Consider the following 144,179-nt stretch of genomic DNA (forward strand, 5'->3'; position numbering starts at 1 on the left):
ACCCGGCACTTGGCCTTGTTGAACCTCATACAGTTGGCCTCAGCCCACTGATCCAGCCTGTCCAGGTCCCTCTGCAGGGCCATCCTACCCTCCAGCAGATCGACACTCCCACCCAATTTGGTGTCGTCTGCAAACTTACTGAGGGTGCACTCGATCCCCTCATCCAGATCATTGATAAAGATATTGAACAAGACTGGCCCCAGAACAGAGCCCTGGGGAGCACCACTCGTGACTGGCTGCCAACTGGACTTAACTCCATTCACCACTACTCTCTGGGCTCAGCCACCCAGACAGTTTTTTACCCAGCAAAGAGTACGCCCATCCATGCCATGAGGTGCCAGCTTCCCAAGGAGAATGCTATGAGAGACGGTGTCAAAGGCTTTATTGAAGTCTGCATTTCCAGCACATGCCACCCTGCATAAGCAAACGTCAGAGCGCTTTACCAAAGGGCAGGCTTACAGCAAGCCAGCAAGGGCAGCGGTTCACAGAGGAGGCACGACACCCGCAGAGCCAGGCCTCCGCCCGCCGCCCTCCGCCCTCCCTTGCCCTCAGCCAGGCCACAGCCACGCCCCCCCCAGCAGCCAATGAGGATGAGGAGGGAGAAGTGTGCAGCCAATAGGAGCGCAGGGCTGCCGGGAAGGGTGGTGCTGGGGTGGGGGTGTTAACTGCGCCGCCATTGGGGCAGCAGGGCCATGAGGGTGGGAAACGGGTCTCACTGGAGAGAGGGTGGTTAAAAAGTTAAATTTTGCTTTGCCTGACATTCTAAATGCAGAATGATTCCGTTTTCCCTCTGCCCATTATATTGTGACGCGCAGGTAAACATGGCTGCGCAGGCCGTGCGGTCGCAGCTTAGCACCCCTGGGCCTACACAAGCAGTGCAGGCAGGGAAGGGGCAGGCTGTCAGAGGGCAGGCGGAAAGCAGATTCCTGGAGCTGCAAAGCCGACCTTTTCTGGAAGAGAGAGAGCAGATCAAGGGTGAGACCAGCAAACTCTTACCAGGTTCCTTTTTCTGCTCTCAGGAAAAAAAAAAAGGTGCCTACTGACACCATTAAGAGCAGGGATGTAAGCAGTCAACATAGGCCTGACTTATGCCTGGTCACACAGATAACCTGCTCTAGTTAAAGCTGTCCCTGCTCGCTGCCAGGGGTTTGGGCTAGGTGACCTTTAAAGGTCCCTTCCAACCCAAAGCATTCTATGATTCTAGATCAGGTCACCAAGAGCCCCATCCAACCTGACCGTGAATGTTTCTAGAGACGGGGCCTCCACTGCCTCTCTGGGAAACCTGTTTTCACATAAAATGCTCAGTCACCTGGCCGCACTGAGCAACGCCAAAATTGATGAGGTTAGAAAGTTGTTCAGCCATCGTAAGTATCATTTGATACGAGAAAACAACTTGCCACTTCTCATTATGCTCTTAACTTACTTTTTTCAACTAGTTTCTAGTTGAATGTACATCAGTGCAGTTAAGGCCAAGGGCCAAGTGAGTCTAACAAGTTATTTTCGCAACATATTTCCTCATATCCCAGTGGCCTACTATTTTGAAGGAGAAAGAGGAATCAAACACTGTATGCAGAGGCAAAACAAGTTGCATATGTAACAAGAACAAATTTTCAGATACTATCGTTCTGGCTTAAACATACCACGTATTATGGATTAGTCTACCATTGTCTGGCAAGTCATTTTAGAGAGGTGGTGGGGGTTCTGGGGGTGTTTGGTTGGTTGATTGTTTTTTCTGTTTGGGGTTGTTTTGGTTGGTTTGTTTTTTTTTTTTTTTTAAGAGAGCAAAACAAATTTTATTTTTCCTACGCAACCACCACTGTTCCTAACCCAGTGGTGGCAAACATTCCCCCTGAGAACAGAACACTGGTCTCCTTATACCAGACACCTGAATGGCTTTAAGTTCTATTCATGGTCCTATGCAAATTCCACAACAAAGGTAAGTATCAGATGTGTGCAATAATGATATTCACATATCAGGAGCTATTTTCAGCATTAATCTGTTAAACTATGAACATTAGTCCCTATCCCCACCAATAAAAAAAGGCTTTGTTGGACAAGACAGTTGTATTGAATTCACTTCCTTTTATTGCAGTGACATCCCCCTGGTACAAAGTATTAACTGCAATAATTACATTAAAACATTAGAAAAGCATTTGTGTGTGACAGTTACAGTACAGTATCAAATCTTACATCTTCAAACCAAGTGGGCTATTACCCACAAACGCTCAAATCTTTAAATTATTTTCAGTTATTTTTAAATATGTAATGTCAGAAAAAGCATATAAAAAGAATGTATGTAAAAGGAAACCTAAATACAAGTGAACAAATAAATAATTGATTTTCTCCAGCTATACTGTCTTTCTAAACCCATACAAAAAAACCTAATCTATAGAACATATGAATTGCCATGTGTAAGTGATTTAATTTTTCAAGTAATTAATAATGATTGGAACACAACTAAATTTGGCATCAAAATCAAAGGAGAAGTTGGAGTGACTGCCACTAACTGACATCTGTTGCAAACAATTACCATTAACTGTTGAAATTTTAGTGTAGCAAATAAACTTGAAACTTGACCTTGTGCCTAGCGTTAGCGGACTTCTGAGACTGCATGTGAAAAGCATCCTACGTTACTTCACAGACATTACCTTAACTATCCCCATATGAATATTTAGATATATTTTATATAATTTTATACACATATATGCATGTATACACACACTTCATTTGGTTTCTGTGTTACAGATCACAAGCAATGGTTTCCTGAATGGGCAAAAAACCTTTTAAATAAGTGTACCTGTGCACTTTTTTTTTTTTTAAAGATAGCAGCACTAAATCCATGCCTTACTGTCCATCTGTTGAAAAGAATGTAACCCACAAAGCAAGAAGAAACATGGCAATGATTCCATATTCACAATGTGACATCCTTATCCCCTAAAAAACACTGTAAAACCTGTAATAGATATGTTTGTAAGTTTGATCCCCACCCCCTCACCTGGAAGGAAACAGCACTTTTACTGCAAACTGTCTTGTCTTATAATGTTTATCTTAACAAGCTGGGTTCATGCTGGCATCAGTTATCTCACACTTAGCAGCAAAACATGCATGTTTGTTTTTGTTATTTTTTTTTTTTTTTAAAGTGAAATGATTCAATAGTCTCAAATCCAATTGACAGAAACAGCAAAAAAAAGTTTTGCGGTTTACCAAGAACTTGATGAGTGTATACTGCACTGTCTAGAATATTTTTATCTTTAATCACAACAAATTGAAGCTCTACCTTGCCACACAACGATTATGCTTTGTCCTTCAAAAGGAACAGTGAGATTTCAATTTGATCTTGTATTTAGCATAAAAATACACCTTTTCTGCGCATCCTTTCAAATGAAAGTCACTCAACCACTGGTAAACCGATCCAGTAGCATGTCCAATGCTAATATCAAAAGCTTGTGAAATGTTTTTAGGCAATCCTTTCTATCCAAAATATTAAAAAACAGTTCACATTACTAACCTTTATACAAAGGCTCAAGTGAAATTTCTTGTGTAGGTGTTCATAGTAGACTAAATTATGAAGTTTTCAAAATATACAATGAAAGGGCACACAAGATTGGCAGTTTCTTTATTGAACATAGAAAATGTATAAAGTAGGATGTATGGAACAGATCTAAATTGCTAGACAATCAAACCTGAGTATTATTTAATAAGACTAAATGTATTTTCTGACAACTGAATGAATTGACCTAAAAACATCTCCCCTAGTAACTAGTGGTCCTTTTAACCATTTGTTGAAAAATGCAAGAGAACTGTAGCTTTTACATTTCATATTGGATAGCAAGATTCCACATAGTGTTTACTGTTTTCTGTTAGATAGCATCACATTGCATCATATCCCCATTCAAGCCTTAAGCTGAGTTTTGTTTCAAAGTAAGTTGAAAGTGACACCAAAACATAATAGGCCAAGAACTAGGACAGGTCTTTTTCTTTTCCTCTAATTTGTTGTAAGATAAAAAGCCTCAGCCAGTAAGATGAATTTGGTTTCATATTAGAGCTACAGAGCAAAGATTGACCAGTATCCTTCACCAAGGTAGCTAATGTTAGCTGTGTATCTCAGACTAGTGCCAAAGTGGTACACGTTGTCAAATTTGAGAAAAGGATCCTCTCTGCTAATAGAATTAGTTTTATTTTAACTGGTACAAAATTTAGTAGCACAAAGTCTTGACAATAACATCAGGAATTCATTTCATTTAACTGACCTGCCCCAATTCTCACCTTTAAATCTAACAGATATAATAATAAAAAACCAAAAACTTTCTGACAATAGAAAACATACAGTACTAAGAACTAATAGCTCAATGGAAGACTGAAAAGCAGCATTCATTGTTATTGTAATATGGAAGAGAGTAGAAATTAAAGGAAGTCTGATCTAAACTCTCAGTTGAAGGCAGATTTTGACATTCTATATAAATTTACAAAATAGGATGTATGGATGAGATTTGGTTAATTTCAGAAGGCACCTCAAGGCTAAAAGGCTTTTATAAATCTATAATCCTTTCATTGATCAAAAATAAAACATTTTATTGCTGCTATTCAAATAGCAAACAAAAAGCTTGTCTTGTTCTTCAGTCTAACAAGGAATCCTCCCCCATTAAGCAAGATTAAATTACAGAAAATATAGAATAAAACTGAAGATGTCACAACTTTAGAAATACAGTGACTTTCCTTGTGTGCTTTCAAGTCAGTGAAATAGTGAAAGAAGAGTCACTTTTTGCCTTTGTGATGTTAATAAACTATAGACCATGTCAGTCACTCTGCTCTGGGCACTGAAGTACCATTTCGTCATCGCTGTCCCATGTGCAGTACTCTTAGGAATAGAAGGTAAGAACACTCTGATGATTCCCACGAACAAGGAGAATTGGTGGCAGATCTTTAGAAAGAGCTTCTAACCAGGCCATGTATAGTGCACTAGAAACTGCACCTTTTCGTGCAACTGGCAAACTCCTACAATTCACAAAGAAAAAAGTATTCAACAGTTAGAAAAATATGGTGAAGTACAAGTCATATCATATAAATATGAAAGTATGATTCTACAAAGAGGTAGATATTAAGACAAATTTCCTAACCTTTTTAGGTTTTAGGGTTTTTTTTTCCCCCCCCTCAGAATTCGGTTAATGATTTGAGAATTCTATCTTAAGCACCAGAGGCCTTTACATCTATCTACCCCTCACTTTTGGCCTCTTACCACCATTACATATCAGGTAGCTTCATGGAGAATTCTCCTCAGTTGAAGACAGTTTCTTGAAAGACTCTTCAAGATTTTAAAATACAGCTTTTTCTTACAATGCCAGGTTGGTGCAGCCTAATATTCCTTCTCACAATCCTTCCAAAACATGTCATACTCATTTCTTTTGTAAAAACTGCTGTAAGTCTATTTGCCCTACTCAAACTTCACTCGTAGTACTACTTCCTGGAGCTCTGAAGCAGGCTCCTAAACAAAAACACAGCAAAGAAACCTACAATCTGCATTCTGCTTTTTTACACCAAAAGTAATTCCATGGAAATCCATCAGCAGGACAATGATCTAGCTTTATCTATAGATATTTGCTAGAAGAAAACTGAAAGGAAGGACCTGAAAGAGAGGGGAATAGTTGGTGTGTGGGAGTGGAAGGAATGTGAGAATCCTGAGCTGCACTACAAATGTGGAGGTAACCACCTAAAGCAGCGTATCAGAAGAACAAAACCACACAGACTGTTTTTCATTCATCAGTATAGTAGCTCCATATTTCTAACAAATACTTCCAGCACTGAAAACTTCTTGAGTATTTGTATACTTTAACACCAAGGCACAGGCTTTTTCCTAACCTGTACCTATACATATTTATATTTCAAATTACAGTCCTATTATATTAGGATAACAGTACAAATCATTTACTTACATGACAATTATGTTAGCTGTACTTGAATGTTCTTTCAGCAACTCATTTAGCCTAATCTGGCGATAAGTCTGTAATTAAAATGAAACTTGTTAGGAAGGTCTTTCATATAAAAACTACAAAAAGTTCATTTATTCAAGAAAAATGAAAAACAGTTATGATCAATTGGTATGAGTCATTTATAGAAACATGTACTTCCACCTCAGTTTGGCAACTTGTTCACTTTTCCAAAATACCTGTGGTTGCAAGGCTGGGAGAGAAGAAAGCAGTAAGCTTAAAATGTGCAAATAAGCCAAAGTACTATGAAAGCTAAATTTAAGATAGTTCCTCTAATAGCGACACCATCCTCCATAGCTCCTGGAAGCAAAAGCCCCTTATGCTCTCTTCAAGGTTCTTTTAACTATATCCTATAAGCTCATAGTGAGCAGGTCTTACAGAGGTAAAGCCCCATCTTCATCTGGTAAATGTATCTCCATAATGGGCCTCCATTTTTTTACTACCCTGTTCTGTCTTAACATCTGAGGTAGCCTCCTCAGTAATTTTTGTTCTCTTCTATGTCAACTAACTTTCTAGCAAACATTTTGAGTTAACCATTTTTTACAGTTCCATTGTTCTCAGATGAGCTGAAGCCTAGTTAGCCTGTGGGCTAGTGTCTGCAGAAACAATTAAGCTATCAGCAGACAAAAGAATAAATCACTTCAGTTATCTCACTGAAGTGAGTTTTGGCAGTATTTGTAGACATGAGGAACAGCAAGGCATCAAGCAGTTCATTAACTATAAAGCAACTGTACTTCACAAAATCTTCCCTCTCCGGTCCCTTGGTAATACGCAGTTACAAGATCTCAGCAGCAGCTGCCAGTCAGTCTGTACCTACCTGTTAAACAGATTCCTCTCCCACCAAAGGACCTCCCACTCCCAAATCCTCCCAAAAGTTGTAAAAACCCAGACAGAAAAAAAGAAGATAAGGGTGCAATATACTCAGGACCGTCTTGAAGAACTTCAGATCACTGTCTGTCTTTACATACTTGTCTGTATCTGCATCCTGTTATAGGACGCTACCTGAGTCTCCTCCATAGAAGCACTTGAGGAGGAATACCTTTCATGTCTCTATAGTGCACAACTGCTTGGGAAAAGTGCCAAACCTTTAATTGCTCCTTAACACCACAATTAGATGGTTGGGTTTGGTTTGGTTTTTTTTTTTTTTTTTTTTTTTTTTTTTTTAATAACGAAGCAAAAAATGTTAGTTTGGTCAAAAAAATCAGACAGACAGCCGAATATAGACTATATTATTCTAAATTAACTGCTGAAATACTGTAGAAAAGCAGTTTAGCCTCCCCCACCCCACCCCCTGAATGCAGAAACATTTTTTGTTTGTTTGTTTGTTTTGTGAACCATCTGAATGGTTTTAGATGCTGCTTTCCATCAGCTATTCATAAAAACAGCTATGGAAGAGAGAGTAACAAGAATGAGCTCATTGATATTACATCCACAAATGCAGTAGGAGAAAAAAGTTTAACAACATTTAACATAACACTAAAGAATACAGAACCTTTGTTTTGTAAAGCTCAAGTTCATTATCTGTTATCCTCCATGGTTCATCCTCCTTCATTTTATCTGCAACTTCTTGTTCTTTATCATCTTCATGAAGTCGGAAGGGCTCTATCATTTCTTCAAAAGCTGCAATACTGGAAAAATTAAGCAAACAGCCATATTAAAACAGATACGAGTATATGTCAGCAATGATTTTCACGCTATCAGAAAGTAAGTTTTATTACCATGTAAAAATAAAGCAAACTGAAATTTTTTCACTGCCAATTGTGGTTAGAACATCAAATCGGCTATTTCTATACACAGACATAATTCAACAAACAATTAGGGACATCTGTAGGAGCTTTCACTGTTCATCATGCAACTAAATATAAAGTTTGAGGAAAAAACCCCCAGCTTCATTGTTAAGAGTTTTACTGCAATTGTTTGAAAGTTGAAGAGTACTTCCTTAGAAAATGTATAGTAACTAACAGTAGCTTCTTCAGAATTAAATTTGAAAGGAAAGAGTTTACATGTCACACTAAAATAGCCAGCTATGAGGTCTCCTGCTAGTGCCATTAGGAATTTGGCTTTGATATTTTTATTTTGCTTCTTTTTAATCTTTCCGATACAGTCCAAGAGCCACATTCAAATGCAAATAACCATATCTATCTTGTTTAGTCTTCCTGTTGCACTTGTTAGAGTATGAGGCATTACTTTGAATTTACTTCAACTTTAGCAAGAACTTTGAAAGAAAACCTTCTAAAGACCAAAGAGGCATTCATTTGTACTAGAAAGAACAACTTACATTACCCTACTTTCTCTACCCACATTAGGATACTTGAAGAGCAAACAAAGGCTGCCACAAGTTATGAAAGTAACTTGCTTCAAATAGCCCTAGCATATGAGATGCAAGAAAAACGAAGAAGATTTTTAGCAGAACATACTGGAATTAATGCCTTACATCCAATGAAATAACTGCATTTTGATGCTATTTGAATGTTTTGGGTTTTTTTTTTTTTTAAAAATAAAGATGACAAGGTATGGCCAATCTTCTGTGGTTCCAAATTACAGCGTGGAAAGTTTAACATACATTGAGGAATACTTCATAGGATATATTGTAGTATCAGTATGGGTAACGTGTTAGACTCAATACAGTTAAACACTCCCCCCCATGCCCATTTGCTAACTGAGATGTTCCTGTTCCTCCAGGAAACCCCCACACTACTAAAACAAACTTTTTTTTTTTCTACCCTTGGTGGTCTTTACTGAAGGTAGTTGATACAACGACTGCACCTTCATCAAAAGGGAAAAACCAAATGTGATCTGCTATTTTTTGGCTGAACAAAAAGGATAAGTATTAACAATATTCTATTATACAGCACAGCAACTGTTAAAAATAAATCATCTTCCTCCACTTAGTTTACAGCTATTGTTAATGCCAACTGGTATCTTAAAAAGGTTTTGGATATATTGTGGGGAATGTATCCAGAGAGATAGAAAAAATGCTATCAGAAGACATAACTCATGGGTCACTTCTAAGAAATAAAAATAATTCCATGCAATTATACAATCTCAACATTTTCTGCATAAATTTGTTGTACCTCTAAGCTTATACATTTTACAGTAGCATGCTCCCAGGAAGAAGACATTCAAAAGCATCAGAGTGCCAGAAGTACTCTACCAGTTTAGTTGCTTGATATATTCTATACATTTAAGAAAAGGTGATTAAAAAGCAGGGTATAAAAGAATCTGTATTAGCATTTACCATTTATGTAAGTTATAAAATGGTGTTTCCTGATTTGCATGACATGTCAAATTATTCATATACATGCATATCCGTGTAAAAGATATTTTTCACAGCTTCAATATACTAAAAGGGAGGATATTTTTGGATCTTGCACATTGTTATAAATTTCTACTGAAAGCCATCTACAATTAATATTTAAACCTGAGAATCAGAAATATCACATGTATGATCATTCCTGTGTACATTGAAAGTCCAAGCAATGAAAAAAAAAGAAAAAATAGATCAGGCTATTTGAAGACCAAGCTTGTTACAGTAAACAAAGACTCCAAGTAAGACAAAGACCATTTAAGTTTTTGTGAGCTTTCTTCTTTTTTTAAACTGTGTTCTTCTAAATTTAGTATTACAGTCTAAGGGCCAGATATTTAAAAAAATACAAAACTCTATGTTGTTGGATGTAGGAGCTATTGCTGAATTTATTTCCTGCATTTTTGTGAAACACTGGATGTCACAGGAACTACTCTATCAAAACTGTTATATTGGAAAGAATGAAGTATTTAAATTCATTAAAGACATCAAGAATTCAACTAACAAGTAAGTTGTTTTTCTTTCGAGACTTACTTTTCTTTCTTTGGCTTAGTATTAATATCCCCAAGTACCATAATGTCCGAGAAGTCTATCCGAAATTTGCTGAGCAAAGTAGCCATCCTGTATCAGAAAAACAAGCATTTATGCATGATCAATTTTTTATTATTTCACCGGGTAAAACAGCTATGTGTTTGGTAATAAAAACACAAGTTTGGGGGGGGGGGGGGGGGGGGGGGGGGGGAAGCAACTTAAATGCGGTAGGGGGAAAAGGAAAGATCAAATTGACCTGGCACACATCTATAAATCAACAACATGCTTTGGAAAAAAACCTCTAATTTAAACCCATGAAACTAAGAAGAGCTCTCCCTTAAAGACAACCTCAGAAAATATTTTAAAAAGAAAACATCAGCATCAGACAATGCTGCAGAAAAGTTAAGTTTAACTTGAGGTATCTCATCCAAAAGAATCTGGAGGAAATGGAACTTTTTTTGGAGAAAGGGAATAGAATACGAGTAGATATGAATTGATTACACCTCAACCAAAGAACAATCAAAAGGCTACTAGGAATAGAAAGTCATCTACTATGTAACATGTTCTATTAGCATTTGAAATGACTGAAATGAAAATTTTTAAAGGCAAACTTACGCTCTTCTGTCATGATCAATCCTGTTTATTTTTCCACCAATGAACACTCTGATCTTACAGTCTTTCCACTTCTTCTTGGTTGTAAGAAGATACGGAATCAACAATGTCAAACCTGCATTTTGACCAGAATTTGGGAATGATTCAGAAAACACAGCATCATGTTAGAGTTTAACAGTACGAATTTTTAATCTACGATGAACTGACTGAAAGATATCTATTAACAATTAGTTCAAAATTACTTCAATAATTTTTTTTCAACATTTGTTCTTGAAGTGTAAAGCACATTACCTCCATCATCAAAGAGCCACCAGACATCAATATTGCTTTTGCCTTGTTTCTTCTGAAACTGAGTACTAGCATCAAGAAGTCTTTGATCAGCCAAGTTCAGAGGAGAAGATGGGCTCTTTGAACCTGGAAAAAAGTATGATGAAATTTCATTTTTGAAGTGTTTTGCTTAATCACCCTGAAATTAATCAAATGCAACTTCTTAATACTTTGTGATATCTCTAAATCTAAATAAAAATTGTTTCCTCCCCACAACCCAACTCCAAATTTTGATTGAATGGATATAAACTGAGCTATATTAAGGGAGTCTGCAAACTCGTAACTTCAGCAGTTAAAGATTTAAATTGAACTTAACTAACTTCGCATACATACTTCAGATACTTCAGAGCATTAGGTCATGTACTGTTGCTACCTCTTGCAAATGACAAAACTTCCCTAAAAACATGTAGGGATTTACAAGTTTAATTTTTACAAGTATTTACAAATATTTACAAGTAAATACCATGTCCTAAGCACTTTTCTTCTTTCCTTAAATCCATTTTTCTTTAAGCATGTGGTGAAAAGAAAAGCTAGTTCTGCATATTAGAATTCTATCTTTTGCAACAAGTATTGTTTTGCATGTGCAAGGCTCCAAAGCACAATACAGACTATTTTGCATAACAAAGTTATTGGATTTGCTGAAAACACCACAACAGTGGCATTTGCAATTAGATTAATACAGGTAAATACATTTTTCTAAAAATATAGAACAAACTAACCCCTTTCCCTTAATTAAAACCTCAGTTTGAACAAGATCCAGGAGTTTGATACTCATCTCAGCCCTTATTTTATTAGGAATTTTTAAATTTAGAGTACATCTGTAACTGATTTACATTAATATACTACTTTACTGCCTATTGGGACTTCTTCCAAACTGCCATCTTGTGCTTCAAGATGTAATCTCACTTTCCATTATTAAAACACAACAGCTTCTAGCTGTTGAAATTATGAAGACAATGTCAAAAAGTTAGATGAATCTTAGTTAAGGCAAAGATATTTGCTTAACTCAAAAAATGGCTGAAGTAAACCAGAAAATGAAAACTGCTCAATTCATCTCTCAAAATGCTGTTTATTTGAATGACTGTTTTGCATTATTTCAGATGTTAATCTCACTGAGTGGCTATATTATGCCTTAATCTGCAAGCTATTGAACAGTTCCAAGTAACAGATCAACAACTATGGCTTTAGAAGATCTACTGAATAGATTGACGGAACACTTCCACTATACCATTACTCCTAAATCAAGTAAGGACCAAGACGGATACCTGAGACACAGAGAACTAAGCAAGCTTCCTGAACACATTTCAAATGTTATTTAAGAACAAATGTTTAAAAAAAAATTCCAACATTTGTATCTTAGACACATGCACAATCCTTCCTCAGCAGCAACTTATTCTGGGAATTTCCAAAAAGTTGCATTTTTCCATAACTTAATCCCTAAAGATGAAGCACATTCCAAAGCAGATATGAAGAAACAAATTAACACTGCATGGTTGATATTTTCCCCTCTCTCATATATATGTGTAGAAAGAAGTACAAAAGGAAAACTGAAATTAACAATGCAAAAGAATGATTTAACACAAAAAGGTGGAAAAATGCCTGCCTTTTTTCAACAGTGGTTGTGTTGGAGTCTTTCCATCCTCGTCCTCCTCTGGAAGATTTTTAAAGATACAAAATAAAAAGGTTAAATTCCTTTGTGATGTTAATGAAAATACTACTAGTGTATATAAAAAAAATTAGAAAATAAAGATGTAGAATGAAGTGGATTTTAATACAAAGAAAAGCACACAAATGCAGTCTACCAAATCCTGAGATTTATATGTACTTTAAAAAAAAAAAAAAAAAATCACTTTGCTCACTTAACTATTAAGTCACTCCAAGCTTTTATTTTAGAAGGAAGAGCAAAGTTGGTTATGGTCATGTCAAAGTATCCTGAATGATTTGTGTCTGTTAACATGCATATAATATTGTAGTCTGAGGTGAAAAAAACTTCATAAATTTAGCAGACTTCAAATCACACTTAATATATAGACGTGTGGCACAATTCTCAAGCAATTTTTAATGCCTGTCAAACTCATTAGCAAAGAAAATCCATGTTAGGTCATTGTCTACCATCTGTTTTATTTGGGGAACTAGATGTGAAAGATTTATTTTACATACTGGTAAGCTCTAAACCGAAGTACATAAGTGATTAGACATCAACGGCTAGAAAAGCATGACCCACTTCTGTTCCGCAGACACAAAAATCCCTTAAATAATTCCTTGGCAAGGGGAGAGAGGAACTGAACAGGGAATAACAGAGAGAGATAGAGAACTCAAATTTCATTGCTAACTAGCAGGTTACCTTTATGTAGAGTGGTAGTTCTTTCACTAGATGATGGAGCAAAAGCTATAGAAGTGTCTGTCTCGGCCTTCTTGCTGTAATCCACTTTTACTATGACATCCTTGGTACATGGAGATTTTTCTTGGGATGACAGTAACTCTTCTTTGAGAAAGCAAAGAAACACATTATAAACCACTTAATTGCTCCAAATGGTATCAATATAGATATGCGACTGAGATGGTTCACAGTAGGTTAAACTCTACTGCAACTGTTATGCTATGGCAAAGAGAGGAAAAAAGGAAGCAGAAAACAACAATGAAAAAATTTTATATGAACTGCTTCAGAGTACAAAGAGGCTCCTCCTCTGAGGAGAGCTGTAATTTCCTGCTACTTCCTTCCCAGATTTTAGGTGTTGATTGCATTACCACAGGCTAAACATAAAACAGAGCTAGCTAATACTGAGGAGGTACAACCAGAAGGAAAATAAATTACTTGGGGAAACATTTTCCATTTCCACTCTAACTCCAAGAGGAAGAGGAGCTTTAGACAAAGCCCAGAACAAGTATGTCTCACAGCCAAGTTTTTTTCCCAGGTTTGGCTTCAGTAGAGCTACTTAGTAGCTGTCAGAGTTAAAGCAAACTCACAGTCCCCAGCGGATACTAAGACTCTTCTGACACCTTAGTGTTATATTTCCCAGTCTTCTCAGCAGCTTTGTTTTCACACTGCAGATTCACTCCTTGCTGCTGCTCATACTCCTCTGCCCTCTTGCACACAGTGACAGGCTCTCTGCCTCTCCACAAATCCTAAGACATTCATATGTTTCCAGTGAAGGAACAACCCTCCCCTCTTTCAGGAGGATGCCCCCCTACAGAGCTTGTGTCACAAGCATTCTTCTTCATTGTAGCAACGTTGTATAGAGCAAGCTACAAACAAATTAGACATTATCAATTCAGTAGACAGTTGCCAACAAAGCAACTAGTGTGTGTAGCGGTTGGCAACCCACACCAGACCCATAACATTCTTGGATCATGCAGCATTTATTGTAATTTTCATTATTTCCAGACTTGGGTACCAAATACTTGATACCAGTTTGGCAGCCTCTTTAATTTGTTTCAGTAAGATAGTAAATCCTTGGGAACCAACTATATGCAGCTTACAAATACAGAAAGTTGAAACACACAGAAACCCAAGTTCTGTTGCTGAACATGGGTTATTCTTATTTCACATTTCAGACTTGCTGATTTCAGTGATTTTTTTTTTTCCTGTAAGTAGAGTGGTGTTTTGGTTTGTTGTTTTTTTAATAATTTATCTTTGTTTAACATTTTCAGAAAGCAGTATTAAAAGGGAATTAGAACAGCTATTCACCAGATGAAACAAAATAAATCTTACCTTGGCCTTCAAGGTGAGAGATGTCCAGGCCCTCCTTTAGGCGGATGACAACTACACCATACTGAATGTCAAAGGCATCACTGAACAAAAGGAACAAAAATAAAGTATTTTACAACTTTTTCTTTCCCAAAGGACCTAGTTTACACACCCTCTTTGAACAAATTCTAGTGATTAAACACTGCCATTTAAACTGCCAAATCATAAATTTGTTACAATTTCAGTTTCAATTCCAAACTATCAACTGCATCAGTGAACTGAACACTATATCCTGAAAAGCAACACACAGAAAGGTATCTATTCCCTCTCCTCCCTCTCTCCCCTATGTAAACAGCAATTAAATGGAAGCAACATGAAACAGGTCAAGTTCTGCACAGATGATGATATCAAGATACACTGAGAAATCTAAGTTTTTGTTTCCCGCCATCAATAAAGGGACTTATTTTGAGTAATCTCCTTGATCTGAGAACTAAACATTTCTGACGTCTTTCCAAAACATTGGGGTATTAAAAATACCTACAAAATCGGATTACAAGTTAGCTATAATGTGCCTGTTCCCAGGAACTCACTCCTTTAAAAAATAAAGAGGCAAAACTCCATTATTGTAGAAACAAGCAAAAAGCCTGAATAAATGGCTAAGTAAAAGTGGAATAAAATGAAGGACAAAAAACCCCCCAAGATATAAGACAGAAAAACACGAACTTAACCAGATCATACAGTTTGCATTAGCCATTAATCAGTCCTTTTAATGTAAGTACCTCATTACAAACAACCATAAATCAGAGAACTCCCTCCCATGTCATTTCCACAGACAGAAATTTCTCAAGATTTCACGCATTAAACACTTTTCTTTAGAAGTAGGAAGATGATTAGAAATGTTCAAAGCATCAACATGTTCTATAATAAATGCAAAAAAAATTTAGGTTGATTTAAGATGTTTTGTCCATTAGTGAGCATTTTAATTAATGATTTAATTTGTTAAAACTGTACAGATTAGATGTGCTTCTATTGTATACTTCAGAAAACTTCCATTTTCTACAGATTTTCCAGAAATATGCTTGACCTACAGTTATTACCTCTTGAAGTTTCCCTTTTGGGATGTGGAGAACCACATGACTTGTTGGCCTTGACAGATCTTCCAGCACAAGCCATTCGAAAGTAAAATAGGAAAAAAAGAAAAACCAAGAACTAACGAACATGTTTCCTTATTTTTCACTGCACTTGGTGCTCCTGCTTTTCTTTTAAGGAACTGGGAGAGTGGGAGGGTATAATTTTTTCCCTTTTCTGATCTCTGCCTGTAATTCCCCATCCTCTCTTTCTTTTAAATGCACAGCAAATGAGAATTGTAAAGCACAAATGAAGCGGGTTAAGCTGCACATAAGGAAAACAAAAACCCTTCTGTATAAGTGCCAGAAGCAAGTTTTGGTTTTCTTAAGTGTTTGTAGCACAAGTTATCCTATTAATTTTTCCACCAGAACTGGTCTGCCTTTCAATACTGTCAAATTACACTGGGATCTCCTTTCCCATGTCCTTTTTCGCTACTATATTACTTCGGGTGTCAGTGCTGTGTATCTTGTAAGTAAAATATTTCTTGTATATGAGAGCAAAGTTTAATGAAGATAGAACTTCAGCATAAGAGTTGATTCATTCTCTACTACACTTAAGCCGTGCAGAAGTAGTGTAGGAAAAACCCTGCTTTCAACAGAAATTATGCTTTAAAGAATTTAACAGACTGGCACATAAGACATCTCTAAAGACAGTAACTCTTAAATCTCAGACCACTGCCACAACTCTTTCTAGATGCAGAAAGAGTTATTATGTAGAAATCTGTTTAAACTATAAAGAATTGCTTATTAATTTCCATTATCTGAAAAAACCCAAGGTATTGAAGACTGCTGGATCAGCAAGATGGAAAATCTGAGTCTACCTGAAAGAGAGTTCATGCAACTAAGCTCTTCTTGACTTATTACCAAACGTACTGAAATAGAACGTAAGAGCTACACCTCCACAGTTTCTACTTACTGGAATAAATTGATATAGGTTTCAACGTCTCTCATGTCACCTTGTCTCCAGTTTTTCTTAAATCCAACAACAAGGGTGTTAGGTCTCATTCTACCCAGACCAGCAGCCTAAGAAGAACAAAACATATTTTTAAAAACTGTCCTATTGAAACAACTGAAGGTTCTATTATTTTCTTAAGCAGAAAACAAAGTGTTTTTCATCAAAGTTGTAAGATAACTTTGCAAAATGAAAATACTTTGAAGTATAAAAACACTTCCAGTTTCATGCTCATCTTCAGTTATCATTTTAAAAAAAAAATTTAAAGAGAGAGGAGTACCTGCATTAAGTATTGTCCTCCATCCCTTAAGTCCTCTGCATGCACTGGTGCATAGAAAGCCTTCATCTTGTTTTTAATTAGCCATCGTTGATATTTAGCCAAATCAGTTGACAGTTCCTTCATGGCTTGCCTCCGAGGACCCTTTCAAAATAAGGAAATAAAAAGAGGAGAGGGAACAAGAATTATGAACAGTTATTAAAAAAAAGGGGGGGGGCACTTTAATTTCCCTATTAGAACTCAATTCAGACTTGAAGAACCTCAAAACATGCTTCCACGCTACCAAAAAAAACCCAGAACAACAAAATACCAGGCATTATCAGCACCAAAGAATGGACCAGAGTCTCATTTTTAGGAAGAGGGTTGCTCAAGCTTTAGCAATCTTGTTCCTGCAGAGCACAACCCACTTCCCCAGCAGGTGGCACAAGCCTGTCCTCCAAAGCATAATATAGTTTTAAAAGGAAATAGCTTTGTAATAAAACATAGGAATATTTGTTTCAAGCTGTACAAGTGTGCTTCTGTGTGTACATAACCCTAATCAGAAAGCCTTTAGTCACAGTAGTATTACTTATGCAGTTTTATGTTGCAAAGTCATGCCCTCTTTAAATACTTTTTGTTACTTCCATCAGAACAAATCATTGTGTTCCTTCTAGACATCAAAATGCAGAATACAGGATGAGGTATAATCAAGAACACAGTAGCCCAGTTTTTGCAAAAGGATACAGACTGACCAAATGGACAGAGTTCATGAAGAATAAGGTAGTGCGTCATCCTTCTTGTGGGAAAGCAATTTTATGTAGAGAGAGGATACACTCCCAGAAAATCTCTAATCAGAATTGCTTTCCTACAAGAAGGCTGACACTACATTACTCTTTTCAGTACAGCCCTACTTTTGAAAGACAGTAATTTCATCTGTGATATCTTACCTCTCTAGTATTACTCAGTTTCTGTCCTTTGCACTCACTGAAATTTTAAGTTTCTATAGACAGAAATCAAAAGAATTAAAGTTTCTGAAGACAAAACTGGCCAATATTTGCTTAACAAAATGTATGTTCTGTGGATTGCATTACCTTGATTTGCTCTTATCTGTTCATTAGATCAGAAGCAAGTTGTATTTAGTAAGTGTGGTAAATTTAAACATATTTAAGAGTAATCAATCTTTGTGTTTAAAGTTGCACTTGCTTAAATGTTCCTAATAATGTGACAGAAAAAGTTTGGCCTTTAATACGAAGCTAAACTACACAATCCCAATATGCTAAAACATATTTACCAATGTTTATCAGAGAAGCAACAGCCTCTCTGTAGCTAACTGAAGTTTTGGTACAAATCATAATATGACAGCCACCTTGTATCACAGTTAGACAACTCACAAGTGATTTTGAAAAACAGTTACTTGAAGCTTGCTTCCTTCCCCCCACCCCAAAACCTCTACACTTCTGCCGTAGAAGATACTTCCCCCCACCCCGCCCAAGTAGTAAGAACTGCTGAAATTATGTCCTTGCAGAACAGCATTCCCACACCCCCAGCCCCAAAAAAACCCACACCTCATATCCTGACAAAAACCAGAGAAAGTTAGTGAAATACTAGGGGCTGGCCAGAAAGGGAACAGGAAAGGAAATACCTGTTCACATTCCTGTTTCACTTGCCAATTAAATTAACCTGATAACTGAAGGAATAAAAAACTACTTGAAAGGTTAAGAGCAGTTTTTAACTATTGGCTAAACTGATACTGAATTTACTGTTCAAGAAGGATTATTTTAGACCAGGCTTTGTAAGAAATCTACACAGGAATCAATCTCCCTGAAACAGTAACACTGAGAGGAAATCTAGCTGTATACTGTGCATCATTTTGACCAACTGCTCTGTCCAAAGCATGAAAGAGGGCATGAGACTGTATGACACACAGACAGGAAGAGACCCAGGCTGTAATCCAATGTTCACTTTACTCCTACAAAACTTCTTCAGCATTTAAGCAACAGATGATCAAAGGTACCAATTTTGCCAAGTTTCCCCTGTAGTATACCTAACTGGAATAGTGATAACCCATACATGAGTGGATCCTACCACTAAATCTCTCTTTTTGCACTTCTCAACATCTAATGATGCTTTCCTTTAAAAAACAAACAAACAAACAAACAAAACCAAACCAAAAAACCCACACACAAACAAGAACCACAAACAAAAAGCAAACAGGTTAAAAAAAAACCCCAAACCAAAAACCAAGGTAACTTTAAATTAAAGATAGAATACACTTACCATGTGTACGTGGCCACAGATCATCAAGCCCACATTCTTGGTGAAAGCATGGACAAGGTGAAGCAAAGCTGGACGTGCATTTGGAGCACCTGTCATAATTAAGCACTGAGGTCTAGAATTGTGAATAGATGAGGAATAAAAAAAAAGGTTGGAATTCATTTCATCTGGAGTTGTGGGTTGTTTTTTCTTAACAGAAAGAAGTTTCTTCCAAATATTGGCCATAAGAACATAATCATCACCATCACTGGAAAGGTAGTAACCTCATCTACTTTTACGAGACTATGTTAAATTAGGTAAAGATGAATTTTTCCACAACTGTCAGCAGACCTATGATTAACTGGTTCCAAACTTAGTAATCCCACTAAATCTGAAAATTTACACATTTAAACAGATTTTAGACAAGACTAGGTCAGAGGGATGAATTTCTTCCCCCATTTCTAAGTCACATCCCTTTGCACTTTCTAGCTTAGATTCTTCTGTGCCCAACAGAAAAACTGGAATCATACACTTTACTTAAATTACTATCATTCAGAAGGAGAAGCCAAGAAACTGCAGGTAAGTTATTCTAGACAGCTTTCTAATCAATTGTGAAAGATGAAGACTTCAGAATGCATTTCAGGAAATAAATTTTTCATATCCTAAGAACCACCTGAAGTCATCCATCTCAATCTCTACAGCAGCTCCAGTTCATTTTCCATATTAGAATCATAGAACAGAATCATGGAATCATTTAGGTTGGAAAAGACCATTAAGATCATCAAGTCCTACCACAAACCTAACACCACCTTGTCCACCACTAAACCATGTTCCTAAGCACCACATCTACATGTCTTTTAAATACCTCCAGGGATGATGACTCAACCACTTCCCCAGGCAGGTTGTTCCAATGCTTGATAACCCTTTCGGTGAACAAAATTTTCCTAATATACAATCTAAACCTCCCCTGATGCAACTTGAGGCTGTTTCCTCTCATCCTGTCACTTCTTACTTGGGAAAAGAGACTGACCCCCCACCTCGCTACAACCTCCTTTCAGGGAGTTGTAGAGAGCGTAAGGTCTCCCCTCAGCCTCCTTTCCTCCAGGCTAAACAACCCCAGTTCCCTCAGCCGCTCCTCATAGGACTTGCTCTCTAGACCCTTCACCAGCTTCGTTGCCCTTCTCTGGACAAGCTCCAGCACCTCAATGTCTTTCTTGTATTGAGGAGCCCAAAACTGGACACAGTATTCCAGGTGCAGCCTCACCAGTGCCAAGTACAGGGGGACAATCACCTCCCTGCTCCTGCTGGCCACACTATTCCTGATACAAGCCAGGATGCTGTTGGCCACCTTGGCCACCTGGGCACACTGCTGGCTCATGTTCAGGCGGCTGTCAGCCAACACCCCCAGGTCCTTTTCAGCCAGGCAGCTTTCCAGCCAAGCCTGTAGCGTTGCATGGGGTTGTTGTGACTCAAGTGCACAACCTTGGCCTTGTTGAATCTCATAGAGTTGGCCTTGGCCCATCGATCCAGCCTGTCCAGATCCCTCTGTAGAGCCTTCCTACCCTCAAGCAGATCAACACTCCTGCCCAACTTGGGTGTCATCTGCAAACTTAAGTAAATAAATAAATATTGAACTGCTCTGGTTTAGAATGTATCTCTAGAACTCAAAACATTTTTTGCCATAGGCTAGAAACCAGTATCAGGCCAAAAATAATTCTCCTAAAGCCACTGTGCTTTAAACTGGATTACATTAAAGATCTGTATCTCCTTAGGATAACAATTAAAAACTCAGAAAGCTGTACTCTAGCTTCCCAAACAAAAGAGGTGAAGTACTTCCAATACAATCTTGAATACATACTGATGAGCAGACCATTCTTTTACTGTATCAGCACAAGCAGGAAGTTACACTTCTTACTTAAGAATTTTCCTATAGAGCTTGCTTCTACATCGAATTTTGCAACCCAAAATAGACTCACAGCAGACAGAAGTGAGGTTGCAATACTAATCACAGCTAGGTATTGCAAATTATTATTTAATGCCAGTCTTTAGATTTGCATTAGGCAAAGTTTGAAAATTGCTGCTCTTGATACCTAGGCAACAAAGAAGTTTCTGAATGTAGACTGTTTTTTCCTGTTAACAGTGCAACTTGATGTAATAGGTAATACAGTATTTGTAAATAAATCAGGGATTTTAATGTTACATTAGGACTTAGGACTTCAGAAAGAAGAGCCATTTCATAGTTTAAACTTCAACTTTTGTGGTTTATACCTAAAACAGCCAATTCTTTTCAGTTTGGAAGTGGAAAGCCCATTAATGCTCAAATTTAGTTTTACTGTCATATTCTTTGAGGTTGTGCTGATACCTATCAAAATCGGTTAACATACGTAATTTCAACTGTCTGTATGTATGCAACATAGACATTGTAAGCACCTACCCTGTACTTCAAGAGAATTTAGTCACTTCCAAGTGAGGCTACGGGTCAGAATTGGAGTATTTTCCCAACTGACAGGAAATACCATAGATCTTTTCTTTGAAAAACTGTGTTGCTGCCAAGTTCTGCATTCTGGACTTAACCTCAGAGAATGGCACCTGTATCAAGAATCTCTTCCCGAACTCACTCCATATTAAATTCTGCCCTAAGTATGCAAAGTCTCCCTTCATATACAACAGAATATTTTAACAGCTAGATTCTCTTGCTAATATGCTGAGCATAACAGGAGAATACACTTTTTACAGCTGCAAGGGATGAGAGATATTTGCTAGACTAAGTGTCAACTCTGTAAATCCTGTGCTGGGCATCAGCAGCACGTAGGAGGTATTCACTCTCGATGCAAAGAGACAGGTCAACAGAACCTCCATCCTTGGAAATACTCAAAACTTGACTGGATATGGCCCTGAGCCATGTAACATCAAAGTTGAATCTAACTTTGCAGCTGGATCTATGGTGAGTCAGTTGAGTTGGGGATTGGACAAGATCACATGGTAAAGTCATGTTTAATCTATGATTCTATCTATTTGGAGAAATTAGTTTAAGTCAATACTTTTGTTAAAATTTTTGAAGCATCTTTCTTCTACAATAGCTTATTCCAGAAATGTGGCATAAATACTACAGGATAGAAAACTGCATCCTTGCGTAGGACCTTCCTGGGTAGCCATGCTGACACACAACAAATCAGTTCTTTTCAGTTGTGTGAAAAACACTTGTGTAGCCTGTTTGCTGTTACTGAAATGCCATGAGAGAATATGTCTAATGTGAAATAGCTGATGTTAAGGACAACATCCACAGTATATACATCTTGGGGATTTTAAGTTAGATCAGTTTTATCCCAAGCATGTGGGCTGAATGCTCATTAACAGTTTGCAGCATATCTTCCATTTCAGTTTCATCAAGGAGGAACGCAATTCACAGTTCATGACTCAAATCATGAGGCATCTAACAATAAGCAGACATCATCCACAGACTCGTTTCTAAAGTGCACTCCTAATCAGAAATAAAACGCTAATGTAAGTATGTCCAGAGGATGTCCATGGTGGCGAAATTCAAACTTGTCATAACCCACAGGATATGAACAGGCATTTAACGGAAACCACGATAGCAAACATCTTAACAGGACCCTACTGAATACACAGAAGTAATTTCCTATGTCTTTAATATTAACTGTTACCTGAAGTTTTTCACATGATCTTCTACTCCCGAGAGCCGAATAGAATGCTGTAGTGCATTCAAGTAAGTCAGAGCTTGCGTTGAGGATCCCCAGTTCACATCTGTTGGAAGATACAAAGTTCCAATATTTTATTTAAAGCTGTTCATTGTAAAACTGTACGATGACAAAATGAACATTGACTATCAACTGAAAACACAGAAGATTTAAGCTACACCTTGGTACATTCTACGCAATACTCGTCAAATCCTACAGCTAAATAGGCAATTCTATTTAAAGATAACTCTTCTGTACAGGTTTTAGCAAACAAGCTAGAGTTTGATATTTTACAGTTATAGAAAGAATAGAAATACATATAGATATAGAAAGTATAGAAAGAACGAACGAAGGTTTTTCCCCCAACATTTCAAAGATTGTCACAACATCAGAGTCAAAAAAGTAACACTTCAGGAAAAAATGCCATGCTTGGTTATTTTATATCACAGAAAAGGAAAAAGTAATCTCAAAACATCACCTGAACAAAGTCACATACTTTCAGTGAAAAACTGCTAGATAAAGCAGTTCCTTTTAGATTATTATTTTTGTAAGGAAATTAAAGATTCCAGTATCCTCTCTATTTGTTCTGATACACATCTTTTGCTAGCTACACTGAATTTATCATCCAAGTACTTTATAATCTTCATAGCCCAGGTTTTCCTTATTTTCAACTTCAGGAACACTTTTTGTTTCAGTTCTGTTCCATCTTGCACTTATGATCATACAGTGCTCTTAGAAGAGGGAAGAAAGCATATAAATTGTTGTTCACAGGTATAGGAATGTTTTACTGAAAAAACCCAACCACCACTCAAATCTCTCTTCAATTTGGAAAGGTAAGGGAGCATCCTCTTTCATTTCCTATCAAAACATAACATGATTTCCTAGATGCCTTTGTGGCTGCAACCCAAGCTCCTTCCATACACACCTTTTCCTCCAATTTTCATTCAAATGTTTATGTCTAAATGCAAGGCATGCATCTTGACAATTTGGGAGGAGGAGGAACAACAGCAGTGACTATACAAGCATAATTACATTTCATTACAACTAAAAAGCTTGAAACAAAGTTTGAACTAGTCGGCCAAACAGAAATAAGTTCTCTTTTTTTTTTCCTAAAGGCCATCACTTCCTCCCCTCTTCTACATCCCTCTGCCCCCCCCATGGCAATGAAAAGAAGCCCCTATACATACCTGGTTTCTTGTATGTGACATAAATGTAGAGTCCAAGGACTATGACATATGTTAGAAGTGCTGCCCACCAATTAATGACAAACATCACAATGCAGCACAGAATAGCTCCAACAAGAGAAATCCACATATTGTAGTATTTGAAAGCAGGGCGCCAACCTAGTCAAAATATAATTTGGAGGATAGAACAGAAAAGAGGGGGGAAATTAATTTAATCACTACTCCAAGAGAAGGAAGGTGCTATTCCTCTTTTCCTTCCCTAGTGTTCTGCATCACATTTCATATGAATATGTGATAGTTTCAGTAATGTACAAAATAAAGACTTTGGCACATTTATGCTTTCAATTTTCCAACACCTTTCAAATGATTTTGCATCTTTTCTACATAGATATGTAAATGTTCCTAATTTTTCCCTCTAAAAGCATATCTCAAAAGTGAAGTTTAAAGATGCTTGTGCCACTATGCCTGTTGAATCAGGCTACAAGAACCTTTGGCAATAGCTTCCCTGTCAATTGATTTTTGCTTTCAAAAGTAGCATAATATGAATCACCAGCTCGTGACTCACTCTCTCATATACTACTGACTGTTTCTAGTTGTGTATTTTTACTATTTTCACACAGGCAGAGAATTTCACCAGATGAAAAGAAAAAGGACAGATATATCCAAGTAGAACTTGAATATGTCAAAATACTGGACTGTCACTGTTTTATGTCCTTATTTGTCAGAAGTTTAACCCAAATCAGGTAAATATACACACCCCTGTCATCCCCCCCCATGAACATACCTAAGATTAGCAAGCATATTAGACATAGAAATGTTGTATAAACAGAGTTATGCCACGCTCTGGCAAAATAATGACATCTACCAGTTCAGCAATTCAAGAAGCTTTTAAGGGCATTATTTCAGTACAAATGCATAGTGGACTGGGTATGATATACACCTGTTCTGCAACTACTGGGTTTTGGCTTATTCCTATAATCTAACTAGCCTCCCACACCAAAGGCTATAAAAATGTGGAAACCACCTGCAATTACAGATTCGTCTGGACTAGAAGATGAAACATACTATCAGAGAAATCCAAAGATGACAAAAGGGTGGTTCTTGAACATCAGATACAGAATGAGCAAGAAAGCTTTCTTCAAGAGTTTCTGAGTAAACAGTGAATTACCCTGTGTTCCATCAAAGATGACAAAATCAGTAGCTCCCAAGCCCTACTGGATCACTCCATCCCCAAAATTTCAGAATACCAAAGTACACACCATATTATGCTGTAATTCATATGCACCATGAGAATCAAATAGGTATTTAGTAATTAAATTAAACTAAACTTTCATTTATACCAATACCTTTTAAATTGTATTTATGCATAAAGAAATTGCAGGCTAAACTCTCACCCTCCAAAATGTAGTTCCTACCTGGAGATTTTGCAAGAGAAGCATGGAATACAGAGAAGTTAATCAAGGCGTATGAGGCCAAGAAGAAGTTAGAAATAATTGGAGCAATGACGTTCAGTTCAGCTGTAAAACCAAAAACAAAGCAGGTTGTTATGAAAGGTATCACCCAATGGCTTTGTAGATTCCAGAGTAAAAAAATCTGCTACCAACAACCTTATATTCTGAGGTACTCTAAGAAGCAGTAGTTTGTCCTTTCTGTTCAACACAGAGCTATTATCTTAATGGTCCTTTATTTACTAAGTTATCTTCTAATAGTCGGGAAATGTAACTTTCCGTTTTAAAAATATAAACATTTTTCCACACTACCAAGTGTTCCAGGACTGCCACTTTTGAAGAACTACATACTTTCTCAAAATAATTCATTGAGAAAATTTCTTTCCCACCATGGCTTGATCAAACAGTGCACCTATACACTGGGTTCTGAAGAACGTCAGGAACAGTAGACAGAGCATTAATATATCTGCAGTGCATCTCCAGCTCAATTCTCAAACAGCAAAGAACAAGATTAAGAGACAGTCAACTAGGGGGAATGGCAACAGCAGACAATACTAGTGTGAGCAATGGGATAAACATGTTCATCTGCCTGCATTTTAAATGAAAAGTTGCATCAATGGTACTAGTATAGTGCATTATTATAGACCAATACCATCACAACAGTGATGAGTACACCCTTTTTAGTCAAAGAGATGGAAGAACCTGATGCTCTCGTTTCCTTGAGGCAGCATGATACAAAACATTTATATGTGTACTCTCACCATCAAAAAGTGATCAAAATGCAGAATGTGCCATGTTAGTCTGCAAGTTTCTACTTGCTGTAATCAAGCTTCCAGTCAGCATGCTGCAGTAGGGACCTGTGCCTTAAGCAGTCTTGGGGGAAGGATAAAAGAGCAAACTGGGAGAAGTTTAAAAACACTAGTACAGGACTCATAGATGGACACAGCACAATTAGTTTGCCATCTGCGTAGAATACATGTAATTCCACCTAGACTATGTTTACCTTTAGCAACAGCAGCATCAGCACTCATCTCTACTGTTTGTAACTAACAGAAAAACACACTTTAAAAAGTATTGTTCATGCAAGTTTGCCATTTACTGAAGCTGTTTGTAATTACTAAAAATCTGAAATAAACTTTCATATTTACAAGATGTAACACCTACCTAAAGCAAAAGATGTATTTTTATTTATTGATAGTATCTTAAAGACAGATACCTGTGGTTATGAACAAAAGTGCAGTATTGCTACAGTTCAATTCAAATTTATTGCAGTTTTAGACAGAGTTATATCTAGAAGATAGGAGACAGTAACCCTCAACATAAACAGATTTAGAATGCTGGCTTAGAATTAAGCAGTGCATTAGACCTCTAGGACACTGTCCTTAAGTCATGATATGGACTAGAATGCTTTGTAAAGGACAAAAGGATATTGAGACTTCTTGTAATTTCCAACTAACCAATTAGTATGAATCCAAGAGCAATTAAAAATGTTAGAAGATATCCTCTCAGTGGTTCATTGTTCTTCCCATAGCCTTTAGCAAACATCTGAAATCCTGGATAAATGTTGTCCTTGCACAAAGCCTAAGAAAAAATAAAATTCAAGAGTCAGCATGTGTTTTGTTCAAAATATATCCTTACTAATGGTGTCTTCGACTGCATATTATCTTCCTGAAAGAAGAATGTTTATATCCACCATGTACTAATTCTGTTTTCAATTGTCTTTCAATCTTGAAGTTTTGCATTGCCAATATTCTATCCTTCAGTAGTTTCTATCTATAAGAAAAACCTCTGCTATTCTGTAAGTAAGACTATTTTACTTTACTGGAGTCTTACATTCACAAAGAGTCTTTCTTTAGAGACGATGTTTTCTCAGGAAGTGGAAGACTTTGCCCAGTGTGTACACTAGTTCTCTGCATCAATATTTGTGCTTCTATTCTGCAACAAAATCCCTTCTATGTTTGACTCCCTACTGAACTTTTGGGAACGAAGGTCATTAGAGGACACTAAAGTTCTACCCAGTTAAAGAAAACTTGTAAGACAAAGAATGAGATTAAGTGGTTGAAGAGAAGGTAAAGCAAAATACATTCAGAAACACCAACAAAATCAATGTAAATGATTTACACAAGAATTGGTCCACAATTATTTTGATAATGTATTCTCTGAGGATTAAGGTTCCACAGCTACAGGTTCTACTTCATGCTGTCTCCTTCTGTGATTACTTTGAGAAATGAACTGTTATGTCTGTGTGCTCCACTGTTACTTACAACAAAAAACATCTAAAGGGGTTTGTACATTCTTGCAATGTTATAGTTAACACCACAACTAATCGCTAAACTAACCAGAAACACATGAGATCTGGAACAAATTATAGTCTAGCCACATTTAGTAACAACGCTAACACACTGTTTTCCCATTCTAAGCAACAGGTAAATATTACATCAATCTACTGATGTCAATGGGTATGAATCATGATGGCAGTATGTCAGAGTCCCCTTCCAAAAATTCCAATTCAAAAGTTAATTGAAATTGTTCTTTGAAAGATTATGGTTTTGCTTCCATACTTACCTGGAAGATCTTAGGTGCACTCACAAGGGATGCTAATGCAGAAGACAGGGTGGCTGAAAAAATACCTGCAGAAATCAGTGGGGCAAATCCCGATACCATGCTCATCACCTGAAAGCAAAATAATTATTTTTTTAAAAAGAATTTGAAGAAGTATACTATACAAATGGATGGCAACATTAACTACACAAACAGAAAAATAAAATACTATGTACCCTCCACTTAAAAGCTGTTTGAATATCATGCATTTATATCCGTGAATGAACTAGGGGCAAATCAGAGGATATAAATGGATCCTAATTTCAGAACAAGAGAATGTGGCTTTTCACACAATATATAGTCCAACCATGTCACTCTCAGGTCAAAACAATCAACAGCAAGTCTCCATGGGCTCATAAGAGAATCAAAAATAAGTCATAGAAGAAAAATACACTGGAATTTGTTACATATTTTGACTAGCCTACTACTGAGTAACATGACCTCAGAAAGCCCAAATGACTAAACAACTGAAATTGGGGAACATCTTGGGAAAGCTGATTGCCTTTCTCAACATCTCCATCACTCTCAGTTAGGCTTGTTTCCGCTTCAAAACCACAAGGATAGGACAAACGTGCTTCCTGTCTCCCCAAGATCACATCCTAGGACATCTCTGTAACCCCAGTGAGTGAAATACAATATGCAATTCTTGGTAGACTGGATGACTAACAAAATGATAAATGCTCAGTAAGCTAAGTATAAAAGAACAATGCTGATAAGATATTAAAAAAAAATCCCAAATTAGAACCAAAGCAGTTTCTGTCTAATTGCCATGTAGCCCGAAGACCCTCTTCTACCATTCTACTGATTACTTCTGTACCGTAGCTGCATCCAGCTTTGCACATGTCAATTAAGATACAGAACGAAGTATTTACAAAATAATCATGGTTTAAATAGAGTACTTTTCTTTATGAAACAAAAGCCTAAGCTACTTGAAGACAGACAGTGTTTAAGAATTTGATACCACCTTGAAAAAGCTTGGTTTTAGTCAATGGACCAAACCCAGCACGGTGCCTGTCAGGCACAATGTGTCAGAATTAGGTTCTGCATCATTTGCACTGATTACTTGTGTCCTTCAACCTGGCAACCCCACCTAGAGGATACGGAAAGAGACTGAAAGAAAGCAAGAAAGATCATGCAGAACTGTCCAGGTTTTAGGTTACTGTCACCTGAAGTTGTAAAATCTAGCTGTCTAAAGCAATCTTACTAGGTAGGACATGCTCTCAGAAACAATATACAGGTGACTGATGAAGTTTTATTCATATTCCTAGGGCTAAACTAATGATAAAATTTAGCAGTTTTCTCCAGATTAGACTGAGAAAGACTGCTGGGTCTCTCAGTCAACTGAATCTCATCAGGACTCACTGGTCAGTTCCAGGCATGCCTTGCATAACAAGAGAAATTAAGTAATTGCAGGTGCGTAAGATGAGAGTGAAGTAGCTATCACAGTAGTGTAACGAATGAAAGAGAGAATTTCCTCAGGCATATCTGTAGTTGACAACAAAAAAGACAGGACAGGCTTTTATTCATAGATGAATGAAACTAATGACACTACATTAAGCTATCCCTCCTATGCCCAGGTTTAAGTCAGTCTTATAATCAACAGAAAAAGTTACAGTTGTAAACGCCTGTCCTGGTTTCAGCTGGGATAGAGTTAATTTTCTTCCTAGTAGCAGGCATAGTGCTGTGTTTTGGATTTAGTAGGAGAAGAATGCTGATAACACACTGATGTTTTAGTTGTTGCTGAGTACTGCTTATGCTAGTCAAGGACTTATCAGCTTCCCAGGCTCTGCCAGGTGCACAAGAAACTGGGAGAGAGCATAGCCAGAAGAGTTGATCCAAACTGACCAAAGGGCTGTTCCATACAATATGACATCATGCTCAGTATAGAAACTGGGGGCGGGAGGTTGGCCAGGGAGCAGTGATCACTGCTCAGGAACTGTTTGGTTATCGGTCGGCAGGTGGTGAGCAATTGCATTGTGCATCACTTGCTTTGTATATTATTATTATATTGTTATTATTATCATTACTGTTTTACTTTATTTCAATTATTAAACTGTTCTTATCTCAACCCAGGTGTGTTTCTCACTCTTACTCCTCCAATTCTCTCCCCCATCCCATCAGGGCAGGGGGAGTGAGCAAGCGGCTACGTGGTGCTTAGTTGCTGGCTGGGGCTAAACCACGACAATGCCAGTTTGTAATAACCATATGCTATATTCCTAGAAGAGAAGTCAAGGATGTAAATGCTTTACTGACAAATATTTTAGAAAACCTTTGCTATAGCAACATAATAAACAAGCATAGAATAATCTTTGTAGGAGCAGGATGAAAGTTTTCTTCCCTGCAAGGATGGCATTATCAATCTTCCCTGGGAGGACTTCTCATGGACTGAATCTGTGTACAAGTCTCCATTACTTTTCTTCCCATCTGATTTAACACATTGTTGTTTCAAAGCCTTCACTTTGCTGCACTTGCATCAACTTCTTGGAAGTTTGTTCTTACAATCTACGCAGATTTTACATTCTCTTTCTAGGTTCTGCTCACTGCCTCCATTTATTTACACTATCTGTTTTTGAGTATTACATCTGGTTTACAAATTTGAGAAAAATCTCAGTAAGATGTATGCAGATAATGTTTGTCCATTTTAAAAGCTATCAAGTTACAACTCAGGTTACTAATGTAACAGACATTAGGAAGCTTCTTCTGAGCTACAAGAACAAAAGGGGAACCAGTTCCAGCAGAACCAGTGTGCCATGGTGTTAAACACCCCTCCCTCCCCTGCCCTCCATCACACACACCATAATCCAACCTCATGACCACAAAACCAAGGAACCCATATATGCAGTTAGCTATAGCACTGAAATTTTCATCCTTGAAAGAACACACAGAATTGCAAGGACAGATACCTAGTAAGAATCGCCCTGTTGCCACTGGTGTGGTGAGACAGATACATAGTTACTGCTGATAAGGGCTGAATTATATTTGCTTGGCATTTACTATTGAGACAGTTTCTTCAATTTCAAAGATCTGGGATAATGAAATACCATATTTTGACTACAGTTTCAGTTCCTTGGTCCAGCCATTGTGGGGCAGAAAAAAATGCCACATTAAAATAAACAGCAGCTTCTTTAAGTTTAGATTTTTATAATGAATATGGACAAAGCATTGTTCAACTCCCCCTTCCCCTAACTTTTTTCAAATGTTTTACAGCTGCTTTCCTTTGTAGGAGGAATGTTTTAGCAGAACTTTTACACTGTTTCTGGAATGGAGTTTCAGACTACATTCAACTTTCATCCAAAGTTGACCAAATTCTGCATCTGAATTACCGAAAGCTATAACTTATTCTAGGGAAGTTCCAGGCGGAGGCTACACAGCCCAAAACAAGTTTCTGATGTTACTCTTCTACCAGGTGACAGCCTGGGCACAGAAATGTCACTGACACAGAGCAGAGAAATGTCTGAAGCCTGTGAGGACCTGTAATTAATTTGCATTTACTACAACAGAAACTAAAGATGGTCTTTCTATGCAAGTCTGACCAAGCCTCTCTCACCAGCTGTTCTCATTTGAATTTTCTTAGCATCATCTAAATTTGCCACAGGTAAATCATACTATAAGTCATCCATTTGCTGCCCAAACACATTCAAAATCTGAGCTGCCTAAGGACTAACTTCAATTCTTTGCCAGAAGTGAATGCAGCACAAAGTGTACTGAAGTGATAAAGTCATCAGGCTGTGCACATGAGTAAACTGATGATTTTGACCTCAGAACCTGCATGCTTACAAGCTGTAAGACAAATACAACAATCTTTGCTCACTTTAGGGATTAATTTATGTTTGTGAAATTTTTGTTCTCAGTTATGTAACCTACAGAGAGAAGTCAAATTTGTATGAAAAGCTTGAGAGGTACGCAAGCTTGGAGTGTCCCCCCCCGCCCCGCACACTGTGACTTACACATTAAAAAAAAAAATCTCTCTTTACAGCTACCATTCAGAGCTACCAAGTTGAGAGCAGTTCTGTTAGAAAATGGACAACAGTTTATCTATAGGTAGACAGCCTCTCATGCAGACGATTTCCTTCTGACATCTTCTGAGAAGACAGAATCAGACTCTTCTCAGAGATACACAGCAAAAGCTGTAAGGATGAGAAAAAAACCAAACAGCAAGGAAAAGTCCAACTGGGTATCAGAAAAACAAAATTCCACAGAGAAGGTGGCTAAGCACTGCAGCAGGTTGCCCAGAGATGCTGTCCAGTCTCCATGATGAGGTTTTCAAAACCTCAACAAAAGGCAGGGCAGACGGGGCACTGCATTCTCTGTGCAGCCCCTGGCTTGAAAGTGACTTTTCCTATTTGGAACCCACTGTTTTTTTCTACAGAGAGAAGCAATAGTATTTTGGGAGACAGAAGTACTCTTTAGACCAAATGGTAAGAAACTAGAACATTAATGACTAACTTATTAGAAGTACAAGCAACATTTATGGTAACCAGCCTTACTGAAGTTATGACTTAAAGAAAAAGATACAATCGGAGGAAACCAGTTCTACGCTACTCTCAGCTGTACGTTTGATGATATACTGGGCTCTTTCAAGCTTCAACAAATGACGAAAGTCATCAGATTTTGCAGAATAATTATTCCCACAAGGGCATTTCTGAAGTGTCTCTAAATACAGACTTTTTCTAAACCAGAACAAAGTAACAACACACAGATACTCAAATTATTCCATTATAAAAATGTATTTTACTCTAATAGAATGGTTTGCACCACACCATTATTTCAGCATGTACAAAATAGGTTTTCCATCCAGCTTTGCAGGTAAGACTATCAGCCTAACATGTAAGTAGTACATGTAAGGAATACATGTACCACATGTACTTCTGATCAAAACCCACAAGCCAGACACCTTTTTCATTAGTGGATTTCAGCGTAATCTCTAGCTAACTTCTTGTATGCCTATCTGAAAAATTTAGGGCAAAGATGGACTACCACAGAGCAAGTTTAAGTCAATCAGCAGTAAGTACATTTTCCTTGGTTTCTTTCAAACCCTTACCAATAGTTCATGGACATCCCAATTACCTGAGAAGTCTAAGTTGAAGACTATGAATTACCCCATGACTTCTAGAGGATTTTTAAATACAGTAACATCAGGTTTTATGAAAATTCACAACATTCTTACTGTTAAAGAGGATACTGTGACAAATATGCTGACCCTTTAAGAATGTTTTACATATTTTCTAAGAAACTTAAAAAATTAAGGAACAAGTTATTGACAGGCTACCTATGATTACTATGCATCACTACTGAACAATGAGTACTTCTATCCACATCACTGAATGATGACATTCAGATATCTAAAGAGAGAAAGCTGCAGTCCCACTACCTAACCTAAGCAGTTTACTCAGAAGAAGAGTAAATATTTATACCAGCTGTGTATAAACACACAGAAGTTTTTAACATAGTTACACTGTTCTTCTACATACTAGCTAGAGTGTACCACTTAACTATTCCAGATAAACCTTTTATTTATGGAGATAGGCATTTTTACCCTATGATTTTTCTTAATATGCAATTCAAAAAAAGAACAAGCACAAAAGCCAATAAACAGATTTAGGAGAAAGTTTTATACCTGGAAATTGTTCATCAGCCCATACTGACATCCTGTCTGACAGGATGAGAAATCATAGTTTAATTTGCAAGCTGCAGTAGTGCAATTTGTCAGCTCGGTGACAATGGTGTTATTAATGTTCCCTGTGGCATCTCGAACAACACAGGAACCTAGAGTGGACACAATCACAAAAAAAGGCATTAACAGACTGACTCTGAACTTAAGGACATGTGTCAAGATCAATTCCTTTTTTATGTAAGCATATTCTCACAGAGCAACATTACAATATGGCATTTACATTTTTAATACATTTCAGTATTAAGCACATCTTCACTATCAAAAACAAATACAAACAAGCAAACTAATTGCTCTCTTGCCTGAGATGATCTTCAGTTTTTGAATAAATCTCAGTCTAATAAGAAAAGGAAAGTTTTAGCACAGAGGAAAACAATGTCATAGACTTGCAGAACTTTAACAGCACAATTTTAGCTCAACATCTTATTTCTCTGAATCACGATCTTCCACATAGCTCTTTAGCTGAAGTTGGTATTATGCACCATCACTTGATCTAGTTTCTCTTTTTGCCCATTTTCCTAGAGGAATGCATTTTTGTAGTGCATGTACAGATGATGCAGAAAGATGTGCACCGTGTTGCACTTATTTCTTTTCCAGTTAATATGGCTCAGACATTAAAAAAAAAAAAATAGTCTGCCATGAAAGCCTGTTGCAAACCATTTTCCAATGCTCAAACAATCCACCTCCTATGTGACTGTGGTATTTTAAGTTGGTTTCTTAGTGAAAAACAAAGCCACACAGTCCCATTCCTACCACAATTTTATAATTAAGTTTATCACTTAAACCGCTGTCTTCAATTCGTCTATGATTATTTGTAATTTCACTGGTCAAGAAAATGCTGAAGACACAGCATTTCAGCCCTTAAGTACTAAGAAAAACTAAAAAGTACTAAAAAGCTCACAAGTCTTCTAGTTCATGGGGTTTTGCCTCATAAAGGACAAGAACTAGAGCAGACTAAGTATTATTTAACATTCTATGGTTTAATAGTTGAGGTAGTCAAATTGTTTGGTCACCAGCAAATATTTCCAGGAAGAAGAATGAAATAAGGAGTGGGAAGAGAAGAGAGGAGCCTACAGAGCAGTAGCCAATAGAATTCCCTTAATTTGGTGTTTTAGGAACTTGAATCACAAGGAGATCCTGGGAACAGAACCATGTGACTACTGAGGACCTAAATTACTTACTTGCAAAACAAGGAGGACACAGATGTGCTGCAAGCTTAAGTTTCTCCAATAACAATCCCTGTTATCTATGCAATTTGTCTGTCTTTCACTGGGAAAACAAATTCCTAAATACCTATACCACATTGAGATTGCTTCTGAGCCATTAGAACTTGATAACAGTCCACAATAATAGCTGGTGCTCATCGGTGGACATTACTTAATCCTTCCACTTTTTAAATTTATTTTTCAGTTACTTATTAGGCCCAACTGGTTAAATTTCAAGTACAAGTTTCCTATATTGATCACCTGTCTTATGCTTTTCTTGTTTTTTTTGTTGTTGTTGTTTTTCTGTTTTAAATGGGATTAAAAGCTCTGTATGAGAAAAGGTTTCTTCTCTTCCACTACACTAGTATTTGCCCCAACCATTCAAGCAGTATATAATGGATGTGACAATATACTTACTAGTTGAATTATTTGTAGGTAATATTTTGTTGGTAATAGATTGCAGTGGCAGACCCATTAAGTTGAGCAACCCATTAAATAACTACAGTGCACCTCCTTTTCCTCATTCCCTTTTTCACAGTTCAGATCCAACTGGCTAGCAGGTCTTTCACACATGGAGTCAAAGTGCGACAGAAAGGGACAATGGCACTATGAACAAACTTAATGTGAGCCTTACTGTGAGAGAATGCAGAGCAGAAGCCAGCTGGGCAGGCTCCATTCTCAGCAGAAGATACTTAGATGCAAGTAACAGTCCAGACATTTTATTTAACCCTCATTCAGAAAGGTTTTATTTATTTATAAGATTCTGGCAACATTTTCCCTAAGAACTTCTAAGTCTTCTTTCCTGTAAAAACTTTTTCACCTTTCCATAGGCACCTAGAAGCATGCTCCTGCCAAAGTCAAATAAAGTTTTGCCATGCTATAAGCCTGAGAAGGTTAACAGACATTTTATATCAAGTTATCTCCCAGCTACATGCAACCAGCACAAATTCCAGAGATACTACCCTGAGTCCTTCAGACTGCAGTTGAGAGTGCTTAACTTCTCCAGTGCTACAAGCAGCTCTCATTAGTTTTACTTCGCTGTGTACAGAAAGCATGTCTTAAACCTACTCAGAAGTTTGGGTTTCTTATTAGAGCTTCCCTTGTTTTTAAAGCAATAGATGTTGTTCTTTGAAGTAAGTATTTCAAGAATTTTGATACAAAAGTTGCTTATGCAATCTTCATCCTGCCACCCACACACCTGCATTAGTCCCTTGCTAAGATAGGAAACTGCACACTTTCTCCTCACAGCTGTTATCTTTCTGAAATAGGCTGCGTAGCTCTAGCAGTAGGACTAGTAATTTTCCTCTTCTAAGCCTTCTCTACTCAGTTTCTTAATCCTCTTAGCTACTACAGAGCATGCAAATACTGAGCTAAATTCAGAACATCATCTTCCCCTTCACACATGACTACTCAGTGACATTTACTAGCCCCTTCAAAGTTTTAATGACTTGCTTGTCACTACTCTGGAAACTTACAGTGGGGAATAGTGTGTGGGGAAAGAAATAAAAGTATTTGTATTTGTCCGATTCCTGATCCAGTGCCTCAAAAAAACCTAAATTTCACTCATGTCATAATCTCTGACTTCTGCAATAGCACTGGCCTTTTCCAACTAGCAGAATTCTAAGTGTAAGTTATAGGAGGCAACTAAGGCAGGACATTTCTGATGCATCGATTTCATGTTCCATTGGTTTTGCAAACTGTTCCTTTCACAGTACGAAAAATGAAGTTTTCCATGTTTGAAAGCTGATCAAAGTATTCCATTAACAAATGAATATTAATGAAGATTTTGCTCTCATGTGCATTCAAGTTCTAAAGTATTAAAATTTGGTAGCAGGGGTCTACGCAGTCAACCTAATTAGGAACAAAGTGTAGGTCATTATGCTGCATAAAGCACAATCACTACAGAGCAACTATTTGGCAAAGCTACAGTACAATGTTAGCCAACAGAGGCAGACTAGCAAGATTGGTATCTTTGGAAAGGAAATATCATTAGTGGTAAGATCCATGGTACTCTTACAAATGAGAATTTCATTCAAAAGGCAGCACAGCTAAGATAAGGCAAGATCATTCATGTAAGAACTCATTACTGCTGCCAGAAAGTAATTTATATGACACAAACATTTCCAATCATAGACAAGAAATATGCAAGATATGATTACAATCTTATGTTCTTAAGGTTACTAAAATAGAATTATTTTATGGGTGGGAAAAACCTGGTTGGCCATTGGTGCTCTAGAGCAAAATTGATATAGAGAGCATCAAACCCCAAGGCAACTTCTACAGAGAATTTCAAACCACTGTGGGGTGGGGAAGACTGGGAAGAGAGGTTATACAAGACTCAGATCAGCCTATGATTGTTTCTCCTCTTTCGACACGAAAATAAAACTACAGACAACATTTCTGAACAGCACAACACTTCCAAAAGTGGGCTGGCCAGATGAAGGTACTACTCACTCTCCTCCCTCTACTAGGGAATTACTGCTCGTGCATCCTCACCAAAGCGTTACTTGATCATCCCACATTTCACTTTAGGTAAGTAGCTGACTATCATCATCTTCAAACCAATACAGGTGTTTGTTTAGTGAGTATTTTCTGAAAAAGCACTTTTCTAATCCAGGGATTATCCCACTGCTAAATTTTAAGTCTTTTAACATAGATAACTGCGACAAATGAGGAAACATCCACATGAAGTCTTGCGTCATCTTTAGTCTGAAGCAGTCACTAGTCTCAGAAAAGTATCACTCATTTTAGGAAATTATAAAACCAGCTGAAAATTGAACCTCCAACAATAAAAATTAGAAACCTCTGGCTATTACTTTCCCATGCGTGACAGTCAATTACATAACGAATTACATAAACTGTATCAAAACACACCCTCAGAAGGACTATGAAAGAATAAAGTTAAAAACGGTCTCTATTTACCTACAGATACTGCAATTCCTACGTAAACCATTGTAGTAATAAAGATGGCCAACAGCGTTCCTTTAGGTATGGCTGACTGAGGATCCTGAAAGAAAAATGTCAGTGGACAGTGATGACAGAGATAAATGTACACCCAGTGTTTCTGAACAATATTTGCTAATTTACTACTTACCGCAAGATCACCTGAGATATTTGCACCAGCAAGTATGCCAGTTGCAGCAGGGAAGAAAATAGCAAATACAGAAAAGAAAGTTTCCTCGTGTCGGAAATCTGGTCCAAAATTCTCCATAAATATTTCAGCTGCAGAAAAAGATTTAAGTCTATCAATACTCATATAGAGGCTACAGTATTAGCCCATTCCAGCCATTATTAGCTCCACGAAAAAAGCTGAAAGTCATAGCTGTATGACCTTAAAATTAAGCGTAGAACATTTAAGACCTAATTCATCACTTCAACTCAAAATAAAAGTCAACACAGTAAACTTAAATAGCCTTTAAAACCAGAAAAAAAGTACTTACAGTATCATCCAGCTTTTTTAAATCTAGTATAATCGATATTAAGCAGGCAGGACCAAGTTTTGGTCCAATAGTTTTAAGGAACAAGACTGCAGAAGTTTGAAAAAATTAGGAAAAAAATTTCTGTAGTTAAATAGGACTATAAGCAATTTTAGATAGTTTAACTTCATTATGACAGCATGTCTCCTCTTCGCAAAGATATTGTTTACAATACTAACTGTTCCAACATACCTTTATAACCAAAAAAACCTTTAGGCTTCTTGCTATCCAAAGGAATAAATGTTCCTATGACAAAGTCTCCAATAGCAAGTATGAGGATCACCAGTAAGACTATCTGTGCCTGAAACATAATGATTGCAGTCAGAAAGAAGAACTTGCTTTTTCAGTTTCAAGCTTCAATGCTGTGTTCTAAAATGTAAATATTTACTTGATTCCAAATTCAGCTTAATATTCTCAGCTTGTTTTCCACAAATAAGGCAAGCTGGAGAGAACACGTACTGGTATTTTTAATAAAGAAATAGGAATAATTTCTAAGTTTAATGTCCATTCAAAAGAGAATTTATTACTACCATACCCCTCAAAGTTATACTTCTAAACACAAAATACTCAGGAGAACCATTTTCTCCATAAGCCTTCCAGAAGGAATGGATTTGAGTAGATTGAAAAAATTCGCAAGAGCTAAATGCACACAATGCTAGGAGTATTGCCTTCTTGACCGTGATCATAGTATTTTGCCTTATACTTTAGTATGTAGTATTTACTTCACTAAGAATTTTATTACATCAGGAATCAAACAGCTTTTGTTTGCTATTTTATGCAACAGACTAGATGATTTTGTTACATTCTCATGTTCTCAACCCTTATTTATTAAACTAAATTGCAGACTACCACAATTACTTGTTAATTTCTAGTTTTCTTGAGAATTTTTTCATTACAACCTAGATTTTTAGTCACTGTTCAATAAATCCATTATAAACCCCACACCTGGAACAAGAAGTACTTTAAACCATCTAACGCCTCAGAAGCGTGAGTGAAGATAAATCTAGGCATTGAAGAGATGGCTCAGGTTTTACATTTAAATAAGCAACCACACTGCCCTGTTATCTTTTGTGTTATCTGATTCCTTATAAAGGCACATGCCAGTGGCTTGGGGGAAGCTATTCGTAGCTTGACTTTTTTTCCAGGCATAGGATCAGAACTTAATATGCAATAGCACTGCTGCACTGATGATTGTTACAGAAGTTTACAGTTCACACAGCCTCGCAAGAAAACAGGGTAGTACAACAATGAACACAGCATGACAGCCAAGAGCAGAGTTAGAAGACCACCTGAAAAACTAGTCTGTTCATCATATTTAGATGTCTCCTTTGCCAAGCCTACAGAATATGTGAGAGGTGTAAGGATGCAGCTGGGTGCTTACAAAAGTCTTCAATAAGCCCAGAGAATTCAATATGAAGTTACCACAGAGCAACTGTCACAAGTGGATTTATCCAGTAACAAACCGAGGCTTCTCCCTGAAGCTAACAGCATTTTCTGAATATCCTCCTTACATTCAAAAGTCTCAGACAAAGAATGGGCTCCTAAGACTTCAACACAAGAAGCTGAGTGCTAGGAGATCATGAACTCTGAAAAGTCATTTTTTAAGTAAGCTTCCTTGGAATCCCAGTCTCTCTTAGCTTTTAGATCTACTTCAAAGACATTATTATAGATTCCCCTTGTCCCATTTTCCAAGGCATTCTCTAAATCATGGGGAAGGCATAGGAGAACATCATAGATACTTTAATCAAGAGGGAAGCATTAGTGTTTTGCTACACTAAGCTGTATGTTAACCCACATGAAGTGCTTGTTTGACGGGTTCAGTTGCTTACCACCACAACCAAGCCAACAAGCCTTGATTTTTGCATTGAGCACAGGATTTTTGAAAGCAACCTATTTCCTAATGAGGATGATGCTGCAGTGATACCACAGTTCACATTTGACACAGAAACATTAAAAAACAGGGGTATTTCTATGCAAGCTAGTGTTATAGAATTGCTCATGCTACAGAGCAGAAGCAAGGTATTTCTTGTGACTTTAAGTGACAGTGGCCAGAGGGTTAATCACAACTAATTCATTCAAAAGAAAAACTAAATGTTTGAGATTGAGGACAACAGTATTGTTCAAAGTCAGGTGCATAAAGATACCATTACAAACTGAAGTTACAGACAATGAAGGACTACCTGAGAAAGGTAAACAATTTTTATAGAAGTGTGCTGTTTGATTTAAAAGTATATGCCAAAGTCAATTTCTGTAGATTCTTTACTCCCTGTGGTAGATCCAAGTAATGCACTTGATCTTCACATCCTTCTACGATTGCTATTTCTAGGGCTGGACGCAACAATGAGAAAAAACCCTCTCTCATTTCAATTATGAGTATCATCATCACCTGGATGCAGGCGCCTAAGAAACTGTTATAACACTTACATGAAGAAGCTCCTTCAGTTGTCTCTCACTGCAGAAAATAGAAGCTATGGTGAGCCAAATACCAAATGAGAAGGGAGACCAAATGAGGCTCTTAATTATTTTTGAGCACACTAGGGACATACTCAGAAAAAGCCTATCTGGTGCAGGAAACACTGAGCAAGCTACACTGCCTAGTAATGCAGAGCAGAAAACTAATAAGGCAACCTCTATATTAAGGTATCCTAGGATCTGCACGTGTTTGTTTCCACAATCAGAGTTGACCTAAGATGGTGCAGCCACAAGAAGATGAGGAAAGTAGGTTCCCCCTCCCACACGTTCATCACTACCAATATTCACAACCCTCCTCCATGCTGGGCCTAGTGACTGCATCACACTGTCTGGCTGTTTCCAAGTAAAAACAAAACCAGAAGAGAGTAGAAGGGAAGGCAAGAATACTGGTTTTGAGTTAGCAGAAACTACACAACTTTAGATTGGCTTCAGCTCCAGCCCTGTATTTTCCATCCACAAAGCTCATTTGACGTTCCCAGTGAGGGAAAATTCCCACGCTAATGCTGTTACCTTTTCTTGTTGTGCTGTGGTTGCCCAGAAAAGGGTAATACCATTAACCTACTTGACAGTCTCATTAAGAGTAGATTATGCTGGTTTTTAGGTTCTCATAGATGCTTGAGCTTCCAGTGGAGCATAGTCGTCTGAGGTCTGAAATGCTGTCCAGACCTGCACGTGCTAGCACTAGACAGAGAGCTATTAGATAAAAACTGCCCACTGACTAACTTCGAACATACCATGCATGCAATACTGAGTGCACTAAATAAAAATAAATCAAACAGCTGAGGTAGAAAATGGAATCAAAATTATGAAGCAGAGAATAAAAGAAAAGGTGATAGTTCCTTACTTTTGCTTCCCATTCCATTCCAGCAACAGAAATACCCAGCAATATGACCACTGTGATAGCCCCTATGATTCTGATATCATTCATTTCATCAACCATCAACGTTCCATTTTCCTAATAAAACAAAAACATAGTCATATACTTTATCAAGTACTTATCTTTCTTACTGCGGAATAGCATTTTATTGACTGTAACTTTAATTAATAGAGTTAACCTCTATGCCACAAACTTACTCATTTTAAATTCCCTGTATGAAAAGAAGTAATTTGGTTTTTGCCTTGTTTTGAATCACTGAATCTTCTAAACGGAAATGATCATTCCTATTCATAGCCTATCCCCATATAGAATGGCCTGTCTTCAGCTGCCAGAGAACTAATCAGCAAGGCAACTGCACCCATACGTGTATTTCACTTGTTGTTCACTATTACTCTTGCTTGTTTTAATGTATTCCAATCTTCCCATCTACAAAAAGGATGGTTGAGCTCTTCTCAGTATTACATTTAATCAAAAAAAATCCAACAGACAAATAATACTTACTTGTGTTTAACTTAAGGAATTGTTTTTAATAAGCAGAACTCCTTTGAAAATGAGCTTAATATAAACTACTACCACTTACAGTGCACTAATAAGAATCTCAGCATTAACAACTTATGATTCTGCATCATGTATCTGTACTGCCGCTCCTCTTCTCAACAGCCAGCTCGGACTTTACCACAAATTACACATTTTTTCAGGGAGATAAACGGTGGGGAAGTTTCCATTTGACACCAATGATAATCTGTTTTTTACCAAAAAGCTACTGAATTACAGTAGTATTTTACTGATATAGCAGTAGTAACCTTGCACCTCATTCCATGTCTTTGAACTGGTCAGGGCAACCCCCGGTATCAATACAGGCTGGGAGATGAAGGGATTGAGAGCAGCCCTACAGAGACAGACTTGGGGGTACTGGTGGAGGAAAAGCTGGACATAAGCCGGCAACGTGTGCTTGCAGCCCAGAAGGCCAACCATATCCTGGGCTGCATCAAACTTGCATAAAGGACAGTGTAATCAATATAACTACTATCATCCATATACCTTGAGCAGCTCCACAACTGTCTCTGCAAAGCCAACAACATACATTGCTACTGCAACAGCATTGGCAAATGCAAAAATCAGACCTATGGCGCCACCAAACTCTGGCCCCAGACTTCTGGAAATTAAGTAATATGCTCCCCCTGAAAGAAAAAAAAAAAGACAAGACAAAAAAACAGTACATGAAAGAGCCTAAGAATAGACAGGCATCAACAACTTAAAGTTTGTGATGTTATTTATTCTTGCATGTTCCCTGATCTATTAGAAAATAATCCAAAACTCAGTATTTTAGGGGCAGGCATGCTGAAGTTTCAGCAATACATATCAAATTTTTAAGGAAGACAGCAGTTGAAAATAATCACCTGACTTACGCACCTCATCATATTATTCAGCTATGCAGCCAGTTCTATGGTTAAAAACCAAAATGTAAAACACAAGCAGCAGCATTGCTGTGCTTTTTATTTCAGACTACTCGAAGCATTTGTGCATAGTTCCACTATAATGCTTTTTCATTAGCTATAGCTCAAGAAACTGGCAAAGTAGACTTTAATAGACCCACTCAAGTTCCAAACCTCCATAACCTGTTTCTTAAAGCTCTGTTGTTAAGGGAATTTTCTGCCCTCCAGTGGGACTCTCAAAACAATCACACGGCCACTCTTATTTTTCAGAGCCTGTTCTTTGTATTTTTCAGCTTGACAAATACAACAACTCAAACCCCACGTGGCAAATGGAAAACTGAGTATCTACAGCATTACAAGAGTAAAATTTAAAAAAATGTAGCAAAATCACATTTGTCCAATTTAAGGCTAAGCTTTCTACAAGCAACAAAATCCTCCAGCTCCAGTCAGAAGTAACTGAGTGCACATTAAAAATTTGCAACAGGAAATCCTTAATTTCACTGCTTTACAGCTCTTGTGCAAAACATACGTAGGTACCCAGCTTTGACATACTTTGAAAATGAGAATGTTAACACAAGAAAAATATTACTGTAATGTAAGATTTTCATAGGAACAACTGTGATTTTTTTTCTACAGTTCTTCCCATTCAGCACTTCAAATTTTCTAATGAAGTACTGTTTTGCAAGAATGACTCAAAAAAAAAAAAAAAAAAAAAAGGGCTTTCATAAGAACAGGAAAATCCAATATGTATAATGCAGTTTAAAAGAAAGAAAGGGCATTTAGAAACTAAGCTTGTCATAACGCTAAGATTCATAGCTGATCCTTCCCGTTGGGTCCATTTACTTTGTGATAGTGAGGCTTTTCTCTCCATTCTTAATCAAAAGAGTTTTATAAGCTTCTATTTTAATTCCACCACATTTTCTACTAGTAGCAGTCTTGTAATGTCATGAAGCAGTCTGAGCATGTCAAAAACACCAACCACTTACAAACTATTTTGTAGGAATTGCTGACAACAGCACATAAGCCATGGAAGAGAATGAAAACCATCACCCTCAGGAAAGCTGGAGATAATCAAGAGTTTGGAGAATTTATTTTGTGTATTAAAAAAATCACGACAGAACAAGACCACATCCTTTTTTATGCTCTCATATAGATACAGCTTGTCCTTTCATAGGATGTATTTTTTCATTAGTAAGTTTTATTTCAGGAGATAAACACATACAAGCATACATGCACATTCTTAACCAAACAGTGCAGATGCAGGAGAATATTAAGATCCTATTCATTCCTGGATACGTGTCTCTAAAAATGTAGATATTCTTAATTTTTGGAATACAAAATGTTTCTTCCACAGCAGAAAGGAAGCCACTAGTCAAATCAAATTAGTAGGCTAATTATTGACTTTTCATTAACTACATGACTGCTTAGTCAAATACAGAACATAGGGAACAGTCTGCTCCTCAGCAAACTAACTCATCCCTACATTTCATCCCATACTGTTTTTTCCCTGATGCTAAAAAAATAGAAAATTAATTAGAGATTCCATCCCTAAGCTGTACACTTCAGAGTGACAAAAGCTTTGAAAGCTTTATGAAAGTAGGCTTACCTCCTCTTACAAACCCATTTGTGGCAATTGCTGAAGTAGACAGTCCTGTAATAGTTGTCACAACAGTGGCCATTCCAATAACCAAGACAGACAGACCTTTTAGAAAAAGAGGGGGAAAAAGGTGTTAAGTCCAACAGTATTAAAATGTACAAATCTTCAACTTAACTTAAAGAATTAGTCTTGCAAATAGAACTCAAATTTACTGTGTGTGGTCCTGCACATTCAAGCAAAAGGCTTCTTCACTCCCCTTGTGTACAGAGAAGTTTCCAGGATACAAACAAAACTGGATAAATGTTCTCTTTAATCAGCAGGGTAAAAGCTGTATCCAAGATCTTCAAGGAAACACATGCCTTTTGCAGATGAGATATTTTCTGCAGTCCAATACTAAGTTAAGCCTTTGAAGACAATTGTTCATATACTACACAGTCTATATGCAGACGAGGGGGGTGCAGAAAGACACCAGAGATCAAAATAATCAGAAATCTCCACTGAAAACTTACAAATGTCAGTTTTAAATTACAGACCATGTAGCTAAATGAAAAAGTCTAAGTAACTTCATACTGCTTAAAGTTTTGATAAGGGTAAATTACCTTAAAAACTGGCAATATTAAGGTCATTTTCTACCCCTGTTTATAGTGTGATCTCAGGATCAACACCTCTTTTGGATCACATTTAACAGTCACTGGAATAAAACTATCGCATTAGTACACATACCTATCCCAGCTTGTCCTACAATCCATGATAGTCTGATGAAGAGCATCACACCCCAAATATTTAACATACATCGTACCTAAGATAGAACAGAAATATTACATAGGTTAGGTCTTAAATCTGCAGTCATTTCCACTAATTCTTCATCTCAGTTTTTAATGTTGTTGAAATTATCTTGCAGTCTTTCCTCACCACTTTTCAAAACATTTCACAAGAATAGATTTTTTTAATTAGACAAGTTTAGGTTTTATTAAAAAAAAGGGAACCTAAGGATGATTAAAAAGTTACTACCTTGAGCACAGATAAAGTTACAGTACTTCGATATCTGACACTTGTAGTATGTCTTGACCAAATAATAAAAATAATTTAGATCTCAGCCTTCAGGATCCAAAATTCATACCACAGGATACATGACTAAAAATAAGATTCTGAGGTCTACAATGATTGTGAGGTCTACAACCCCAGTTCAGATCTCCCACAAATCTCCCCCAAAAAATGCACTAAAGAAATACTTACTAAATATTTTATTCATTTTTAAAAAAAAACAAATAACCCCCACAACTTCCCAGTCCTAGAACTTTTATACCTTACAACACAGCTGCACACTAGCAGGATAGGAGGGAGAGTTTACTTTTATCCTTGTATTTTAAACTCTTAGTTCTCAATAGAAGAGTTTGTACTGTACAGAATTTAGACAGAATACTAACATGAGGTCTTAAGTCTCTCTCTTACCTAAAGCTTACAATACCAGTCCCACAAAAAGTCATGGTCATTAGGACTAGAAAGGAGACAAGGACCTCTCCAAACCACAAAAGTAAGAAGTTTTCAGAGATTTAAAAAGTCTTTTGCAAAATGTAAGTCACCTGAGCTGGAAATAATCACCCAGATGGCTTATGCCTATTAGGAAACACTAACTGCAACTTTCAAACCACTGAAAACGAGGAGATCATCCTCCTTGAAACTTTTAAATAGACTTTGGAAGAAAATGGTCAGCAACATTTACACCATAACTCTTTAACACTTAAGAATTGTTGCTTACAAAAATAGTTCCATACAGAATTTCTGTTTGAAGAAATTCAAAGTCAGCTTCACACCTGCTTTAAAATGAACAACTTTGTCCTTGGTTGGGGTACATCAACAGAAGTCTGCAATACCTGTTTCACAGCTACCACAGGCACTCTCCTTCTCCCAAGGCAGAGAATATGGCTACTTCAAGACTTGTAAGGAAATTGCTAATACACAGTGGAAGCTTGCTGAACTGAAGTTAAGTATTCTGAATACTCAAGTTCAGTATGTTTTAACAAACTGTTGCATTTGCAACCACCACTATAAATTCTTAGAGCTTTCAAGAGTACGTATTAAACGTGGTTTCTTTTTGCCAAAATATTAAAAAAAAATTAATATGTACTTGTAATAAAGTCCTCCATGGCACCCTTAATTTTTCACTATTCCAAATGGGGACAGACTCAGTTATTCCCACCATGACTATGCTGTATTTAGTGTTAAGAATTCCACAGCTTAGGAGAAGATGATTTTCTGTAACAAGTTCAACGAAATTTAAATAGTTAATCCTGGTCAAGTTTTGCCATATACAGGTAAGTACTCTTCTCAACACAGTAGTTTTTACTTCTCTAAAAATAAAAATCAAGTTTTCTAACACTTCAGTCCAAAACTTTACAGATCCAAAGTGAACACACATTAAGCATATTCTGTCCATTTGCATTTGTCTTTGTCACTTGAGATTCACAGTAGATTTTCTACTATGTATGAATACTTAAATAGTCTTTTTCTTTCTTGGAAATTATGCAACCTCAAAACTGTAAAACCTGTGCTAAGAAACCATGATCCCTTCAAAACCTGAAGTCCTGAAGTATTTACTTCCTTAAAATTCAGTACAAGTAAGAGCAACCCTTGCTAAAATTATGGCATTTTTCACATCTCTTATACATACTATCTTTTCTTTATACAGCACTATCACAATCCCTCTCAAAAAAGAAGGTTGTTAGAAAGATCATATCTGTAAGAAACTGATGTTCAATATATCAGACTTACCAATACACCTTTTATCCAGCCAAACTTGACCACCCCTTTGCTATCAGGTGCATAAGTGGCAGCTGCTTCCCCAGCTGGTGTGCCTTCCTCACCATTTGCATAGCCATCTTCAAAGGGCTCCTTGGGAAGGAAAAAGAAGTTTATCTTATGTGATTAACAGAGTAGAGAGGACATTTGATACTCACAATGTAAAAAACCCCATGTACTTGTCCAAATAGAAAAATTAAAGAATTAAAGACATGGCAGAACTTTTAAGGTTTTCCTTTATGTTCCTTGCATGAGGCACATCTCAGAGATTTCAAGGAATATAAAACAAGCTTACATTGACGACTGAGGTATTCTGCTTCAGTTAGAGCAAACTGTTAGCAGAGTAATACGTATTTTTAAAAATCACTTCTACAGCCCTAAGAAACAAACATCTGGTCTTAGAAAAAGAACTACAGGATTTCAAATGCAATGACTTCTACAGCACAGGAAATTTTGTTTCTTAATCTGAAAGCGTATACTGTTCTACCACAAGCTACCAGTCTCAGCTATAGCATTTCCTGTAGTTCAGAGTTAGCTATCATTTGATCAATTTTTTGGGAAATAAACTATTCACTTCCTTGCAAACTATTCTACTATTCATTGTAAGGTGATGTTGCTAGAAAGGAGGGTGGGAGACTGGCATTTCAGGGAGAAGGAGGGAAGAGAAGTCTCTTCCCTGTTTAAAAGGAAAGGATGACAGACGCACAAAACATCAGTCCCATGGACAGACCAACTCATGGCTTTTCTTTACAGTTCAACTCTCAGCCTTACAATGCAGAAATCTTAACTGTTTGATATATATTAAAAATATATGTATATATACACATACTTATTGCATGCTTGCTTTTCAAGAGGCAGTTTTGTTTTGCCAAGCCAGGCAAAAACCTAAACATTTAAACTTAAGTATTTCCTACACTTGCTCTAAGAAATCTGCAGGAAGCACTCTGAGCAAAGTATGTTAGTTATCCAAGGCAACAAGTATAAAGAATGAATATACTAGAAAGACCCTGAATACTATTCAGAGAATACTATTCAACAAACCAGCTCAAGCAGTATTTGTGAAGCAGGCTGCATCCCAGAGGGCATAGAAAACATTTAAACAACTAGAGGTTCAATCCCAATGAGGTAGAGGGCAAAACTCCCATTTGCCAAATAAGACACAAAATAGACTGGACCCAAATGATGCTTTCAAGAAGTATGTTCCATGCTGAAGGGACGCAGTAAGAAAGTTTAATGTGAGATACTTTATTAAATTCCTCTTCCTCCTGATACATTACTACCAAATATACCATCAGCACAGAGTCAAGAGGAAATATTTATAGAACTGTCACTTATGAAGGGGGTCATCCATATCCCCTTACAATCAGCAGTAACCATACAAACAGATTTAAAAAAAAAATTCATGTCAGTGCTTCTCTCATTGACTCTGCTTTATGAAATTGTCATAAAAACAGGTGTACCTGCAACACATCTGGAGATCCTGTATGACAAAAAGCTTTCCACAAATAGGCAGAATCAAGATTAGTTTGCAGATCATTACCTTTAACAGACAGCTTTCATAAATAGTAGGTTTTCTTGTCTCCAGAAGGGATTAAAAAGACACGTATCTATGTGGTTTATATATATATTTTTATATATATAATGTGTTATACACATTAAACAGAGGACAAAAAGAAACATAAGTGGGAATTACCTCATTTGCTGAACTGCAGCTCTTCTGGACAGAAGAGAACTAATGGCTGTAGCTTCTTTGGAGATTTGCACAGCCTTTGACCACATGAATCTATTGATTTGTTGATTATTTGTATTTGGGCACTCAAACTTAAAACAAACCAAGCAAGAAGTGGTGTGTGATCCATTTAGAGTGGCAAGAAGAACAGCGAGGACCAAAAAAGAGAATTACCATGCTGCTACATTTAAGATTTTACATAGAATTAACTCTAGCATCTCTATGTCAAGAATTAGAATAATAATTAACTAGTTTTAATTTAATACATACAGCTACAAGCCTCTCATTTGCTGAGCCTATGCTGACCTGCCTAAACTAGAACCAAGGAAATGGAAAGCTCTCTAATCAGGCTCCTTGACCAGTTCAGACACACCTGAAGCTCACAACAGAAAAGAATGAGCCTATGTACTGCCCTGCTCTGATACCCTTGAGTACTCATCCTTCAGATGACTTTCCTAGAAATGCAGGAATAAACCTCAAAACACTTTCTAGGTATTAATGTCTCCCTCATCAGATTATGCTGTTCCCAGCAGCACTTACCAGAAGTTCCTCCCCACTTCTCCCCCACCCACCTTCAGAAATGGGGAGGAAAAAAGAAAAAAAGATACATTAAAACAAAGGATAGATTAATAAGCACATTCACAACAAAACAACAACAAAACCTCCAATCAAGCATGCAACAGTGTAACTTAATACTATTATTCCTTCATATAAAATCCATTCTTATTTCTCATAGAAAAGCATCACATTATACTTGCAACAAACTCAATTCTAAGGCGTTGCATAAATGGAGTCACATTTATATTTTGGGACATGGTTTAGTCTAGTCTACCCTTGACTGGTTTAGTGTGGATTTGGTTGTGTAGGTTAATGGTTGGACTGGATGTTAAAGGTCTTTTCCAACCTAAACGATTCTGTGATTCTATGATTATATTATCTAAGCAGTTTTTACACTTTGGCCAAGAAAACTGCCAACTTTTGATAACATCTTCTGGTATTACAAAAAGGCATGTCATGTCTCTAATAAGAAAACAATAAAATTGTTCTTTGAGAAGACTGGTCAGGGAGGATCAAGGAAGGGCTAGAAGAAATCTGCATCTTCATGTCCTAAAATATTGAAATATTATATGCAACTAAAGTAGTTAATGCTGTAATACTGAATCACAACACTTTTTTTTTTTTTTTTAAACTAGCTAGAAGGTTTTGTCTACTGCACATTTAGGTTTTAAGAGAAGGTGGAGAATATCCTACTATCTAGTGTAAGAGACAGTTACGTACTTCATCATATGGCCATGGCTGGCCAGGTATTGGTAGAACCTGCACACATCAACAAGATGACTCCAGAGGTCACTTCCAACCTCAACCATCATGGGATAGCTACGCATTTTACTATACTGCTCAACCAAGCCCATAGCTCAGCCTGTTCTATTCTGGGAAGGAGACAATGGCTCATAACTGATAATCTATCAGTTACCAGATCAACTGCAAGATATGCACACTATGAACACAAGAAAAGTTTTGTTCTGTATGTCTTGTCTCTCCACACTATGCAATATTTCTCAGGAAAATATTCTGAAGCACACGCAAAATGTAATAACTGAAAGGTTATTGCTGGTTATCAGTGCTAGTGGGTGCCCGATAAAGTACTAGTGAGAACAGATATTACAGAGTGTGGGCACAAAAGAATTCAACTACATAAGGCTCCAAGTTCAGCCCTTGAATGCAAGATTAAGAAAGCATCACTGTGGTCTCAGCTGTAAATAACGCAGGCGTAGTATTTTTCATACTTGTGCTCATGAGGAAACAATGCTTGTACTCAAGTCACATACTGAATGGAAAAAACACACTAGCACTTTTTTAAAACAGCAATACATGTACGACAAGATATTCATAAACAGCAAGAAACACTAACACACTGTGGATTTGGAGGGGGTGTAACAAAAGGAGAAGAAAAGAGAAGGTTTTAGCATTTTGGATCAGAACACAACTTTTAAATCAAAATAGTGTCTTTAATCAATCCAAAGAACACTCAGAGTTATAGTGTTCACTTGCACTGGTAAAGGAAAAATAAGACACATTTACATGTTGACAATTCTATCACACACTGATAGGAATTTAGCCAAGAAACAGTTAAATTCTGTTCCTACACAGAAATTTCCATTGCTGTATCACAGTGCACTGAAAAGTACAGATAATCTACTATTTCATCTCCAGTACTGGATCATAACAATAAGTTATTTGTGCCAATTGTGAATAGCCTCCACATTTATTAGAAGTGGATTAGTAATGAGAAAAGACTTGTTAGCCAGAAGATATCTGAGATTTTTCACACACAGCTTGAAATACACTGGTGTACGGAAAAGTTTCTCATCAGTAAAAACTGCTGTTTAGTTTTACTGAGAGGTCTTGATAGTGGTGCATGTCATGCAGCACATTTATTTATGGTGATATTATCTAGATCCTATCTTAAAGGCAACATATATAGGCTATGTTGAACTGTATGAGGTGGTACCAGAATAAACGCACATGAACTCTTCTGCTCTTCCTTCTTTTCAGGTATCACGACATGGAAGGCCCAAGTAAAGGACAGGACAGCCAGCAAGTTTGTATCTAAGACTACATGGTTCTTCTGCAGGCAGACCGCTTTCTTTGTGGTCTGCCTGATTTGGCATGTCCCAAGTAGTAACTTCTTTAGCTAATCATTCTTATTGCCATTCTCTTGTGCAAAGAGAGGAGGCCGAAGAAGCACCTGAGACTAGAGTATTTAACTCCTCTTTTTCCATCTCTCAAGTGTGACCTGTTACAGGTTTAGCATGTGCCATATAGTATAGGCTTCTCATACAAATTCCTTAGGAAGGCTTCACAACAGTAGCTTTTTCTTGTCTTAGTAGGATACAGTACTGAAGCTGGTTTAGACAGCTAATACTATCAAAATGTTAAAGAAAATCAAGAGCCTCATCTTTTCAAGCTCCAGTTTCTGCAAGGAAATATAAAAATGGCATTTCACTACATTTAATCAAGAGAACAGCTGCTTACATTTAAAACTGCTTTGCATGTACATAGTCTGATACTGACCACGCTGCTCTCCTCATTTAACACGCTTAGCCAGGACAGGAAATAAGGGAAGCCGCCTGAGAACTGTCTTTCACCAACAGAGGTACTGACAGAACAATTCCGCACAGCAATGGGTCTCTGTCCTCACCAGCTACCGCTGAAGCCTCAAAACGAGATCATGCTTTTACATGCTAGGAGCTTTGTGGTTAGAGGTCTTTACAGCAATCATCACGGACAGTGGAACCCTTCTTCACAAGAGCAAGAGACTTGCACACATCTTCTGCACTCCTTCACTGCAGCTTCCAGCATTACTGCCAAACTGTTCACTACACCTTACCATAACAATTTCTTGTTTCCATCTGCAAAGGTGAATTTTATAGGCATCACCACTTTTAAGAAATTCCTTTTTGTAGAAGGGAGCAATCGGTAAAATGTATTGATCCAGATGTAGGCATGCCAGCTGTCTCAATAGCGGAAGAGTTGTTACTTGCAGAGATTATACTCCTAAATAGCCCAACTCTACAGCTGCACACAGTTAAGACTACGGCTACTCAAGCACAAAACTTGACAGTACAGAAGATTTTCGGAGTTAACACAGCTCAAACCATATATGGAAGAAAAGCTTATGAACATTTGGGTTTGCTTTTCTAATTCAAACATTTTAGCCAGAGTGTGAATAAAATAAAAATGACAGATTAAACAAAGTTATCAAACAGCAGCAGAATTACTGAATGTTGCCAGAATATGCTAACACTTCCCATGATTTTTAAAGACTACAATTCTTTTCTTGGATAAGCGAGCCTTCCACTTTCCCTTCTGGAATAAACTTTTGGATTCTTCCTCCCACCTCACCTGTGACATTTCTAATAATCTGAATAAAAGGTTTTAAGAGTGCTAGATGTATTGTATGCATAGAATAACTGCATAGAATAATCCTGCTGGCATAGGTGTTTACCTCTGATGCAACAGTGACAACTTTTGCAAATGGTTTGTACTGGTACCAATATATTTAAGTGTGATACTGTGCTACCAAAGAATAAGCCAGCTATTAAATGTTGACCGTAGGACAGTATCAAACACATCTGTTCTTTAAACACTGCTTTTGCAGCATGCTAACATTTGCAGTCATAAAATTCCTAGTTTGTGCCTAAGGGTCTTTGATAAGCTGGTTTTATGTTTTAATGCTTTTATCTAACCAGTGGTGAAAGAAACCAAGAGCACCAAATTTCCTTTCCAAAATGTCTAAATCTCTATGGAATGGTTTTAAGCATATTGTTGTCCAGGGACACAAGAGAGTCCTGTGGTTAACACTTTATGAAGAAAAGTCTCAAATTTGATTGTCTGACTGAGAATACACAGCATTTCAGTACTTAAATATGCAAGAGGAAAAATAAGTTCTCACCAGTCTTTGACTTGATCTGGTGACACTGACTATTGTTTGTAAACATTTTTTTCAACCAACCACTGTTCAAAATGGTTGAGGTACTTGGTTGTTAACTTTGCTCTGTAGACTAACAAATCACAGCAAGTTTTTAATACTAAGTTTGAAAAACACCTCTGCCAGGTCTGACAGTTTTCAAGTGTTTTTTGTAAGGGAAATAAACAGCTCTAAAAGGGAGTAAGTAATGTAGGTAATTACTTTTAAAATACCTTACTCTACGTAACACCCTCTTAAAGAACAGTCAGCACTGGCATGGACAGTCTATTTTGTAAACTAATAACACCAGCACTACTGTTGTTGACAAACAGCTATTTTCTTCTCTATACTTACCGTTTCAGAAGTGCTAACCCTAAAGCTTTGTTAGATATCCTCACTGCTTTCGCTTACACCACAAATTGATTTACCTAAGCCTCTCTCCCATTAAAACCATAGAACTACATAGTAAATACCAATATTCAAGCCTGACTGAAACAGTCACTTCCTAAGAAAGGCAATTTGCTATAGACCTATGAAACAATGCAGAAGAATCTTGTTTGACCTAGGAACTGGAAATTAACACAACTTAAACTCAATGCCTATGAAAGCAAATAAGGAAAAAACCATATGCTGTGTACATTTCTCACTACCCTTGAAAGAACTCTTTTTTTGGCCTACCCTAAATAGTTTTAGAAAACTATCACTTTGTACACAGTAACAGTTAAAAAGAAGAGATTATAAAACTAAAAAAATAACTCTGTAATGAGTAATTCAAGAAAAAAGTCTGTAGCACACCTGAACTTTAAATACTGCATGCAGTTCTACTTCATCACTAGTCCTCTGCTGGGATAAGGATGGCAATAGGGTTATCATGAGTTGGTATGGAAACTAAGAACTAGTGTGTCCAACTCTCAATCAATGCTCCATAACAGCCCTTATTCTGATGAAAGAGCAGTGAAAGTGCAAATTCCAAAACTGAACATAGGTTATCACTTTCTACATCTTAATTACATCATAAATTTACATCTTACCAATAGATGTAATAGTCTGAATCTTTGGTACTACAAACAGGGTGATAATCCAAGTGAACACAGTTACCTTTCACTTAGAGATTGCTACTCATAAAGACAGTAGCTTCTACAGACACCTAGAACAGTTTATAAATTCCTGATAACTCATTAGTTAAAAATAAACTTGCCAAGTTAGCAAAACAGAATCAGGTGTTCAGGTTTTTCAGGAGTTACATGGGAAGCTTGAGTGATCAGTATCACTACCAGTGGGAAAAACCCAGTCAGGTAGCACATGCAAAAGAAAACATGGCAGAAAAAAATTCAGGACATCTCAGTCTGCCTGAACACCTTCTTAGCATTTTCTAAAAACAAACTCAAAACCACACATTTTCAAGGAACACTGCTAGTCATTGTGAAATGACTAGATGTTGACAGCAGTTCAGAAAATTCAGCAGTCATATTAGGTACTTTACTGCTTGTTTTTACACCAGGAATGAATTATAGTAAATTTGCGAATAGAATTTGTAATTCCCACTCCTTGTTTGAAGCGCATGCAAGATGCTGCTACTATACTGTGGCTCCAGTATCTTTACAGTCATAACCTAAAAAAAGCCTACTAACCCATTAAATGGCACCCAGCAGTTACCTACAGCAACAGGAGATAAATTACCCAGATAAAGCATGATCTGTTCTCAAAAGTCAGGATTCCTTGGAATCAAGCGTGAACAGCTTCAACCACTGGTTACTTGCCTCAATCGAAGGAAATCCTTTTCACGTTTGCAGCCAAAAGAGCAAAACTTAAGTGCTTTGGCTATATTACCTTCTCTACAATTAAATATTGAAAATATAGCAGCACATGCTTTTGGCATCCACATCCAGAGATTTTAAAACAGATTGCATCAAAGACAGAACTTTAATGTTATCTTAGGCTGAAATTAAAGTCTGTTGTACTTTGATTACAGCGGAACAATTTTAAACGGAAAAAATTTATAGTTACAATTAACGTGTCAACTGAAGAATTAGCCAGCTACATGTCTCTGCCATCAGCTTGTATTTCAGTGTCTTGCAACTCAATACTGCTTTTAACAGAGAAACATTAAGCAGTTTTTGTGTGTGTGTATATATATGTATTTTCTGATTTTAAAAGCCATTTTTACTTTAATTCTTTTAAAGGGATAAAGAATCATCCATTCTTCCTCCCAACTCTTACAAGTAGTATGATGTATTCACCAGGCTAGCAAGACAGTTAACCAAGAAACTTCCTCAGGCAATTGATTTCAGTTTAGGAGTAAATTACTGTTCTCACAAGGTGGTATACTTAGAAAGGATAGATAGGACCCTTGTTTATAAAGCTCACCACCACTTAATGTCTTACATGCATACAATTTTTTTTTTTGACTGATATCTAAGCTTACTAACCATATAAAGGCTATGGACTTTTCTCTTTAAGGAGGTGGTTATGATCCTTCCCTCCTAATACAGGATGGATACAAATTGCAATCTGGTAGACTTTTGCTTAAAGGAAAAGGTCTGGAATCAATTCAGAAATGAAGCAACAGCAAAACTGCCCATACTTAAGAGCACTTTAATTGGTGAAAATAGACAGAATCTGGCCCTTGACTGATCTTCATAAACTTGATTGTCAGCAGTATTCCACACCCAGTAACTTGTCATGTCACTTAAGTAATCCAGGCATTAGAATACTGCGTAGTATTCCACGGGTGATCTCATCCCTTCCTCTACCTGCTTTCTCTACTGCATCACTAGGAATTTTGAGTTTTCAGCCTTTTAGAAGCAAAAAAAAAAGCTTCCTAAGCATCACATCAAAATTAAAAAAAAAGTTCCAAAGGAAAGCAAGTACTTAAGTCAAGATAGCAATGCAAAGGCTGAAATTTGAAAGCCTGCAGCCAGTATGGTGTGATCAGATGGAATCCTTTCAAGATGTTGTTACACATGACATGGCAACAAAGTTTTGTTGACATCTGCAGGTATGCAAGAGCAGTATCCTATCTGAAATATAAATAGTATTTTTTTTCTTCTAACCAAAAGCATTATTTAAACAACAAAAGCATTCTGCAAAAGCATCAAGATAAAGAAAACTCTCTACACCCTCTCTACATCTTCACCTCTTGATTCATACATCCCTCCATAAGCACAAGATGATATCAACACTCTGGGCAAGTTGATCATGAGAATTTGAGAGAAGTGAGAAAAGACTGCTGTTCAGCAGCTATGCAGTGTGGCTACACCATGGTAGACCATGCTTAGAGACAATGCTTATGTTCTGCACTCCCAGGAACATTGCAGGCAAAGTCAGGCCCTCCTGTCAAGGAACAGTCAACATGGTCTGCCACTATAGAACAAAAAAAAACACCAACAAAAAAAACCCCACAAAACAAATCCAACCCACAAAAAAACCCAAACAAAAAAAACCCCACACACCACAAAATTCTTTTGCCAGTCTCTCCACTTCTTCTAGCTAACAGGAAATTGCACCATTAACATCCAGTCACATAAGTGGAGGCATGACTTCCTGCACAAGTGTAGGGGCAACCAATCCATCCAGCTTAAGAGGAAGAAATACACGTGGTCTATTTCACACCTTAAGAGAACACCTCAGTTCCAGTTTTGATGGATTACTCCTGTCCTGCCCTCTCCAGAACCAAACAACTAGTTTCCCTACTACACCAATGTATTTGATCCTTTCCAGAAGAACCATAGTACTGTGAATGATTATCGAAATAATTATTCACTACTGTGCATTGACCATCATATTCCTTTTGATATCCATTGGCATGAAAAGAGAAATCACACTTCTTAGGCAAAGAGATCCAGGCTCTGAACGCAGGTAGTTTTCTCTTGATTATCTGAAAAATATAACCCTGATACACCTCTAATGGTTAGAGACCTTTTAAGTTTTTCATAGAATTTTCTTGTTCTCCAGAATGAAGCAGATGCAGCATTTGATTGCTTAAAAGCTGAATTAAATCCTATCAGCAAGCCTGTTGCAAAGCAGCTTTGCATATTCAAGTATAGTCCAAGAAAATCAATGTTCTGTAAATAAGTACAAAAGAGAATCTGTTTCAAGTCTTGCTCAAGAACTTGTTTTCAACACAGCAAATTCCCAAGTCTCCTTCTATAATCCACCCAAAAAAAAGGTTATTTTGAAGCATTCTTGCTCTTAAGACCTTTCAGTTTTCATGCACTTCTGCAAAACAGAATGATGCACTTTCCACTCAAGAGGTAGGGGATGAGGAGCAAGCATGCCACACTATGCAGCAGTAACCTTAATAAAACTTCCTGGTTTAATTAGAATTCTAGTTCTAAGTGTGGTAAGTTCATGAAAAATTACATTTAACCTTACAATAGACTAAACAGCCCATTGAAAAAATCTTAAAAATCAGCTAAGTACTGCCTGAATTTTCTAACGTCATGGCATGAAGTGGTGGATACAGCTACAGGCACAGCCCCTGAGCCAGCACTGAGCAGAGCTGGTACGTTCATGCAGCACAGCACTTACTTGTACCGGCACAGGACTACGTTCAAGCCAAAGCTGCCAAACTGCTTACAGCTCAAGAGCAGCATTACTCAGAATAGTCTTAGGAGTCTCTCTACCATGTAAACCCTCATAGTAAGTTGAAACATTAACCTAGCAACACAGTTTCTTTACAGCTGAAACAGACATTGTTATTTTCTTTGAATTAAAAGAAACCCTGAATAATCTGAAATAGCAGCAGTTCATTTGAAGAAGGAAAGTTAACTAGCAAAATGAAGATGCAAGAGATAAGCTTCCTTGTCAAAATGGAATTTTAGGAATTTTTTTAATGTTTTTTTTAATCACTGTATCCTTAAGTCAGTTAAGTTTTAGACACAGATAATGCATCTTAGTTTTTATGCATGAAAAGAAATTTCAGTAAGTTTATCAGGCGTAATTGGCATGCTGAAGTGTAGAAATAAATCAAAGCTGTTCCATGCGCTCAAGCTGCAAGAACTGGGTGGCTTCCAAAAATACTGAAAGGCAAACAATTCTAAGTCAACTATTTAAAAAAATTCTTAGTAGTGAACAAATGACTATATTGTGATTGCTGTTACCTATACCAAAAAGGGGGATGGCGGTGGGGAATGGGTTTGTGGTTGCTCATGTATGAATATTATATGGGACTTTAGGGAGAAATCTGAAGGATGCAACAGAAGATGTAGTACACTGCTCTGAATTACTCTAAGATATCGATCTTGCCAACCTCCTCCTCTGCAAGAATGTTTTTCAAGAATGAAAATCATCTGAGGTCTAACCAAATGTAGTACTAAAAGGGAAAAAGTTAATTTGAAGATGAAGTTTAATTCTGCAGCACCTACCTTCCTCTTTAACCAGTTCTGAAATAGCTTATTCTAAAAGAAAAGCTGCCCAGCTAGAGAGAAGTTACCGCTACTCTTCAGGTTCTGGTCTTGAACTAGCCATTGACACTGACAATGTGTCAGCTAAGACTGGTTTATTAAAAAAAAAACAAGCTCCTCCGAATTCCCTCCTTCCTTCCTTCCCTAGTTGTACTCTTCTGGCAAATTACAACTTTTCTTCAGACACGGGTTCATAGTACATTGCAGCAGTCTCCAAGGGGTGCACAAGACAGTCCATTGGGAGCATGGGAAGAAAAATATTTTTCGTAATGTTAATAAAGTGCAAGAAGATTGCTGAAAAGTGTTTGTTTCATCTTTATCTCATCCTTTAATTTTTATTTTGTACCATACACAATATTACTACAATAGCACATGTATATAAGTAAATAAATATATGCATATTAAGAGTGCATGCTCGAAAGTTTTATATTGATGCGAGTGTGCAGTGAAAAGATTGTGGAGACCATTGGTGTATTGGATCAGGGAACTGACTCACCACATCCAGTGCAAGATTTTGCAGTTGGTGGGGTGGGGGTGGGGGGGAGGGTGCCTGTCTGTAAGCTAGATCAAATCCCAACTCGAAAATACAAACATCACCACAAGAGAACACACAAAAGTTTACCCCTTTTTCAGCAGCAGCCACTTGTGCTGTCAAACTATAACCTGTTAACAGCACTCATTTATTTCCAGCTTCTCTGGAACAAAACAAAAACAAAGTAGTAAGAACAATATTAGCAGTTCGTTGAAGACAGTTCAACAGTTTCAGTATTCCATAGGTGTTTTGGACTAAAGACTTATCACCAAGATCAGATAAGAGAGATTCAAGCATCAAGCAATGTAAAATTACAAAATACACATGGGTCCTTACAGAGTCCAAACCCTGGAGGACTAATATGATTTACTGCTGCAAACAGAGCAATACATTATTTCTTTTCCCTTGATGAAGATGGTGGTAATTAAGTGGGGTATCATGATAAGCAAAGTGAGGATTCTCCACACAGACTGAAAAAAGCGTAAACACACCACTTCACATTATGCTAGAAAAGCCTCATCTGAGTACGGGGTGCATTGAGCTCAGTGTTTTTCAAAAGTGATGAACAAGAACAGTAACAAACTAGAGGCTTCTAGGATGTCCAAGAGCACAGAGACCAATACTAAAAGGATTTACCTTGTTTTATTTCAATGAAGTTCAGAAAGAAAATTCCAGTTCTGCTTACAAATATAAAGAAGAGCAAGAAGGAAAAGAAACTATCCAAATTAAATCACACTGACTCAAGAACTAAGAGACTGAGTCTAAGACTGTAAGCAAGATTCAGCCAAGGTAGTACAGTAAAAACCATCTGCAAGAGGGTCTCAGCCTTCTGGCAGAGGGAGAGGGGAGGAAGCAGTTTTTAAGACAGACCTCACATAACAGGATCAGCTAACTTGATAGCCTAGAATCATCTTTAGCCTTTTATGCATCTTTAGCTAAGCTCTGTTTTCTTTACAGGCTAAGCAGACACAAACCAAGAGCTGGAAAAATAAAAAAAGTATAAACAAATGTTAGAGGTGCAGCAATAGTTTAACATTTTCAAGAAAGAATACATTCTTTGTTAAAAAAGCAGTGCCATATGCAGCCTTTTCACTATGCTTAGGTTTAACATTTTAAATTATCACATAAAAACTACAATGTTCAAGAAAATACAAATCAAAGCCAGAAAGATATTTTTTTTAAAAATTATAGTCATCCAACTTGAGTAAAACAAAAAAACCCTCAATTTTGCATCAAGACTATCAGTAATGTCGTCTTTCTTACTTCTGTCTCCAAATTCAGAGGACAGGTGCATGGATTTCTGTGTGGGAGGAGGCAAAGCACACTTGTGTTTCTAAATGGGTTGGTTTTTTGGGGTTTGGGTTTTTTTTTTTTTCCTGTTTTTTAATTTGGGCTGGGTGGGGTGGGGGTGGTGTAAAGACCTTCCTCTGAGATCACTACCTTCTAGCGTGGTCAAGGGAACCAGCCAGTACTCTCAGTGAGTGTTAAATAAACAACGGAACAAAGCTACCAGCAGAGGGCTTGGTTCACATAACATCTACTTACCACAGCTGTAAATGACGGCACAAAAGATGTATCGAATCAGAATCACTCACGAACTGTGAAGTTTGTTCTTCAAAAAAAAAAAAAAAGCCCCCCAATTAAGGCAATGCTATACAGAAAAATTATAAACTAATGCATAATAGTGAATTACTAAAACACAGTCCATTTCTGAATACTTCAGAAGTATTCGCCTTCCAGAACCATAAGGTCTGTGACATTGTGGCATGGTGATTTTTTACATTAAGGAAGACAAAGGCAGATGGAATGTCTTCTACCAGCTATAGCTTTACTTACAGATATAGCTGACCTAGCCGAAACAGATATTCCTAAACCGTATGATAGAAAACAAAAAAAAAATTAAGAAAAGCTAGGCCACTTTTAATCTTCCTACTATCTGAAGGCAGATCCCCTCAAGACAGCAGGGGCACCACTGCAACTGCAACAAAAACCTACATATCATGGTCTGCAGTTTCCCTCCCACCTCTCTGTTAATAACTACCCTCTTGCCTCTACATCTCTGGAGACTAATGCTCCTGCAAAACATCACCTTATCTATGAGATCAGCAACTGTCACACATCACCAAATTCCCTCTATCATCTCTCTAAAGCAGATTAAGATTAATGCACACCAATTGACTTAAGCAAGAGATTGATCACCTTAGCTATCTCCGGCCAATGATATATGAAGACAAGACCCCTCACTTGAAAATTAACACGATAGACCAATATCAATAGTATGCAATTCATCCAGTCTGAGCAGCGCAGCATCACCCAACTGTGTTTCCACAACCAGTTTCAAGAACAATCACTTTCTTTTCTGCTAGGAAAGCCACTGCTGGAACAACCACATGAAACCTGAAGTGGTTAGACACCTATCCTACAGGGACAGCAAGACAAACCCTTGCCAAAAGGTACCCCTCCGGTACATGTACGTGCATCTTCCTCAAACAGTGTTATCTTCCTCTGACAGTGCTTTTCTGTGAGAACAGAATCAGTAGAAGAGTTAGACATATGAAGCTTGCGAACAAAACTAAGAAAAAAATCTGTTCTATAATTTGCACTAGTGTCAACATACTGTAACACTGCCTCACAACATTTATTTACCTTTTAAAAGGAAAAAGGAGTAGCACAAACTTTAAATGCAAGATGAAATTGCTACATTCAAAGCAGTGAACCACACTGCTGGGGAACACGTTTTTGGATCAGTCAACACAGAATAACTGCCAACCTTGATGCACTGGGTCAAGAAGCAGGGGAATAACAATAGGTCTTTATGTAGTAGAAATTTTATGTACTGGTACTAGGATGTTTATACCAGCTGCCCTACTAAGTCTTTGACATACATGCTGTACAAGTTAAGTTAGTACAAAAACTACAGCTAAAGAGCGAGCTTAATTTTTCAAGTTCTTAAAAGTCAGTGAAATATCTTAATTAATGCATAGTACTATTCAACACTAGAGACCATTACTGTCAGGAAATTCAGCAGGAACGGGAGTCACTTTGGGAATGGAGACAATAAGCCCCCTGAAACACAGTGAAAAAAACACAATAGCTTTGTGAACAGCTTTCATATAAAAGTACAGCGCCATCATGATTTAAAAGTTCTCAGCACTCTGTGGCCAGAAATCAAGTACATAATTATAGATGTGATATATTTTACACTCCAGAGACTGGGAAAAATGTAGGTATCCAATGCTATTAGTATGCATGACACACCCTTATTAAACGCTTTTGTGTTCTCAACTTTATCTTGCAAACTGTTTTTGCAAAGTCCAAAGCAAAAATAATTGCTTCCCTTCTTCATATAAGCCTAAATGCTTGCTAACACATTAACTGCTTTGGAAATGAAATATTCTGTGACAGAACAGCTGAGTTACTACACAGAACTTCCAACTTCACTTCTGAAGTTCATACCATGACATTTTTTAGAATTAATACTGAAGTATAATATCAAGTGTAACTGAAATTGCATATTCCATCCCCCAACTTTTTTTTTGGGGAGGCAGGGGGAGCGAGGGGGGCACAGGGGATGGGACATCACTTGAAAAAAAAAAAATCTTCACCAAGACACCTATCCACACTGCAGAACAATTCATGACATTTAACAAATTAGTAATTTGAGTTAATTAATGCTCACAATGAAACTATTCTGATAATGATCCTGTAATTAGGTCTACAGCTCCTCTATGCCACAACCTACCAAAAAAACGGTTTGCCATGCTTTGTAATTAAATATGAAGAAATTACACTTTTAGAAACTATAGTTCCAGAGCAAGTTAGATTCTGCACTGAAATGTCTTAACAGTGTCATGAAGAGCTTTCTTGACTGCTGCAATATAAACACATCAAAAACCTATCTGCCAAGCTTAGAAATTCAAGTGATGTTCTGCTTGGGGCCAGGAGTCAGAAACGGGGGCGCTGGGGAGAGGAAAGTCAGTGCATTTTCACATATATTACGTGGTTTATTTATAGTGTATCTAACTCCACGCACAAGTCAGTAATTGCCAACTTCCGTTCCATCCTAACTTAGAATCAGACTACAGAACATCATTTAACTCCATCAGGAGGGGACCTGAAAGGCAAGAGTAATTTGCTGTTAACAGTTAGTAATTATTCTGATATCTAATCTTAGAGGTAAGTCTCTCTATAGCACACCAATTATTTCTATCAGAAAAGATGAAGAGTCAGTTTCAAAAAAAAAAAAAAAAACCCAAAGAAACAAAAAACCCCCACATCACCACATTTAAAGAATCATCACCACCGCCCCCCCAAAAAACCCCACAGATCAGTGCAGATGCACTGAGCTGCCCTAAAAATGGTGTGAAACAGGACAGTGTCAAAAGAACATCCATTTTCTCAGTGGAACTCCATCTATAAGGAGTGAAAGGTGGGATGAAAAAAGTTGTGGAAACAGAATATTCTTCACTCCATTAGGATGTGGCCCACATGTTCCATTATTTCCCTAAACCCAGCAGAAAAAACCGCTAGAATATGGACTTAGAGCATGGCCAAATACGAAGAGGCAATTTTCAGACTGCAAGACAACAGCATTGCAATAGTTTGATCTGGCTTTAGTTCAGTTATGATAGTTTAATTGTTTAATCATGATCTAAGAAATAGATCCATTTAATTCTAGGTTCAGCTAAAGCCTGCCTTTCAGTAAAGACAGCCTACAGCGCAAATGAGCTTTCACTGGAACTCGTCTCCAATAGCATACGGGCTAGTCTAAAATAGAAAAAGCTTGACACGCGCAGCTTCAGGAATTTCTGAAGCCTTGATCACGACGCCCTCAACACGCCGGGCTCCTCAGCGGGGCTGGAGAGGCTCCTCACGGAGCAGGAGCCTGGGCTGTGCCTGTGCAGCCTTCAGCATCACGCCAGAAGGCGGTCTGCTCCGCCACTGCAAGCGCAGGGGCAGGCATGCGTTTCCAGCCGCTTAGGAGACAAACCTCTTGTCACTGCTAAAAGCGAGCGCATCCTCCTTTTTTTTTTTTTTTATTTTTTTAGCAGCTCTTCCAAGCGTTTTCACTCCCTTTCCCAGACTAATACCTCTCACAGACCCCAATTCCCTATCTGTCGAAGGCGATATGGACCAGAAGCGGAAAACCGCTGCGACTGTAACAGATCCTCTCTCGGTTATGGAGAAAACATTTGCCCCGCAGACCTACAGCTCTAACTACCGCTCACCACGGCGACCAATCTCCCAAAAATACAGGGTGGGGGAAAACCCCACTGCGTCATGAAAGGAAGGGGAGACAAAAAAAAAAAAAAAGAAAAAAAAAAAAAAGAAAGGAAGACGCAAGCGACCCGATGCATTCGCGCTGTTTGCGCCTCCTCGAGGCTCAGCGAGCTTTCGGCTTCGTTCCTCCCCCCGCCGCCGCCGCCGCCGCGCACCGGGCACCGCACGGCCCGGGAGCGGCCCCGGCGGGGGCAGGGCGCGGGGGGCCGGGGCGGAGGCGGCCCCGGGGGGTACGCGGCGGGCCCTCACCTTGTCCAGCTCATCGTGCAGCTCGGCCAGGCTGGGCCGCAGCAGCTTCTCCCCCAGGTCGGCGGCCGTGTGGCGGTAGTGGTCGATGCGGGGCACGGCGTCCATGGTGTTGTGGCCGAAGGTGCGCAGGTAGTAGGTGTTGGTGTGGGTGTCGTAGTAGTAGTGGTGGTGGCCGCCGGAGTGCAGGCTGCCCTCGCTCAGCACCGTGTCGCCGCCGTTCTGGAAGCTGACGTTGCCGCCTTCCGAGCTGCCGCCACCCGGCTCGCCGGGGCTCTCGTCGCCGGCCGACGGGTCCACGAAGTTCACCCGAAACCTGCCCTTGGCTTCCTCACTGCCCTTCGCCGCCGCGCCGCCTTCCCCGCTCGCCCTGCGGCTCTCCTCAGCCGGGCGGCCGGCGCCCTCGGCCACCAGGTCCACCTGGAAGCGGCTCTGGCTCGGCGTGGGACCCAGCGGTCTGCCCAGCGCACCGCCGCCCGCCGCATCCTTGCCCTCTTCCGAGCGCCGCTCCTCACCCGCGGCCCCCGCCACGGCGGGGCCGGGCGGCGGCTGCTGCTGCTGCCGGTGCTGCTGCTGCTGGCGCTCGCCCTCCATGCCTGCCCCGCGCCGAACGAGCACTGCGCGCGACGGCGGCGCTGGCTGCTCTGGCCGCCCCTCGCGGCGGCGGCTCCGCTGCTTTAAGCCGCCAACCAGCGCCCGCGGCTGCCGCGCGCCGCAGACAACGCCAGGCGCCGCGCGCCCCGCCCCGCCCCCCGCCGCAGCGCCAGGTGATGATGCCGCCGGTGCGGCCGCCGCCCCCCCCCCTCCCCCGCCGCAGCGCCCCCTCAGCGGCAGCCGGACCGCCGCCCCCTCGCCCCGCACCGGCCGCGCTCTCCCCCGCCCCCGCTCGCCTTCCCCCGAGCGCGCCCGCTACGCGAAGGCGCCGCCCGCCGCTCTGACAGCGCCAGGCGGGGAGGAGCGGCCGCGCCGGGCGAGCCCACGGGGGCCCCGGCAGCAGGGAGCGGCGCGGCGCCCGCGGCCGCCGTGCGGCGGCGCAGCCGGGAAGGAAGCGGCCCCCGGTGCCCTCCGCCTGCCCGCCCCCGCCCTCCGGCCGCTCCACCTGATCCCCGCGCGGCGGCGGCGGCAGGAACTCGGACGCCAACCGGCCAGCGCCGCCTCGCCGCGCCCGCTCGCTTCCCCGCTCGGGCGGAGGCGAGATGCGGGGGGCCGCCGGCGCCGCCTGCTCCCCAGGCTCCGCCCGCTGCCGGCTGCGGCGGCGGGAGCGGCTCCCCGGCCCGCCGGCGGCGCTCGCGGGAAGGGCGGCGGCGGCGGCAGCGGCTCCTCCCGCCCCAAACTATGGCCGCCGTCGCCGCATCCGCCCCGCGGCGGCCGGGAGCGGGGTGGGCTGGGGTGGGGGGAAGAGGGGGCAGCGCCTGGCCCGGTGCGGGGGGCCGCGGCGCCCCGGCGCTCGCCCGCCGGTCAAAGCCCGAGAGCCCGCCGCCACATCTCGCGAGAGGAGCGCCGGCGGCGGGGGATGCGCGGGCCGCGCCGGCTCCGCGCTTCCGCGTCCCCCGCCCCGCTCGGCGGCACCACCACCACCCCCCCACCCCCACCACCCCCGCGGCGGGAGCCGAGCAGCCCCGGCCGGTCGCGGCGGGAGGAGCGGCCCGCCGCACGCACTCCTCGCCCCCGCCCGCTGCCCACAGCGCTCGGTGGGCGGCCCGCGGGGTGGGGGCTCAGGCGGCCGCGGGGGCTCCGAGGCCCGCGCAGGCCCCCCGGCCCCTCGCCCGCTCGCAGCCCTTGCAGAGCCCCCGGTGCCGCTTCGAGCCGGCCCATATCGGTCCTTGGCGGACGCCACCGAGCTCCGCAGCGGCCTGCGGGCGCCCAGGGTCCGGCTGCGCGGCTTGGAGCGCAGGGTGAGGTGCGTGCCTGCGGGTAAGCGTGGAGCAGCTGCCGGGGACGCGCAGGGGTGTGTGCCCACGGGTAGCCTGAGGGAGAAGTAAACGAGGAGAGCAAAAAGTAGGTGGTCGTGTGAGCGCTGTTCTCACCTTCCAGCTCTTCCCAGTCTGCTGCAAAAATAATTTTCTCCTCGCGTAATAGATCTAACGTGAGTAGTTAAGTCTTTTTTTCTGTGTCCTGCGTTGCCGCTCTTCGCCCCTGTACTCTTAAATTGTAGTCTTTCTTCAAAAGTATACACGGTTAGGTCTTTGAAAGATGCAGTCGTTCTGCCTCCCCTCTCTTAGCGGAGCATAAGTGTCTGGACAATCCAGACAAGCATGGGGGGTTAGCTCTGAGGCTGTGAAAAAGAAACCTCAGATGTAAGTAAAATCCTTCTGCTTCCATAGTAAAACTGGAAAGGGGTCCGCCAACAACTGAAATTTTGTCATGTAGTTTTATGGTCTTTATACTTGAACGCAGTAGCTCATAGAATAGCAGGAGAGTTGGGCAACAGTTGCCCAAATGATTTTACCTTACTTAGTTGCTAAAAATCATCAAGGAAACATTTGCTTAAGTTAGTTCTCTCAAGCAATGGTACCTCTTCATTTCAAAACCGGTTTTGGTTGGTACTTCTTTTTTCCAAATCTTTTTTTCCTAATGATGAGCAGTTTTGTATATTTTCCCCTTCTGTCTAGCAAACTCTGAGTGCCAACATCCGTTTTCTAGCTCACCACATCTCCACTGTTTTATTTAAATTAACAACAAACTTGGTGACATAATCCAACAGAAAAGGACTGGAGTTACAAAACAAAGCTTGCTTTTTCTTAACAGTAACTTAGAAGTATTTCAATTTTAGGGGTGTGTACAAGCCTAAAAGAGACGAGGACACTGCAGTAGACTGAAAAGATGGGTACACTGATCCTTTCCTGTTCAAATACCATTCTAGAAAAAGCACAAAAATCACATACTTCAAAATTGTTTGAGAAATTCCTTGATGGACTCCAAAACTCCCAAGAGTAACCAATTAAAAAAGACAGGATTCAGCAAATTTTTTGAGTGTAAAGAATAAAATCTGTGAGTGAACTGGAAAAATAAAAGATTAAGCCATGGCGAAATTTTTACTCTTGTCAGTGAGCACGGACTTGAAAACCGGTGGATGGTAACTCAGAATAAAGGATTTTGGTTCAGAATTTAAAGCAAACAGCACTAGAACAGCAGATGATGTGCAAAGAAAATCCTCCGCTGTACATTTTACATAAGCAGACATAAACACTGCATGATCAACACCTGCATAGAATGCCATATGGTAAGGTGTTTAGAAGCAATTTAGATTTGGAAATGGTTATTTTTCTCAGTTTCCTGTATAAATAAGTAATAACAGGAAAGAGGAGGGAAGCAGCTTGTGAAATCCCCTGCTCATGATATAGTTGGTGATGATGGGATTGTATTATGGTTAGCTATTTTAAATCAAACAGCATTCTACATGTACAGCTAGGTATGTATTGGCTACAACTGCAAGGCCTACGGCCTGCCTGGTGTCAGTTCCTCTTTTCGTCTTTGTTTATATTATTGCAAAGCAATGTGCAAACATTTAACCTGTCCCGCAATTCTACATCCCCAGAATCAGTCATCAGATTGGCCTCACTCATTCTGAGGCAGGCCAAGGCACCGGCCTGAGCAAAAGAGTTGGCAGATGGAGCCCTTGCACTTCAGGCTTCAAGAACAGTTTCCTCCTTAAGAGAAGGAAGGGGGAACCTGGTGGGAAGAGTATGCTGATGGGAAGAAAATGGGGCACAGAAAAGCCCTAAGAGAGAGGTGGAAAGACAGTGGAAAATCATCCTAGTGGAAAGACAGTAGGGGCACATGATTCCACACAAGGGAGAACATTATGGAAATGAAAGAAAAAGACAAGGTATAGTATTCATAGCAAAAAAACTGTGATGTGCATCCATCTAATGTAACGTGAGATTATGCTAAATACTGGCTTTGAAGAAAGCAAAGAACTGAGGGTGCTACCACAGTCCCCATGAAAGACAAGGAAACAGAGGACACAAGAATAAGAAGAACATGGATGAGGAAAATGCAGACCTCTCAGAACCAAAAGCATCAAGGAGATTAAGAAACACCACTGTATGGGAAACTGACAAGAGTAAGAGGAAAATGGACCAAGTCTTCATAAAGGTCTTGGGACTTCACGTGGCCTCTGAGAAGGGTGAGAGTATCTGTAACACTAAAGGAGAATAAAAGGCACTCAAACTCCCATTAACTGCCAAGTAAAATGTCACTGATACTAAAATACACACTTTGAAGAAAAAAAAAATATAATACTAGCTTTAAGCTCTCAATTAAATGGTTTCTGACATGCCACTACTTAAAACATTAACAGAGTAAAGTCTGGGTGTCATCGGCAAACAAAACAAAAATGTAACATCAAATAAAGGAAGCAATAAATTACTCTAATTCTAGCTAAGATTATTTACCACAGAATGTTAACAATTTTTTTTTTTTTCTTTACAAAGTGTGGAGGGAGGTGGTGTGGAGGGTTTCAGTGTCCCATCGAAGATGCAAAAGCACTACTGAAAATTCCGCATTTGGTTTTGGTGGTTTAAAAACTTGGAAACATTGGATTAATATTTGTTTATGTATGTATAATACATACACTTACTGGGGAAAAATATCAGATGCAGTTGGCTCAATGGCTTACAATTATCAGAGATACCTTTTGTCACCAGATAGATCTTTGGCACTGGAGGGCATCAGAGGGGTCTGTGCGAATGGCTGTCAGCACCGTAACATCTGTAAGAACCTTCACGTAGGAAGATCAGAACAGAACAGCTGTTCTGGGTCAGACAGAGAGTTTGTTTAGTCCAGTAACCAGCCTGCAGCAGTGGCCACCAAGGGAAGACTGCCTAAGATCAGGGCAAGCACAGGTCTTACAAGTACCTTCCCAGCCTCCAACACTTTGCAGCTAGAGCATGGCTAAGCAAGCCAGAGGGGCTTCCATGAACTTGTCTGTTTTCCCCCTGATGTTATGCAGCTTCCCCAATGTCCTGTGGCAGGCACTTCCACATGAAAATGTGGTGTGAGGAACTGCCTCCTCCTTCTGCTTCCAACTTGCCATTTGCCAGCTTCACCAGATCCTCCACAGTGCTCATTCAATACCCGATATGAAACAGTGGAAAATGCAGCCACTTTATGATGTTATGACTATTGTGGCCATTTAGACCTTGACTAGATCTCTCTCCTGTTTGCCTCTTTTCCAAGCAGAAGTCTTGTTAAGTCCTTGCTCCTGTGGACACTGTTCCACACATCCTTGCTCCTCTCTGGCTCTGCCAGATCCTTTTTGAGATGTGCATGCAGTGTTCAGCTTGTGAGTGCACTGTGGAGCTCCTTTTAGTGTGTGAACAGACCACTTAGTCCCATTCTCTTTCCTGTGTTTAAACCAGCTATTTATCAAAACACAGACCTTCCGTCTTATCTCATTGATCCTTAGTTTCCTTAAAAGCCCTTGGCAAGACGTCTTGTCAAAAGTGTTTCAGAAAACCATGTAAATATTTTCAACTAAGTCTTACGTATTTGCTTGTGAATTTCTTCAGAAAACTCTGGTATACTCCCAACGTACAAGAGCTGTGCTGACATGCCAGAAATGATATTTGCCCATGTGTCCACTGATTCTATGCTTTGTTATAGTTTCTCATGATTTATCTGATGACAGGCACCAGACTTACAAGCCTGTAGATCCAGAGATCTCCCCTCAAATCATTAAAAATAGGTATCTCATTTCCAAAGTTCACGTCCTCAGGCACAAAGCCGGTTTAAGATGCTGTGCATTGGAGTTAATAATTGAGCAGTTTCCTCCTTGGGTTCCTCCAGAGCTTAGGGCTGAGCGCCATTTGGACCTGTTGCCTTGTTTACTGTTCGGGCAGATCCCTCCTATTCATGCCTTGCAAAGAAGGGCTCCAGCAAAGGAACATCTCCTGTCCCTTTCACAGTGCAGGCAGATGACAAGAACTCATTTTGCCTGCCTGACAGGGCCTTATCTTCCCTGAGTGCCATTTTTATATCTTTATCATCCATTGGCCATAGACTCTTGACAGGCTTGCTGTTCCAGATATGTGGAAGGGATGATTTCTTACTGATTTGTAAATTTTTTTCTGCATATTCTATTCGGGTAGCCATCTCATGCTTATGATCTGTTTTGTTTCAGGTTTAATATATTTGGACACAACTTCAGCTTTTCAAAGGATTACTTCTTTCTTCTAGTAACTTGCCGTATTCCTGCTGCTTAGTTGTACCAGCTTCCTCTCAGCCTTTCTCAAGTCATTCTTGACTGGTGGTATAAATTTGTTCTGTCTCTCCAAAATGGTATTTTTCAGCAATCAGCACCTGTAAGAACCTAACTCTTCTTGGTCTCCTTTCCAGCTTTGTCTTTGACCAGCTTCCTCATTTTTTTTTTTCCTTTTTCCTGTTGAGCATAGGTCTGGTGGATTTTGGGGTTTTGCGTACTTTTTGTTTCTGCAGGGCAAGCTGTAGTCACTGTTGCAATGCAGTTCTTCAGTGCTAAAATTTTGGAACAGGTCCTGTGTGTGCACTGCTTGAGCCATGATGAGGGTTATTTCACCTCTTGTATACCACCTACCTAGTTGCTCCTTGATACAGTCATTGTTGGCATCTAAAAATGGTCTTTCTGCATCATGATCCTGTGTCGCATTTTCCCTGTCAGCACACGGCCTGATTCTTCTTTCCTTCTTTTCCTTCATTTCTTCTTTTATGTTTTTTTCCTTCTTTTTTCCTTCCTGTTCCATAACAAATAGAGGCACAGTTAATATTTGTATTCTACTACTGTCCTGTTTATTGTGTACTTCATAATTATTACAGGTGTTCATCCAAATCAGTGTTTAAGTAATACTGTCTTTCTTTTCCCAGAAATCTGGATGAAGTCCTAACAAATACTGTATTGTCATGTGGCAACTTACCTGTATTTGTATTATACTAATCCTAGCTTACAAGAAAGAAAGGTAATTGCAGCAACACTTCTGAAAGGCTGCCAGATAAATCCTATGATTAAGACACTCAGAAATGAAACCTGTTTGCTGGCAGCTGGATGTGGTGGTGGAACAATCTGTTTCAGGGGCCTTTCTTGTTCTGACCATGCTTTTGATGTGTCTGCATGTGTCTTCAATATTTCACTGCCCTAACACAACACTGCTTTCTTTTTATTGACCTGGTGGTAATGAGAGTGCCTCCATAATGACTCTAGTTATTTCTAATATTTGAGTATTTCTAGCATTCTCAGTTTGAAGAATGACGTGCAAGATAGGTTTTGGATAGCTTCTTCTAAGGACTTCAATTTGTGCAGTGTATTTACTTAGGAGTGAGGTGGAGGGTATGTCTCATGTCCATCCAGAAATGGAAATTTTTGCAAGATGCTGTGCTTTTTTGGTAGCTGGAGGAAGGACATTCAGCACCTGCTTCCTGCCCCGAGTCTGTGAGTGTCCATGTCTAGTTTTAGAATGCTGGTTTATCTTTAAAGTTCTGGTTGTCTTAGTATCCAAGAGACTGCCTGTCATCCTTTGCCCCTGTCAGTCCAGTCAAGACCAGCAAAACCCCACAGGCTCTAGAAACCATTGCCAAGGTCTACATGTGACAAAGTGAGATTAATGTGAAGACCTTGTAATTAAGGACTTTAATTATCGCATATCCAGAACACTTAACATCTGACTCATTCCTTTTTTTTGCCCAGCATTTGAAAATTGCAGTGTGTATGTACATGGATTAGGAAGAAGAAATCATTCAAAGGGGAGACAGAGTTTGTTATCTTAAACTGCTGTGGTTATAGGCAGTTACATCAAGAAAAACTTGAGAATATAGATGAACCTATTGCAACAATTCTGGAAAGGTAAATAAGCAAACAAACAGGCTTTTTGTGCAGTCCCGTGTATCTTCAAAGCAAAATGATACTCTTCATGAATCTTTTTGTTACGTTTCTAGTTTTAGTAATTTCTACATGTCTCAGTCTCTAAGGAATTTTGTAGTAGATGAAGCTGCAGGGTAGCACTGAGGCGCTGCTGAAATGTAAAGTGGAAAGACTGAATGCTCAGTAACTGTTTAGTCCAGACCACAGAGTACTAATTTTGATTCCAGACCCTGCATGCAGCTTGCAGCCAAGTAGCTCAGGGCAGAGCTCACATGGTCTTTCTCGCCAGAGTTCCTCCTATTTCATTTCTCTGTGAGCTAGGAACCTCTTCTGATACTTCCTTCCTGACACTTCTGTGTGAACAAAGTCCATTTTGCATGATTCAATTCCTTCTTCAGTTCATCTCTTTGCTCTCTAGAACTACATGCAAGAAGTTGTCTCAAATGTTAAACTTCTGGAGGTCATTCTCCATATGTAGACGTTAAATAGCCAGAATACAGGGATGAGGAACTGCTTTACCCTTCAGGGGTGTATCTAAGTGACTTCTATTTCTCATTTTTCCTTTTCAAAGTGGTATTTTTTTGTTTGATTACTTAATCATGTTTCTTGAAGATAAAATAACTTCCAAATCTTTGTATCTCATTCATTAGCTTCTGAAATGGGTGTCCTTTGGAGTAGACATCCACTATATTAAGAAGCGTAAGGAAGTGGGTTGGCCAGCATCCCACCGGTGCCCACAGACGAGATGTCTATATTTCCAGAAGCTCAAGCCAGCTAACCACATTCTACTCATACAATTAATTTTCAGCCCTGTCCTTCTAATTCTCCTTGTATTATGACAGTTGGTCCATTAAATTATTTTTCTTTTTTTTTTCATGTTCTGTAAACCCTCATTATCAAAATTGAGTGGAACTTACCAATTGTTTATGTTGTAGTCATCCGTCTGCTTGTTTGACCTTGCCTACTTCATTCAGTGTTTTGAAAACTTAGTTTTTGTTGCCTTGTTATAAGATATTATTTTAGAACTTTTTTTTCTGAGTTTTTCTTACGGTAAACCATCTAACATTTCCAAGAAGTATCCTGGACTGTTTGTACTTACTGTTTAGCAACTGGTTGGTGAAGTGACAGAAGTTAAAAAAAAATGTAGGGAACGAAGTATGTGAGCAAATATATCCTGCCGGATCCAAGAGCGTGGGAGAGGCAAGGCTGCTCAGCCCCACGTCCCCGGGTCCGACCAGCAGCGAGGCTGGAGATGCGTTCCCAGCAGGCAGACACACACAGAGCACACGTACACACCATGTACATACCTGTACACGTGTCTGGACACATGGATCAGACAGAGACCCAGAGCACTGACACGGACACAGGCAGCACCAGGGGCCTCTCGGCAGAGCAGGATGGAGGTCCACAAGTGACAGCATGCGCACATGAGTGAACGAGGCGGGTCCTTCCAGCAGCGGGCTCAGACCCTCAGCCTGCCCAGCAGCTGCCTCTCAATCCCAGTCTCCCCAGTTGCTGTCACCAGGACATACGGCCCCCAAGGCTGCAACCCTGTGCCAGCTGCTGGGACAGACCGTTGTGCACACACGCACATGCACGCACACACACACGCACAGAGCCGTCACACAGGGCAGAGTGAGGAAGGCCTCTGTGGGCAGCCTGCTGTCTGGGCACAGGGTATGGCTGACAAGCGTACCCACCAGTCAACTACTTACCCTGCCACCAGCCCTGTTTGCCCCCTTGCCCCTCTTTTTCCCACTCCTGGTTCTCCCCACACCACCTAAACTCCCTTTTCCCACCTTTTGTTCCTCTACAAACATCCCATATATCCTATGGGAACCCATGCTGCTCTTCCACTACACCCAGAACATGTCCCCCAGCACTGGGCAGCAACCCCCCTCAGTCCAAAATTATTTGATTTTTATTTTGTCAGATCAAAAATGAGTCAAATACATGATTTAAGTATTGATCAACTGTTGTACATCTGGATGATTATAACATGGTGTCGTGGTTTAGCCCCAGCCAGCAACTAAGCACTACGCAGCCGCTCGCTCACTCCCCCTACCCCGATGGGATGGGGGAGAGAATCGGAGGAGTAAGAGTGGGAAACACTCCTGGGTTGAGATAAAGAACAGTTTAATAATTGAAATAAAGTAAAATAGTAATAATAATAATAATAATATAATAATGATAATAATAATATACAAAGCAAGTGATACACAATGCAATTGCTCACCACCCACCGACCGATACCCAGACACTTCCTGAGCTGCGATCGCTGCTCCCCGGCCAACTCCCCCCTAGTTTCTATACTGAGCATGATGTCATATGGTATGGAATAGCCCTTTGGTCAGTTTCCATCAGCTGTTCTGGCTGTGCCCCCTCCCAGTTTCTTGTGTACCTGGCAGAGCATGGGAAGCTGAAAAGTCCTTGACTAGCATAAGCAGTACTCAGCAACAACTAAAACATCAGTGTGTTATCAGCATTCTTCCCATACTAAATCCAAAACACAGCACTATGCCTGCTACTAGGAAGAAAATTAACTTTATCCCAGCCGAAAGCAGGACACATGGTTTTCTCAAAAAAAGGAAAACAAGAAAATTCTAGTATTCCAAAGTAAGGTTATACTTGTAAACAATAATCCAGAACTAATGGAAAGTACAGAAATTAGCAGGATGACATTTTGCATTCATAGCCTCTGTAGTCCAAGTGACACTGACAGGTTTGTGTAGACTTATTTTACTGGGTTTTGAGCAGGGCTGTTCAAATAATTTTACTACCTCTCATGTTCCAAACTCTCTTGATTTGCCTGTAAAGTGTAACTACTTGCTTGAGTGTTTCGTAAGAAGCTTTTCATGGTTACTGCCTGATGTTACTTCATCCCAGTCATATCTCAGTGGTACTTTCTTGACATTGTATTCATGTAGAAGCAGTAGACTTCTTATATGTAGCACTCCAGCAGCTTAAACTTGCCAAGTATTGTATGCTGACCTTATAGAAGTTAAGTCAAATTGTGTTAGACTTAAGATCTACCACTCATCAACAGAAGTTCTAACATGCATTTTAACAAGAGTGGGAACATGAGTAGACACTGCCAAAGAGATTCAGGTGTGCTACATGTTCCTGCAATGCATGAATTTTTCATTCCTTTCTACTACCGAATTTGTGCCAGGAAAATGGATACTAATTAATTCTAGGATGCTGTTTAAGATGGTTAGAAATCTAAGCAGGATTTTGCTCCAGGGTCTCGCTGGTAGGTGCCATAAAGGTATTTGACAAGGTAGAATAAAATAACCACTTAAAACTGAGTAGTTCTGACTGAAGGGAGAAGTCTAATTGTTTGAATGGAAATATTTATGCCCTCCTCTGATGTGACAAACTAAATGTCTCCCATATGCCAGCAGCATAAAATACTATTTATCCACTCATTATACATTTTTTCATGTTATTTTATGAGTTTAAAGAATTTACATGTTCAGGAAGTTAACGTTATGGGAAAGGAATATTACACTACTTCTATCATATGTCACCAATATCCTCTCCTACTCATTTATATTCATATTCACACTCATTTGAATTCATATTCAAATACTTGGGGAGGTATGGTATGTAATTGTGATGTTTATGACATTTGGTAGTCATCAGAGGGTAAGATCCTGCGCGACTGGTCAAGGCAGATAGACTTTTATGGCATGACTGAGAATGGCTGCATAGGGAACTCATGTCCCAGCACATGCACAACCTTCAGAGGGATAGCACCTAGGAGCACAGCCATTGGGAGGGAATCAAGCAAGCTTGCTCTTAAGCAGTTTTAATAATGATTTCTCTCATCTTCAGAGGAGGAAATGAATGTGGAAACACAAGGGAGCTAAGGTAGAAAAAGAAGTTTAATAGTGGTAAAGGAGCATATTCTGACTTGAACCATTTTACAAATGAGAAAACTGAGGCATGGAAAGATGAAAGCTTGAATCAAACCTACTGTGTGTGAGTGGAGGTTGGTATTTTGAACATACAATACCCTCTCAGTTTTCATTTCCACATTTTTGTTCCACCCACAGATTCACTGGGGAAATTACTAACACCAAAGGCAGTCAAATCCATTATAATCTTATAAGTAGTGGGAGCTAAAAACACAGGTTTGTAGTAATGCACTTGTTTTTCTCTTGCTTTCAGTCTTAGAACTTATCTTAGAACTACAGATTGCATTACAGATATTAGTTGTAGGTCCTTTGTGTAGCTTTTTAAGATATGTGGGCAAGATAAGTTGCTGTATAATTTATTGTATTCTTGAACAATGCTAAATATTGTGGTTAAGTCTTCTTTTTTCTTGGGGTGTTTTTGTACGTGCTCTTGAAGTCTTCAAATGCTTAGATAGTGACTCACCTGCATCCTTTCAAAGAGTTTATCGCTAACCTCTGAAAATCATCACACCAAAGTTTTATTAAAAAATGTATCCCCATGTCTTTATATAGGGTAGAATCCAAACATTTTTCTTCTTATCCTTAAAAATACTTTTGAACTTTTTTCCTAGGGTGATCTGAATGAATTGTCCCTGGGAGAGCTAAGGAAATTTAATGTTGGTGAAAATTCACTGGAAAAGATAGTATGTACATGGTACTTCTACATAAACATGAATGATTCAAAGAAAAAAAAATCAAAATTATGTTAAGATAGCTTAATGAAAACCCCTATCATGGTGCAGCAGCAGTTAAAAAAGGGATTAAAACACAGTAAATTGTTATAATAATATTCAGTCAGTCACTGATCTCCATTTGAAATCATACAGACAGTTCAGATTGATTAGTCTGTGTAAAAAACCCAGCAATAGACAAAGGTTTCCAGTTTTAGAGGAATAAAAGTACTTAGAAGTGGGGAAATGAGAGACTGAAAAGGCTGTGGTTCTTTAGAGGGGTCAAATAGAAAGGGGCTTAGTAGATATGTACAAAGTGCTGGAAGGCAATGGAAGAGAGAAGATAGGGAGCTACAGTCTACCTTTCTACTAGAATGGGACAATCAATTAAAAAATAATGACTCACAGCATAATTAACTTGTTGATGCAGATGTCATAGCCTAGGTAGGTTAGAAGAAAGGACTAGCCATTCAAATGACCACTAAAAACATCAGCAGTTTTCAGGCAGAAGAAAATTTTAATGATCTTAATCTGTTTCTGTCAAAGTATAAGGGAATTCTGACAGGGATTAGAAAGAATATCTCCCAAGATCAGTGTATTAATTGCTACTCTGAATTTCCTCATGCTCGTTCCTGGCACTGGTCACTGTTGGATTTCCAGATGATGTTTGCATTATCTCACTCTATATAGTGCTTCTGTGCCTAGGAAAACACTCCTATTCAGAGGCAGCTGGTGGCAAAAGTGGTCATCAGGTACCTTTATAAATGCTGGAAAACTAAACTGGCGGCGCAAAATCTAATGCAAATTCTGGTAGGAACATTCGAAAGATAATCTATTCTTTTGATTTTCTTCCCCCTTGATGAAAGGTACATAAAACTCCAGCAAAATAGATTCCACCTTGCTCCTGCTTTGATCAGTTAACCAGTTTGTATTTTCAAAACATTCTGTAAATGGTTCATTTAGACCAAGAGGGAGAACTTCTGCTGTAACTATCACTCATTTCTATCCCACATGTCATATTGTAAAATTTGTTTTATCCAGTTTCAAAAATAGCTACTTCAACTGTGTCAAAAAACATATGGCAAGCATCACCCCCACACATTGCAGTCTATTGTCATCACCCATTTATGTCAAAAGGAATTAATATCATAGGCACTCCTTAATCTTTCAGAATGGGCTGGAAGGAAACGCAGTAGAAATACTTTCCTGCAGCTGTCTCTGCACATCCTCTAATTGTAAGATCTGGTTGTCCTTCTCAACTAGAATGTCAAAATGCAAAAATACCTAAATTTGTCTTTTTGCATTGCTCAGTATTTCTTGTTATGTCTTTACTCTGTCAGTAAGCAGTAGTTTTTCCTCCCATCCCTGTATGGTATGATCTCTTAAACTAATTTTTTTGTTTGTTTGTTTTGTAATGGAAATCATAACTGATTCTTCATTACTTTTGTCCTGCTGGTTGGCCCCGTAATGACAAACACCACAAGGTTGATCTTTGTGTGACCAGCTACCTCCCATAGCAAAGACACACCTTAGAAGAGAATTTGCCTCTGTTCTGTCACTGTCTTGTCTCATTTACAAGTGAGATTTTGAATCCCTATCTGATTGCTTCTCCTAAAGCTATTGCTAGTATTCTGTTGTATATTTATTATCTTGTTTTGCTTCTGTCTTTCCTCCTGGCCTTTGTCCAGTGATACGGCTCGGGTCTTAGCAGGCTGAAAGGTATCAGATCCCAGATTATAGTTTTCAGGACAGCTCTAGGCCACTGAATTTTAAAAACTGCTGAATGACCTGTACTGTATTGAAATAAATGGATTCAATTGAATTCAAATAAATAAATATCCAATTGAATAGCTATATTATATACATAGGCTAGACACCCAACTTAGCAAATTATGTAGCCATGTGTTTATCTCCTTTGCTATTCAGCAAGGCACTGAAGAGTGTATTTAGCATTAAACTTGTCCACTAAGGTCAAGCAGTTTATTTAGGAGCCAGGCCAAACAGAGGTAGATTGCTAAAAGCAATCTCTCATTAACCATTATTTTGCAGTTTGCACACTGAAAAAAAAGGTTAAAAAAAATGGAAGCAAACGAAGAGGTTTAGAGTTCCGGACTGAAACATTTCACCTCTCACTGGATGTGTTTAAATGTTTTCACTGAGGTTATTTATTTAGTTGTTCTTTTTTGTACAGAATTGTATTTAATAGAAATACTGGAAATAGAATTGAGTAATGACACTTACATTGAATTTCCCTGGATTTGTTTTTCTAGCAACTGAGCCTAGTTGTGAGCCACAGACAGTGAACTCCATAAAAGATTCGTTTAAGAGTCTTACAGGGTTTTTCTATTTGACCCTACAACTCCTACTCCTCAGATGAACTTACATTGTCATGTGCAACAAAACTGTCCATCCATAGGCATTGTAGCTTGTTCTTGTATTAATATAAAGAAATAGTCTGCATTTTATTTGGGGGAAACTCTTGGCAAATTTTAAATTCTAATTACAGCTATTGCAGGAAATAACACACAGCATATGTTGTGTGAAGGGGAATATATGCTTCAGAAATATAATATTAGACAAAAACTTTTTTTTTCCCCCCCCAAAATTCCTGCTTCTGTTAGAACATGGATGCCATCGTTACTTTGTTAATTTGACAATTATTTCATATTTTCATGTTCCAACAGAAAAGCAGGTGTTTTCTTGCTTTACCAAATCAAATAGGTAAATGAACAATATGGCATTTTGGAAGGCAGTGTTTGTCACTCCACTCATTCCTTGATTCCCTGTCAGTAGGTTGATGAAGTGTAGACATCTCAGGCATTTGGCAACTATATACAAATAAATGGTCCTGTCAATTTATGAAAGATGACCGTTGTATCTTGGTACTAAAGTGTAGGCATTATTAAATATATAGGAGATAGTAGAAAGGCCTTCCCTAATAAGATTATTTGAAAATCTATACCTAGCAGTGCTCTGTGAAAACTGCAACTTCGATTTCATGATCTAATCATTTATTTTGCATGCATTCACATCTTCTCTTCAACCAGATTTCTGATGATATTTCATTAAATTTTTTTCAATTAAAAAACCCCAATGTATCAATTTGTTCCTAATGAAAAGGGATAACTTTTCTCAAAGAAACCAGGGTGACATTATATATATATATATATATATATATACACATATATATACATATATATATGATTTTACCACTGAGGACAATGAAATTAGAAAACAACTTTACATTAAAACTGTTGTGTTAGCAATGAAAACTTTGCATAATGTAGTCCTTACATTTCTGGAAAAAAACTACTCTTTTGATAAATAATGTTCTTTTGATGGATGAATAAAGATTCCTTTAAGATAACTGACTTACAAATACAAATATGATTCACTGAGAGTTCTTCAGTACAAATTTTGTTTTTTGTTTATCCAATATGCACAGGAAGGAAAGGTCAGGGCCAAAGGCAGAAAGTTTAGAAATCCAGGACAAAAAGTTATGGTACATAATACATTTTAAATTCTTGCAGCTGTTGCGTCCCTCTTTCTGTACTATCCAGATGTACCAAAATTCATGTTTTTAATCTGGCTAATGTCATATTGAGCATTAAATATTTCATACACACAATTGAAGGCACTCTTGATTTCTTCACCTGCATTGTGACTTGGACACGGGTCAAATTTCAGAACTATTTTTTACCAGTGGAGTCATTCTGCAGATACTGGGAAAAACACAGTACTGAGATAAAACATAGCTTCTGCTCGCCAATTTTCACATTATTCTGTAATGATATTGTTTCAGTTCTAACTTACGTTTACGTTGTGCTACTTTTTTAAATCTAATTGATGAAAATGGAATAATGCTGAAATCCTTGGCTAATTTGTTATTTTAAAAAAACAAAACCTAATGTCAAGATTTATTATCAATCTGTTTATTTTAGTCCTGCCCTCCCTGTGAAATTTTATAACCTCTATTCAAATTCTTGTCAGGTTTGGAGACTGATTTGGTAGTAGATACCCTTCTGCCTTGTTCTGAATCTGGTTAGTGGGTCTGTAAGTTGGTATCTTTATGCCAGCTTTATTTTCCTAAGATTTATTTTCTAAATATGAACTAGCATCTCTTCAAAATAGTGATAGTTAAGAAATAGCTGTAGAGGTTCATCATAACAATACACTAACCGAAACACATCCCAGTAATTCATAGGCACTGTGGATAAATAAGGAAGATAAAACATCAGCACTTTTGCATTAAAACTTTGCCAGAAATGCAAACTGAAAAAAACAATTATTTATTTATTGTGCAGGAAAGTAGGGATTCTTTAGTTAAATATGAATTAATTATGACAGTTACTCTGATTTAGGCAGTTCAGTAGTGGAAGATTACATATGTATGCATATATATTAGCCCAAAATGTTATAAGCCGTGTGGCTAATTGGGTCTCAGTCATTTCTTATCTTCTTAATTTCACAAAAGAAATGCTGTACTTTGATATTTCATGCCTGGTAAATACAGGTGTAACTACCTTGTACGTCAAATTATTGCCAAAGATTCCAGGGTGCAAATGACCTTCAGAGAACTAAATCAAACTGGCACTTCCTCAGTGGTATTCTGACTTGCGAAAAGATGCAGGGAAAATTCTTTCCCATCCCTCACCCCACTCTTTTCCTGCCAGGATAAGGCTGTTGCTTTTCTTCCTTTGCTGCTTCTCTCTCCCTCCCCACAGTCAGTAAGAGCCAGGTCTTTCTTTTGCTCGCCACCACCAGGCTAAACATAACTTTTAGCAGGCAAAGAGCCATGCTCTACCAAAACCTTGCCACGCAAATTTACTGCTTTTATTCCTTGTTTCTCCTTGTGGGTAGTCTGCATTGCAGGACTAGTCCAAGCGGGAATTGCCCAAAGACAACAACAGAACAGCCTCTTCCAGAACTCTCATCTGAACTGCCTCCCAGTGCCAACATCTTACATCGTGACCGTGCCAAAGCACCTTCTCCTCCTCTTCTTATGGGAACGCTAGGAACTTGCCTATCCTCGGTGTACAAAACACTGGATTAGCCATTCAAGTTAACAGTTAACTCCAAGAGCCCTTTAGTTTTGCAATCCCATTCTCTGAGGAAATTCATTTATTTTACTGCACAGAAGCCTCAATTCACATGAAGTGAATGAGTCCATTCAGCTGAGGTGCCTTGTCTTCCCAGAGTCAGCCTGAAACAGGGGGGAGGGCACTTCTAGAAGACATTTTGCCTAGCCAAGGTCTAATCACCCCCCAGAGGGTCCTAACTTCTACTAACTATGGAGAGCAGATAGGCTAGCTAAATTCTTAAAGTGTGTGAAATTAGGTAGCTAGCACACAAACCCAAGAGGTATGTTGGTGCTTGCATCAAGACTTAGGATTGCAGAGACTGTCAGGCAAGGGTAGGAGAGGGCAGGTTTTGTCACCTGGTTTGTGAGAAGACAGCTGTTTTACATATGATTCTACCGCTGGAGAATAAAACCTTTGCCTCTGGATTCCCTGTGTCCAGGTTTCTTCTTGATTCTTTTTCTCTCTTGAAAGGTTGTTATTACAGCCCCGAGTTCCAACGGCTGAAGATGACCTAGAGAGGCAAATCTGACCAAGAAAAAAATGCAGTGGACTAAGTTCATGAGAACAATAACGGGCAGGGTGGGGAGGAAGGAAAACAGATTTTGAGGAGGTGTATAATTGTTGCTTTGGAGTAAGACAAATCAACTGCACCAATGACATTCATGATACATGTTTGTCTAACCTGCTAATAAAACCTGCAATGGTAGAATTCCCACCGGCTCGCTCTCTTCTGGTGTTTAACTAGCTTTGATGCTCTGCCCTTGGAGAGCTCATTTGAGCAGACGTTTCTATCTGCCCTACCCTCACACCACATAGTTCTCCATCTCCTCACATGAAAGCTTCATTGTTAGTGTTTGTTCTGCCTTTTCATATCTAGACAATCTTTCACCTAGCCAGGGCAGGTGTAATGTCGGGCTTATTCTGTGCCAAAAGTAGCAGATACATGCTCCTGGATCAGTCTTTACATTCTTATCCAACTTGTCAATACGTACGTAATATGTTTTTATGGAATTTTTTTTATCTGTACCACGAGTTGCAACATGTAAATGTTTGTGTCTACAGTGAATATATACTTTTCAAGGACATTTTTTGAAAAACAGGATAAGATTTCTTAAGAGGCTATCTCCTCATTATGCAAAAAGAGCAATTAATTTAATAGTATTTTGTACACCATAATTATAATAGTTTATGAATAAGTACTGTAATTTTTAAAATACCTGGTTTTATCGTTGCAATATTCCATCTCCGGAAGGGATCATTTCACAGCATTTTCAGGATTAAATAATTGTTGCTCTCATTTACATCTTCTTACTTTTCAAAAAATATCTTACATTTTCTATTGGAAACACTCATGGGGAAGTAGGTACTTCATTGTCTCTCTTCCTCCTCCTGGGTGTAGAAAGAGATGGGGACTTAACAGTGATGGTGGGACAGAATATTTAAGCTCCTGTAATATGGACTAGCTGTTACATTCTTAGTGGTCCTAAAACTGGGGAGAAAACTTACATACTTATGGCCCTTCTTTTTATTCATTCAGTTCAGTAAAGCTGAAGAGCTAAAACAAAAGCAGACCTGCGCTTTTGTCAGAACTTTCTGAAATTCAATAGTCGTTATCAAAACATTGTGTAAACATTATAGCTCCATAGTTCCAGGTTTTGGCTCGGATTCTGATTGCACTTGAATTGTTTCCGAGTGATCAAAAGAGAAATTAATAGATGCCTAGTAAGAAAGCTCACTTTATGTTATTTACAGTCTAGTCTAATCTCAAGACATTTAGATAGCTACGATAAACATCCCTTTGAACTGAACCTAGCCTATTCCTGAAGGATTACAGAGCACTGAAGTCTATGAAAGCATTAATACAATTGCTGTCTCAAATTAATTAGTCTTCCACATTTCTTGAGTGCTCACAAATGGTTTCACAAAACTTAGAGGCCTACACACTGTGCACTCATGGATATTCCATCTATATTGTGGGAGACCAGCAGTTTGTTGTATTTTATTGGGAGCAGATCATCTAAAAGAAGGGACTTGCTGTCTTGGGTATAAGGAGGCTGGATAGGACGGAGGGTTTTTTGCTTTCCAAAGCAGGCATCTATTAATAGAAATCAGAGCCTGGAATATTTCCTCTAGTGTAGCCATAAGCAATTAAAAAACATAATTAACAAATAGCCAGTGGATGTCATTTGCGTTTTAGGTTGTTAATGCCAGAAGGCTATTGTTAGGGCTATGAACATGTGCTTGGATAACTTGCACTTTGGGGAATACAAGATTTTCCCTGGGGTTTGAAATGTGCTGCTTATTAAGTTTTGGTGGAAATTAGATTGAAACATTATCATCTACATTGTTAAAAGTCAGAAGTCTGCATCAGACAAACCCTGTGTTTTTAGTGTAGCACTCACTGTGAAGTGGCCTGAAATATGATTTTTATTCTTCTTTTAATTTAGAATATAAATCTAACTCTTATGAGTAATTGATAGCAAAACTGATTCATTTCAGTAGAGCAACATCAAACTAAGTGCTGTATGACTAAAGTTAGGTTAATTTAAAAGTGATCTATCAAAAAAATCCCCAGAGTGAAAGAATAAGTGTGCTTCTGTTTAATTTATGGCATTTCCATTCAGGTGACATAAAATTCTGTGTCAGAACAAGAGTTGCTTTGAGCAAAACATTTAAACTTATAATTCTGTTAAAACTGACTAGGTGTTTTGGTGAGCAGGTGTAGAATTAGTTGGTGCTAAAACACTGACAAATGCTAAAGCACTTTGTTGCACAGGAGGCTAAGTGGCTCTGTACAGAAACACTAATTTTAATAATAACAAAACCAGAGACAGTGCCATCTTTTCCACACGTGCATGTACCGATAAGCACCTTCACATTTCTTTTCACCTCTGGAGTGCTGAGTTTACTTGTTTTCTACTAAAAATGTTAAAAATGGAACAAGGTATCACACATCCAAACAAACTACTTACAAATATCTGTCAGGCAGAATTGTTAAGATTTTATATGCATTCTGCTGTGTTTTGAATATTGGGTTAGATTTGCTGTATTGCTGTGATACAAATATGGACAATTTACTTGACATATCTTGATAAAATCTACTGTACTTCAGCAGAGCCTAGAATTACATTGTCTAAGGTAAGTGCAGTATAAATATTTCCATGCATTGTAATATTTTATAATGCAGGAATATCTTTTCTGTATATCCAATTTTTATAAAGTGGATCACTGAATTTTGAGAGTTTAATTTTTTGTATTTCTCTTATGCATATCAATATATTTATAGTATTATTAAATTGCATTTTAATTATCAGACACTAAAAGATTGTGGTAATTGCCTGGATTTTTGCATATCTTTGTGAAAATACCCAATATGCTGCACAGGGATTTTCCTGTGATACAAAATGTTTAAATGCCTTCTAACACAGCATTCATAAAATACTGTGCGACTATAAGGTAATGGAAATGTAGACACCAGGATGTGTGCACGCTTGTGTCAACTGGACGTTATGCTGTGAGCCAGTAATTAAACATTTACAGAGGGAGACAAAAGAATGTACCTTAGGCTGAGATCTTTTGAAGTCATACGGTAGTAATATTGAGGGTATTAAACTATACAGAAGATGCCCAATAGTGGGGGAGTTGGAAACAACACTCATATTTTGGTAGTGATATTGGAAATAAAATGGTCTTAGAGCCTTGCACCCTTGAACAGATGGTTCCCTTTTCAAGCACCTTGAGTCCATTCTCACTACATGTGCATGGACAGGGCCACCCAAATGCTTATGACAGCCCTGAAGACTAATAGATGAAGCGGAAGTAGAAGCAAGTATTCTGAAAATTTGCCTGAGCAGAAGTGAGCAGAGCAATTCCTATTGCAGGGACCCTTCCCAGGAGGATCAGTCAAGTGTTGATACGAACAAGGTGGATCTGGAGAATCACATCACACAAGGTGTTGCTGAGCATTTCTAAACTTTGTTTACTTGGATTATGCTGACCTGTGTTGAATAGAATGATTCTAGTTATTTAGGGTTTGTCCCAATCTTCATATCATTTTACTTCCACATTAACAAGATCTTTCTTATTTGACAATATGCAGGTTTGTACACTGGTGAATTGCTTTCAGCCTAATGTTTAGGAGGTGCAATGTTACCAGAATAGCAATTTCGCATAGCACAGAATGCTTTTTCATCTGACTGGCTGGCTGCAAGCAGGACATCATGTACCTCAGAGACCCTCCAAATGTATTTAGATATAAAGCACTAAAAAAGCAACAATATATATTTCTGCATATTTAACTTTGTACAATGATAAGTGAAGCCCTGTTCATGTTTACTCTTTAGTCATTACTGGAACAAACACAATTAATAAAAAGATGAAGAGAGGCTGACATGCAAGTTATGATAGCAATTTCAGGTTTCATTCCCATCTTGATCCAGCACAAAACCTCAGAATTACTCAGATGACTGTCTGCTACCATTTGTTTTTCTACCTTTTCATATTTAGAAACCACCGTGTGCCTCCCCAGGACTAAAACGTTATGCAGAACCCAACTGCAAAAAGTCCCAAGGCCCCTGAAGTGCATTATTTAGTTAGGCTGAAAATGTACAATTCCTTAAGCCAATCTTCCTGATGTTATGAACCATCCGTCAAAACTTTCACAAAGGCTGGACCCCAGAAAACACATGGAGGGGCCAAAAGGAAAGAGCTCTGGGAGTTTAAAGGCAGGTGATAAGAGCTTCCAAAAGATTTAGTTTGGATGTTGACTGGACTGGATGCAGCTGACTGTGCAGCTAGGTCTCATAATAGCCTAGTTCCTGGCACAGCTGACGATTAGGACTACCCAGGAGCTTTCAGTCTAGCATATATGGCCATGCGAGATAGACCGTTACGGGTGCCACAGTTGAACTATTCATAACATGAGCCCCTGGCAGCCTTTCCTTATCATTGGCACTCTTAAAACATGCCTGATAACTATTACTTAACAGTGTCATGAGAGAAGACAGGTCCCTAATAGGTGAGAGACAGCAGAGGACTCATGCAGAAAACACTTGGAACATAAGGAATACGTGGGAGGAAGCCAGCATGAGCGAATGATAGGTATGGGGGTTTAGCAGGTCCAAACTAAGCTTCTGGAATGATTGCTACCACCAGGAAAGGATTGAAGGCTGATTATCTTGGGAAGGAGATATGCCTATAAGCTGGCTGAATCAGATTAGTGATAAGCTCCCCTCCTAAGCTTTTCTTTCAAGCTTGTGCTCACTTTATCTTCTGAAAGGCCATTCCTTTGAGAACCAGCTCTCCCAAATAGTGTGTAGGAACCTCAGCTTCCAGTGAAAACCAGTGCCTGTGGGACTGCCTGGAGTTTGTGGTGCAGGCTTGGGCTATCCTTATTCTGAACTGCAGCTCGGAACGTAAATGCATGGATTTAGAAAACAGCGTCTGAATATCTGTGGCCAAGATTTTGAATAATAAAAGAATAAAGCTAAAGTCTAAACCTGCACTCAAGTAGATTAACTAGAAACCTACTAGCTGTTAGTATTCTAATTTCTGAGAAACAGGCCGTAAGAACACCCACATATATAATTATCTTTTCTTTTACAGGATGTACTGATGTACAAAACATCAGCAAAAGCCTATCTAGTGTCCAGTGCCATCCCACTTAATGCTTCTCTTTCGGATGTGGCCATATTTACAGAATGAATATATTTAACTGTATTGATTTGGGCCCATTTCCAAATTCTGTAAGTCAGTCATGGGAAACATAAAAAAGAAACTAACTTTGTACAAATCTGCAAGTGTTTGATGTTACACACATCCTCCAGTTATCTCTCCTCTCAATAACATTCCAGCCAAAAAAATGACTCTGACAAGTATAAAACAATGTGTAAATTAACCTGAAAACACAGTTGCTTGTGAAATCTCATTAAAGCTGAAAAGCAGAAGGGGGAAAGCTACAGGGAAAGAATAGCTGCATAGTGCACTATTCTCAGACGAGTGCTCTGCCTTTTCCGTGGCATCTAAACCCTACGTTTGTTGGAATAGATGTTCTATTTTAAAACACTAAGTAAATATTAAACTTCTACACTCTCTGTCTTACTGTTTGCATTCTTTGACACTTGGCTGTAACTTGTTGCAAGTTTCTCAGATGAAGTCACTTTTTAGCAAGATGGCAGATAGCTCCAAACTAATACAAACAATCAAAACTTGTAAAGAATGACATTTCCTAAATGTTATAGTGCTTCTCACTAAGCACACTTTTAGGGATCAAGTGATGGTAGCATCCCCCTGACTGCAAGAAGTAAAACATTGCTGCACTCTTTGGATCCACTAAGCTCAAGAAATCATCTTTTCTCTTGTTCTTGCCTTATAAAAAGTGGGGAAACCTGTGAAAGCACATGCTTTTTGATGGACCGAAAGCCTATACTGCAGAACTCACTGCTGCAGCTCTTCCTTATTCATTTTGTCTGCCAGCCATTTTCTAAAGAGGCATGATAGCTCCGTGAAGCTTTCTTTTCTTTGAGTCTATGTACATATCTATGGTGTTGGGTTGATGGTTGGACTGATGATCTTAGAGATCCTTTCCAACCTTAATGATTACTAGTTTTTACTTTCATTAAAAAATAATCCAGCCACCAAGCCAGGAAACATGAAATTACTACTCTACCCTTAATTGGTTTAGTGGTGGACTTGGTAGTGTTAGGTTAATCGTTGGAATGGCAGCGAAGAATGCTGAAACGAATGGGAAAACTCACCTGATTAACAGGTGGCTCAGGATCTGGTGCCATCGGTGGAATTTTGGTTTTTTTTAATCATGGGGAGGTTTACACAGCACTGGGCATGCTGGCGGCCAATGAAGATCAGCTGTCTCCAAAGGGGAAAAGGATTCTCACCCATGAGTTGGCAGGACTCATTGGGAGGGCTTTAAACTAGATTCAAAGGGGGAAAGGGGATATAACAGGCTCGCTAGAGAGGAGCCCAGGGGCGGCATGGCAACGTTGGGGGTGAAATCGATAGCCTGGCTCAAGTGCATCTACACCAATGCACGTAGTATGGGCAACAAACAGGAGGAGCTGGAAGCCCTTGTGCAGCAGGATGGCTATGACATAGTTGCCATCACAGAAACATGGTGAGACGACTCTCATGACTGGAGTGCTGCACTGGATGGCTATAGGCTCTTCAGAAGGGATAGGCAGGGAAGGAGAGGTGGTGGGGTGGCTCTGTATGTTAGGGAGTGTTTTGACTGTATAGAGCTCAACAGTGGTGATGATAAGGTCGAGTGCTTATGGGTAAGGATGAGGGGGAAGGCCAGCAAGGCGGATGTCCTGCTGGGAGTCTGTTATAGACCACCCAACCAGGTTGTAGAGATAGATGAAGCATTCTACAAGCGGCTGGCAGAAGTCTTGCAATCGCTAGCCCTTGTTCTTGTGGGGGACTTCAACTTGCCAGACGTCTGCTGGAAATGCATCACAGCAGAGAGGCAACAGTCTAGGAAGTTCCTAGGGTGTGTGGAGGGTAACTTTTTGACGCAGCTGGTAAGTGAGCCTACCAGGGGAGGTGCCTCACTTGACCTGCTGTTTACAAACAAAGAAGGGCTTGTGGGAGATGTCGTGGTCAGAGGCCGTCTTGGGCTTAGTGACCATGATATCATAGAGTTCTCGATTCTTGGCGATGTAAAGAGGAGGAGCAGCCAAACTGTTACCATGGGCTTCTGGAGGGCAGACTTCAGCCTGTTCAGGGCACTGGTTGGGAAAGTCCCTTGGGAGGCAGTCCTGAAAGGCAAAGGGGTCCAGGAAGGCTGGGCATTCTTCAAGAAGGAAGTCTTAAGGGCGCAGGAGCAGGCTGTCCCCATGTGCTGTAAGACCAACCGGCGGGGAAGATGACTGGCCTTGCTGAACAGGGAGCTTTTGCTGGGACTCAGGGAAAAAAGGAGAATCTACCACCTTTGGAAGAAGGGGCAGGCAACTCAGGATGAGTACAGGGATCTTGTTAGGTCATGCAGGGAGGAAATTAGAAAAACAAAAGCCTGACTAGAACTCAATCTGGCCACTGTTGTAAAAGATAATAAAAAATGTTTTTGTAAGTACCTCAACAGTAAAAAGAGAGCCAAGGAGAATCTCCATCCTTTGCTGGATGTGTGGGGGGAACTTTGTCACCGAGGACAAGGAAAAGGCAGAGGTACTTAATGCCTTCTTTGCCTCTGTCTTTAATAGGCAGACCAGTTATCCCCAGGGTACTCAGCCCCCTGAGCTGGAAGACAGGGACCAAGAGCAGAATGGAGCCCCCATAGTCCAGGAGGAAGCAGTTAATGACCTGCTACGCCACCTGGACGCTCACAAGTCTATGGGGCCGAATGGGATCCACCCGAGAGTATTGAGGGAGCTGGCACAAGGGCTTTCCAAGCCACTTTCCATCATCTATCAGCAGTCCTCGTTAACAGGGGAGGTCCTTGATGATTGGAGGCTTGCCAATGTGATGACCATCTACAAGAAGGGCCGGAAGGAGGAGCCGGGGAACTACAGGCCTGTCAGCCTGACCTTGGTGCTGGGAAAGATTATGGAGCGGTTCATATTGAGTGAACTCAACAGGCAAGTGCAGATCAGCTGGGGTATAAGGCCCAGCCAGCATGGGTTCATGAAAGGCAGGTCCTGCTTGACCAACCTGATCTCCTTTTATGACCTGGTGACCCACCTGGTGGATGAAGGAAAGGCTGTGGACGTCACCTACCTGGACTTCAGCAAAGCCTTTGACACAGTCTCCCATAGCATTCTCCTTGGGAAGCTGGCAGCTCATGGCTTGGATGGGCGTACTCTTTGCTGGGTAAAAAACTGTCTGGGTGGCCGAACCCAGAGAGTAGTGGTGAATGGAGTTAAGTCCAGTTGGCAGCCAGTCATGAGCAGTGTTCCCCAGGGCTCCGTTTGGGGCCAGTCTTGTTTAATATCTTTATCAACGATCTGGATGAGGGGATTGAGTGCGCCCTCAGTAAGTTTGCAGACGACACCAAACTGGGTGGGAGTGTCAATCTGCTGGAGGGTAGGATGGCCCTGCAGAGGGACCCGGACGGGCTGGACCCGATGGGCTGAGGCCAACTGCATGAGATTCAACAAGGCCAAGTGCCGGGTCCTGCACTTGGGTCACAACAACCCCAAGCAACACTACAGGCTTGGGGAAGAGTGGCTGGAAAGCCGCCTGGCCGAAAAGGACCTGGGGGTGCTGGTTGACAGCCGGCTGAACATGAGCCAGCAGTGTGCCCAGGTGGCCAAGAAGGCCAACAGCATCCTGGCTTGTATCAGGAATAGTGTGGCCAGCAGGAGCAGGGAGGTGATTGTTGCCCTGTACTCGGCGCTGGTGAGGCCACACCTCGAATACTGTGTCCAGTTTTGGTCCCCTCAATACAAGAAGGACATTGAGGTCCTGGAGCTTGTCCAGAGAAGGGCAATGAAGCTGGTGAAGGGTTTAGAGAGCAAGCCTTAGGAGCAGCTGACAGCACTGGGATTGTTTAGCCTGGAGAAGAGAAGGCTGAGGGGAGACCTTATGGCTCTCTACAACTACCTGAAAGGAGGTTGTAGTGAGGTGGGTGTTGGTCTCTTCTCCCAAGTAGTTAGCGATAGGACAAGAGGAAATGGGCTCAAGCTGCACCAGGGAACGTTTAGATTGGATATTAGGAAAAATTCTTCACAGAAAGGGTAGTCAAGCATTGGAACAGGCTGCCCAGAGAGGTGGTGGAGTCACCATCCCTGGAAGTGTTCAAAGAACGGGTAGACGTAGCACTTTGGGACATGGTTTAGTCTAGTCTACCCTTAATTGGTTTAGTGTGGACTTGGTAATGTTAGGTTAATGGTTGGACTGGATGATCTTAAAGGTCTTTTCCAACCTAAATGATTCTATGATTCTACATGTTGATTTATGTAGCCCTCAGCTTTTTCTTTGTTGCCTGAGCAAGGTCATGAGTCAAAGTCATGATCAAATAATGTTTGCTTTTTTTCATTATTGGTAAGAAATTAATTCTTTCAGTTAATGATTTACAGAAAAAAGAAAATGTGTGAACTATAGAGGGAAACAAAACCAAGATTTATGCTGATTTGTGGATGTCTCTGGGAATTTCATCTGTGCATCCAGGAGTCCCTTGAATACACACTGCATTTAAGGAACAAAATGTTGGTATTTTGTGATTATAATTGCTCCAATTTTGTTGTAGAAAGCTACTCCTAGAAACCAGAAAAAATATTTAAAACAGTGGATTGAGAATAAGTAGGCTTTGTTCCTCAATTTGCTGCTGTCTTTGAGGGTAACCTTGGATAATCATTCGTATTAGAGCTTTCAAAAGCATCCCCTGATCCTGCAAAGTCAATTAAATATATCTAGGAACTGGTTTTCCTGTGATAATCAAGGCTCCTGGGCACTTCAGTAGGAATATCAGAACTCAACACAAGTAAATTAAAAGGCACACATTTCAAACTGAGCACTACCATTAAACAGAGCTTTGATTAAAACATTGTTATATTCCCCTTTCTAATTTTTGCCGATATAGGCAGAATGGTCCTAATATTGACCAGAAAAAAAATTGTCAAGTCGGTGTGTTCTGAACATGTCCTGGACATCAATGTAATTAATGATAAATATCTTTAAGAAACAGTGTTTGGCCACAATGGTTTTTTGAGAGGTCACAAAAGCTATTCACTTACGGACTGATTTATTTGAATTGCTGATAATACAGTATTGTAATGTTTATAAATTAGGTTCACCCTCCCATAATTAACTTCAGCAAAACTGAGTTCTAACCAAAGCTCTAACCACATACTTCTTAAACAGTAAGCTGCGATAGATTTAGTATCTGCAGCTTGAAAACATGGCCTCTTCTGCAACACAATAATCAGGTGTGCTAAATTTTGCTAAGAGATTCAATCTACAAAACTGTGCTGATGAAGATTAAAGTATCTTCCTCTGTTACAAGAAATTGCCCCAAATCAGTAATGAATTTCCCTTCTGTCCAAGAATGCCATTAAAATCTTCCAGGGAACAAAAAAAATTGGTTTGCTTTTTCTATTCTCAACAAATATTTATAAACTAGTTTCATATCTGATTGCCTTGGGAACATCTGCAAGAAGTGTAATCAGAGATTAGAAACACTCCTAAACTGTTCTCATTCGGAAATAAGAGAGAGAGAAGTGTGACTTAAGCTGCTGTTTAAGTCTCTAAGGGTGGGATTTATCACCCCTAATTTTAGCCATCTGAATTTAAACATCAAATTTAAATTACTTGTCTATTCTCACACCATGCTAATGGAGAGAGATAATTATTTGATGATTCATGCCACTTTAAGATAGAAATCTAAGATGGGAAATGCCTGTCTTTCCATTAGAGAAGTCACCTAGATGATGAATTTATACAAGATATCTAACTTTCAAACAGGTAAAATTAGTTGAAAGAAATCCCAAGAAACAACATACTCCAGAACAGGAAAACCAGAGAAGAATTTGGCAGGGAATACAGGGAAATTACAGTCACCTGATTGTGAGACTACAAAACTAAAGCAATAAATTAAAAAATAAATCCTGAGATTATCCTTGAGAACAGAAGAAATATTAAGATCCTTTTCTAGCTTTCTTTAATAAATACCCTGATTTCAGTGTCTAAGAGTGAAGTGCTGGAAGGAATTCTATTAATCATAATTTTGTGACTGCTTTACTGTATTTCATATATTCATTCTTAATTTGAATTTTATGCATATTCAGTCAGTGGCTAGAGACACAATGCAGTCAACTGCTATCAGCCATCTGCCTTGGACTTCTGGCTCACATGGAGGAGGAACCATGCTGAAAAGGGATTCAGACAAGGCTAAAAAATCCTGCATTGCCTGGAAGAGGAGCCAAGTCAGGTGTCGAAGGGCGACAGGACTGACACCAGGGCTCAGCACTCGAACTGTAAGAAAAAGGGGATGCTGCTGTATTGCTTCAGTTCATTGCCTGACAAAAACAGTCACAAAATTTATGAAGCTGTTATCTCTGGCACGGAAGGGATGGGGATAACAATAAAAGCATCATATAATTTGAAAATATATTAGCTTGTCTCTCTTCTTCTGTATCTTCTCAGTTCCTAACTTCAGAGAAATTCCAAAGAGGCTTTTGGATCTAGACAGACTCCCCACGACTTCTTCTGCTTGTTTCCTGCCTCTGACTTTCTCTGAGATCCTGGCTTGTAGTCTGCTATCCTCCTACAGTTCCTTATGTCACTGTCTTAGTGCTATCCAAAAATACATGTGTTCTATAAAGAAACCGCCTATTTGCTTGGAACTGATATTGGCATCCTGGGTCTTTCTAGATTGTACTTCAACTCATTAATTTCCTTCCAGAACAGTTCTTTTCCAATGTAATGATCCAGGTTCAATGAGTCATTTGGGCAGCCACTTTAAACCAAACTGTGCCAAATTACAGAGTTTGGGTAGAACTGAATCTCTAGGTAATCTATGGTTGGGGTTTTTTTCCCCTCTTTATGAACTGTTGTTACACATGGATGCTCATTTGCTTAAAACACCCAATGAAATTAGAAGAAAATTACTTCACAGATATAACAAGGTGTGTTTTGGAGCCAATCTAATATACAGAGGTATCGAGTTCTTTCCCTGCTTACCCAGTTTTAGCAGTACTCAGGGCTGCATAGCAAATTCAAGGTCACAGTCGGGTTGTTTGTGCATAACTTGCACCAGACTGCATTTCCTATTGCCAGTGTTTTATAATGTGGAATGATATTGACCAAAGATGCACAGGAATTTAATTTGGAGTTATAAGGAGTTTAAATCTTTTTCATGTTTCCTCCAGTTTCAGACACTATTCTCCTTTTCCTTTGGTGTTATGCATGCAGACAGGCACACTAATACCTTTATTACATAACTGTTCAGAAATGCTCCTGTTTCACAGGAAAGATGCATCTCATTCACACACCTTATGCAAACAAGTTATAAATTGCTACACAAGTAAGGACACGCAACGTTATGCTTGAAAAGGCTATTCAGGTGAAGTTGTCATGGCCCTTCCCTGCGCCAGATAGTGAAACCCTCCCTTTGGCTTGTTTTCCTCTCTCTCTGGGACTGACAAAACACTGCTTCTTCATCACTAATGGGGAAGAGCTGTGCAATGAAAAACAACACCCTCTTCACGTTCAAGGTTGGGTTGACCCCTACTGAATGTACAGCAGATTTGATGCCAACTGGATGGTTTTTAAAGAGCTAACCCAAATGACATGAATAGCATGAATAAGCTATTCATAATAAGGGTTAGCTTAAGCTCTTGTAAACCTTTATCATCACCCTCACCTTTGCCACAATCTGAATGGAGCTGTAGAAAAGTAAACTGCTCAGCAAGCAATAGGATAAATGAACTATGGCTGATGCTTGATTTTGATGTTTAAAAAGATACGTATTATTCCAGCTGGAGGCTTCACACAACTGGGGCACATAAGCAGTCTGTCTCAACTGCAGATCTGTAGGCAAATCACAGGTTTTTTTCCTCAGCTGGGGTTTCTGTCCTCTTGACAACCCATTTGCAAAGCCTTTGAGAAATTAGTGCTTGAAAGACCTCTGCTGACTGGTAAATTTGTGCAAAAGCTGTAGGGGCAGAGGGGGAGGCAGATGATATGATTATGTTTTGACAAGAGACTGGACTGTGGTAATTCCAGAAGCTTTTCCTTTAGTTAATACCTAAATGATAGGAACTGAAACCAAATTGTATTCCCAGATTTTCAGACACTGAAAGACTGTAATCTTTAATTACAGTCTGATAAGCACTATTCTCCAGGAGAGCACTAGAGCGACAAAAAATTGTGTCAGCCATCAGTGGGCTAGTAAACTATGAATATTAGCTTAGGCTATATACCTGTCAATGAACACACAAATAGAGAGAGGAGCAATTTTCATTACTAGTTCACTATTCTTAGTAGTTCATTATTTCTAAATTCTTTAAGTTCATTATTTTAAGGAAGTTTCTATATGCAGCAGAAGATATACTGATACTCTCTAGCTTGACTTAAGTCAACTTTACATTGAATTTAAGTCAATTTTACAATACATTGCTTGAAAGAAAAGAGGAAGTACACTGGAGTAACAAAGGAGAATAGACATAGCAGGTAAGATGCTGACAGCTGCATTTCCCTATTCCTTCACTATTCCCCTCCCCCTGTCTAACTCTGGTACTTTTCCTGTAACGCTCCTCACTGCAGGGCAGCTTAGGAGTGTTTTGGCAGGGAACAGTCTGCTTATTCTCCCTGGAGACTGCACAGAGATCATAAATCCTCTTGGAGTTCTTAACCCTTATATGTAACTGACAGCTTTAATCTTCTGCATTACTAAATTCGAGGAAGAGGCAGTGCCAGCATGCAGAGAGGAGGCACACATGTTCAAATTATTGGGTAGCCAGTCACACACTTTCTCATATTGTTATTTAATGGATTTTGCAAGCAGAATCTGCTGTGCACTGGAAGTGCTCTGTTTGAGACAGACCAGTGTCGTAATTAATACTTATGATAGAAATAGGTCACTGAACCTTCTTTTGTTAAGGAATGCCTTGTTTTAATCATATTAGTGACTTCCGCCTACTTTTCCCTAGCATTATAATTTGTGTTATACCCCTTCCTCTCTCTCTTTTCCTCTTGGCGTAACTGACACCTCTTTCATGCCTTCTACTGTTAGAGTAAGAGGGAACCAGGTGCCAATACTAGTTATTACAGCAAGGTCGTATGTGAATACTGATGATCGTCCTGCAGAAAAAAGGAGATAATGACCTGTTAAGCCAATCAAGTCACTGTTTAGATGATAGAACATTCTGTGTAAATCTTTTTCCAGCTGGCTAAATAAAAGAGAGAAACCTACCCTTACATACCTTTCTTCTCACTCGTCTTTAGACCAGTATGATTACTATTACAGTAATGATTTTCACTGTCACAGCACTGCTCCACATATATTTCAGAGCATTTTAATGCATGAGAAAACATTTATCCAACATATAAAACAGTGACAATAAATTGCATGTTCTAAGTGGCATATGATTTTATGTTACACTAGTTAGGGAGAAGATTGATGCCTTGTGTCTTCTTGTCGCACTAGTCCAAAGCTGCGAGAACCTTTTGTGAAAGATACTGGAATGCTGACGTATAATGCTTGGGTTTTTCCACTGTTTTAGCATGCTTGGCATTAGTGTTTGACTGACTGTGTGTTTCTGAAGATGACAGAACATTGTCTCTTTTTTAGTTTACAGGGTTTTTTCGCCTCTTTTATATAAGGATTGCTTTCACAGCAGTGATTGCTTAAGACAAGTGCTATCTAAATGTGTTTGAATGTATGCCATCATCAGAGGCATGTTTTGCAACTTTCTGTCAGAATCCAATAAATATACAGCAGTTAAAAGAGAGATTATGAGAATCTAGTAGGCGGGCAAACAAGTTTCTAAAAAGGGCACTTTCCACACTTAAATATTTGCCAGCATAATTTTTAAAAGAATTCAGTAGTTCATAAGCTGCTGTGAGGCTCCATTGTGTGTTAGGTACCATAAAAGCACATTTTATTCAGAGTTCCAAACCAGAAACAACATGTGAAAATCGCTACAGTGGTGATAAGGTTAGATGTGACAATTTTACCACGGTCCCAATATTTCATTTGAACACATGATACCCTCTGATTATCAACAAAACAAATCCAAACATCGTGACATTTAAAAACTCAAATTCCTTTAGTGACAAGCTAGACTGGCAGTCAGTAGTGCCCAATGAGGGAGCAATGAGTGGTATAGTTGTAAAGCTCACCCTCTTAGGAACTATACAGATCAGCTAACTATCAGATGATTTCAAGTGAAGGGTTTGTCATCCATGTTATGCACAGGGGAAACATACAAATAAAGCATCTATTCCTGATTCTACAAAAATCAACTGAAGCAACTTTCCCAAGAACAGTAAAAACGTAGTAGAGCATAGGGTTCTCCAGCTTTGATCCAAAAAATGAAATGATGCTTTTTTAGTATGATTCAACATCTGCTACAGCTGTAAGTCATTTGTACTGAATGTCTGTAGGGTTCTCAGAGTTAGGCTTGATTCTGTGTAACTGTCCCCACTTTTCACGGGGAGTTAGTGATAGGAAATTGCCAAGCAGGTCCAGTTGTAGCTCAGTGGCAGTTCTGGGATGTATTAAATACTTTAAGAATATTTCATTCATATTCACTTAGGCTAATATCAGAAGTTGCATTCCACTGTACAGAAACATGTGAATAATGCACCATATACCAGAATAGCAGTGATTTCCTGTGAATTTCTTAGTTTTCTCAGTACTTCTTAGTTTTCTCAGTAATGTATATGCTATTAGGATGGTGCCTCCTACCTGTTTTAAGGATTTTAAGGTCTTACTAGAAAAACAGTAGCAAATGGTGTATTATTTCCCATGCATATTTAGGCTCTTGCAACATGAAGACAACAGGATATCAAACAGTAACTCCAGAAAATGGGTAGGATATTTAAGGTATAGGTATAGATATATATTTATAAAGGACAGTTTTTTCCAGGTTGTGTGTGGGAGCTTTTGGACATTATCCAGGATGACTCAGTTTGTCTGGCTTTTCTGAGTCTGTGACAACCAAAGTGACGTAAATATGAATTACAATCATAGTAAGCCAATGCTGCTTTTTAAGGTCTCCAATGTGCCTTACAACACATACTTTCCCTTAAGCAGCACAAGTGTCCTTAAGATACTATTTCTTATTTTATTAAACAGCTTACTGATATGACAGTCTTCAGTCAGAAAGCTCCTTTGCATGTGGACAACAGCAATGCAATTAAATCAATCCTATTTCTTGTCCCAGAATCCTAGCACCCCAGTTCATTGAGCTTTCTGAAGGTGCATAGATTGCTCTCAGCTCATAGGGACCTTTTTAAAAAAAACTCTTCAGTAAATGCCTCTCCTTCCATATAAACAGAATGACAAGAGGAAAAAAACATCTGAGAAGTATTCCAACCCATATACAGCACTTAAGTTGCTCCAGAAAAAATCAAGAATAAGTAACAATATTGCTTATGGCTCTCAAGCTTGACCCACAGGAAGTTGTGTGAACAAAAATATCAATCCGAAGTATTAATATTTCCAGGATCCATAACTTGGTGGTGAGATAAATTTTCCACAAAATGTTCTTAGCCTTCTACATCATGATACAAACACTGACATCATGGAGGAGCTATTTCTTTAACATCATTTTACAGATAATTATGCTATCTGAACAATGACTATGAAGAATTAAATGCCTTCATATCACTTCATCAGACCCACTGTTTAGTGGGTCTGATGGAGTTACAGAGTTTGGAATTCAGTTCCTGAAATTACAATGTAAGGACAGAATTTTTGAAAATTTGAGTTAAATACTCAGTTCCCACTCAGTCTTTTAAGGTATTACCAAAATCCCTGTCAAAGGGCCTTAGACTGAAAATTGAGTTCCTTCATAATTGTCATAAATCTCACAGATTAAATGGACCATGGAAATGGTCCATCTAAGGGTGTACCTATGAAACTGTGAAACTATTTTATTAAGCAAATATTGAAAGAAGTTGGTCTGATCTGTGCTGATGCAGAAATAACTATGTTTCAGGCCTAATCTATAATAAACTCTCATGTGGAATTGAGATAGATTTTAAAACACAAAATTCAACCTCACCCTTCCTCCCTCCACTTTGTTTCAGCAGGGACATTTCTCATGTACTCACTGGGCTAGAAGAAAACTGCAGTTTGTTTTTGGAGCTTTTGCCTTGAAACATTTCTGTCCTTCCGCAGCTCCCTTTCCTCCTTCTCAATGTCATGTCTGTAACAAAATGAGAAGTTCAAAAGGCTAGTGACTGACAGTTTCTGAAGCAGGTGGCGTTTATGACAAAGGCTTGGTACTTTGTTTTTTCTCTGGTATGCCATGTATCAGCAGTCAGTAACATGCCTTGTGTCAGACATACAACTGCTCTTAATATTTGAGATAAAAAAAATTCTGTGGTGATCCTTTGCATGTAAGGACTTCAAAGGAATGTAGAAGAAACATAAAACTGTTCAGCACATGTGAAATGTGAATTTAAGACATCAGATGAGCTTTTCAGTAAGTTCATTAAGATGTTAATAGAGCAGTGCTATTTATCTTTTCAACACTGTGTATTCTGAACATCAGGAATCCAGCTCCCGGTTAATTAGAGAAAAAACATTTTTAACCATGTGTCCATTCAAGCTGCCAAATAATGTCAAGTAAAAGAACTGGTTTTTCTGTCCAGAAATGGAAAGCTGTAAGGATGCTATAGAAATAGCAGTCTTTGGAGAGGAATTTTCAATACTTTAGCAAATATATAATGTTATCTTTGCTCTTCTAATTTTTACTCTTGGGACAAAAAATAGTAAAAAAAGGTACACTAGACATGCAGAGTGTCTGAGGAAAGAATCTGCCTGCAATGCTTACATTTTTAAGGTAGTGCTAGTGCTTGGGGTCCACTGTGTACTGTACCTACCACAGGGTGAAGGAAGATCTGACAGAGGTAGGCTGTTGCTCAGCTACAAGGGAGCCTGTACTTTAACCCACCAAAAGAGACATTCTGGAGAATAGTGCAGGAGCCTGCAGGCCCCTGTATGGTCATTTGAAGCCATTGCTAGAATAAACTACGTAGCATTTCTGTCACCAAGTTTATACCAAATAGGACGGCAGTAACCACTGCACAGGTGATTTGTACAATGAGTCAGGCATATTTCCTGAATGGTAATTACCGACCAATTTCATCTTTATTTCAGAAAGTTTTTTTTTTCTCCTTACAGAACAAAAATTTAGAAGAAAACCACTGAAAATGGGAATAAAAATGTGAGGCAATTTGGTTTTTGATACGGAAGAGGTAGGAAACAAAAAGCAAAACCAAGGAACTCATTAAAACAAAACAAGATAGTGTGGTATGCTAAAACACTGTAGCTTTGGAGCACTCCCAACACACTGCAATTCCACAATAATAGCCCACTTGACAGGCACCCCTTTCAGTGTTATCATCATGTTTAGGGACATCACTGAAGAGTCCTCCTCTTCATAACTGAGGGCGACATTTAGTTCAAGTTGAGTGTTTAAGATTTTGCACAGTTCATACTTATGTTATATTCTAGAAACTCCACAAATCCTGTAACTGGAGTGGTTAAAAAAAAAAGAAAGAAGGGTTTTTTTGTAAAAATGTTTTCTTATTTTCATTCCAGAACACTATGATTATTTTAATGCAAATTAAGTTTTTTCCTCTTTTCTTTCTCTTTTGCAACTGAGTGTGGCAGAATAGGTAACTCCAAGCTATAAAAATGTGAAAATTGGAGGGAAAAATGCCAGTAATCTTTTATTTTTTCCCACCAAACTTTCCTCGCTTTGAAAAAGATTCAAATGGAAACAAGAGAAAAAAAAGCCCTAAATACTACATTACATTGTCTTCAGAGGGGGAAAAAGAATAATGGCATAAGACAGAAAGAAGAAAAAGAGAGAAGGAAAATATATCTGTCAACTATTTCTAGTTAAGTTTCAAATATCTCCCATTTGTCAGTGAAAAAAATTGTTTGTCAAACTGTCTGATTTCCCTAACACTACTAAAACCACACCTCCTTATTTCCTCCCCTGGGCTGGATCATCTTGCCTGTCAATTTATCACAGTAGCACATATTCTAAAGCCAAACAAACACCCAGCCTGTCATATTCGTTTCATGCTACATGAAAGAGAGGTCAGATTGAATGTCAGCTGTGAATCAGGGCCTTAAAGTATGTCCTTCTTGCCCCTTCTGCAGAACACCAGGAGGACAGCTTCATTCATGGAGGACTGTATATTAATTCTAAGTGACTGACTTCCTGGGTATATCTCACTCAGCCATGTGCAATCTATTGTGTTCTCTGTAATGAAACCCACAGTGATGATATCCAGAAAGTTAATACACCCAAGCAATAAAGCCATTGATTGCCATCCAAGAACTTAATCAACAGGACACATTTTCTTGAACTGTGATGTCTCATGAATTAATTAATGCAATTCAAGATTCTTGTGTGTTGAAAATGTGCCTGGTTATTTACAAGGTAATGCCAAACGCTTTCAACCAGAAGAGATGATTTGCTCTGCTAATCTGGGGCATGGTTAACCCAGTGCTTAGTTGCTGAAAACAAATACCATTCTACTACCTTCCTGTGCTGGGGGTCAAGAAGAATATCACATTTTCTTTTTTGAGTCAAAAGTATCTTAATTCAAGAAGCACAATGCCTTGTAGTCCTGAAAGAAAATGAAAGCATAATAAATCACGAAGCTACAACTTTTGTGAATCAGGGATTCTGTTTATTTTGCTGTCTTAACTTTGTGGAAAAATCATGTTGCCAGAATTACTTTCTCCTTAAATGAACAGAAGGCCAAAGAGAACCTAAGGGATTTTCACTTCCTCTATTTTTTATAATTTTTACCAGCTGCAGAGATTTGCCTAGTTTACCTTGTATGACAAATGAAACTGTCATGCTCCAGTCAACCTGTTACAGTAATGTGAGAATTAACTGCTAATGCATGTTGCAGAACTAATACAGTACTGCTCTTATTCAGGTAAGCTTTTCAACCTACTCTCAATGTTTTCAGGCTTTTTTGTAACAAGCATGGATAAGCATCTTTTAGTTAGTTATCTGTAAAACAGCTTAGTTTCTTTGACAGTCGTTGCTGACGAGAGAAGGTCTGTAAGAGCTCTGTAATACAGATGATGCTGTCTGGGCTTCTCTGTGTGTTATCATATTGGCAAAGTCCACCCAGACATGGTTATTATATACCAACAGAAAGGTGCGATAAATAAAAACTAAGCTAATCAGGAGTATATAAACACATTAAGATAATACACATTAAGATAATCAACAGCTGGCTATATAACAATTAGATATCACATTTTTGCTATGACTTTTTATCTTCTCTTCATGATTCTGCTCTTGTCTCAGGTTAGACCAGAGGTTTTCCAGTGGACAGGCTGTTTCTTACTATGTTTGCACAGTGTGTAAAAGAATAAGAATTCAGTCCTGCCTGAAGTCCTCAAATACTGCTATAATATTAAAAAAACCCCACCACTATAAGCAAAGATGAATCAAGAAACTGTACTAGAGCCTATTTATATCAATAAAACTACAATATAGCTCTCTTCCCCACTCCCTCCTTACCACCATCGTTAAGCTGTATACAGTTGTTGGGATGATTAGCTGTGTTAAATGGCTTTCTGGCTTTTAAATTAAACCAGTAAAACAGAACATGCTCTTGATTCAAAGGTGGAAAGAGAAGCCTGGCACCTATAGCAATTAAGACTGAAATATGATTATACATGGAAATGATCCAATTTCAAAGGAGCTTTAGAGAAATTATTCTAAAACTCTGTAGGTTTTCACCAATCAACAGCTAAAAAGGCATACATATTGGACCCACGGGACCTGAAAATCAGAGATTTGAACTGGATTTGGCTGACAAGTTTCAGCCTGGTGAGAATTCAGAGGGTAAAATAAATTCTCTTCTTTGTAGAAGAGAAATTTCAACAGTAGCTGACCTTTAAACTGAAACCTGGACCTATTTTGCTCAATCCTGTATCCTGAAAGTTAACATGGTGGTAAGAGCATCTTATTATGACTAAACTCTTGAATGTATTTGTTGCTAAGCTGATTCTTTTCTTTCTTTTCCTTCTCATTAATTAATTAATGAGACCTACTGTTGTTTCAGCTCCATGGCTGAAAGAACAGCATAATCCATGACATTAATTTTAGGAGGAGAGTTTGTGAAATATTTGGCTTAAACATGTATTTCAGAGACCAGGACTTTGGCTCCATACAATTGCATTTGCATCCAAATATACATACAAATATACATTAAATCATTTTCAGTATTTAGGAATCATACATCACAGAATTAGAGGTGCAAGCTCAAGTAAGTGTATTCAAACTCAATTATCAAAATAATATGCATTGCTAGTAATCCATAGGCAGTCACTGGATTGTCAAAGTTTTCAAATGCATTCCAATAATGAATAACTAGCCCAATAGCAGAACTATTTTATAAATTTTGTCCAAAGCTAAAAAGTCCAACATCTGAAATGTTTGTTCAACAAATAGTACATCGGTACCAGAATACATAGTGCATACATTACATTGCTAGTACCATTGTAATGGTTTAACCCCAGCTGGCAACTAAGCCCCACGCAGCCGCTTGCTCACTCCCCCACCCAGTGGGATGGGGGAGAGAATCAGAAGGGTAAAAGTGAGAAAACTCATGGGTTGAGATAAAGACAGCTCAAAAGGTAAACCAAAGGCCGCACACACAAGCAAAGCACAACAAGGAGTTCATTCACTACTTCCCATCACCAGGCAGGTGTTCAGCCATCGCCAGGAAATCAGGGCTCCATCATGCCTAACAGTTACTTGGGAAGACAAACACTATCACTCCAAACGTCCCCCCCTTCCTTCTTCTTCCCCCAGCTTTATATGCTGGCCATGACATCATACGGTATGGGATATCCCTTTGTCCAGTTGGGGTCAGCTGTCCCAGCTGTGTCCCCTCCCAGCTTCTTCTGCACCCTCAGCCTGGGGTGGTGTGAGAGCCAGAAAAGGCCTTGACTCTGTGTAAGCACTGCTCAGCAATAACTAAAACATCCCTCTGTTATCAACAGTTTTCAGCACAAATCCAAAACATAGCCCCATACTATGAAGAAATTTAACTCTATCCCAGCCAAAACCAGCACAATCACATACTTGTGTTAGTCTTTCAAGCTAAAAGACATCTTAGAGTCTTGCTGTATAACTTACTGCACATAATCAAAGGTGGGTAACAGATAAAAAAAAAATCCTGGGAAAAAACCCCCGAGTTTCATATTCATGGTACTTGAATGTCACCTTGAATAATAACAATGGTATGCAATGCTGGCCAAGTCACATTTTCCCAGGTGCCATGCGTTTCTTGCATTCTGGGAGCTAAACTTAAATCATGTAGGGTTTGATCTGCAGTAGACTTGAGCAAGGACTGTTGCTGTTGAAGTCAAGAGTTTGACTTTTCAATGTTCTAGTACATGCTAAACTTTCTGAAAAATATTACCTGTTAAGTATTATAAAACTGTCAATTCTGAATTAATTTTAAGTTTAATTTTTTCCTACCCTCCTCCCCCTCCCCAATTAGGAAAACTACCAACTAACTTCACAGAATGTTATTAAGCAACATTTATAAACAACCAAGACGCAGGTCACTAATGGTAATAAGCACTCAAAGATGAAATAGTCATATTAAAAACTTGCAAGAGCAAACAGACACAGGACTTTGAAAGATGATTAAATCACATTAAAAGAAGGCCTAAAATCATGAGACTACTAGAGGAAAATCTAGGAGGAAATTAATCTTTCTGTATGTACAATATAATTTCAATGATGGGCATTAAATAATGCACAAGGTCTCAAATGATACCAAGGTACCAAATGATAGCATGACGATACTGGCTGGCTATTCATTTTGTGATCATCACTCATTCTGGGAACTGTAAAAGAAGGGATTGAGCTGTTCTGATACAAAAATAATCTAAGTATTATTTTCAGTGAATAATATTTCTGAGGGAAGACAGACTATCTAAAGTATAGGTTACATACCTAAAATACTTTTCTGCAGTTTTAGAAAGGCTGAAATAACTAAGAAAAGTACAGAGAATCAATTAGGTAATTTTCTGCTTGTTTTGCCAAATCACATCTGGGACCATCGCACAATGGGAGACAGTTATTCTGTCAGAGTCGAAGTTGGAGATTCATTTTAGGCAAGAGCAGCTCTGGATTTAAATATGCATGTAACTCAATTGTTGGTGCTGCTTTTGGGGAGCAGCAGCAAATATGATCCTAGTAATTTAAACTAAGCAGGCCTGTCTTAAAAAAAAAAAAAAAAAGCAAACCAAACTTCATTACTCATATGTGTATGCTTTTTCTTAGTATATAGGCATGTATTGTTCTTCAAAGCCTGGACTGCCATTTGGGATGGCTTTTTTACTGCTGGCATATGTGTACCTGAGAATTACAATAAAAATAAGTTATAGGTACTCTGGGGAAAAGGCCTCTATGAGTGAGATTTGATTGGCATGTACTTCTTTTTCCAAATAAATCTCAATCCATGCTCAATCTGTGTGAATTAACTTACAGTCAGGCTGTTTTCCTCCATTTCTGCTGATAATGGATTGGTCAGGGAATCATCACGTTTTCAAAGAGCTTGCTTTGTCGAGAATAATGGTTTAGAGCTGTGGATGTAGGGGCGAAGAGAAAGAGATGTTCCACAATTGATTTAATTGAATGGATTTGTGGACTGTGGAGCTATAAGCTGGCCTGCTAAAGTGGAAATAAAGATGTCAGACTGGATCCAATTACTGTTAAAGGATTGATTTTTAAAGAGAATTACAATAGTTTAATTGAAAAAGATCCACGCCCCTTCTATCTTCCAAATCTGCCTTAAAAGCAGCTGCTCTCTGCAGTATGGAAACTCCTTTATATGGAGGAACTGACCAAATTTTCTGTAGGGCAGTAATGACTCTATTGCCACTATGCTAGTAAAACTTGCCCATATGAACAAATATGGCTTTTTTTTTTTAATTTCATTATACTATCTGGAAAAACAAGCCCTTTCTCTCTGTGTTCATGTTCATAGAATCAGAGAATCATAGAATCATTTAGCTTGGAAAAGACCATTAAGATCATTGGGTCCTACTGTAAACCTAACACTGCCAAGTCCACCACTAAACCATGTCCCTCAGCACGTCTTTTAAATCTAAATCTTAAATCTACACGTCTTTTAAATACCTCCAGGGGTGGTGACTCAACCACTTCCCCAGGCAGCCTGTTCCAATGTTTGATAACCCTTTTGGTGAAGAAATTTTTCCTAATATCCAATCTAAACCTCCCCTGATGCAGCTTGAGCCCGTTTCCTCTCGTCCTATCACTAACTGCTTAGGAGAAGAGACCAACACCCACCTCACTGCAACCTCCTTTCAGATAGTTGTAGAGAGCCATAAGGTCTCCCCTCAGCCTCCTTTTCTCCAGACTAAACAACCCCAGTTCCCTCAGCCGCTCCTCATAAGTCCTGTGCTCCAGACCCTTCACCAGCCTTGTTGCCCTTCTCTGAACACGCTCCAGCACCTCAATGTCTTTCTTGTACTGAGGGACCCAAAACTGGACACAGTATTCCAGGTGCGGCCTCACCAGCGCCAAGTACAGGGCAACAATCACCTCCCTGCTCCTGCTGGCCACACTATTCCTGATCCAAGCCAGGATGCTGTTGGCCTTCTTGGCCACCTGGGCACACTGCTGGCTCATGTTCAGCCGGCTGTCAACCAGCACCCCCAGGTCCTTTTCGGCCAGGCATCTTTCCAGCCACTCTTCCCCAAGCCTGTAGCATTGCATGGGCTTGTTGTGACCCAAGTGCAGGACCCGGCACTTGGCCTTGTTGAACCTCATACAGTTGGCCTTGGCCCATCGATCCAGCCTGTCCAGATCCCTCTGTAGAGCCTTCCTACCCTCCAGCCAACTTGGTGTTGTCTGCAAACTTACATCTTACAACTGAGAGTTCCTCTCACTTGTTTAGCAAAACAAAAATGCATCATCAAAGGTATCCTCAGTATTCCCCTGTCCTTCATCCACCTGAAATTTCTGACTAGAAAGCGTCTTTTCCCACTTGATCTTAGCAAGAGTCTCACCAACGCTTTAGTATCTCTTGGATACCAAGGACAGGGAGTTGAGAACGCAGGAAGACATCTATCTCATGTACTGCCACATGTAAATGACAAGTCATCCCAAAAGAATGTACCGGATGATGCTATTGAAATCTTCTTTCCCTCAACTAGAAAGCCATTTCTTTGAAATCTCTAAGTTTAAACAATGTTGCTTAGTGATTGTGTGCCCTGTTACCTCCCTTAGAGCAAATGAAAGAGTATAAAGTTGTCTTTATTTTCTAGTCTTCAGACTTGCTCCTACACTTTTAACTCTCATTTTCTGCATTTTATTTACCAAGATAAAACCTAGAAATAAGTAAATATTCTTTTCATGAATCTTTTGGATTCCTCCTAGCATGTAAAACTCTAGTCATTACATACCAACTATTCTGTTATTCTGCTTAGCATATGAAAATGCATTCTGTATAGCATATGAAAAGCTCCTGAAGCAGCTTTCAGAAACCTTTTCTGTGCAGTGCTATTGATATTTCCAAAGAATTTCAGAAGCAGAGCAAATTACTTATTCAACTTCTATTCAGTGTCTGCTTCAAGGCATCTTTAATATACAGAATAAAGCAAAACAATTTGTCTCCTTTGCCTGTTTTACCCATTGGTGCCTAGCACTAAAAGTGTAAGGCAAAGCTGGTATGCAGCTAAGAAGGAAGTTAGGAATTTGTGATTTGTAACTCCTATTGATACATTTCCCCTTCCTTTACACATCTGGGGGGGAAAAAAGCTTCGGACATTTTTTCAGATGCCTGTAAGATAGCTATTTTTTCCTGAGATTCCTGACTCATTTCCTATCTTCCTGTAAATAATTTTATCCAAGAATTTGTCATCCAGTATTCTCCCTACTAACAAATCTTAAGTCTGTTTACATACAGAAATATTGCAATATGCTAAGGCTTGAGAGTAAAGAGATTCTTTCTGAAGTATTCTATTCCATATGCTTTTCTGAAACTGAATAATTCAGTCCTGGAAAAGTGACGTACTTAATGAACCTTTCAGTATATATCCAGATAGGTATTCTCGCTGCTCACTTGGCTTACTGTCAACACTGTCAGAAAGGAAATGATAGAAAATAAGAGCCTGCACTGTACAGTTTAACTAAGGTCATGGATGCATTTAAGAACATGTATTACATGACTGTCCACATGAAATGGAAGATAAGCACAGTTTTGATTATATATGTGTATACATATATATATTTTTTTTTTTTTTTTTAAGGAAGTGGATGTTTAGAGACTAATCATATTTGATCTAGAGATGCCAAGTATGTTGTTTTACACCATTTTTAAAGGAGAATGCAGAAGTATGGAAAATTCTCTGCAGAAAAATACACAATTTGGCAAAATTTCTCTTTTGTGATAAATACCTCTCAGAACTATCATTATGTATTTTGGAAAGTTTCACATGAAAAAAAGCTTTTAGAAATAGAAAGTAAATAAAATGCAAAATATTACCTGACTGTGGTTTTTATATTTTAGTTTTCTGTGCTGTGTTTAGGAAAAACTATTCCAAAGAAGTTAGTGTCTTATCCAATATCATACCATATCACTTCTACTATCTCGGCTTCCACTCTGTATCAAAACCCTTGCTAGACTGCTGTAGCAATATTAACCAATATAATCAATAAGTCACTTAAGAGCTATTTGAGGAAATAATCCTAGTTCATATACAATAAAGCAATGCTGGATCTGCTTTAATTTACCTGAGGAATTGGGTTTACCTCTGTTGTTGCCTGAATGGGGCTGGAAAACAAGCAGGTAGCATTGGACCAGGTCCTTGCATCCTACGCTATGGTTTAACCAGATACATAGAAGTGGTCCTTAGTACAGAGGCCTCATTTAAAATACAAGACAGATTTTCTTACAGGCCAGATACTTAAAAGTAACTTCTTTAAATTAGAAATATCGACAAGAATAGCCAAATCAACCTTACAGTTAAAAAGAGAAGGGTCCTTATTTTTTACACCACATCTCTGTTGATCTTATTTTGGGAATTGCTTGTGAGTGACTGGTACTAAATCCATCCAGCATAAATCTGATAAATCTGATTAATTCAGAGGATAATACAACTTAAATAAAGCACAAGTACAGATGGCCAGCAATGTCATTAGTTTTAGAAAATGCATCTCTAAAACATGGCAAAATTTGCAAGCATGCAGACTTAACTCACTTCTGTAATTACAGGTATATTTCAAATTATCCATATGAAGTTACACATTCTGATATCCTTTTTAATGGTGCAGGACAATTAGAGGTGTTACTCTGTATTTAAAGTATGGTGATAATGAAGATCAGAGATTGGACCACAGACAAGATAGAAATATCAGCATGACTCACCTGAATTAGAAAAATCCTACATTTTATATCTGCCTCAAACATGATTTAATTTCACTGATATGCAACAGCTGTCAGTTTAAAAAAAACCAGGCTCAGCACAGCTACAATCATAACAAACAATGACCTTGGCTTATATCTCGTAGCCATGGTAGCAACTGAAAGCACTCTTCCCACAATGTGTTAGGAGGGAGGGTTTAATTGCCGTTTCCCATGACTGGGCGTCTCAACAACGGAGCAAGGCTGAAAGAAAGAGTTCCACAGTAAAGGAGGTTACTCTGAGGCACAAGATAATTTGTGATCACACCATAGGAATTTTGCCTCAGTCCTGTATGGAATATGGCTGCTCTAGAGGCTCTGCTTGCAGCTACGTTTTGGAATCATAAAACTGCACCTGTAAATGGTGGTGGAGTTTTACTATTTATATTTATATTTATCAAAGGAACAGAATAATTGGTATGTGAGAAGGTTTTTCAGTGTTTCCTGTTAGTGTGAGTCGGTTTGTCAAGTCAAAGTCAAAACTCTGGAGCTTGTTCTCGGTCTGACTTTTAGAAATTTCTTTGTGCCCCATTCATTAAATGTATAAAAGGAGTGTTACTACTCTCTGCTTAGAGGAATGTGGCAAAAATAATTCATCCCTTTCAAAACCAAAAAAGTCTGAGGAGGCTTTTCTGACTTTCTGCCTGGCAGGTAAAGTGAATGGCTCACTCTTTTAAGTCAGTTAACAGGTACATTTTTTCCTCATATACTCAGGAGATGCAAAAAGCACAAATACTATGTGATCAGCTTGATGTTCATAGATGACAAAGAAAATTTGAAAAATGGGAAAATAGCAACTACAGAGTTACACAAAAGTTACATAATGTTAAATGTGGGATTCACTTCTGTTCCAAAAGATCAAAGCACTGATCTTCAGGCAAGAAAATTTTCAGGTCAATTTATAGTTAGGCTACAATACTGCATATGTCACAGGTTAGCACAGATGCTGGCATGTGCATGTTATGTTTGAAATACCTAGACCCTCTCCAGTCACCTCAGACACAGTTTCAGGAACCTCCCCTTAGCCTTTTGCAGTGAAGCGCAGAAGGAATCTGTGTGTCTACTCTGTGGTTTTACACTCACTAGTTTTTGATGTGTGTGTATGGGAAGTGCTCAAGGCTCCACCATGTAAACTACATGACTTGCTTATTTTGGCAGCTGCCACCCTATTTAATCCAACTCTCGGGGCCTTCCTCTTTCCATTGGATCCAGGGCTCCATATAAGCACTCAGCTGAAGTCAGTACCAGCGATAGGCAGAATTTTCTACTTACAGTTGCTATGTCACACAGCCCTCCTCCTAGCTCATTGTAAAGCTGCTCACTTAACCTTCTTGGCAGAATAAATTAGTAGGGTCACAATAAATACCAAGTTTAATTGGCCTGAATTCCATGGTAGCTTCTCAACCTGCTGTCCTCCAGCCCGTGAGGAGGGGAAGCTGCCAGCAAGAAGCAAGGACCCAAGTTCTGGCTGCACCCTACCTGCAAATGGAAGAAAACCCACTATGTAATATGTACAAAGAAATGACTACTTGCATGGAATCTTTTAAATAATCCCTAAAATGTGTAAGAATAAATATGCTAAAGAAATTCAACTTAATTTATTGTGAAGGGAAGCTATTACATAGCTGACAGTTCTTGTCTGCGAGGCTTGCCTCACTGGTTTTGCTAGATAAGCATAAAGCAGTCAAATTTATAGTATCACTGCAGTATAGCAAAATGGAGGAGAGCAATGGAGACTTCCCAATTATCCTGAGGGATAAGGATGGCTATCACCAAAAAAATCTAAAGTGAATCAAACCTGCACTGTTGGGAATCCCTCCTGTTTGGAAAAGAGTTTGATATTTAGTATAATTTCAGTGAAAGAGTGCTGCAATCACCACAACAGATGCAGTGATACTTGCAGAAATTAAAAAAAAACAACTAGAGTAGTGAAGAGTGTGCAGGAAATGGCTGCCAACATTGGATGCCTAAAATAAGAACAGAGGACACTAACATCACTTAGTAATAATACTTTCCCAGAAAAGTCGCAACCGCCACTCCAAGGACTCCTTCAGTATATTTAATAGACGTTGCTGGATTTTTCTTCCATTAAGTTTGTATGGTCACTTTTTGAATTTTGAAAATTTTCATCTTTCCCCTCTTCCTGTAGCAAGAAGTTACCTAACATACCTCCCTTTTGTTTTAGCTGAACCTGCCAGGCCACAGTTTTGTTAGATGTTTCCGAATTCTTGTGTTTGAAGAAGCAATCAACCGTCATTGCCTACTTGGCTTTTCCCTGCCCTTAGTGATTTTTATGGATGTCTGTCTGGGTCCCTTTCAGCCTTTTCCAAAAAGTGAGGAACTCCATTGTATGTATTCCCGCCTCCATGCCACTCCTGCTCGTGGATCATCTGCTTTGCTTGGGTTATGTGAACCTTTTCTTGTCCTACTGCTTTTCAATACAGAGCACTCAGAGCTTCATACAGAATTCAGCATGTGGTAGCTGCTGGCTTCACACCATGCCACCACGAAGATTTCCATGAAAGCAGGGGGCAGAGGGGAGGGAGGTGGAGGGAGCAGGCTAATAATCCCAATTGTTTATCTTTAAACTCATAGCTACGATACTCAATTCCTGGATTCTGACTGTTTGAGAGGCTAAAGAGTATGAAAGGCTGCTTTTAAATGTTTGCCCTTAAAACTGGTTTTACAGCCAGTCTTGCAGAACCTAGCTAGACAGGAGTATGCATTGTCAGTGCAACAAAACTACTGTGAAAGCTAAATGAAAGGTCAAAGAATTTGGCTTCATTCCTTATTGGGAAATGCACAGCAAGTATGTAGTAACTGTTGTCAGCACTTGGGGGTGGGTGGTCTCCTGAGAATGGAAGCTGCATGGAAATTCCCATGTTTTGGGCAAAGAAGGAAAAGAAGGAAGAGGGACCTATTGCCTTGTCAGACATGTAGCCAAGAGGGGAGTGTCTTTACTGACTGCTGTGTGCAATTGAACTGCGTGACACTAGTGACTGAAGTGAAAATAATTTCAAGTGTATTAGGGGTAAACTGGGAAATGATCATTCATTCCAAGTGCTGTTAATATTCCATTAGTACTTGCAGGTTTAAAACACAAAATATAGCAAAACCATAGCTTTTTGAACTTCATGTGGGGAGAAGTTTATAGAGAGACAAGATGATGTGCGAACTGCAAGGTTATTGCAGACCCACAAAGATGGCAAGCAGGAATAAAGTTCTCACTTGATGGGAGCTGTTTGTTTAGTGAGCATTCCATCCAACAGTTATAAAAAATATTGGGCAAAAACGTCAGTCTGAGATTTGCTTCTTGCAAGAGCTAAAAAATAAAACTTAAATATCATTTTATATATTTCTCCATATATTGGCACACTGTTTTAATTAGAAGAAATTACAGTGTATACATTTCAGTCATTTGTATTTGATAGCAATGCCTAAGTTCTTAGAAGTTAAACCACCTCTGAAACGTACACTTTTTATTTTCTACATAATCTGCCAGAGGTTGTAGCACGCATACCAATTTCCTTGTTTTCCCTATTCCATAGCTTGAAATGACCCTTTTGCTGTTTAAATTAGTAGGCATGTGCAATAAAAGAAACAGCAGAAAGAAATTAGTTTTGTTCTACAAAGAGGGCTTATTACTTACTGGAAGGATGTCCCTGAAAGACATATTGATATTTATCAAGGTGCTGGTATTTAAAGGTATTAGGGTATCTAAAGATCACATGCCTATGCAGAACTTGCAAAGACCTCTGCACATCTAGTTCATTTAAAGATAAATGTCAGCTTTTGAAAGTCCCACTGAGGCTTCTCTCCACATCTTGAGTTATTTCAGTGACTTAAAAACAAAACTGTAACATCCTTAGGTGATAATTGCCTTGAAGGAAAACCAGCAATAAGGCCGGCTAAAGTACAGGTGGTTTAAGTTACTGCATTGGCTATTCTGTTGTCAGTTCTGCAAGAGATGCCTACTTTTGTACATACAATAGTGAGGAGACTACACTTACAGAAAATTATTGCAAACACTTGCATCCAGAAGAGCATGCAAGCTGCTAAAACATGTTGGAAATGGTCTGGGAGAGAGAGACTATATTCAAGGCCCTTTTCCTCTCCAGCTGTCAAACAAGTCCCTGCAATTCACATGAAGGTCTGTTTTTCCATATTTCAGATACTCTGAGGCAGTTTGTATTAGAGGACACAGTAGCGCTGTTTTTCATTTCCAGCATGCCTGTGGAAATAAGATGCTAGCTCTTGTGTCAGATTTCTCAGTGAGCTTTAATGATAGGCAAGATTTGAAGAAAACAATGTGCTCCTTTAAAAATGCTGTTTTGCAATTCCTTCTCTGTTTAGCACCTCAGTTTCTGTATCTTTTTGTTACACTAAGCTGAAATTTCCCTCCTTTGAGATGAAGTCTATCTTGTTTCTGTTATCTAAGATGGCTACTACCTCCTTCTGTAGTCCTCTCACAACCCATAAGTTCAAAGGAAGGCTAAAGATTTAAGATCCACCCCCCTTAACCAAAGAAGATGAAGGCACCTTAAAAATATGTCCCTTTTTCCATGCCTTTTCCAAGCTGGATCATCATCTCCCTCGAGACTTTGCTGTTTTTTTTCTTCTGAGTGAGCACCGGTATGCCACATAGTATAATGGCCATACATGGCCGCAAAGACTGGCTCCTGACCTCTCATCCCACTACTTCTGGTGAAGAAGACTTCTGATTGCAGTCTCGTTCTCACTGCCATAGCCTTCTAAAGGCACATGGATAAAGTATTATAAGGTATGTAAAACCTGCCAAATAGATGATACTGTTACTATGTTCATAACTACTTTTTCTCTGTAAGGTATGCTGTAAAGATTTATAGTCAACTGTCCTGCACCCTAGATTTACAGACTGACTCTCCTGTCAGGGAACAGCAAGAGTGGGGTGGCTCCACAACAGACAGTGAGATGGGAGCTGCAGGTGCCCACCCAAAAAAGCTGCAGTCTGACCGTACCTGAGCAAGGTGAGTAGGGCGAGCTAGTGACAACAACAGGGACCACCAAGAATCTAGCAATCATCAGACAACCGCAAGGCAATATCAACGTGGCAAGACCGCTCTGCAAGTCCAGGAAAGACCTGAGCACAGGTCAGATAAGGAGCAGGGCACCTGGGCCTGAGCTTAAATGGAGCTCCTGGGCCAATGAATGCAGAGTTTGGAGGCTGGATGGCTGGTAAGGCTGGTCAGGGCAGTTAAGGCTTCAAGGCCCTTCCCTGTCCTAGACAGGTTTATGAGAACTCCTTCTGAACTCCCATGTCCTCTGTGCAGCAAACTGACCCCTGCTGCCCTGCAAAAGACATATAAACCTCCCTCCAAATAGTTGTGACCATATGCCATGTATACAAGTATTTGTTCTTCTATCCTGCATGAGATGGATCCAGTGAATGCAAAATAAAAACAGAAAACTTTTCATCAGTCTCAAAAGACATAGGATCAAGCCCCATTTCCTTTAATATGAATACATAAATATGAATAAATAATGTAGTAAAATAATCCATACCATCAGTGTTGAGCAGAGATCCACCAGTATGAATCTGGTATTTTGTATACAAACAGTTCATTTTACACACATCAAAGCAATTATTAGGTCTCTTCTTCCTTTGTTCTGTTTTCTCACAACTGATTATGCTCATTATACTTTTCTCTAGAAGGAACCAAAACATACTAAAGTTCAAAGTTAATTGTGTCCTTGTACAAACATATCCTTTCAGTGACATGTTCTTTAAAAATGAACAAATTTTTTATTCAAGGCGTAGGAAAAGCTTAATAATTTACTTTCTCCATAGTCCTCACACATATCTGACAACCTGTTTTACAACTTTAATATTAATGACAATGCCCATTTTTCAACTCAGACAACAGCTTCTAAGTTTCGGGCAGTCATAAACCATCCCTATTTCTTTTACTTGCTTGTGTGTCTCAACTGCCATTCCCATATATCCCCTCCGCATACCATTTATTTGGTTACATCTTTGGGAAATTATGCTTTCTTACTATGTTTCATTCAAGAGAAATAGTTGTCATGAGTGCTTTAATTTATTTCCCAGGTCACTGATAAGACACTCTCATTCTCACTCATGCTCTCACTCTCTTGTAAATAACTTGGAACTAAATTAATGTGAAAAACTTTCCACACATAACCATTTTTTTCCCCAAAAATATATTGATAGCTACATTGCTGTAGTTAAGACCTACTGCCAAAGCCTTTTCTGTTTGTGCAATGTTTTCATTTAAGATTTTGTTTCTTAAAGTGTTGACTAGTCATTAGCATGTCTGTACATATGGGATGATCTCATCTCACACTAAACATTTCTGAAGCAAAGAGATATAAAAAAGGAACTAAATGATTAAGAGTAGAGTGCAATCAGAATAATTGTTTATCCTAAATAGAGAAAACCTCTTATCATGTATTCAGCTATTTATGCCTGTGAAATAAAATAGTGGTATAAACCTGCCGAAGTGCTCAGCTTAACATTTAAGCTGAATTCCTTGTGAATACTTTTAAAAGATATTTTCTAAATGTCCTTCTTGATTGAAGTTTGTGTTTTCTGTAGGAACTGTACAAATGGAGGGGTTTATTTTGTGGGGGTTTTTTAACTGTGTATGTTAACAACATTTAGGTTACCCTGCTGAAATTTTCTTAAATAAAGCAAATATTACACTAGACTCTATTGCAGAAGCAATTACAGTCACAAACTGATACATTTTGTTTCCAAATCACAGGACGAACTTTAACAGAATGAACATTTCTGCATTTCTTTTAAGTAGGATGTTTCTTTCATATAACTGCTCCAAAGAGATTTCAATATCTTTAGCTCCAAAGAAGGAGTGATGTTTAAGGGTACCAAATTCCTCACAGGATCACATTGTCACATATATTATATTGTGTACATGGGATTCTAGTTAATAAGCAGTGCGATATGATGCTGCTTTGGATACTTTGAACAAGTCCCATGCATGTGGATATGGTAACTAACCATAAAGAAAAAACAGCTACAGAATTTGTATGCAAGTAGGCAATGCAACCAGCTTAGACTCTGTTTTGCATCAGAAAACAATTGCAATAAAGGGTATGCATACAAAAAAGCAACTGACTCAAAGCTCATTGAAGTCAAAGGGTTTGAAAATGATGCTTAAACTCTTTGCTTCATCAGGACCTAGGTGATAATTAGTAATAATTCCATTGTTCTAAAAATTTTAAATATTGCACTTTGGGATTTTTATAGGTGTGCTGTACTGTCGTGGTTTAGCCCCAGCCAGCAACTAAGCACCGCGCAGCCGCTCGCTCACTCCCCCTACCCCCATGGGATGGGGGAGAGAATCAGAGGAGTAAGAGCGAGAAAAACTCCTGGGTTGAGATAAGAACAGTTTAATAATGGAAATAAAGTAAAACAGTAATTATAACAATAACAATATTATAAGGATAATGATAATAATAATTACAATATACAAAGCAAGTGATGCACAGTGCAATTGCTCACCACCTGCTGACCGATACCCAGACAGTTCCCAAGCAGTGATTGCTGCTCCCTGGCCAACCCCCCCAATTTCTATACTGAGCATGATGTCATATGGTATGGAACAGCCCTTTGGTCAGTTTGGATCAACTCTTCTGGCTGTGCCCCCTCCCAGTTTCTTGTGCACCTGGCAGAGCATGGGAAGCTGAAAAGTCCTTGACTAGCATAAGCAGTACTTAGCAACAACTGAAACATCAGTGTGTTACCAGCATTATTCTCATACTAAATTCAAAACACAGCACTATGCCCGCTACTAGGAAGAAAATTAACTCTATCCCAGCTGAAACCAGGACAGTATCCACTCCTTATTCTATACCATCTATGTCATGCACAGGTCCTCCCCTTTCCAATGTGTTCTAATTAATCACCACCACTTTCCCTGTCTTGATATATACACACAGATACAATTCCCTTCATCTGTGGGCCATCCCTCTAAAATATCCATTCAGTTCATTTAATCCATGACTTTGGGTTCCATCTGTCATCACAGTCCTTCAGAGCAGGAGAGGTGGTGTGCGGTGTTGGATTGTTGCATGCTGAAGCCAGTTCTCATTCCAACATGGTTTCATCAAAGTTCATTTTCATTAAGCTGAGCAATTCTTACTGTAATACCATTGATGTGGCATATAACAACCATAAAAGAGATAACATACAGTATTATATAGCAATTAACGTCATACAATTCAGTTCATTGGCTATTTTCACCCAAAATCTAATTCCCTTGAGGTCACATTGGACCTCCCCATCCTTTCGCATTACCCATCAAGTGCACCCAGGTCCTTAAGCAAAAGCAATCCCACAAATGGGTTTGCCTTTGCCAGAGGGGGAAGTAACGCAGACTGTCTTCCCCACCATATTTTTTATGTGCACTACAGGGACTTTATCTCCTTCCACAGTACGTAAAAGTTTTGATTGGGCAGGGCCAGCTCGATTGGCAGATCCCCTAGTGTTGACTAACCAGGTGGCTTTGGCTAAATCTGTATCCCAATGTTTGAATGTCCCACCACCCATTGCTCTCAGGGTAGTCTTTAACAGTCCACTGTATTGTTTGATTTTCCTGGAGGCTGGTGCATGATAGGTGATGTGATACACCCACTCAATGCCATACACTTTGGCCCAGGTGTCTATGAAGTCGTTTCAGAAATGAGTCCCGTTGTCTGACTTGATTCTTTCTGGGGTGCCATGTCACCACAGGACTTGCTTTTCAAGGCCCAGGATGGTGTTGCGGGTGGTGGCATGGGGCACGGGATATGTTTCCAGCCATCTGGTGTTTCCTTCCACCATGGAGAGCACATAGCGCAAACCTTGGTGGGTTTGTGGGAATGTGATATAATCAATCTGTCAGGCCTCCCCATATTTATATTTTAGCCATTGTCCACCATACCAGAAGGGCTTGAACCGCTTGGCTTGCTTGATTGCAGCATATAATTCACATTCATGAATAACCTGTGCAATACTGGCCATAGTTAAGTCCACCCCTCAATCATGAGCCCATCTATATGTTGCATCTCTTCCTTGATGGCCTGAGGCATCATGGGCCCACTGAGCTATAAATAATTCACCCTTATGTTGCCAGTCCAGATCCACCTGAGCCATTTCAATCTCAGCAGCCTGATCCATCTGCTGGTTGTTTTGATGTTCTTCAGTGGCCCAACTCTTGGGTACATGAGCATCTACGTGACGAACTTTTACAACCAGGTTCTCTGCCCGGGCAGCAATATCTTGCCACAATGCAGCAGCCCAGATGGGTTTGCCTCTGCGCTGCCAGTTGCTCTGTTTCCATTGCTGCAACCACCCCCACAGGGCATTTGCCACCATCCATGAGTCAGTATAGAGATAAAGGACTGGCCACTTTTCTTGTTCAGCAATATCTAAAGGCAGCTGGATGGCTTTCACCTCTGCAAACTGACTCAACTCCCCTTCTTCAGCAGTTTCTGCGACTTGTCGTATGGGACTCCATACAGCAGCTTTCCACCTCTGATGCTTTCCCACAAGACGACAGGACCCATCAGTGAACAGGGCATATTGCTTTTCATTTTCTGGCAGTTTATTGTACAGTGGGGCCTCTTCAGCTTGTGTCACCTCCTCCTCTGGTTATATTCTAAAATTTTTTCCTTCTGGCCCATCCATGATCACTTCCAAGATTCCTGGGTGACTGGGGTTTCCTATTTGAGCCTGTTGTGCGATTAGTCCAACCCACTTACTCCACGTAGCATCAGTTGCATGATGTGTAGAGGGGACCCTCCCTTTGAACATCCAGCCCAGCGCTGGCAATTGGGGTGCCAGCAGGAGCTGTGCTTCAGTACCAACCAATTCCGAAGCAGCTCGAACTCCTTCATATGCTGCCAATATCTCTTTCTCAGTTGAGTATAGCAGGCTTTGGATCACCTGTATCCCTGACTCCAAAACCCTAGGGGTCAACCTCGAGTCTCCCCTGGTGCTTTCTCCCAGAGGCTCCAGGTAGGGCCATTCTCCCCAGCTGCGGTGTAGAGCACATTTTTAATATCCTGCCCTGCCTGGACTGGCCCAAGGGCTACTGCATGAACTATCTCCCATTTAATTTGTTCAAAGGCTTGTTGTTGCTCAGGGCCCCATTTGAAATCGTTCTTCTTCCGGGTCACTTGATAGAGAGGGCTCATGATCTGACTGTAATCCGGAATATGCATTCTCCAAAAACCCACAACGCCTAAAAAGCTTGTGTTTCCTTTTTGCTAGTTGGTGAGGACATAGCTGTTATTTTGTTGATCACATCCATTGGGATCTGATCACATCCATCTTGCCATTTTATTCCTAAAAATTGGATCTCCTGTGCAGGTCCCTTGACCTTACTTTGTTTTATGGCAAAACTGGCCTTCAGAAGGATTTGGACTATTTTCTTTCCCTTCTCAAAAACTTCTTCTGCTGTATTGCCCCACACAATGATGTCATCAATGTACTGCAGATGTTCTGGAGCTTCACCTTGTTCCAGTGCCGTCTGGATCAGTCCCTGGCAAATGGTGGGGCTGTACTTCCACCCCTGGGGCAGTCAGTTCCAGGTGTACTGAACATCCCTCCAAGTAAAAGCAAACTGTGGCCTGCACTCTGCTGCCAAAGGGATGGAGAAAAACATATTAGCAATGTCAGTTGTGGCATACCACTTGGCTGCCTTTGACTCCAGTTCATATTGAAATTCTAGCATGTCTGGCACGGCAGCACTCAGTGGCAGTGTAACTTCGTTCAGGCCATGATAGTGCACTGTTAGTCTCCACTCCCCATCAGACTTTCACACTGGCCATATGGGACTGTTAAAGGGTGAGTGAGTCTTTCTAATCACTCCCTGGCTCTCCAGTCGATGAATCAGCTTACGGATGGCAATCAGGGAGGCTCGGTTGGGGCAATATTGCCGCTGGTGCACTGTTGTGGTAACAATCGGCACCCGTTGTTCTTTGACCCTCAGCAACCCCACAACAGAAGGGTCCTTCAAGAGACTGGGCAAGGTGGACAGCTGTTTAATTTCCTCCATATCCAAGGCAGCTATACCAAAAGCCCACTGGTACCCTTTTAGGTCCTTGAAATACCCTCTCCTAAGGTAATCTATGCCAAGGATGCATGGAGCGTCTGGGCCAGTCACTATGAGGTGCTTTTGCCACTCATTCCCAGTTAGGCTCACTTCAGCCTCCAACACTGTTGGGATCCCCCTGTCACTCCAGAAATACAGATGGGTTCTGCCCCTGTATAGCTTGATGGCATTAGGGTACACTGTGCACCAGTGTCCACTAGAGCCTTCTACTCCTGTGGGTCTGATGTTCCAGGCCATCGAATCCATGCAGTCCAGTAAACCCGATTGTCCCTTTCCTCCACCTGGCTGGAGGCAGGGCCCCTCTAATAGTGGTCATAGTATTCGTTGTTCACTTCTTGTAAATGTGAATCAAAAGTCCCTTGATTAAGATCAGGAGTAGAATTAGCCCTCTTCCTCCGTCTGGGGAACTGCTCACTGGAAACTGGAGCTGCAATTTTCCTGGGAGAACCACCTTTTGTAATAGTTTTTCCTTGCAACCGTGCCTCTAGGGTTGAGGTCGATTTTCCATCCCACTTCCTCATGTCCTCTCCATCGTCACCCAGGTAAAACCACAGGGTGCCCTGTGGTGTGTATCCTCTATACCCTCTCTCTTGAGTATAAGGACATTGACTCGTAATGGCTGAGATACTGGTCCATACAGGTGGAAAGTAGGACAGATCCTCTCTGAGTTGTTGGAACTCTCGACACAGTGTTTCAGACAGTTTTTCCACAGCTGAGACACAGGCCCATAGGGAGGAAGAGAGACTTTCTTTGTATTCCCAGAGTCAGCTAGCCACTTCATCCACCTTTGGTGCCTCGTCATCTTTCCAGGCCAGTATTGCCAATGAGTTGGTATACGATGCTGGTGTGCTTTGTACCACCTTCCGCCACATATGTTGTGTGCACCTGACTTCATCTGGATCTTTGGGTAACTGCTCATCATTCAGGTCACTATAAATCACCTCCAGCAGGCTTAATTCCCTCAGGTACTGGATACCTTTCTCTACGGTGGTCCATTTGCCTGGGTGGTATATAACATCCTCCTTGAAGGGATACCTTTCCTTCACGCTTGACAGAAGTCGCCTCCAGAGGCTGAGGGTTTGTGCCCCTTTTCCAATGGCTTTGTCAATGCCCCCTTCCCTAGAAAGGGATCCCAGCTGCTTGGCTTCCTTACCCTCTAAATCCAGACTACTGGCCCTGTTATCGCAGCATCGGAGCAGCCAGGTGATGACGTGCTCACCTGGATGATGACTGAAATCTTTTCGCATATCTCACAGCTCACTCAGGGATAGGGATCGGGTGGTTACCATCTCATTTATGGGTTCTTCCTCCTCTGGTTCTCATGATGGCCCTGGATCGTCTTCATCCCTTAATGAGCCAATTTTCTCGTGTATTTTTTCTTCTGTATAGGGGCAACTGATACTGGCATGGGGTGGTTCTCTGGTTTAGCCACGGTGCCTGTCACTGCAGTTGGAGTGGCTGCAGTGCCTGTGGTGGGGGCTGGAGTGGCTGCAGTGCCTGTCACTGGGGTTGGAGTAGCCGCAGTGCCTGTGGCGGGGGTTTGAGTAGCTGCAGTGCCTGTAGCGGGGGTTGGAGTAGCCACGGTGCTTGTTTTATCATCAGATCCAGAGACCTTCTCTTTCTTTTGAGGGTACTGAATAGTGTTGATAAGCATGGGCCAGTCCCCAGCATGTTGCAATGATTTGTGTCACTCTGGAGTTACGAGGGTGACAACATACTTTTTCCAAATATTTTACTAATTCTTCAGGATTCTGCACTTCTTCAGGGGTGAAGTTCCAAAACACTGGAGGTGCCCACTGTCCTAGGTACTTGCCCGTACTATCCCCCACACCCTGCCACTCATAACTATCCAGCCTTGGGGTAGATCTCTGGATGATAGTCAAATTGCTTACTGACCTTTATCAAAACCGAAACAATATTCCCAAGAAGTATCAATAGAAGTATCTTAACTGCCCAGGGATGTTCAAGATACTGAAAAATTGTTGTAATGAAGGAGGAGACATCATAGAAGAAGGTAGCAAAGGTGCCATTCTGTATTTCTTCCACAACAAGCCTCTCAGAGTAAGAAGTATAATTGCTAACTCTCTCCTTGAGGTAGTACCCAAAGTTCAGTAACAACTTCTGTATGAAACCCAAATACCAAAGAATACTCAAGGTCAGGGTTTTGCTAAGGAGCCTCCCAACCAAAATATCATGAATCACTGCAGAGCATAGCACACTGCACAAACCAACAACAAGCTTTAACATGTACTACAAAAAAAAGAACATGGAGCAGATCAGATGAGCTAAAATCATGACCAGCAACTGTTAACAGACTCCTTAATACACTCTGGTTAATCTGTTATTATCTCAAACTCTTCGAGCCCTATGTTGGGTGCCAAAAAGGACTGTCGTATTTTAGCCCCAGCCAGCAACTAAGCACCATGCAGCCTCTTGCTCACACCCGCTACCCTGATGGGATGGGGGAGAGAATCGGAGGAGTAGGAGCGAGAAAAACTCCTGGGTTGAGATAAGAACAGTTTAACAATTGAAATAAAGTAAAACTGTGTCCTGGTTTTGGCTGGGATAGAGTTAATTTTCTTCCTAGTAGCAGGCATAGTGCTGTGTTTTGGATTTAGTAGGAGAAGAATGTTGATAACACACTGATGTTTCAGTTGTTGCTGCGTACTGCTTATGCTAGTCAAGGACTTGTCAGCTTCCCATGCTCTGCCAGGTGCACAAGAAACTGGGAGGGGGCACAGCCAGAAGAGTTGATCCAAACTGACCAAAGGGCTATTCCATACCATATGACATCATGCTCAGTATAGAAACTGGGGGGGGGTTGGCTGGGGAGCAGCGATCGCTGCTCGGGAACTGTCTGGGTATCGGTCAGCAGGTGGTGAGCAATTGCATTGTGCATCACTTGCTTTGTATATTATTATTATTATTATCATTGTTATATTGTTATTATTATCATTACTATTTTACTTTATTTCAATTATTAAACTGTTCTTATCTCAACCCAGGAGGGTTTCTCGCTCTTACTCCTCTGATTCTCTCCCCCATCCCATGGGGGTAGGGGGAGTGAGCAAGCGGCTGCGCGGTGCTTAGTTGCTGGCTGGGGCTAAACCACGAGAAACAGTAATGATAATACTAACAGTATAATAATGATAATAATAATATACAAAGCAAGTGATGCACAGTGCAATTGCTCACCACCTGCCGACCAATACCCAGACAGTTCCCAAGCAGTGATTGCTGCTCCCTGGCCAACCCCCCCAGTTTCTATACTGAGCATGGCGTCATATGGTATGGAACACCCCTTGGTCAGTTTGGATCAACTCTCCTGGCTGTGCCCCCTCCCAGTTTCTTGTGCACCTGGCAGAGCGTGGGAAGCTGAAAAGTCCTTGACTAGCATAAGCAGTACTCAGCAACAACTAAAATCATCAGCGTGTTATCAGCATTATTCTCATACTAAATTCAAAACACAGCACTATGCCCGCTGCTAGGAAGAAAATTAACTCTACCCCAGCCAAAACCAGGACATGTACAAAAAGCAGACAGAGGCTGTTCTGAACAGTTCCTCAACTGTCCTACAGTTGGATAATTTCTGATGGGAAACATAGAAGACGAGGCTTTCAGATCATGAAAGGGGTTCTCTCCCCAGCTTCATAACTGCCTGTCTGCCTGTGTAACCGTGCTCAAGTCATAATCTTTTGTATCTGCCAAATAAGAATCTCAGTGCTTGCTTGTCTTTGTAAAGTACATAGAAATGTGAAGATCTGTTTGCTCTGTACTTTTCACTTACTTTGGGTCGTAGTTATTCAAGAGTCCCAGTGAAATCAATACAAGATCCATCAAATGAAGTTGCAGGTTATAGCCTTTCATTAGTATGAGTATGTGCATATACCTTGATGACAGTGGCTTTGAAAATAATGCTTTATCGCTCCAGAAGGAGACTTGCTGACTCTGTAATAGCTTTTACTTTCCTGTGAATTTATTAAATTCTTACATGACTACAGGGTGTTTGTTCTGTGACTAACTGAAGTTACTGTTTTATGCAGGATTATAAATCTTGCTAATTATTATATTTTATGAATTCATATTTTCTGTCATAAGCTTAGTTATAGCTTGTCAGAAAGTTGGTTTTCAAGCTCATGAATAATTTCACATGTCTGGAAATACCAAACCAGATCAACATAAGTATTTTAGTTTAATAAATGTGAAATATTTCATTTGGACTTCAAATCCCTTTGAAACACTGTAAGAAATTTCAAAAGCAAATAATTACTTTGAAATTATCAATAAAGCTTACATTTAAAATATTAAAACGGGCCTTTGGGTATTTTTTAAATATATGTCAATTTTTATTTTTATTTTTACAAAAAAAAAATAGATCAAACCTGCTATGATTTGTTTAACAAAGAAGTTTTTGTCACCGCAGATTTCTCTAGTGGAAAATCGATTACATATTTTTTCTACCAACCCCAAGTTTGACTCTATACAGTATCAGCAGGCTCAAAGTCCAGAGCGGCCAACAGGCATTATGGATATATCATCTCATGGCATGTGACAAAATTAAGCTGTCACATGAATGGGATCCATTCAGTGGTTTGATATCTCTTAATGCCCTTCATACAGCTCACTTTCTATGCCCTAAGGTGATACTAAGTCTACCTAAGCATTCTTCATCATACTGTGATTAAATGGTTCATTAAGTGAAATAATTTACAGTTCTTAAAGAAGTTATAGACCTCAAAAAAAAGACTTATATATAATCATGAGTGGCACTTAGGAGAGACTGTATGTCAGTCTCTATGAGAGACTGTAGGAGAGACTATAGAGTCTGTACGAGAGACTCTACATCATCTGGAATCTTTATAGCAAAAAGACTACATTTAAACTGTTGTGAAAAAGGATTGCTACCTGTGAAGATACAAGCTACCTTTACAGATTGCAGAGTATGAACACAATTTCATATTTTGGTATGTTTTATACTGTGCCACTGAACAATAAATTGTATAAGAATCAAAAGTCTTCCCTGACCCCACTGGCACATACAAAAAGACCTTGCTTTGCAAGGAATAACATGCCTCCCCTTTCCTCCGCTTTGAGCTGCTGATGAACTGTGGTCAGGACCATACCTCTGCCCAGCCTGTGGGATTTAATCATCTGAAGAAGAAGAAAGAAAGTGCTTGCACTGCAACTCTGACTGACCCATAACATTCGTAAGGCTTTTGGTCAGCTCATTGGCATTCTGTACAGGGGTCAGACACAGTGTGGTTCTAGATTTATTTAAATTTCTCTTTCCCCTTTAAAAAATCTTCTCTCCCAAGGATTACTCCCACCATGCTATCTGAGCAAGGTGGAACATTAATTGGTATTTCCATTTCCTTTTTTGTCAGCTACAGACTTGAGAGAAAGTGTGGATCTTGTGCTTTCTCATTTAGTTTTTTAATCTTAACATCCTTAGGGAATTTGCCTACTTGACTGGAATTATCCCACCATAGTTTGCCTAGATTGTCTTTTTTAGTGTTATAAACATTTACTAAGTGTTAATGAAATGTGTTCCAGACAAAAATAAAAAGCAATAGCAGCAAAACTGAGAGAATATCTAAAGAAACTTTCCAGGCTTAGCAATAATTTTGCAGTCAGTTCAAAAACTAGGACTCTCAAAAAGAAACGCATAGTTTGACATTTCTTCCTTTAAATGCAGTTGCTTAGTAACTTTGAACTCCAGTATTTCTGTTTATTTTTCAGTGCTTTCTTTAATGAGTGTGGCTGCTGCATTCTTTCCAGTTTAACCGATACTGTGTCTTCCTCATCCAAGGTTATTCATACCTTGTTAATTATATGATTAAACTTATCATTAAGGCTCCATTTTCTGATTTGGCTTTGAAATTTGTTGGTTTTTTATTTCTAAATGATATAACGAAGCAGGAAGAAGTTCTATTTATTGCTGGGAAACATACTATTGTACCTTTTACTTCTGGGATCTGTGTGGACATTGGCTGATTTGTCATCACATTGTAAACTCAGTAACTTCAGTTAAGAAAGTTCCAGTTCTCAGAAGTTTCCATGAGATTTATCCTGACACTATTGCCGTTTGGTACTTTGGATAAATACTTTTAAGAGATTTTAGCAGCCAGAATAGCCTTGGACTTAAAATTGGCTACCAGCTGCTGCAGCTTCTTTTCACTTTACTCTGAAGTTTGTTCCAGTTGCTTTATCTTCTCATGCTACAGTGAAACTTGAGTAGATGACACCAGCCTAGTGTCTCTCTCCCCCACTGGTCTTAGATCTCTACAGAGTTCTTCTGTCATGCTTTCCTTTAAAATAAACTTCTAAAAAGACCTGTTCAATTTTAATTTCACTTGGCATAAGTGAGAAATTTCCTTTTCCTTTAGTCATTTTGTTACTCATATTCTTAGAAAAGTTAAAAAAAAAAAAAAAAGGTTAAAGAGTTGCAACCAATGATGACAAGTGTAGGTTCCTGCTAGAAAACTTCTGAAGTTAAACTTACACCAGCTGTATCTGAAGAGTTCTAATTCCCCTTTATCTGAATTTTTTACCACTGAGTATTTCGATACCAAGTATGTGAAGACAGATTGCTATTGCTACTGCAAACAGCTAACAACTATGATGACACTGACAGAGAGGAATTTGGAATAGAGCTTGAAGAATCTCTGGGGCTTACTGTAGAATGAATTTGAATATCTGATGATTTATTAGCTTCTTAAACAATGACAAATGCTAAGTTCTTCAAATCCAGTATTCAACTTTCTTCCATACTGTTGAAAATCACCCCTTTCCCCAGTTCCTGAAAATGATGTAGAACAGAAGGGGGAAGACAACAGGAAGGAAAGCATATGAAATGTGGCAAATACAGGCTTCACAGCAATTATATATCCTAAAGAACTTCAGAAAAAAATATAGATTGAAAAATAGTGGCTGCAAGTGTTCTGGTAGCTAAGTACAGTACACATGACTGAAAGCCAGATTTTTAAAGGGATTTAAACACTGAAACCAATGGGAATAACATAATTTTTTGTCTGCCCCCTGCCCTGAAACCTCTGAATCACCTTGAAAAATGGCCCCTTAGGTTATCATAGAAAGTTTTGTGAGTTTTTTTGTTGGCTGGAACTTGGGATTTCTAAAGTTTGTTCTTCCCTGCCTATTTTAAAACAACTTTATTTTATTCCTTACCTGAAGAAAAGCGAAGGAACCAGTTCTGATTCTGTGGCTCTTTAGAGCAGCCTCGTGCTGGTGTCTGGGCACAAGAATGCTGCGAAGCTGGTGGAACTAGTTAGTGCTACATTTACGTGTCCTATGAACCCCCCAAATAAATGCAAAAAATTACAGTTTATGTTAGCCAGAACAGGGCTGGACAATCCACAAGACTGTTAATACATTTGGTCTAGTCACAGCTTTCACTCAACTACAGCAGAAATGCAAATGCTTGGGAAGGCTGAAACCAGGAAATTGCAATAACAAGAAAACGTAATCCAGATTGCTATTCCTTTTTGAATTCACAGGCTACTAGGGTAGTCACATGGAAATAATGGACAATATCTTCAAGGATACTCTACAGAAATACAGTTTCCCTCAGTGTACCAGATATTTTCCTCTTATATTTCTACATGCAGTTACCTCTACAACTCAAGTAAGCAAGCTGCATTTTATCATTTAACAAGGTGGTTCACTAATGCTTTTTTTTTACTAATACCAACCAAAAAACTCTCTACAGTTACACTTGAAATCAACTTCAGTGGGAAACTCAAGCTTAATAAAATCCACATTGCTTGTGCAATTTATCTGTTTGCATAAAGTGTTCTTTCTAACATGGAGGGCTTCATATAAGAAATGCTGAACATTTAACCACACAGTATACAAGACAACAAACTTTACATAAACAAAGGTCAATGATATAAACTCTCCACCTAGAAAGTTCCAGGCCCTGCCAGAAGGAGCTGGCTTTCTCCATGTTGCAAATCTATGTCTTTCCCACTGTATGCACCAAACATTTATGGTAAACATACCAGTGTCCCTATGTGGCAAACATTTCCTGTTTACATATGTAGTAATAAACTCTTCTAGAAATTTTCTTCTTTGCCTGCTGTTGCTCATCTAAGCAGCAAGTGCAAAAGCAGAAAGTTGGAGTAATATCATGTTTCAGTACAATCTCAAACACAGAGCCAAATCCATGTTTTATTTCAACTGTGCAATTCAACATTCTCTGAGGTCAAGAAAAAAAGGTCAATAAGCATTTTCTTTTGATTTGAGATTTGTGATCAGTTTTGTTGAAAGGCAAGGAACCTTCAGGTGTTGTTTTGCATTGGAAACGTACTCAACTGTCATATTGTTCAGTGCTGCTCGGTAAAGACTTGATTGTTTCAGCCTTCTCATTATTCAGATAATCAATGAATTAAATAAGGAAAGCACCTTTATGAAGCATAGTCTGGCAAGTCATATGTTACTCAGCAGCAGTAAATCAACTGACACTTTTCAGGTCAAATCAATTTCCCAGGCCAAAATTATGGGGGAACAAACAGGAAATCACAACTGAAGCGGGTTGTAATCTTGTGAATGGAGAAGCAGGCAGCTATCGTAGAATAGAATTATTGAATGGCTGGGGTTAGAAGGGACCTTTAGACATCATCTAGTCCAACCCCCCTGCCATGGGCAGGGATATCTTTCACTAGATCAGGTTGCTCAAATGTCCCTCCAACATAACACTGAACACATCCAACTATGGGGCATCCGCAACTTCTCTGGGTAACCTGTTCCTGTGTCTTACCTCTCTCATCATAAAAAAATTCTTCCTTACATCCAGTCTAAATCTTGCAGTTTAAAACTGTTACTCTTTGTCCTGTCACTACAGGCCTTGGTAAAAAGTCTTTATCCATCTTTCTTATAACCCCCCCTTTATATATAGAAAGGCTGCAACAAGGTCTCCCTGGAGCCTTCTCTTCTCCAGACTGAACAACCCCAACTCTCTCAGCCTTTCCTCATAGGAGAGGTGCTCCAGCCGTCGGATCATTTTGGTGGCCCTCTTCTGGACCCGCTCCAACAGGTCCATGTCCTTCTTGTGCTGAGGGCCCCAGAGCTGGATGCAGTACTCCAGGTGAGGTCTCACCAGACCAGAGGGGCAGAATCACCTCCCTCAACCTGCTGGCCATGCTTCTTTTGATGCAGCCCAGGATACGGTTGGCTTTCTGGGCTGCAAGTGCTCATTGTTGGCTCATGTCCGGCTTTTCATCTATCAGTATCCTCAGGTCTTCCTACATCTTGAGTGTCTTTGACATCACATGTTGTTCTTTAATATGGATAACCCTTCTTATTAAGAGAAACCTGAATATCATCACTAACAAACAAGAACCATTTAGCATGAAAAAGAAAGAAAATCTTTCAGTCGCATACAGAAAAATGGTTTTGTCTGCTAAATCTGTTTAATAGCCTCTGAGCCCTTTTCCCCCTTTTTAAGGCAAATTAAAGAATTATTACAGTGGATATTCCTTCATAATATTCTTACTTGCAATATTAGATCATCTGGGAGTTCCAAGGTATGAAATAAATTTTCAATGAGGATATTACTGTACAAACATGAGAAAAAGAGTTTAGAGTCCAAATTAAAGGGCAATATAAGGAATTCTCTTCCCGATGCTGTGGTGGATTTAGTATCTTGTTCTTCATGGATATTATAGAAGCATTATTGGTTCTCCAATACTATCAGTCTGGATATTCTTCAGAGGAAGATGGCAACAATATAAGGTAGGAATCTTTCCTTGTGACACATTAAGCAGTGAAAGCGGCTATAAAAAATATTCCTGCCCAATGTTTAAACAAGTTCTCGTTCATAAGACCATGTAGTCATTACTGCTGGGCTCTATATTTCTCAGTAGCTTGCCTCGTACACTGCCAAGAAACTCGAAAAACTTACATCCACACTACTCAAACACCTAAGCAGTCTTGCTTCCACTGCTTTAGCCTCTTTTCTTATTGCAGTGGAGCCACATCAGTGTTTTTCTGCAGGTATTACTGCAGGTACTGGATTTGAAAGTAGGTAACTTCCTACAGTGTACTGTAGTAGAGAAAAATAGCGGTATGTGAAAAACCCTTGCATGTCTGCTGTTGATGATAAAGCAATATGTGATGTTTCAATTAGAGTGCTGACAGTATCAAGCAAGTGTACAGTCCCCCATCACAGCTTGCTCAATAAGGCAACTTAGGGTGCACACAGAGGTCATTTGCATTTCTTCTATATTAATTCATGCCTAACCTCTGCAGTCTCTCCACATCAAATTTATAATAAACACTTTCAAAATTTCATTACTGTAGGCAACTCTGAGGTAATTTACTGATATACACACTTCACCTCTTAAAAACAAGACTAGCCTTAGAGGTCTAGTATTCCTGCTGGTTCCTTTTGATAAAATGACTCATTTCCATAGCGCACAATTTCTTGTTACTGAAGGCATTACATTTTTTCTGCTGATCGTATTGTGAACCCCTTAACTGTATGCTATTTGGGCATACAGGTAACTCAACGAAGTGCACTAACATTCTAATAACAAATGTAATTCTTAATACATATCGTTTTCCTTACCTGTAAAAGCAAAACAATCCAGTTCCTTAGAATGCCTCAGTCTGAATAGATCCATATAAAACTTTCTACAGGAAAAAGAAATAATGGAACATGCATGAGGATTTTACGGGGTTTTTTTAATATTTTTTTTTACCTTCTCTGTGTTGGAGACAGTTGTGTGTTATGAATCAGTGCACATATTTGAATAATCTTTTACATGTTACACATTTCATAATTGCATTTTATTGCAGTTACACAAGTGCACAGTACTGCAGAGGAATAATGCTCAGAAGACTGTCTGTAGAAGAATACCTTTTTCATAAGCCCTAAAAAACCTATTGTGTCTTCCACAATTAATAATTAAAAAAAAGACATATATGACAAATTGAACACTTATTTCTATAGTCTGATTGTTTTGTTAGACAAAACTACTGTTCTTACTTATGTGATTTGATTTTCCTTTCATCTTGACCAATGAAAACAGGCAAGTTCAATTTGTTTTCTAATTCTTATTCTTCAGCACAATGCTGAATTATTATATTGTCTGCACTAAAGCAAATACCAGAAAATATTTTCATAAAAATATATAGAAAATATACTAAGGTGACTACAATTTTACCTGATGTTATTAAAAAAAACCCAAACACCGGATATGGCTTACAGGAGAATTGAAATATGAAACTGAACTTTCAGAGACAAAGGTCTGATCCTCCTATAGCATCAAACTGCAAGAAATCTAAAATAGAACATCCTGATTCATGCGGTTCTTTCTCAAAAAAAAAAAAAAAAAAGATGTAGCATGTTAATTTCTGAAAGCAAACCTTTAAAATGAAAAAATAAAGAAAAACATTTATAATCACTACCATTTCCATACTTAGGACAGCATCTAATGGTTTTATATTATGGCCATATTGGATATATTAGATAAGATACATTCAACTTCTTGGCCTCATAAAAGGTAATGGACGTTTAGAAATACATGTTTCTCTGCTAGCTCTTGCTCTCTCAAAATTTGATGCTGCAAGAGGCATAAAGAGGCAACATACTAGCTTAAAGACTCTCCTTTGCCAGAGCAGACTACAAATACAGAGGCAAAGGTAGCTATATATCACTTTTATAAAATACCTCAAAACACAATGTTGCAAACTGAGAAGCAAGGATATATTTTACTCTTCTTATAACCAGGACCACAGGATTTGGAGTTACAGTCCAAATCAGTTTAGGTTCTGAACATTCAGCAAGCACTCTGAAATTGAATGAAAATCAGACAGAATTTGTGCTAAGAACTTTTCAGAAAACGTCCTTAGTGCCTTACTTAAACTTCCACTGAAACCAATGAAAATACTTCATCAAACAGCTCACGGAGGTTCTGTATTGATCTATAGTTTATCCAAACAATACTTTTTCAGGACAGCTTGAGGCTGCGAGTGAAGGACTATTTACTTCCTATGGTAAATACAATAAATTGGATGATTAGTTGCAATACACTTGACAACATCTTGAAAATAAGTAATAGTTGCACCTCCTAGAAACTAACGTGCTGTCGGTGAAAGGACCTCAGCATGTTCTAAAAATGTAAGATCCCTGATTTTCTCTCATTCATCTAATTTCAAGTAAAGTTTCTCCTCTTAAAAGAAAAGAGAATAAATATGGCATCATAAAGCTCCACATTCTTCTGATTTTTAGACCCAAATACTTTTTTCCCCATACAGCAATGCTCGGAACAAAGTTACGGTAATAGTGATTCAGGAAGAAGAGTAATGCAAGAGAAGCAAGACGTGAAAGCAACCCAACCATTACATGTATTTCCAAGACTGTCACAATATGTGACTTCATGAAGGTGAGAGAGAAGAAGGAGCTGCCTGGTGAAAAAAATACAACAATGTCAGAAACCCACAGCATCACTAACTCCTCACCAGATAAATTCTCTTCTTTTGGATCCTTTAATGTCTGAGTTCTCAGATACTGTTACTCTGGTTTTGATTTTTTCTCATTGATCCTTGTTAATTAAAAAAAGATAAGATGATGTTCCAAAACAAACTGTCAGACAGGCTGGTTTTTATATATATATATCTCTATAAACCCAGCTCCTCTGGTCATCCAAGGATTAAGTCTTCAGTCAGAAAATAAAGAACCTCCAACCTTGCCAAATGCAACAGCTCCATTCTGCCTTCCAGAAAAAGACGCCTGCTCTCTGAATCGCCCTGCCTGCATACTTCTCAGTTTGCTTCCTCAGTGGAAGCTCCAGACAAAGTCCAGTTTAATGGACCTATTACCATTAAAAAGCTGGAGGACTTCCAGATTTCTTTTAATAGATGTATTTTAATATTGGTGTAGCTATTTTATCCCAAAAGAGTTTTAAAATTTTGCAAACAGGACCACTGTAATGTAGCTACTTTGGAAATGATCAACAGTAATGCACAGGAGGCAATATTATGGCAAGAGTTCAGAAAAAAATATCCCTCTTCAGTAAAGTCCTCTGGAATCTGTGAAGTCCAGTCTGAGCAGGGAGATCCTTAATATTCAAGATTTTTGGGAGGCACTATACATGGTAAATTTTTGGAATTACATTGGGCTAAACCCTACCTTTTTCTTTGAAAAATACTGTTCTGAAGCTCAGACAAAGAACCAATAGAAAGTAGCAGAAGCAAGCAGTTTCTATGGGACCTCTCTTTCCACAGCAAAAGGGACAATGGTGAAACCGTATGCATCTCTCTGGGGAGCACACTTTCCCATAATGGCCCCCTATGCAGCTTCAGGCTTGAAGTGTAGCTTGCAGCAGCCACTTTCCCTGCTCAAACATCATTAGCACACTGACCTACAACATATCAATACACATCTACAAAGGCAAGTTAAGCTGATTTTGTGTTCCACATGAGACATAAGCAGTAGTTCTGAAGTCTAACCCTTCAGGAATAAACAGTTATGTGAATCCTGCTAAAATAGGAATTGATGGTAGCAGGCTATCCAATCTAATCCAAACCAGGACTACCCTAAAATCATATGGGAGTCCCTCTGACTTTTAAAACATATATTCTTCCATTGTCCGTAGTTAAGAAAAATCTGCTCCGTGACTCCTACTCAAAGACCTTTCCACATGCACCTGCAGACATATTATTGCAGAAAGACGATCCCCGTTTTAAATCCTTAGGGATTCTCAGCACTATGAGAAATTTACTTTCCTGTTATTTTTCATGCTGTCTAAATAAACATAGTGTTTTTCCCTACTCAGCATGCTAAATCCTGTATCCTGTTTCCCAAGGCTGATGCTTAAAGGCTAGGGACTTTGAAGTATTTATTGCTGTCTGATAATTTGGTTACTGGGAACAAATAATTCTCAAGTTCTTTACCAAATCTCCTTCAATTAAAGAAACTCAAGAAGTATTATACCAGGGCTTCCACAGCATACTTTGATGGCATCCTGAGTGGTGGTCAATCCCTGAAATCCCTGAAAGTACACTAGTGAACACAAGTGCACAGAAAGGCATATACATTGTTATTTTCTCGTATCCATTTTTCACACCACCTCAGTCTCCCCACTCCAATACCACGCCCACTTGTCATCATTCTCCTCTTACACTTCCAACCTCTTGTTGCTTTCTAGCTTCACCTAATCTGGGATGTGTCTCATAACCCTCACAAATCCCTCAATAACTTTTCCCTTTCTGCTGGGCTTGTGCTCCCTACTTCATCCTGTCTTGGTCTACTCCTGCTCCCTGAGCAGAAAAGGTTAAGTAGTGAGACTGCTTGTGTATATGGAACAGACACTGAGAGGAGCTGGTAAGGGAAATGGGAGCTTTGGTAGCACACAACTCATCAACATTAGGTGGCTGTACAGAGAGATTTACCCCATGGCTTAAGTCCATATACCTGCAGCTGCAACCTGCCACCACTTGCCACCATGTAATGGATCTACAGGTAACAGATTCTTCCACTCTGACACAGCAGAGAAAACAATGTAATGTTACTTCAACATTCACCTCAGCAATCATTTTTACTTTTCTCTCCTTGCCTTTGACACAGTATCTTATACCGAGAAATTAATTTTTCATAAAAGAAAAAAAGAAAAAAAAACCCAAACAACATCCCTTCCCCCCAAAATACCCAAGTCCCCAAATGCCCACAGTGGCATTAAATTCTCCCTTTTTTTAATTCCCTGGCTGTCTTTCCATATGTCTACAGGATCATGATTAGCCTGGGGTAGGGAAAAATGGGCTATCTTTGAACTAGTAATGTTAACCATTGTAAATTCACCTACAGTAACACAGAATTCAATGTCAATCAGAAAACTACCCCAAAAGCTGAGGAAATGTTTGGCTGAGTAGACTGCACTGCCATAGCTAAACTGCTAGAGTGAATACCTCAGCTGTGGAGGGCTTTGCACTCTAACCATCAGGAACAGAAAGTGTAATGAAGAGAAGGTGTAAGTGTTTTGACATTACCAGATTATACAACTTGGTGTATAGATAGAGCTGTACAAATGCCAGCAAACATATTTTCTAGTGTAGATAAGAACAAAGTAATTTGCAGACTATAATAGCTCTTGCCCAGAAGGAATACTTATGCAAATTGGGTGGATAAATGAATAAGATAAATGTTCACTTGAAAAAAATTTATATTCCAAATAGTAAAAATATTGTGTATACACTTATCCCACATGTGTACATGAATACACACTTAATTTGCAAATTTAATTGTAATGATTGTATATGCAGACAAAACCACTGTATGAGCAAATTACACAATAACTTGCTACAGGCATGCATAGTTAGCATGTCACAGTATTACTAATTTGTCCATGTAATATATACATGAAATGCAAATGCTGTCCTGAAAACCTGCTTGAACTAGATGGTAGCCAACTTTTTATCCAGCACACTCAAGGGCTCCCCTTTATTTTTGTACTTTTTTTTCAGAAAATTAGGACTCATAACCTTAACAGCAGATAGGTTATCCAGTGTGTACGTTTTGTATTCTAAAATGGAAAAAAGAATGGAGCCGTACAGATAGGCAGACAACTTTGGCCCAGTGATGCAGAAGGATACAAGAAGGAGTTCCTGGAAGCTCTTGAATCCAGCAACATAGTGCAGTGCAGCATGCTTCTAGTTTGTTTCTCATACAAGACTGACTAGAACTATGGAGGGTCAGAGTAGCAGAGTATATTGACTTTAAGCCTTGCTCTTACTACAGAACTTGTATAACAGAGCTTGCATACACAGAACAAGGTACTAAGTACAAAGGGCCTGGTTTTCCCATAGAGCAGATGCTTGGTAGATTTCTTTTACTCCAATGTAAGCAAGAAAATAATCAGTTTCAGAACATCTCAAGTGTACATCTGGAGTGAGCCATCCGGTGCTTTGGTGAGAAGCATTTCACATAAGATATTATCACTGTTGGAAAATCAAATATACTATGTAAAATACCAGTCTTTTTAAACTGTATACTGCTTCTTTTAACCAAAGCTTAAAAATTCAGTTCCTACTGTATCTGTAAAAGTGCAGTGGAACATGTTATTGTTCATATTCTGTGGAAAACAGCATATTATTTTTTGCAGGTCTTAAAGCTGGACCAAGTTTAGCTTCTTATATCAGTATGTTTTTGCCTCAGGTAAGTTACAGCTTCAGTCAGGGACAAATGCAGATTTCCCAAGGGCTATAGTTATACCATCCTACCTATGAAGTGGTGCGAAATGCTGTGATTTGCATAGCTAACACTAAAATATTATTCTGGCAAGAGTAAACATACACCTCACTTAAAGCCTTATTTTAACCGTAACACAGTTAGAAAAATACAGAAGCATAATTTTTCAGAGGGTTCTTATTTGCCACCTGGTCAGTTGCTGGTAGCTATTTAGAACAAATTTTGTTGTTCTAAGCATGCTCAGTTTCAGAGGGATTACTTGGAGAATAAACAACTACCGTGTGGGAATACTGACGGCACAATCTGGCCTGTACTGATTTTTTTTAACTTGCATCAGAGGTATGTAAGCTACACCTGGAGGTTTGTATTCATGGTTTCAAACTCTAATTGCTTCATAGGCTTCATAGTGCTTTTAATTAAAATCTTACAAGCTCAATTATTTATGTGCTTGACTAACCCACCCAATTTGTCTAACCCGCCTATGTGTTTTAAAGAAATGTGTGATCCACAATGCAGGTTAGAATAACATTAAAGACTACTGTAATTAATGGTCTCCTTAGAACCACATCTAATGTTTTTTCACAGCCCCAAGCCCTAAACATGCTGAGCAGCAGCACTGTCTGGCTCTCCCCAGTCCACCTCATACTCACCTTGCTCTGCCTCCATCTGAGAGCAGTTCTCTCTGCACTATTTATTCTAGGAATCCAGCCCTACATTTAAGATGGGATCCTGCCATTTAGCATTACAAAAAGGTCATTAAAATCTAATTCATTCAGGCCTGAAACTTTGCCAAGGGCTTTCTTCTGCCCAAAAAATACAGAACCAGCTTCCTAACAGAGTATAAAGACAAAAGGCAATGGCATTCCTGAAGTCCATCTGGGAGTGTGTGGAAAAGTTTGAAAAAGCTACACTGTTCTTATACAGTTCTGCCTAGGTATTAGAGGTTTGCCCTGTTTTTCTTTCCTTATTGTACATTAGTAAGGATATTTACTTGAAGACAGAGTCTTTGTTTAAGTATTCATCTTTCTTTTTCTACTTATTAAAAATCTGAAATCCTAATCCTCTGTTTGTGACAGCACAGCAGGGCTGCTTTGGAAATTATTACACTGCCAAAACACAGAGGACTATGACACCAGGTAGAGAATAAACAGGAGAGGCGGATGAACTGTTGGGAAACAAGGATCCCTTTTTATCAAAATATTTTCATTAATAAAGAACAAGGAAAGGGAAGGAAAGTACATGATATGTTTCTGAGGTCCAGCTGCTCTTTTAACCAAGCGTTCAGGAGGATGAAGTGTGAAAGGGCCCTGTCACTCATAAGAGAAAGGCTTTAGTTCTGTGTTTGGTTTGGTTCTTTGGGTTTTTTTTTTTTAATCTAGACCTGTGGCTCCTATGATTTATTTACATACCTTGATATTTTATTCTTTGAAGTCCACAGGCACCAGTGTCAGTAACAGTCACAGACAGTCCTTTGCTGTGCTGGCTTGCTAACTCACCTCCAGAAATCTCTGTCAAGGACACAGTATTGTCAGTTACCTTCAGAAATCCTGAGTTCTCTAAAAATAAAGATATTACAAAAAATTGAAATCTCTTTACTTCTTTTGTGACTTCTCTGCTTCTACAGTAATGTGCCATGTTTCAAACTTCTCTTTCCTAACTGTGAACATACATCAGATGAAAGTTTACATTTTCATTTGGCATTTAACCCCAGAGAATGGGGACTTCATTGAAAACACTGAATGTAAAGTGGTAATGGGCAGGTTTTAACCCCTCAGTAGCAACTGTCTGCTGCTGTATCATAATGGCTGTACTGGACTTCCACTGTATATTCATTTTGTTGACTGAAAAGTCACTGAAAAGGAAAACCGGCTGTGCTAACAGTCATCAACAGTGGTATGAAACTGGGATATATGGTGATGATAAGAAAGTAAAAATATTACTTAAGGTACATAAAGGACTGACTGGAAATGGAAGCAAGTTCCAAAACCAAATCAAGTGTATTCTCTTCCTGAACCCATGTCCAGCAGACAGGTGGTATAAAGAAGGAAACAGAGCAAAGAAGCACATGGAAAATTGTTTCTAAAAAGAAAAAGGAAGTGGTATATTATAAGCAGATTCTAAGGTAAATAGCACAAGAGATTGTAAAAAAAGAAACTAAGATTTTAGCTAGTGCTATCCAAGGTATGTTAAAGCAAAGAAAGATGGTGGGAGGGGTAAATGTCCAAAATTTGAGATCTATGGCCAGGCACCAAATATTATTAATCATACAGTGGATGTAGTTGGAGAGGAGCGTATGGCAGATTTCACGGTGAAGGAGAGCAGCTGCCTTGCAAGAGATATCTTCACAAGAAGAGATCATTATCACTGTGGTCCAGACAGAGCTGTAAAGAAATGTGATACTTTACTCACCATTGCTCATGAAGCACAAGTTAGAAGATCAGATAAAATTGTTGCACGCAGAACAAGAGGTAGTACTTTACCAGGAACTTTTGTCTCCCATTTCATGGGAGAAAACTTTCCAGTTGAAGATACAAAGAGAAAAAAGAATGACAAATGCACTCAGTTTGACAAACCAGGCACCTGAAAAATATAAGCCTTACTCTAATTATTTGTCATGCAGTAATACTTCCCAATAGAATCACTATTCTGTACATTGGAAGTTGACTATATCAGGTCCATCAGAAAGCAATGGTGATTAATCTCTCTAAAATGCTGAAGAAGGCAATAACTTTCTAAACATGAATGCCTAGATGTAATCTGGATCTGTGCTAGTAACTGAGCTACCCCCACTTTTTTCACCCCAACTTCTCAAGTGTGTGTGTTGGGGGAATACAACTGTAATGTTTGCTTGAGTCAGCTGATGTGAATTACAAATCCAGATGACAGCGAAAGAAGAGAAGGGCAAACTAATCAAGAATGAGCAATCTGGAGCAACGAGATCTCACAGGCAAGAACTGCTCTTTCATTTGCATGCTTACAGCATAATGCAGGCTGTGTCATGCCTGTGTGCTATGTGGCCAGTCTATCTATAACTAACTGAATGGCTCTACTAACATATGTCAGAGGAAAGGAAACATGGCACCATAGTTTCCTTTACTCCACCATAGAATAGCCAAACAACAATGTGTCTCCAGCTCAGAACTGAAATGAGCCCTAGCCCTTGTCAAGATCCCCAAAGCAGAAAATTCAAGGGAGCATAAGGCAGAGTTCCTGGCTCTTCCTCATATGCGTATATGAGGTATGAGAAGGGCAGAAACCATACATGAGTGTTCAAACCAGGCACACCTGTGTACACAGATTAGAGATCTACTATACCTTTGATGTCATGATTAAGTCCTAGTCACAGAAACATAAGATATGATTTGGTAGCATTCACTCCTGAGTTCTGCTTTGAAAAGTCTCTCAAAAAATAGGCCTGGGATTTCTGTCTGTATTATTTCTCTTTAACCTGTCTCACATAGGTTTGGTTTATGACTCAAAAGTTTGTTAGTTGTCTCTCCAGTACTCTTCATCTGCTCTTGCTTTACTCTGACCCTTGAGAGGACAGGTAAATATCTCTCTTCTCAAATAGGCTAAGCAGTGGAACAGGGATTGGCATGTTCTCTCAAAGATGTGGGACTAACATTGACACTGATGTTTACAGAGTGCAACTAATAGGAATTATCAGACTGTTCTGAAGGTGATGGTCCAAAATTAAGAGACTTTCACTCATTCTCCCAAAACTGTCCTGTTTTAGCAGTGCTGCTGGAAATAAAATGTGTTAATATTATCTCTGAGCTGATTTGGCAGCGGCAGGGCAGGGTGTGCCTCTCTCCTTCCCTGTTTCTCCTCAGTGAAAACCTCCAGTTTGGGGTGGAAAACTCCAAAGCAGTATTTTTCAATTTGGAAGCCTTACAGTGTTCTACATAGCATTTGTAGTTCAAAGATTGAACATTCCCACCTTTTTCCTAAAGACAACTTGGGTTTCATATATGAATCTTCACAGCATCCTCCTTCTTGGGGAAAAGATTCTGATGGTCTCAAGGCCACCAGGTATCATGAACAGTGAAATCAGGTCGGGAAGCCCAACTCATAGAAATGTCGGCATGGTTACCTAAGCTACAACTCAGGCACTAACCAAATATTTCTCTACATGAACTTTTGCAGTTTGATATTGGGATGTTTTCATAGGCAGCAGAAACTTTCGAAAACAAATTCTGAATCATTTTCCACTGAGACACTGTGGAAAATTCATAGAAGATTTTCGTCCAGTCATAATAAAAAGAACATTACTGGTGAAAAGAAAGCATATAATACTTGCAAGTATCAGCCCAATTAAATGACAATGTTCACTTTTCAAAGTAGCAATAGAGATGAAGTTAAAATGCTGAAGATAAGGGTGTTATTCTAGGTTTTTGGCAAGGAAAATCTTCTAACATTATTTTTACTGGAAACACAGCACAGAAAGTTCAGTCTCAGCAAGGGGTTAGGAGAAGAGAGGGGAAGCTAAGATATTTCCTCAAAATGCATGCTCTGTCTTCTGCACATCATGAATGGTTAAAATGTTTTTTCATGCATGTCCATGCATTCCTGCATGGATAAACCCATAAAATCCATCATTTCTAATATGCACTCACATTCGTGGAAAGGAGATTATAATTAGATAGTTATCAAATAATTTAATGTTCAGTAGGGTGAAGCATCATCTTATTAAGTGATTTTAGCCTTTAAAGGATTTCCCCTCCTTCGGATTAAAACCTTTGATTATACCATAATACACTGATCACTAGTAGTCTTCTGCATATATTCATGTATTTTTAAAATAAAAATCTAGTAGCATTCTCCCTGGAGCTCAGATGTTTTCTCCTTTCTTCAGAACCAAGGAATATTTTAAATTAATGTGATATTGGTTTATTCTTCCCATTATTGTTCAAAAAAACCCCAAACAACCCCCACTTGAATTCTAGCATATAGTTACACCAAGGCTGTTCAGCATTGCACTAACATGACATGAAGAAGCAATATAGACAATCCATGCTGCAAAGCTCACAGCAGAAGTTTGTAACTAGATCACACATGTGTTTAGATAAGGCCGTACTGGCTAGGGAAGAAGGCAATAATAAAGAAAGGCAAGCGGCATTTTTTGTATTTATATCACATGCAAATACTCTCTATTCAATTTACTGCACCTGGTGCAAAGAAAGAAGAAACCAACATACTATAGGAGGAAAAAATACTGTGTAATAAACTGACTAGCTCTTAACAGAGATTATCTTGATCAAAATCGTCTATAACTTGTGTTAATAAACCCCTGTAAACTCTTGCCTAATGCTGGATTATTTTGAAGCTAAATGAAAAATTGTTCACAGCTGCATATACTTCATCACATAAATGCAGATTAAAGCAGATTTGAAAGCATCACTATGAATAATACATTATTTTTAAAGAACAAAGTGAATAAGGTAGTCAGCCTGTATAAACCTGAAATAGGAAAATTTTCAATCAGTTGCATCATTCTCCACAATAAACAAAGGACAGCAGTTTCTTTGAATGGAGAGAGGTTATGCTCATGAATGGGTTCAATTCCTAAAGGGCTGCCAAGGAGATACAAGGAGGGGAGAGCACTTAGAATTTTTGTGGAAATTTCTCAGGTGGCACTGTGACTGCATTGTCATGCAGACTGCATCTTCATCCCTGTCAGTCCTAGTCAAGGATCTGCAAAAAGGGGAAATTGGAGGTATAACTAGCAGTAAAGTTGAAGTAATGACAAAGAAACTTTAATTGTCACAACTTTGCACAGACTATTCCAGAAAGTTTCTCTATGCCATTCACAAACCTTTTTACTTTATAAGAATTTCTGAAATAAACATCCTCCAGAAATCCAGTCTGCCAGTTTGTATTGGTGGTCCTGTATTTGCTGCATTTAGTGATTCAATAACACCTTGAATATTAGAAGTATGGATGCTCTAAGCATTATATCTTGCTCTTAACATTCATATTTAATAAATATTTATTATCCATGCAACACAGAAATTCTTCAGTCTTCACTCAGGGAAAAGA

At 39.2% G+C, this 144,179-nt stretch overlaps 1 protein-coding gene across 1 annotated transcript; it reads right to left on the reverse strand.

Moving 5' to 3' along the window:
- Positions 1-4,517: 4,517 nt before the first annotated feature.
- On the reverse strand, positions 4,518-65,755 carry SLC12A2 (solute carrier family 12 member 2). Its single transcript, XM_075725826.1, has 27 exons — positions 65,165-65,755; positions 47,472-47,591; positions 45,423-45,498; positions 44,709-44,804; positions 42,708-42,847; positions 41,634-41,744; positions 38,510-38,618; positions 37,936-38,063; positions 37,764-37,848; positions 33,583-33,731; positions 27,930-28,037; positions 26,822-26,945; positions 25,332-25,433; positions 23,920-24,075; positions 22,700-22,799; positions 19,059-19,170; positions 16,806-16,946; positions 16,490-16,596; positions 14,471-14,550; positions 13,103-13,243; positions 12,362-12,409; positions 10,723-10,845; positions 10,435-10,546; positions 9,823-9,909; positions 7,477-7,612; positions 5,931-5,998; positions 4,518-4,995 (listed from the first exon to the last, which is right to left on the reverse strand). Exons 1-27 carry the CDS (start codon positions 65,753-65,755, stop codon positions 4,860-4,862), a joined length of 3,486 nt encoding a protein of 1,161 aa, XP_075581941.1. The 3' UTR covers positions 4,518-4,859.
- Positions 65,756-144,179: the final 78,424 nt, after the last annotated feature.

This window comes from Pelecanus crispus, chromosome Z, assembly GCF_030463565.1.
Source record: "Pelecanus crispus isolate bPelCri1 chromosome Z, bPelCri1.pri, whole genome shotgun sequence".
NCBI lineage: Eukaryota > Metazoa > Chordata > Aves > Pelecaniformes > Pelecanidae > Pelecanus > Pelecanus crispus.

Bases quoted from the DNA above. Each gene is read 5' to 3' on its own strand.
- SLC12A2 (XM_075725826.1), bottom strand. From the start codon at position 65,755: ATGGAGGGCGAGCGCCAGCAGCAGCAGCACCGGCAGCAGCAGCAGCCG. The intron at 41,745-42,707 runs GTATATGGATGA...TTGTTTTATTAG, and splicing joins CAGTTGTGGAGCTGCTCAAG to GAAAATGGAACGTTGATGGT. The intron at 24,076-25,331 runs GTAGGAACTACA...TATTTTGACTAG, and splicing joins TTCTCTTGCAAAATCTCCAG to GTTGGCGCCCTGCTTTCAAA.